This window comes from Fistularia commersonii, chromosome 25 (assembly GCF_037954325.1).
Source record: "Fistularia commersonii isolate RoL2024-O1a breed Wild chromosome 25, RoL_Fcom_v1.0, whole genome shotgun sequence".
Lineage (NCBI taxonomy): Eukaryota > Metazoa > Chordata > Actinopteri > Syngnathiformes > Fistulariidae > Fistularia > Fistularia commersonii.
The window spans coordinates 2162826-2301807 of record NC_141308.1 but is presented as its reverse complement, the minus strand read 5'-3'; the positions used below and the strand labels follow the sequence as shown (position 1 = coordinate 2301807).

Genomic DNA, 138982 nt, shown 5'->3' with positions numbered 1-138982 from the left:
ATTTCATCAGTGATTGAGGTGGGTGGCAGAATGGACAAGGGTTCGGCGGTGAGGGAGTGCTGAATATCATCCACATAACAATGGATTTAAAGGAGTGTGGCCAGAGATGTAAGACATAAACCAGTCTAACAGAGTGTGGGTGATGCCAGTTGAAGATAGCCTATTCAAGTGGGTGGTGTGGCAGATGGTATGAAAGGTTGCACTCAGGTTTAGGAGAACAATGATGGGGAGTTCAGAACCAACTGCCATAAGGATGTAAGCGGTAGTTTTGATTAGTGCTGTTTCAGTGCTAGGGAGTGGGAAGACACCAGATTGGAACTGTTCATACAAGCTATTCTGGGACGGGTGTGAATGGAGATCGGAGGCAACTGTTTTTTCAAGCATTTTGGAAATGGTGGGTAGATTGGAGAAACAACGGCAGTTTCTGTGATTGGAGGGGTCTGCGCAAAATTGTTGAGCGGTTTTGAAGGATGTAGGGTGGTAGAAATGAGGTGGAGCAGAGAAGAGAGGCAGGCTTTAACAAGATGTGTGGGGGGTGGGTCCAGTTTATAGGTGGGTGGCTTTGAGTTCTATGATTTCTGAGTGAATGAAGAGCGGGAAAGAGAAGAATGAGTGTGTGTTTGAGCCAAGGTGCTGGTTAACATGCAAAAGGTGATTGTGTGCAAGTTAGGGGGGTGATATTCCTTCCTGGGGGAACTTGTTGAGTACCGAGTCCAGTTGCTTGGAGTTTCCTTTATTTTCAGTGATGATCCTGGAGTTGTTGTGGGTTTGGTGTTGGTAATAGAGTCCTTATAATGTAAGATGTGGTCATTGTACATTTCCTTATGAATAGTGACCCAATGTTCTTATGGATTCATTCAAGTTAGGGACCTTTAGCTTTAATGAGACAGAGATCCGAGGTGAACCAAGGGGAAAAGATGGAGAAAAAAACAAATCAAGCCACACAGTGACAGCTGTTGGGAGCTAAGGGATCTCCTGCTTTAGTTCAGATATTGTGCAAAGTGCCGCCTTTCAGGCTCTCACAAGTGCTTAGCCTATCACAGGATGCCTACTAGTCAAGTTCAGCGCAAGACCTTCTGGCTGGCCTTGCAGACTTCAGATCTGATTGGCTATCACATCTGTCTCTATGCACTTGCAGCGCACAGAAACCTGCTCTGTTGATTGTGAAGGACTCGGGCAGATTTTGTAGAACCTGATAACGCAAGCTCACTGAAATATGATGGGATAAAAACCCTACCATAATATACAAAATGGGAAGCAGCACAACTAAGTGGATAGATTTTCAAAGCACATAGAGTAATGTCTATTATAGTTCTAATAATAATAACAATAATATCATCACCCCCAGATTTGACGTGCACCATTAAGACTAAATCGAACTGCAGTTATTGTATTTTGCAATTAATTCTACATCTTCAAACATTTTTTTATCTGAAATATAGCTTCAAAAATGTCTGGTATGTTAAAATATGTTTAATCACAATGCCAGTAGATTAAGTCTGTATTCCAAATATTTTGGAATAGCTCTAAAGCCACAATGGATCTTACTAAATAGTCTAAAATCTGTAAAGAGATGGAGGTACTCTGAACATCTGGAATGAGGAAAGGGACATGAAACAATTAAACTGAAGCTGTGCTTCATTACATTTCGAGAGGAGCGTTATACGCTTGACGTGTAAAAATGAATGGCCTAAAAATAAACGAGTGACCTTTATTCATGGATGCTTAAGAGGGAAAATAACAAGAATACAAGACGTACATTGCTGTCAACTTCATTCAGTTTGAAGTTTACAAACTGGTTTGATAGGCAGTTTTTAGGGATTTACAAAAGAAGAGTTAAGGACAGGGATGTTAAAACTACATGTGTCTTTAATTGTATCGAGACTGAAAAAAGGGCTGGGGACATGCTCATATCAATACTGTGGATCTTGAATGGTGTTCAGGAACCAGATAAACATTACCTCAAAAACAAATGTAATATAACCACATTAATACTGGAGAAGTCTTAAAAACCATTATCAGTCCATCAGGTAGATCACTGCAGCTAAGCACACACCATACATCAAAAACACTGAGATATTCTCCTGACTTGTCTGGGTCCTCATCCATCCAAGCTGCACAATCCAAAATGGAAAACTAGGAAATGATATGATGGGTTCACATTTTAGATTTTTGTTGGAACTCATGAGGATCATATCCATTGGTCGTGAAGGCCAGAAATTTCTCCCACTGGAAATATTTAACTCAAGACACTGCTGTGGAGACCATTATTTTTCAACTGTAATCACATGTAAAGTATCAGTGGGAAAGGGGTCCACTTCTTAAGATTTAAGGGTAAGTTTGCAGATTGCTACAAAAAAGAAAAAAAGAGTACAAACACCACATATACAGACAGACAACATTCACTCACTCATTCATTCGGGGCAATTTTCCCAATTTTTTAGGCATTAATATTAGAGTATATTTACAAAAAACAATCAAATATATTTGGTTTTTAATTGGCTGTACAAGTATATGTAACTTGAAAATGTTTTTTGCAAACTATTACGTTCCACATTTATTGTTGATTCGGTGAAATTTGAAATAAAAAAAAACATATAGGAGGGATATGCAATTGCTTCTGTAATGTATGTGGTAAAACATTTTCAATCTCTTGAAATTGGAATTCCAGTAAAAGTTCACTCATCGAGTTAGAGACATATGAGGAGAAAAAGCATAAGAGACATGCCTAGTTCAAAGTGCTACTGTCAAACTAGTGAACTAATTTGGATCCCAAATAAGGACCCTGCTGCTCCAAAAACCTGTGTACCCATAGGTAAGGATCTATTTTCTACAGTGATCATGGCTCCCGCTGGATATTGAATGAAAGCTAAGCAAGGTAAGATCTTCTAGTGACCACAATGGATGTAACAAGGTTTGTCACATGAAAAAAAAAAAAAGATCTTAAAACCATCACAGTTGCTCCCAGAGCTGTGTATGCATTGATTTTCTTGGTTCAAATTGTCAAGATCCCTTTAACTCAGTGCTTATTTGTGCTCTGAGCTTGGTCTTAAGCAAGCCACGTCATGGGTATATCATCCCCTGGCCCAAAGAGGTCTGAGTGACAGAGTTTATAAATTGGACAGACTTATTAACCCCCTTGGAACTCTTGTTTAGTCATGAAGTTTGTGGTTCCCTGAGGCTTGTAAAATAAATAATTGATCAGTCAATCAATTAATTAATTAAATGAAAGTCAAAAATACTGTGGCATGACTGATATGAGTTTAAACATCACTGGTCTGTTTGACACACTTTTTACACTTTTTACATTTTACACTTGTACTCAAACCCCCCTTTGTCACTGCATTTAAATCAATAACTTGGCTTATATCCTGAGATAACTTTTCATTTGGCCAATACTTGCAAATGAACAAATGATTAAGACAAGGGTCTTGCCTTCTCTGTATAGGGTCACGTTCATGATCCCGTATACAGTATTTCTCCACTGGTTTCTATGTTATGCGAAAGGAAGGGGTGAACACATTGTGCTTTGTTGGATTGCAAAAGAAATATCATGGTCATCCGCCTGTTTTTTGATTAAACTTGATCATTTGTGGATCTGATTTCTTACTGATTTCAGACTACCAATCTATATGAATAAAATAACTCTTTCCTTGTTCATGATATCCCCAGGTGCACATTTTAGTTTTTGCTCTGCAGCGCATTATTTGAATGTATGCGACTAGAAAATCATTCAGCCAAAGATATATCACAGCAGTGATATCGACCAAGTACGTACGGGAAACTTACCAAAATCACAAAGTTCTCTATCCCGGGATTAGCTTGCACATTCCCAAATTTTGCCCTCCAAGAGCAAGACAGGGCATTTGCAAGCATGATTACAGGTGCAGTTCTTTTAACATTTTTGCAGAATAATCCATATATACTATTTTTTTTTAAAGTGAAATTTCATTTAAAGAAATTAAGTACTGTTGGCATGTAGGTTCTAAGTGGTCTTGTTTGGTATGGCCACAGAAACATTAAGGTTTTAGAGCTGTTGATATTTTTTTCCCTAAATTAGTCAGGATTAGTACTGACATCATACTTGGGGGGGGGAGACCTGTTATCCCCACGCATGCTCCCCAGATAGTGATGCTTCACCCTTGGATATTCAAGTCTTTAACATTTAACACAACACATTGGAAAGGTCCTTGATATGGGGCTGGAATACCTTGTAGAAAGGGGAGGATATTATGGGATTGGCTCAGCTTTACAACACAACCTGCACAAAAGGCTGATAGTCCAGAGTGGTCTCTCTTGTGGATGTTTTTTGAGCAGTGGCACTGTGGGAAGAGTCTGGACAAATTGTATCTGAAAGAAAATAGCAGCGTGGCTCAGGGGGTCGGAGTGGTTGTCTTTGGAACCAAACATTCCTGGCTCCATTCCTGCACTCCTTCCAGCCTGCTGAAGTGTTGTTGAGCAAGACACTGAACCCCTCACTACTCCCCGGCACTGCTCAGTAGCTGCCTTTTGCTCATGGTTCATCCATAATGGGTTAATGCAGTGGTTACATTTTGCTGATGTTGTGCTTTACAGTATGTATAACTGAATGTGGTGATAAAGGTCAGTCTTCTAAGAAAAGATGGTGTAATATGCAATTTTACTCAGTATTGAGTCACACGTCTTTTTGGCACCAACCCCTAATTCACCCCAATTTGTTCGCACAAATCAATACAGCTATAAGTAAAACTTGACACCTTTTGCCTTTACAACACGTACTACAATGAATTTGCATATGTTTGTGTTTTTAATTCTTAGACTGAATTCATTCAAGACATACTCCTTTGTCCTCTCTGTACTTCAATATGATCTAAGTGATTATTGCTTGTTACCCGGAGCTTTAAGTTTCAGTGTCATGCTTTTTCGTCTTAATTTTTGGACCTGGACTTTCTGTGAAATATCTGCGATGACCCAAAGCTTGCTTGAAGGCCCACCTCTTTAAAAGCAGATACTATTTCACTGTAAAGAAAAGTTCAAACTTCTATGATTGTGGGAAAAAAAATCAGTGTATAGTGTCAAATTTGTATACTGTACATTATTGCAAACTGTGCTGGTAATTTTCTGACTGAAGGAGAGCACCTGCTGAACCTCAAAACATAAGGTTGTCATCAGTGTTCTGAACGTCCAGAAAGTAAATGACCATATCTCCCCAAATTTCAATGTCTTTTCTCAAATTTAATTGACACTGCACACTCACGTACCCTGAAAAATAATCCATCTGTCAAGGTCTTCTTACTGTACGGGTTATGGTGGTGATGGCAGGGCATGCAGCCACAGTCTGACCTTCTCTATTTGCTTCCAAGTGGCTCCCTGCTAAACATATCAGTCTGTGTGTTTGCAACAGAAATAGAATGTGAGTACAGAAAACATAAATAGGTTTGGTGGCAGACAGTTGGTCGTAATATAGGCAGCGTCGTTTGTGACAGTCTACTTGGTCAGTTGGCGTGCGGGTGGCCTGTCGACTGCTTCTTCAGGAGAACCTGCGTAATCCTTGGCTGTAACTGTCATTTATTAGTGTTAGATGTGAACATAAATGTTGGCATGCATTGCTGGTAAGCTAACCAAACAATGGGATTCATACCCAGGCTTTTGTGTGGCTGCAGTATAATACTCCCAAAGCGGTTCATATTAATGAGGTTATCATCTAATTCTGGCATGTCATGATGCAGTGGCCAGATAAATCACAGAGATATTCAACCGGATTGAAGTAAAAATATTTAGTTACAATGTTAATTAATGGCCTTCAAGGTGAAACGGGACTTTGATTCACCGCCCAGTTTTAGAGAAGCATTTAATGGCAATGTGTCAGGCGACAGTGGCTCTCAGAGTCTCACCACACCCTCTCTGTTTTTACCATTGGCCAAGGAGCATATAACTAATGGCACTTTCCTGGCCGAGCACACAATGTCCACATGCTGCTTTTAACTGTGTTGTCTCTCTCTGGCAGAGATACATTTTTCCTATATCATCACAAACAAATGAGCTCCTTCACACAACCTGTACCACAGTTTTAGACCTTCAATTGCGTGCAGACTAAATTTGATCCTCGGAGTCTGTTTCATGCTTGATGCTGTGAAACTGAGTGCCTGACTCACTGCACAGAAGCCCAGAAAGAACACATTCCAAGGCTGGTATGCCTCTTCTTTGCCGGAGCTGTAATTGGACTGCATTGTCCCTGCATACAAAAACCAAAGCTGTCTGTTAACCCTTTTTCCCCTTTGACAGAAAAACCACATACGGCTTTAAAATATGAACATTTCTTGGAGCAAAATGGGCCAAAGAAAGCACTTTGTGGAAAAAAAAAAAAACTTTCAACCGAGGTGTCTTGATGCGTTACTAGCAGAAAGTGAGTTAAATAATTCTGGAGATCAAAAAAGGTGAATCTTCATACTATTTCACTGCAGCAGATACGTATACACACACACCAGCACTCTCGCACATACATGTAGAGCAAAGAGCTGCACAGACGGTGAGTGAAACCGAGAGTTTGGGGGATCTGAGGTCACAGCTGCTCAGCTGTCTGTCTGGGCTATTTTAAACAGTAGCACACATCAGCACTTCTGTTGCATTAGCTTGGCGGAGTCCACACCTCATCATCCTGACGCACACAGTCATATACAGTATAAGTGTGCTTATCCTGCATTTATATTTATATATACATATACATATAAATATGCAGGAGAAGCAGCATCTGAATTAAACTTTTTCTTGCAAATGTTTCATCATGACAACCCCTGGGTAATATTTGGATTTAAGCAGAGGATTTTCTCAACTTTTCTGGATTAATGTTGTAGGTCTGAACCCGGAGAAAATGACTTTTCGAAGGAGGACAATTGGGGTAAAAGGGAAACGGGGAAAAAAAGGGGACTTGTGGCTCTTATTAACCACAGTTCTCTTTAAGTTTCCACCGACAGCTGTGTCCATTCCCCTCTGCTCAGTGCGCCCTCTGCTCTCACAACGGGCTAACACAAACTGTCACTACCAATTTTTCTACTGTCACCCTGCTCTACTTCCCAGTTAGCATTACAAATGCTGAGCTCTTAAGCCGGCTAATTGAGTCCAATTAAACATTTTCAACATGACAGACCTTCAAATTGAATCCCAGCAACACTGGCAGATAGCAGATTTCCAACAAAGACCGAAAATTTAGCTCAGCCTCATGCCTCTATTAACTGTTTGGCCTCACTTGTCAGTTCTGTTTCTCATGATGCAACCAAGTTCTGGCAGAGGTTAGGTAAACAGTGTTGGGAGGAGTTCTGCCTTAGACAGCCATAATGTGGTCTTTTCCTGTCTGTCATTAGAGAATTTGTTGCACTACATCGGTGGATGTTAAATCCTTTAGGCATTTGCCACTATGTATATATACCACATGACTAGGCCTCTTTTTTAAGTCCTTAACAAAAAAACCAAACATTAGCATAATAATGTAGAGTAGTGGTGAGTTATACAGTAAACCTAATCCTTTTAGAATTGAAACGGAGAAAAAATAAAATGAAAGAAGCCGATCCAAACTATCCAAAGTCAAGTCTGAAGTCAGGCGATTGGACACGGGGTGAGATCACCCCGTGAAGTGAAACTTAAATATTCCACTCAACTATGCTGAGAGGCCAGGTAAAGTGTTATTGCTTACATAACTAGACCAATGTTTCATAGAAAATGTGACTAATGTTCTGATGGAATCAAGCAACCAAAGAAGAAGATGAAATTTATCCAGCAGTCCTTATGCAGCTAGTCCGGGGTTATCTCAGCTCCTAAAATCTCAGATGTCATTTAGACAATTTCTTTGCATAAATGTCCAGTTTAGCTTCCTACCTAATATATTTTCTAGAGAACTAAGTTGTGGGTAGACATCTAAAATGTGGGTGGCTTTAGCTAAAAAGGTGAGGTGGACATTACCAAAAAAAAAAAAAAACATGGTCCAGAAAAAGACTTCAAATGAGCTTTACATGTCAGAGCTTTCAGAGACTTGGATTATGCCTGGCCAGAATTTGAATGTTTTATAACAATTGAATCCGAGTCTGTGTTCACTGCAGTGGCAAAGTTGAAAGCCATAACACGCTTTTCCTTTTTAAATATTTGCTTTTCGGATTTAAAAACTTCTCTTGACCTTCTCTCAGAGACTGATACATAATGACCCAAATTAGATTTTGCGGTGAAGTGTTCTTTTCCGAGGCGTGTTGATCACAAATGCTCCTAACAATGCCTCTCAAAGGTGATTGAAAAAAGCATAACCTTACCTTATTATGATAAGGATATACTAAAAGAATTAAAAAGAAATGTAACTAGAAGGGCTTCAGCAGTATCATGGAGAATGGAATTCAGTTGTTTATCAACTGTCATGGAGAATGGTAGAAGTTTTCTTGTTTCTCTTAAAGAAAAGTATTCTTTATGCATTCCCTTTGCTTTTTCCTGTCTTCTGCTGTGTGCCTACAGGCAGACATGTTCCTGGGAAGGGTGTTAGCCAGTCAAAGATGATCCCTTTTGGAATCTGTCCCCTGACCATCAGGAGTCAATGTTTTATGTCGGGCTAGAGAGGGATAGTCATATATTATCTCTTTCCTCAAATTTGTGCTCCCCTACTGTATCTGCTGCATGTATCATATGGTTTGACTTACTTGGCTTCCCCCGTAAAAAAACCTTCTTTTGCTTCTTTGGTTGCTGAGATCCTCGAGTTGTTGCCATTAAAATGCTGCTTGATAATTTTTAAAAGTAACACACATATATTGAAAGTGTTTAGCCTTGATGTCATTTCTTCTGTAAATCCATTTAAGAAGCACACTTGAACTCACAGACAATGCAGTCTGAGTATATGTTGTTTACTGACTGTGACAATCATATTTTATTTTTAGATGTCTCAGATCTGCTTCTGATCATTTTTCAGACAACCATTTTAAACTTTATTTTCGATAACTCGTCTGAAACCTTTTTTAAGGTTGAATAACATCCATATTAATGAGAAGATCATAGAATGCTGCTCTAAAAAAGCATATATCATCCAGCATCGTGTTTCATATACTTGACAAAAAAGGGGGCAAAATGCTGCAAATAGCACAAGTACTCTTTTCATCACTGCGCTTTGTCACAACGTCTATCAGTGACCCAAAATTTAAAGTGTAAGTTATTCTGCCTGTTGAATCAATCAATAAGGGAAGGAGACAGACAGGGGATTACCAAAGTTTCCTTCCAATCTTACCCACCTCATTCCAGTGCTATTCTTATTTTTGGAAAATTGTATGTTTCTGTGTTTTCTCTTTATCACCATTGAACTATCAGTCACCGCACTCAAATGTCAGTCAAGTATTTTTAGGATTCCACAACATTGCAAAGTACTGCCAAATATTGGCAGATTTGTTTGAACATATGTCATGACATGCGACTTGTCTCCACATTCAAGATTTGATACATTTAAAAAAAGGATTTCATTTCATTTGCTGAATTATCATATTAAAATGCTTGTGTGTTGCTCTTGGCACAGCTTCATACTCTTGCTAGTTCATTCAAAACTCATACCGCCGTGCAAACAGCAACATTTTTCTATGTCTCAACATGACTTCTTCAGTATGAGCTGCTGCACCGGCTTCGCTGTTCCGCACAAAGTCTCCGAAATAGTTAAAGAAATAAAGATCTCTTTAGATGAGCCAATTGGTGAGGGTGATTAATTTTTTATAGCTTTCAATGCTTTCATGTCGAATAGACCTGATGATCTATGTGGGTGTCCACGTATTTCTCACATGTTCAAGGACGGCTGGCATGTCATATTAAATTCTCCGTCAGGTTTGCTCCTTTTGGCATGCTACAGGCGCTCTCCGTCTGCATATCCCGGAGATAGACGAGCACTAGTGTGAATGTTCCATGGCTCTCTTGGGTGTCATTCCACCTTTCCAGTGCTTTCTTTCCCTCCTCGCTCTATCACGATCAGTTTGGAACTGCATTCATACTCTCAAGATATGACAATAATATTACTTGCTTCCTCTTGTTATTTCATCTTGATATTTAACAGTATTGTGTTATACAGTATTCCCGTAAACTTTATATTTCCAAAATATCAAACGGCCTAAGTCATTCAAGCACATATTTGTGGTTTGTGTGTCAGAACGTAGGCCATGTGCCTACAGTGTGTAGATATGTGTGTCTGTGTGTGTCTGTGTGTGTGTGTGTGTGTGTGTGTGTGTGTGTGTGTGTGTGTGTGACCCAGGATGAATGAATGTGCCAGTAGACTGGAGTATTATTGATTGGCTCTGATTACAGATTCAAAGATGCTTGCTGCTGTCTGATCCTGCAGGACCTGAGCGAGGGGAAATCAATTTTGTTAGGCCATAAGGCCTTTACCCTTGGAAACACATACATTTAAAATGTGAAGACCTTTCTTCTCATACCAGACAGGATTTGGATTATATTAATTACAGTAAACCTTTAATACTGTCTGGAAAAATTCTGGTTCATTGCCCCTTTTTTTCCTTTTCAGTTTTTAATTTTTACATTCCAAACTAGACCAAAACCAACAGGATATGAAGCAGGGACTTTGCCACCGATTATGGCATGTTGTCTCATACAGTATTAATAACAGTGGTATTCATAAAGTGAAACAAACATGGACCAACCTCACGCTTCAGTCTTTGGTTGCAGGCAGATATTATGATCGCATAAAATAACATGACGTTGGAAATGTATGCATCAGTACAAGTGTTGCATAATCATTATTATTGCTGCCTGCCTGAATTCCCAGTGTCCTGGTTCAAGTACAATGTTATATGGAGCTATTAATTTTGTTTTCTGTGAGTGAAAATATGCTTGCTGTATTTTGACACATAGAGCTGTGATGTGTTTTTGTTCTGGTGTGTATTCAATGACCGCTCATGTGAGTGATATATATAACCAGAGTCATGCATAAGGCCTCTGCATGATGGCAGTGCTTGTGACTTGCAGCCGTTGCTCTGGCAAATTAGGATTTTTGTTTTCAAGCTGGCCTCTGCTTTGTAACTTTATCTCTTTCGGATATTAACAAAAACATACTTGTTAAAATGTTTGGGTCCAGTAGAAGATATAACTTGAATCCTAAGGTTCACAGTTTTTTATTTTGCCAATAATTTACAAAACTCCACACTTTGTTTGCATGGTTACATCAGACTGCAGTTGGGATGAACCACTGTATATTGCAAATTAAAATGTTAAATCCAAATAAAATGACAGATTGAGATTAACTATTGCAAAGATAAGTTAAATTTCTTTGAGGTTAAGACATTTCAGGGGCAGTTGCATTTATCTGCAATGCTGATGTTTTATTGCAAATATGATAATTTTTTCTGCCATCATAATAAACATGGTTGACTAAGATAAACGTAATACATCAACAGAGACAATACAAATGCTCAACTTTACACATGCTGGGGGGGGTTATAATGACTACAGATTTTGCCAAAATGACCAAGTCAAAGACGGTACATCCATCATTGGCCTTCTTCTTCTAATAGTTACTATGAGAACATACATTAAGTAAAAACTTTTGATAAGTAATTTTACTCTGATTAGCAAAGGCTGGCAGAATAAAGGGTTACAGAAATACCATATTTGAATTCTCGGTAGACACCTTTAATCTTAATGCACGTAACTGCAAAAAAATTCAGGCGGTATAAATGATAGAAATTATATTCTCATATATACATAAAACAGGTGCCCCTATGTGTGGGAGGGCACAGGAATGCTGATGTTCTTAAATGGCCGTGGGAAAATAATGACAGATTTCCAGAAAGGGCCTGAGAACTGTAGAGACGTGACCTCCCGCTACTTTCTAGGATAGAGATGGAGAGAGATACTACCTATATTTGGGTAAGGGTAATTGAAACCACACACATCTTTATAGTCTTATTTTTATTGACTTGGTAATCTTGTCTGAATTCTGAGCAAAGCAGGATGAGGAGATTGACTCATTTATCCTTTTGGCCATATGACAAATAGAGGAGATGGAATATTTCTATGAGAAAAAGCATCCCGGCAAATGAACATCAAACTGGCAGAAGTTGGAAAATAAGTCAGGAGACACAAAACCACATGGGCACAACAATTATTTCAAGGAAGCCAGTTAGGGAAAACTGCCCTATTTATTGCAAATAAACAATAGGGCTTGTTGACTTTTTGTAATGGATTGTTATTATTGTAAGGTGTCTGTGCATAAATACTATTCCGCTCCTCGATTGTAACTTGAATAGAAATGTGCTCAGACTATTGAATGGACAAAAATGCCCAGGTGCCCGCAAAGAAACATAAAGACGCAGATCAACTCAAAACCTGGTTAATAAGGTTGGCTCCAAGAATATCTACAAATATCCAAGAATCAGATGACACAGGCCTTCAAATATTTTCATATGATTCTGCTCTTTTCTTATCACCCCTTTCTTTGAAATGTATTCTTTTTTTATATAAAATCCCTCCCTGTTACTTTCTGTGAACTCAGTTCCGTATTCCTCCCCGTGGCACCATGATATTCTCTCGCTTATCTACCTTCATAAGCTCATCTCACACAGTCATTTTCTTTTGCCATTTCTCATTTTTCTCCACAATGCTATCGGTCTATCCTTTACACTAACCATCAAAAATAGTCCCTTTCAGTCATCATCTGTCTCTAGCTGCTGGAGGGACATCTGTGTGTGGAGATATGCAGATTTACTGTTTGTAGATGCTGTTTTTGTGCAGATACTGGTTACATGTGATCATGACATTATGTGATGGAGAACGGTGAAATAACAAAATTACACACAAGGTTTGTTATGCACGGACTCTTTTTAACAGGCAAGAATTTAGGCACGGTCATACGATACGACTCCAAGGGGAACAAGACAGAACAAATGAGAGCAGAATGAGACAGACATGGTGGATAATGCTTTCGCACTTATACCCTGGTGAGTTTGTGGAACACAGACTTATTGTGGACGTCTAAACTCAACAAAGAGGCATAATCAGTTTTACATGTAGGAGCCTAAGGGAAAAGACACAATGATGTGTTTAAATAGCATGCTGATATTTATATTAAAACCTTGCTGACAATGGCCAGTGCACGCAATAAACTGACTAACTGGCTGCTCCTTTATTGTATCATTTCATTGTCATGTCAGCTTTTAACACTCTTTGTTGTATCTAGTCATTAACTTCCTAAAACATATATATTGTCACCATTCTAAGCTCTTTTAGAGGGAAAAAAGAAACATGTAACTGTACCTTTACTTTTTAATCAGTAATTTGGTGGCTTTAACAACAGGATCCAAGTTGCACTTTACAAGTACTTTAGTGGTGTAATTCCTGGAGTTTAATGGGCTGAGTATGCAGCGGAAATTAATACTGGAGTTGATTCAAAGCATCTTTAAATGACTAAACTGAATTATTACAGAGAGTTCGGTACCGTACTCATTCATTGTTATTGTACATTTCAATAAATCCAAATTCAAATTAGTCAAATTTAAGAGCTTTTTATTGCCTGTATTCATCAACCGGTGAAGTGCTCTGGATTTAGTTTGCATTATGTCACTCAGACATTGCAATTCCTGTAATTGTTATGGTGAATAAGGTGGAAACAAAAGAACAAATAAGAGTTGAGGTCCAGATTCATAGTGCCATAGCCAACATAAGGTAAATAGCTTAACAAAAATGATTGCCGAGAGACATGATTCTGATTTCCAGTATTCCACCATAAGCTTACGTTCACAAATGGAATCTCTTGAAAACCACAGTTGCCCCTCTAAACCACATGGTAGTTTCTGTAACCAAGACAACATAATCCATGAAACATAAAAGAAATAGTAACTTAAACAAACACCACAATGTTTTTCTCGCACTTACCCGACAGTTTTTTTTCTGTCTAAATCCAAACCGACCATAACAATAGCATTGAGGTATACTTATTTTAAAAATTGATTTCTATTTAATACACCCATCCATCCATCCATCTTCTGCTTATCCTGCACTCAGGGGATGCTGGAGCCTATCCCAGCTGTGATTGGTCGAGATCACTGGACTGATCGCCAGTCAATCATAAACAGACAAACACTCACACACTCATTCCGAGCAATTTTCCCAATTTTTTCCAATTAACCTGCTGCATGTTTTTGGTTTGTGGGAGGAGCCCGGAGGAAACACACGCAGACACGCAGACAAATCCCGCACAGAAAGGTCGAACCAGGGTCCTTCGTGCTGTGAGGCCGAAGCGCTAACCACTACGCCACCGTGCTGCCCGATTTCTATTATATGAAAAGTAAAATAAAAAAAGCTCCCTTGTGTGTCATAGATGGAAGTGCATGGGATACTGCCCGCATTAATGAGTTGGGAAAACCAGTAGCTTGAAAGGAAACAATACTTACCACCCCTGCTGCATTTGACAAGTCGGGATGTGTGTGGGGCATTGTTTTATTCACTGTATAATGCTATGTCAGAAAAAGTCTAGCACATAATTGTTCGAATGTGTCTCAGTGCTACTTTTTCTCCTTGCCACTTTCAGTCTCCCTGGTCTTCACAACTTCCGGAGTCACTCTGGTCCTCATTAGAAGGCTTTTCATGGTCAGAGGCAATAAAAGTTCTGAAGAAAACATAGCTGTTTTCTCTCTTTAGTGAACATTAATTATACAATCTCCATACCAGACAATGGAGGGACAATGAGTTTCACATACACATAAAATCAGATTATCCACATACCAACAGTAAATGTTCAGGCAAACATCTACACAAGTCGGATTATAGGCCAACAACTATATCTGCTATTGGCAAATATACGAGTACACACACACACAAAAGAGCTCTGTGACCATTAGACTTATGAACACCTTGCCACATGGGTTGGCTTCTCCCACATATTTGTCTCCACAGTGACATAAAATATGTACCAGAGGGATAAATTGTAATTAGAAAGTAATTTTCATCTGCTTTGTGCATCTATTATCAATAATTACCAAGCTACAAATATTGGGTTCCACGTGAAGTTTCAAAATGAATAACGTTTTATCTCTTTTCGTGAACAAATAAATTGAAGGAAACATATCTGTTCGTCATTGATTGGTGCAATGCTATTTTGTACATGTAGAAACAAACTGTCATAAACCACAGATTAATTAAATGGTAACATGACCTAATGTATTGGCAAATAATGTCAGCCCTCAGAGGTAAACTCATCTGGTAGCAGGAAATGACTGAACCTTGTGGCTCTCTTTCTCCATCACTCTCCTCCCCTTTCTCTTTCTGCTACTTATTTTTGTTTTTCTTCCGTCTGTTTTGTGATGGATGGTTATTTAAGACTGCACTCAAGTTTTTACCATGTGTCACAGACAAAATAGACAGCGACAGCTTTCTCTGCAAACAGTCTTTAAAACATATCATCAAACCATGTAATTTGATTTTCGACACTATTTTTGAGAGACAACGCTTTTTATCAATTTTGACTTAAACCACATTATATTCTATTTTTTTATCCTGTCTGCCGAGCCAAAAACATACCGGGAATGGATACATCAGGGATGCTTTATATTTGCTGGAACTTTTGATATTCCATTCCGTGCGCAGGTTTTTCGAGCGAGACTTAATCGTGGAATAGTGCTGCAAAGACTGATCTTATTCTATCAATTTCAAAATATGTTAACTTGCTGGAGTCATACTTTAAGATATAAATGTCGAGCTTCTTTAATCCTACCTTACATTGAAATCTAAATACTAACTGCTTTTGCATCCATTTCATGACAGTAAGCTCTGGGCTTTTGGGCTGGGGAATATAAGAATGTTGTCATTGATCTTCGGAAATATTGATTAATATAGTTTTAGAAATCATTGTCATATTTTTATTTGTCAGCTAAGAAAATAATCAACTGATTGAATGATTACTATAAAATTCTAAATGGAGTTTCATAACTTAAGACCATGACCTTCATGATTACCGTGTACGTCCTTCAACCTGTAAAGTCCCGGGGGGTATCTTGATCTTGATGATGGAAATTACCACCTTTATTTTGTGCCATCACCATAACTTCTTGCGGAACATTTTATGTCATGAAAAAAGCCTGTAAAACTACAATTGAAACTACAGCCTTCTATGGCTTATGATAATGTATCTAAATTGTAACATATGGTCCAATAATATGGTTGACAATAAGAGCCGCACTTTGTCTCACGCATATGTCCCTCAAGTTCCCCAGTGTTTTTTTTTTCAAATTTTCTGAATACAACTTCAGATGTATCTTTAAAAACAAGAAAAGACCTCATTTCACTGGCTCATGGGGTGACTTCTGGAGATTTCCCATCACACATCATTCTAGTCATTCTGTGGTCAGACATTCCAACATGTCTTTTCCATAGCCAATGGATCATGCATTTTGTTGCAAATATTCATCGCTTCCCAACCCACATCTCCACTAATAGCAGAACGGCTGCATTTTAAACTCTCACTCTTTGGTTCGGTGAAATCAGAATACACGAGTTAGTAATGTCGATAATGATACAATAGACTCATCATATAGCACTGATCATTGCACCACCCTGCCGCTGTTAAATTCATTAAATAATTAAATTAAATAATAAATATTCTGATAGCAACAAACCATGCTTATTGATTTGATTCTTTTCGATTCTGACCTTAATAAATCAAGCCTTAAAACCCATACACAGTAGCCTAAAGACCTGATTTATCCGGCCCGCCAAAATTTTTTCTTTGAATTCTCAATCAATATTGAATTTAGAAACTCCTTGTTTTTTTCCTTTTTTAAAATTTTATATGGATGATTACATGCACAACATTAATATGATCATTAAAGATTTTAAAGTTGAAATAAAATGCAAAAAAAAAAAAAAAAAAGTAAATATTTAAATTGCAATTTTCATTTTGTTCATTTCACATGATACCTAGTTGGCCCGTGCATAAAAATTAAATAAGAAATGTGGCCCATTCCTGCTAAAGATGTCAGACAGTGAGACCATTCAGCGGGTGACAGGTAAACTAATGCCCAACACAAAGCAGGCAGCGGCTTGTTGACCAATCAAATGCACCGTGGTGAATGATTAGTGTACAGATGTGCACTTCGGAGTGAGGAATGACACCTAACATTTACTTGCACTGTTGGGCTCGTAGAGGACGACGTCGGGGTCACGCCAACAGTTCACCTGTGACACCTGGCTGTTGGAGATCAATCCCTTAGTGCGCACGGTGCACATTCCTTTCGTGAACTTATAGACACTAGCAGGATACAAAAAAAATAATAAAAAAAGGAGTGACAAGAAATGGTACTCACTACTGATCATCATTAAAAAAAAAAAAAAAAAAAAGGAAATTGACAGGAAACCTGAAATTCTCCCTCCGTCCATATCTGCGTGCTCCCCCCCCGCCTTTCCAGCTCCACAGAGGGGAAGCACTGGCACAGCATCGCTCACAAAAACCCTGCGCTGCGTTGGAAAGAGCTGCGGTAGCCTGTGCGCACCTCTTTACCCAGATCCCACCGGGCCGTCGCGGGAGCTAAGTGAGCGTAAGGCGACCGCTTGCTACTGTCCAGTTTCTCCGACGCACTATTTTCCAATTCATTCGTCGTTTTCCTCCTCGTCAGCTAAGCGGGCGATTGACGGCCACGGGATGCGTTCGGAGGCAACGCGGGAGTGATATTGTGAATCCTGTCACATCGGCGCTGCGTGGGAACAAACCGGGACCTCAAAAGAGTCGAGGCTGAACCGAGCAACAGAGCGCCGCAGCCGGAGACCGGGGGTTGGGGGGTGGGGGGGGTATTTTACGCACAGCAACGCCCGGTAGCCCCGGTTTTTGAGACGCGGCTGCCAAAGTCCTCTCTCCGTTTAAGGACTGATTCGCCTCCCGATCGGATTTGCACTTTTTGAGTTCATATTCAGCGTTCGGCTGTGATGGATTCCTACATCCTAGCGGCTCTGGCACTCTGCTCTCTAACTGCAAGCGTCTATGGGGACAAAGGGACCAGCAAAGCCAGGAGTTGTTCGGATATAAGGCAGTTTTACAGCAGGAAAGGATTCTCCGTGGATGGCGTCCCTCAGTCTGAGTTATCTGGTAAGCTTTTCTCAAATACAGCCTGAAAAAAAAAAGTCTGCTTCGTAATCTTCCTTGGAATCAATCCGATTCCAGAGCTCCGAGCTATTATAGGATTAACTAACTTTCCAAGCACCAATTATATATATATAAAAAAAAAAAAAATTAAATACAGCACAAAGTTATTTTTGTGGCATTGCCAGCATTACCCCGTAAGGACCCCATGACATTTTGGTCTATTTTGGGGCCAAACTTGCACCTGCACTGCAGCTAAATGTGAGGGTGCGAGCCATATAAAAACCCCAAACAAACAAACAAACAAACAAAAAAAAAAAAAACTGTATTTTTTATTTTTTATTTGATGTTTTACATATTTATGGTTACAAATCCACACTTTATATGACATGGGAAGAATATGGCTTGGCTGCCCCAGGTATATACCCGATAACCCTCAAAATGAAATGATGTTAAAGCAGTAATTCAGTCAGGATTATTCATCAGGGGTCAAAACGTGAGATTTCATTTTCATCAAATTCTCACTTGCTTGACCTGTCAGGAAACTTCAGGTGCAGAATTATCTTGTCACTTACTTTTCTCTTTATTTGCTTAATCGCTAATCTAAACCAAGATGCAGCTTCTCCCTACAGACACCAGATTGAAAATAAGAGGGGAGACATCAGAGAGTGTGACTGGATAAGTCTCTTTATACATTGCCAGACAGTCACTTGACCATGTGCAGTAACCACGCAAATACGATGTTCTTCACTGTGTCATTCATGGTCTGATGTCAGACAGTCACAAGCCCCACTGCAGTTCAGATGATTACACATGTGTCTTCCCTGGAATTCAGTGCAACACTTCAGCTCACATAAACACACATACACACATGCAGAGCTTACAGTAATTTCAGGCTTCGGAGTACAGTATTATACATGTAGGGACAAGATGGAAGGCTGTGATGATAAATGGTTAAAAAGAAAAAAAACAAGTTCCCTTCTTCCTCTCTAGAGACAGGATTTACAAGGCGATCTTTAATTCCTGTACTGACAAACTGTATATTCATTGCTCCAGAGCCATAATGAAGATATGAATAATTGTTTTCCAAATATATATATATGGCATTAGATCAATCTTCTACAATCCTCATTCATGTTTTCAGAGGTGATTAACTCTGGCGGGGGCACTACAGGTACATTAACTTGTTGCCAATATTACATTATCAAATCAAGGAATTCAAGTTAACATATTCACAAACATATGACCAAGACCACACTTAAGAATAAATATCAAGAAATTCACGTTAAAACCCACTGCAGATCAAAAGTACAAGATAAAAAGTGTAACCCTACAATAACCAATTCAAGCAAGAACATTTATTAGTCAAAAGTGAAAAGATTAGACATGTTACAAACACAATACCTCAAGAATTTCAACCGCCTATTTAAATATCTAACATTTTGTAATGGTTTATCTTTGCTTTATGAAAACATATTCATGTTATCCTATAATATATGTGATCTTTAAGAATTGCAATAGGGATCTCAATCTTTTGTGCTTGATTGTTTTACCTTTTTCTGCCTTCAATAGAAAACTGCTCTGCCCTTAGCGAATTCAATTTGTCTGCATGATCGCTGATTTTGAGGTTGTCTACATGTTGTATTCGAACATTTTAGGCTGCTTAAAAACTAATCATATGGGGGATTCTGACCACATTTTCAGACTGCCTGTTGATACATCTATATCATCAAGAAATCTATGCAAACATGTTTACCGATAACAATGATGACCCTCACAATGTGGTACCCTCTTTAAGGATCCCAATATAGATTTACCATCAGAAAGCCTCTTGTACAACCCAGCTTCTTGCAAGTATTTCACTTCTTTGTTTGTGGATAATGTGCTCCCCTGTGAAGACAGAAGTATTTTTCCACTTGCTCAGGATGAATGGCACTTAAGGATGCATGAGAGATACTCTGTAGTACTCACCTAAAGGTCAAACACTCAGGATGATCCTAAAGAGGAGATGTTGTTTTCTGTAATCTTATGAGTTACAAAGCAGTGCATGGCTGCAGATTTAGAAAGACAATAGTATCTTAAAAGGGATATTGTGCCTTTCACTCTTGCAAATTTCAGATGATTCCCTTTCTCTTGGGGGTTTATTTGATTTGGTTTATAACTTACAAACAGACATGCACAGGCAATTAAGAGTGCATCTTCTTGAAACAGATATCCAGTGTGAGGACACAACAGGTTTTTCATGCAAGGACGCTACGATAGATTGTAAAATTCAGAGTGATATTGTGATGAGATAACTTGAAGTAATGGGGAGGAATCTGATACTTTAAACCTCACACTTCTGATGTAACAAGTTGACCTTTCTAGAAAAAGAAAAAAAAGATATATTTTATACACACACACAAACACACATACAAATGCCTCTCAACCTACAGGACTCTGAACCTTGCAAGGTGTTCCTTTGGCAGTTTAGTTTAGGTCTTGAGAAATAAAGTCTGAACTTCATCTCCGTTATTCTTCCTCACCCTGGCTCATTGGTGACCCCATATTGAATATCACTCAGAATATGTTAGTGACTCCACTTCGGCCTCTTCGCCCCAACTCTCACAGTTGGTCATTCTCGCACTGAGAAGTGTTTGGAGTTATTGCAGAGCTACCCAGCCTCCTGGTTCCAGCATGTTGAAGTCCTTTTTCACCTGTGTGAAAGTCTCATGGCTGACTCTAGTTACTTTTTGGTCATTGCGGCACTGGACCTGCAGTCCACACAGCATGCCATTTTACTGATGTGTGTTCCCCCGCAACATGGTAGATTTGTCAGCCTCAAATGACTTCTTCTCCGGAAGTACACTTTTACTGCCACAGAGAGGGCAGGTAGACTCATTTTCCTAGTCAGTTTGGGTGACGGGACGGCCGTGCACCTCATGGACACCATGCTGTCACTGCTCAGATCAGATGGAGATGGTTTCCTTGTCTTGCATGTTTTCCTGCACGAGCTCCCACCACCGGTGTCCACGGCTTCTGGCAACTCCCAGTGTCTGGCCGCTGGTGACTGCCATGGTCTGGCAGAGAAGGACAATTAGGTCCCTCTGGCTACCAGACAGTTCACTTTCCAGAGTGTCGGAGGCCCTGCAGATGGTACCAAGACACAAGGATACCAGCCGTGGTGGCTGGAGTGATTGACCTTTGTTTTTTTCCACTGGCGAGGTGAGGTGCTCGCTCCCCCTGTACTTGTTTGAGGTGCCAGGAAACACCAAGACCAGCCCTGCTGGTAGCAGTTGTAGATGCTGGCGGACGTAGTGAGCTGCTCTTTGTGAAGGACTCAAGGTCAAGAAGTTGGTTTCTGGCTTTGGCTTGCAAAGGGGCCTGTTCCTGCCGACTAAAGCAGACGTACGGGATAAAGGTAGCGGGCCACAACTGAGTGCATCTAACAGCTCATTCATTGTGACATTTGGCAAAAGTCGGTGTCTGTTTGTGCTGTTTCGAGGTGGAATTTGTTATCGCCTCCGTTATTGTCCCTATTAGCGCAAGCAGGGCTATCTGGTGGCCCTCTCCTTTGAATTCCCTACTGACATTCAGCATGTAGCTGGGAAGTTCACCCCTGTCTGATTGTCTGTTGGGTGTGTTTGTGTGTCCTGTGCATCTCGGGTGGAGTTTTTGGTTCTGGTACCTGGATGTCCTCACCCTTAGATTGACAAGCTAGAGGATGCGATTGTAGGGGAAGGTAGTCCTGCCCTCCTCTGTGATGTCTCCTCTGGCTGTCCCCGCCTTAAGGTTCCAGTGGCCTGGCACTGCTGAGTTTTCAATTCAGTTCACCCTGGATTTTGGTCATTAGTGAAGCTGGTTAGTTCCAAGTTTGTCTGGCCTGGCCTCCACAAGGACGTCAAGGGGTGGGAAGCTGCATTTGTGGTGTGCCAGCGTGCTGAGGTTCACCAGCATACGAGGTTCCCCCTGAAGCTGATTCCATTTCCAGAAAGATGTTTTGACCATGTGCATGTTGATCTGGTGGGCCCTGTATCTTCTTCCAGGGAAGATACAGGACTTTTACACACCTGCTCACAAAGGTGGATCAGAGCACCAGGTGGCCCGAAGCTGTCCCAACGTCCTCCACAGCATCCGCGGACATTGCATGGACCTGTCTTTCACTCTGGGTTGCCCCTCTCGGCACAACACTGGATATCACCTCAGACAGGGGTGCCAGTTTGTGTCAGAGCTCTCATTGGTGCATACAAGATCAGTCAGTGTGAGTGTGCATGATACTACTGCACGCCACCCACAGGTTAATGGGTTGTGTGACTGGTTTCACTAGTCACTCAAGGTCACTTTTGTGCTGCGCTCTCAGATGGCAACTTGTAGACCGTATACCTCGGGTTATTCTTGGGTTGCCTTCAGCCCCTAAGGAGGACACTGCCAACCTGGTCCCCTTTTAGCCACTCTGTGTGCGGGGGGGATTTTTGCCTAAGGGGTCAGCTCCTGCCTGAGAGCTCTGCTCCTCCGTCCCATCTGGCTGTTTATCCTTTTTTGCGCTGAGTCCCCATTCATCGCTGTTTTCCGCTGTCATTCCTGCCTTCAGACTTCATGACGGTTCATTTTGTTTTTGGGCTACATGATGCTTTCCTCACCAACCCCCCATACGATGGCCCATTTTAGGTTCTTGAGACAAGTCCTAAGTGTTTTGTGCTCATAATGGGTGGACCCTAGGGAGGAGATCATGCTGGATGGACTTAAATAGGCGCACAAGATTGCAGATGTGGATGAAGATTGCAGTTGAAGGGTGTGTTTCTGGCTCAGGTTCCCTTTTAGGGTCACCTTCCTTCTAGGACCCCAACAGTGCCTCCACAGGTTCAACATTTCGTTTCTACTGCTGTTTTGGCTGGGAGACAATGCAGTCGTTATGGGACACAATTCAAGTCGACAGAGAGACTACTTTGTTTCTAGGAACCCCTACTGGGTGTTTGGGGGAGGGTGGGGTCCTCCAGACCCTGGCAGTGACTGGCGGCCAGACAACGGGAGTTGGCCAAGGCCATGCGCACTGGAGGCAGGGGCTGGTGCAGGAAGATGTGCCGCAAAAGGAAACCATTTTTGTCTGATCCACGCAATGACAGCATATTGCCCATCAGGTCCACGGCCGTTCCATTGCCCAAATCAGACAGGGAAAATAGCATCTCTGCCCACTCTGTGGTGGACAGGCTGCACCTCTGGTGCAGAAGTCTTTTGAGGGCGGCGTATCTACCATGCTGCACGGGGTTGTGCAACAGCTCCATGGCTCACCGTGTGGACTGCTGGGCCACCGCTGGCTTTGGCCAAAAAAATTCCATGCAAGTGGCACAGTGCTTTAGCATGTTGAAACCAGGAAGTTGGGTTGCTCTGCCAGAGCTTCAAACTGACAGTGAACCTCCATGGACCATAATGGCCTCAATCTAAATCAGCCACTAGTCTCGTGGGGTGAGAGGCCACACCCCTTAGTGTCTGCCACTATATATATATATATATATATATTGGTTTATGACAGAAGAAATGCTGGCCCATGAGCAGTCCTCCAATTTCATCCCTGAAATGACTGTAAGCCATAATACTTAATGAGTAGATCTGTCATGTCATGATACCACACTTTCAATCAGTGATGAGGAACTGAGTTAAGTCTAGGGGTCACTGCTTCCTCAGCAAGAGAGAATAGAGAAGTCAGACAGCAAGTAAGGGACGGAAGACCTGGGAGAGCTGCCGAGATGAAGAATTGTGACTTGGGATGAGACCTAGAGAGGGAAGGGAGGATTTGGCTGTGAATAGACAATTAATATTTCTTCCTCTGTCCCTGTCTCCTCAGACTGAAGCATAAATAAATTCTCGTATGCTCCAGTCTGGCATATTAAATACCTTAGTTAAACATGAAAGCTGTAGTTTATGCTTCCAAATTATGAGTCATCCTATGGAGAAGTTCTGATATTTACAGGAAAATATTTCTGGCTATGATGCCAGAACTTGATCCGCCCAGAGTTTTGCCTGTGACAGACGAGGGTCACACCCACCTGGACATCACCCCCGCCCTTACAGGGCAAAGAGATCTGATGACTTTCTCTCTAAAAATAATGTCCTTTCAAATGTCCTTTCATGGCATTTTCAATTGATTGATCACTTTAGGTCAAGTGCTTTCAAAACATTGTCTTATTTGAAACAAGGTTCTCGACTAGGTCCTATTTCTCTTTGAATATGTTGTTTGACTGTGCATGCCTTTAATGATTATTTAGACATGAGAAAAGTAATGGAACAGCCTTTCTTTGTCTGTATCTTTTTATGAGTCTTTCTGATATACTGTATATATTGTCTGGTGTGTGTGTGTCTGTTTTTGTAAATTTTGCCTTCTTAACATTTTTGTTTATTCAATCATCAATGTTTATACTGAAAATTCACTGCAGCCCTCTTGAAGAAAGTTTAAGCAAACCAGAGGGAATTTAGTTAAAAAAAATTCACAACAAAATCAGCAGTAAACACATGGTGAACAAATATATGTAGAAAAAAATCTGCTTTGAGTAGGATTAACTCTTTTAAGGTGACAAATTCCCTGTTTTTTGAAATATTTCTAATCATGAAACAAACAGACAACCCGCACTTTGCCAAACCCCCGAGGAAGTACCTCCTAGATGGATCAAATGACAGTCTTTGCCTCCTTAATTTGCTAATATTCACCTGAAGACTGTGCAAATCATACAGAAGATTGTCAAATAGGAATTGAATACATTTACATTTAAGTAAACAAATATATTTAAAAATAATCAGAGCTTAGATCAGGCCATTTGGCATATTAAATGGGGCAGCGTGCTGTAGGATGTAGAGCAATTGTCTTTGAAATTGAACATTCCTGGTTCGATTGCCGGCTCCTCCAAGTGTGAGGAAGTGTTGTTGAGCAAGACACTGAACTCCTAACTGCTCCCCTGGCACTGGTGGACAGCAGCCTATTGCTCATGGTTCATCCATCATGGGTTCATTGCAGAGAACGAATTTCCCCACGGAGGATTAATAAAGGATAAATTATTAAAAATGATTAGAGCCTGCACTTCACAATTCCTTCACATTAATACACTTGATGGCACAACTTGAATAGTCACACAGTTTGTGCTACAGAAAATGTCCAGTGGGCGAGAGCTACTGAGTGATCTGTGAGCTGTTATTGTATCATTGTGCTAAAGCAAAGTTTAATGGACCATGGATTGAAACTGGTCAGTGAAGAAGATTAAATGCACTGGATCATAAATAGTTTGGTAAACTGATTGATGCTCTCGGAAGAATGTGATGATGTTAGTGCAATGTTTAGGTATAACGTTTTAGACTGCTTTTTCTCTATGTTTTTCTCTAAAAAGGAGGATTGATTTTTATGAGGCTCATCTTTCTCCTCCTACCTCACCAAATCAGTACAGGCATTCTGACATATCCTCTTGTCTTTCAGGGGATGACATTCTTCATTTGTCTATTTTTCTCTCTCATCAGCTCTTTATGTGGAGTGTAGGGGCACTTTGAATGCAGATTGCAGGCAAGAAGTGATAGACATTCAGTCTTATACAAGTCCAAAATGAGTTGCAAGAGATAGGGTGGTAAGAGTTTTTTATGGAATTTGCTTTGCTCTCTGTGTATATATATTATTGTTGATTGATACGTGGTGACTGAGACACTCTTTGCTCTGGATTGTCAATTCTAGCCCGTGTTTGGTTTTCTACATGAAAAACGTGGGGATGTTCTGACTTAATTTGTGGAATATATCTCAAAATGTACAGTATAATAGCAGCATTGGAGACAAAATGGAGCAATCCAAACAGAAGGTGTTTTTGGGCAGCACTGCTAATTCTCTAAATGTAGTGCATATGGAGGAGGCCAGGGTTTTTGTTTTTTTTGGCTGCCCCTAAGACAAACATGAAGTCAGGAGTGAAATGAGGGTTCTGCCAGTAAAACACAAATAAACAAATATGCAAGGAAACCACAAACCGCATAAATAAATAGTGAAACAACACTTTTATCTCTTTTCCACCTCTTCCTATGCTATTTGCATATGAAATGGTGTTTAAATGCTTGTAAACCAGTGATTGACTTTGTCTTCATTCCAGTTGATTACCAGTGGACAAGTATGCCACTGGTATTTTTAGACTTGACATCACAAAATAATTAATTTAGGGCTGTGACAATTTTATGGAAGTTACAATTTTATGTGTTATTCAGCCCGTCTTTCTAAACTGAAGCAGACAGATAGATGAGGGGAGAAAAAGAAATGCAGGGAAGGGGAAAGCCCTCAGAAAATGAGCAATATTTATGATTAGATATTTTATAGAAACACACAGACACACACTTATTTCTTAGTATAGATAGATGTATGGCTTGACAGTCCCAAAAAAACACAAAATATTCAGGCTCCCTATTCTTCATTTTTTTCAATACACATCTGAAAAGGAAACAAAACAAAACAGGGATATTACATAACCAACACAAAAAAATATACATATGCAAATTCCTTCAAATTAAACAAGAGTAGCATAGCGGCAAGTAGGTTGCGCATTAGTTAGCGCACAAAGGACTCTAATGCGTTTCCCACAGTGAGCGTTTCTGTTTGGAGTTCCTCCAGGTTTTTAGGTTTCCTCCCACAGTCCAAAAACATGCAGAAGATTAATTGGAAAAAATTGGGAAAATTGCCCAAATGTGTGAGAGAGAGTGACTTGTGAGAGAGAGTAAATGGTTGTTTGTCCTGCTATGTGACCCTGTGATTGACTGGCGAGCAGTCCAAGGTGTACCCTATCTTTGCCAGTGACAGCTGAGAAAGGCTCAAGCATCCCTTATTGAAGGATAAGTGGCAGAAAATGAATGAATGATTGAACATATAATCACTCATATGCTTTTTTAATCAAAGAAAAGGTACATTTTTCAAAAGGTTTTTTCGCTGTTGGTTGGCAGTATTTTGGCAGTTAGGGCTTTTGCTTACAAGCAAGATCCTCCCGATTCAAGTATCACAGGGGGCCTTTCAATGTGGAGTTTGCATGTTCTCTGTGTGGATTTCCTCTGGAGTCGCTGGTTTCCTCCCACAGTCCAAAAACATGCAGTAGAGTCATTGAAGACTGTTAATTGCCCAGACGTGTGAATGAAGTGAATAGTCTTTTGTCTCTATATGTGATCCTGTGATCAACTGGCAACTAGTTCAGAACGTACTCTTACTCAATGACAGCTGGGATGGGATCCAAGCCCCTGGAACCCTGACTTCAGGATAAGCGGTAAAGAGAGTAATTTTTTTTTTTTTTTTTTCACTGGCAATTTTCTTGCAAGGTTTTCATATGGAAAACAAAAAACTTCTTGTGTGAGGAAAGTAATTGCAAATGTGTCTTTGCAGAGCTGTGATTCTAAATGAGGGGTGTCTCTAGATTGAACAATCTTAACACTGAAAAAAGAAAAATCGAAAATTACAATGTACTATACTCTGCATGTAACATATAAGCCTATTTTAACACTAACAAACAAAAAACAAAATCCTAATGATAATAATAATAATCATATAAATATTGATAATAACACAGTCTTCGTTGACTGGCAAGCCTTTTAAGAATTATTCATACATGTGTCATGGACTAACCTGAGCTGATCTGAAGTCTAATTTGAGCAGTGTCCAAGATAGCGCTGTGCTTGAAATTTGCCAAGCCACAACCCAGTCTCAGGCAAACATGACCAGCGGTTCACAAGGAGACAGAGTTGGGATTACTAATCTAGAGAAAAGGCCCATACCGGAAAATGGCCACTGATACGTCAAAACCACTGATATCGCTTGGATTTGCTATTCCAAAATAGAGTCCTATGTGTCCTCTGGGTTATGATGCCCAGTCATGTTTTTACTTTTAGTTTCAGAGTCTATTTTTGTGTAAATGTCTTTTGATATTCAACCTACAAATTTGATTCTTCTTTAGATGGCCATCAAACATCAATGCACATTTTTACTATAAAAAATGAGACCTAATATTAAGCTCTCCAGGCAGACTGGGAGCAGGGAAGGTGTTATTGTATGAACAGCCTCTTAAAACTCTTGGGCCAGCAAGACACCATCTGCAAAGGTTGTGCCTCATAACGTTCAACTTCATACAGATCGAGTTATAACCTGCTGCCTCAACCCCATGTCATATTGGAACAAAGAATACGTTGGTATTCTTTTCCTTTAAGAAACACTTAGGTGTATTTTTCACTTAACTGACTCAGAGATAAGACGACCAGGATTCACTTAACTGTTTAAATCAGCATAAAACCATATGTAAGAGTTGTTCTTCCACTGAATGTAACACATTGCACTCTCAAAACTCTTCTAAAGCAAATCCCAGCATCTGTGTTTTGTCTGTGCTTGTTAATGTGGGTGTGTGCGGGTTTTCTGGAAGTGTGTTTGCTTGCTAACTGAGAATGTAGAAGTTGTTAAACTGCTGAAGTCAGGAAGAAATCTTCTGAGGCATTTTACCGCAATGGGCTACAAAGAGAAAGAAAATTGACCACAGTGTGTGTGTGTGTGTGTGTGTGTGTGTGTGTGTGTGTGTTTGTGTGTGTGTGTGTCTAAAAAAAATAGGGTTGATGGTTGATATAACTAATTATTGATATTTTTTGAGAATAGTGCTTACAATTAAAAAGAAAGAAAAAACAATAAATTAAAAGAAATAAAGGTTGGATTCCCATGTTATTTTCAGTGAGGTGACACATTGCAATGATGGCTATTTTAAGAGTGAAAAACAGATTTTTTCGTGTATTGTCCCTGCCATATGACGTGGCTGCATCCTCAAATTGTATTCATTCCATGAGTTGCCATGGATATAAGTTCTTGTTAAATTCAGCTTTTGATTTACCTTTCTTCATTTTAACATGTTTCTGACCCCGAGGAAAGATATTTTCTTTAATGGTTCTACATGTACTTGACAAACCCACTGCTGTTGTATGTCTGTGACTAGAAAATGCTGTATTCATTGAGACTTCCATCCATTTCTTAAAAGATGAATACATGAGATCCATTCATGTAGCCATTTTGATATAGTTACAACAGTAACAACTAACACACACACAGACACACTTATTTCGTTACACAGTGATCATCAGAAAGGTACAAAGATTTCAAACATGACCCCCTAGCACAGCCATAATAGGATCACGCCTAAACCAGCCCTTAATCTACCTTTAATTCTTACTGCTCTCTCATCTCTGTAGCCTTATCTCTTCTATCTCTAGCAATAGTGGGTACATATCAAGAAAAAACCAAGATCACCAATAGCTGTTTTACCTGGCAGCCAATGAATCAGAGCTACCAATATCACCGCTGACTGGGGCTCCTTTCTACTTAACTTAAAGCCAACTCTTTTGTTTAAGAGTTGGTTTTAAATCTCGAATGCAACACTAACTATTCCGAAAGGTACGAGTTGAAATAAGGCAACCAAATCTTGCATAGAAAATCGTATGCTACCAGATAAATATTTCCCCAATCTCCAAGCAATTACATTTTACTCATTAAACTAGCTCAAGCAGGGGTGGGCAACCTACGGCCCGCGGGCCACATCCGGACCGTTGGTCTTTTCAATCCGGCCCACCAAAGATTGGTTCAGAATTCATACTTGATGTGAATGATCAGATCAATGAATGTGGGAGCTCAAACAGGAGATTATTTCATTTTTGGAGCTACATGAAAACACTTGAGATTTTTCCTGAGCTGAATGACACAGACTGGCTTTGTGATTTAGCCTTTACTGTGGACATACTGACACACATGAAAACCTAATTTGTGCATGAAATGCAAGCGAATGTCGGAGGCTTCAAAACCAAGCTGGTTTTATTTTCAAAGCAAATGTCAGACGAGTCTGATATGTACTGTTAACAAAAGTGTTTTTTTATGTGTATCATATCTTGTGGTGAGCCGGCCCATCTTTCAAATTCTAAAAGTCAATGTGGCTCCTGAGCCAAAAAGTTTGCCCACCCTTATAAGTAAATAAAAAAATGCAAACCCTTATAAATGCAGTTGTTCCTGAGCCAGTGGGTTATCACTGTACGAGTATCCAGATCCAGTGGAATTAGCAACATGTTTTGTTTACAATGTGCAAAGGCAGATGTATTTCCTTTAATGATTTAACATGGCACTTGGACTGTAAAACGATATGTTTTCACCATACTTATTTAATTATAGATGCAAATATAGACGCCCTGGTGCACATGAATAAATAGATCTAAATATGTTAAAACGTACTCAAGACACCCAACTGCACTAAGAATCACTTGACAGTTAATTTGTAAAATATTTATGAGAGAAAAGTGAGCCCTAAAGAAGGAAGAGTTGTAAAAAGTGAGAGAGCCATGGAGGGGTAGAAAATAAAGAATCAAACAAAACCATGGAATGTTCATTGATGCAACTTACTGAAAGGAATGAAAGTCCAAGTTTGTCCTCTCAAGTTTGGGATCAAGATTATCTCACCGGTTGCCATCTTCCCCAGGTAGGAAAGAAGTAGACTGGAAGGGTGAACACAAAGAATTACACAGAAAATAACTGTTAAACTTGTCCTTTCTATTCATTCTTAAGGAGAACCTTGTGATTTTTGCTGTGACTCCTGCTTTATTCAGACAAAATATAAAACATGTTTAATTCTCTATGGGAAGTGTCGCAAAAAAGTCATAACACACTGCTACACACTGAACTCTTCATTTCGTTGGAGATTTTACTTGGTAAGATTTCTTTCTCTTTGGTTGTTGAACCTCTGATCTTTATATAAGAGTTCTGCATTATGATAAAAAGAGATAAAGCTTAGTAGAATGTAAGGTAAATCATTGCTATGCAGGGAGACCAACAGACAGAGACTGTTCTAGAACGAAAAGTGGAAAAAGAACAAAAATAAGGATTTAGATAATAAAAGCTAATCTTGTAACAGCAAACACAATGACAATTGACGGTAATTACATATGTCACCCTATAATTATGAGCTTTTTTTGTGTGCCCCTCTTTTATAAGGTTGTAGTAATTCTCTGGTCATCCCTACTCTTCTACTCATCAAACAGCCTCTCTACCTCCAGCTCTAAATAGCCAAACGTGGTCAAGCTAAATAGGCAAACCACCATGAACTGCAGGGGCTTTCCTAAGCCACAAGTATCGCCTGAGAAATGATGTCACTTAAAACCAGATCTTAGTATTTAATTACAGAAAAATGTGCTTAGACAGCACAGAATCCAGCAGAGGAAGAGACGTGGTGTGGACTCGCAACATGTGAGCAGTCAAATTAGAAGGGAAACTGCTACCTAACAAGGAAAATAGAGATAAAAAGGTGCTGCGTAGCACAGCAAAAATCACTCTTCTGGATGGTGGTTTCTGGAAGAACTAGTGTAATGGAAGACCAGCGATCTTTGTAATTTTAACCAATTATATGGTGGCAATCCCAAAAATGTAGCAGATAGAATGGAAGACATTAGTGTACTAGCAGCACTAAGAGTATTTGTTTGGTCTCCAGGGAGAAAAAAAAAAAAACAACCAAAAAACAAAATACAGATTTCACTGTAAGTACTATTAAATACAAAACAGATGAGACTCAGTGGGAGTGTAATAAATGAAGATGAGAAATTAACACACACGCACACAGAAAAGAGAGACAGATACACACAATCATGCTGACTGTAAGAAGGCCAAGTTAAAGAATAAACTCACCTTGTTCACATTAATTAAAAAAAAAGCCCAGAAGGTGAAGAAGATAGCTGATAAAATGTCTAGTTTAAATGCTCTTTGATTGGAGAATTCTATCATTTAAATATCACTTTTCGTGTTCCCACAATTTAGTCCATCACAGTGCATCATAAAAAATATATTAAGTCACAAAGAGCTAGAAACAAAATGGCAGTGTTTTTGTAAATTTCACATGAAGAAAAAATGAATTCACATCCTCCTCTGCAGGAACAGATAGCAAAAGACAGAAATGGGCTGTCTTGATGAGCGTAAATCTTTAGGACATTATAAATGCCAAGTAACTGCAAAAGATGTGAGTCCTAGTCTTCTGGATTATTTTCTTGTTGACATCAGCTAAAAACTTAATCCTACAACAAGAAGTGTTTATTAAAAAGAGCCAAACTGTGTGACAGGGTGGGATTTGTTGGCACTGAAGAGAAAGTGGCAACTGCTCTGCATCCTAAGTATGGAAAAAAGGCTTCTAGTTTGAAAGAGATTATGTAAAATAATGTTTACACCTTCAGGGGAGAGGATATTCAGATGTTTTGAAGCACCTGTAAATTAGCTCCTCTCTCTTGCACTGTCCCTCAAACACTGCACTGTTACCTTTTCATAATACATATCTATATATATGATATAAATATGATTCCATCCATCCATCCATCCATTGTTTACCGCTTATCCTCCTCATGGTCGAGGGGGATGCTGGAACCTATCCCATCTGTCATTGGGCGAAAGGCGGGGTGCAACGTGGTGGCGAGTCAATTTTACTAATTTTTCCGATAACCTCTACTGTATTTTTTAGGACTGTGGGAGGAAAATGAAAATCCATGCAGACAGTGAATCTTTATTAAATCTGTATTGTATAAATCTATGTTACTGTGTGCCAAATCTCAGAGCAGTGTATTACCAATCACAAACAAGCCATTCATTTAGAATCTCTCATCTTTTGAGTTATTGTTGACTCTTTTTGATTTTAGGGGGAATATTCATTTCTCAGTATTCTTCTCTTGTGTATTAAGAATATGATCCGTGAATATATTTACTCCTCAGATAATATTACACATGGCATTATTAAGCAATAGCAAAGTATTGTATGTTAGAAAAAAATACATTTTTGGGTTATATTTTGTAAGTCAATTAAGTAGTCTGTAGTTTAATAAATATCATTTTAAAACATGCTCTTTTTTTCTCCCTCTGAACAACATTAAAAATCTTTATTGACATACAAAAAGGTTAAAGAGCAATTCAGTCATTAGCTGATGCTGGATTTAACTGTCTTAAATGAACTTAATCTATCCTTTCCACATGTTTTTTAAGCCTTTCAACCAAATTATTGGAGCCTTTCATGATTACAACCATTACCGTTTTTCAGAATATTCTATATTATGATCACCATGTGTGTTTGTGGATACATATCAATAAACTTTTATCTCTCTCGCGTGTGTAGTATAGTGTTTCATCATTAACACAGTATCTGGCAATTGGCAACATATTCATTCAGATGTTGAGAAATGTGATACTGATAGTGTCAATGCTACCAGTGTGACAAAGCTCACCAGGTGCTGAAATTTCCATAAGAAATACTGAGAAGAAGCCCGAACTGTTAGATTTTATGAGAAGCTGTGTTAGCATGATCAGAAGTGATTTACTAGCAGAGGCACAGAAACACCAAACCTTACTATTTAGTAAGTAAGTACATATGTTATTCCTGAACCATTAGCATGGTCAAATCAAATGCTCCTATATGCTATATGTGGTTATAGTTTGATTGATTTAAGGTAACGCAGAACTTTTTGAATGGTTTTAAAGATCCACACCCAGTCAAGTACGGATTGCGTTAAACATGTGCAAACCTTTAAAATGTCAATTTTAAGTGAACAATCAACCAGTGTTTAGTTGTTATTGCATCTTGACATCCACAGCACTGCACAAGCATACATGTCCACACCATCTGTTTCAGTGAAGGCTCAGCATTTGCCTGGATCTGAAGAACTGAAAGTCCCAATTAAGGAGAGTGGGCCTGGTGTTGTTGTTTTTAATTGTCTCTTAATAAGATAATGATACTTTTCTTCCTTAAAAGGGAATCTTTTTGGTAAGAATAGGGATTTAATGAAACAGAATTTTACAGAATTTAAACATCAAGGCAGTTGATTTTTCTCTCTTTTCCTTTATGTGCTATGGAAGCCTGCCTCAAATTTTTGGGTTGTCAACGTTGCCATATGAGATTACCATTGAGACTTTTCCCCTTTCTTCTTTTCGTTTTCCCCTTAAAATCCCTTCCTCTTTCTGGTTTCCTTCACCAGCCCCTTTCTTGCACCACACATTTATTCTGGCATGGTTTCTTGATTAAGCCCAGCTGTAGCACTTATGGCAAAGCCAGAGTTTTTCACATTGTTTTATAAATTTTCTGGATGATTTTACAGTTGCTAGCTCTGTTGCCTTTGTGTGACATAAAAAAATGTTTGCGCAGGATTCTGCTATGTCTTTTGACTCTTTGGATGAAGAAGTGTGCCCGTATGTGTTCAGCAACAAGCCATTTTTCATATTTTGACAAGTTTCTGGCACAGCCAGATAGTACACAAGCATTTCAACTGCAAAAGTATTGGTTGACTTAATCTTTGAACTTGATCTCAACAAGTATGATTACCAATATTGTGTCAATATTGGCACCACCTAACTTTGTTTTGCTTGTCAGTTTGGTTCTTTAAAAGGCTATTAGGACGATTTTTGTTGCTTACATTTGAACTAGCTTGTTTCCAAGCTAATCATTAGCATAGAGTAAGATAGACCAAAGAAAACAATGTTAAAAAATTGCCGATGCGAACAAATGTCACTTGGCTACTATATAATGGGTTAAAAGTGTTGGTGACCACATGCATTTTAATCATATACTCATTATTTTATCAACTGGGACGCAGCAAAAGACTGATTCCTGCCAAAAAACATTTGAAACCAAGTCGAGAGGTTACGTATGTTTATATTCTTGCAGCTCTTCAAAGGCACTTTGCAGCTGATTGTGATATTTTGTTTAGCTACCGTATGTGGATAGAATTCAACTAAGAGACGCCAATAGATATAGGGCTACAGAGGATATATTTACCTTAAAATATTGATTTGGATTCACTATGGCTCGGTAGAAAAACTTGCAGGAATTCTATATGCATCTCAGACAACTGTCTGAGAACATTGGGATAGGAAGCCTGTCACTCCAGTCCACCTGGCAAAGTTCATTTATTTTGGAGCTGCAATACACCTGAGGCCATGCATGTGCACCATATTGTAACCTTTTACAAAAGCGCTTAGATCTCTTCCTCCACTAACCAAAAAGGCATGGAAAGTCGTTCTGTGTGATGACCTACCAGCCCTTCTCCATTTAAATGACATTTTGCTGGGGTTAGAAGCGGCAGCTGAGAGCAACTGTTTGAACTCCCCACCTCCCACATCACCCATTTCGCAAATTGTTGCTAAGCCCCGATCTCATGGGAGCACAGCCGCTAATGCACCATTACCCTTCTATAAATAAAAATCTCCATAGACTGCGCTCACAGTTTCATTGTTATGTGATTATTTTTTTATTTCTTCCCACTGTCATTGCCATTTCATGGTTTATTAATGCGTATCATTTTGAGGGGAAAAATGAGTAAAGTGTGAGAGAAGTTGTGAAGTTGGATTCTAACTGTAGGGAATTCTTCTTTTATGAACTTTATTTTTGAAAGTGAAAAGCAAAAGGATGTTTTCAACGTGGAGCGTCTAGCCTTTTGGTGCAGCACTCCTGATCTTTGGTTGTATTCATGTGCAACAAAATATATTTGGTTGCATATACATATGACGGTCACTTGTTAAAAAGGACAGAGTTTGAGTTTTAAGCATGAAACGCATTCATATTTCAGCACTTTTTAAAATTGTGTTTACAAACAGCTTAATAGCAATATGTGTGTTCTTATTCCAACTGTAATTTGCACACATGAAAATTATACAACAAAATTAATAAAAAGTAGCAAAGAATAGAAAGATGATGGAAGTCTACTGTATTTGAAATTTCAGTTGCTAAATCAAATTGAATTTTTTTTCATGAAATATATATATATATATATAATGAAACCAAATAAAAAGAAATGTTAGCAAATATTCTGTACATAGTACGACAATTTTCATGAATATATGTACACTTTTACACCAGCTGAAGTTTTCGCATCAGATTTAACAATTATTGACTAAGATGATCTGTGCTTAAAATATCATCGCTCAGTAGGTTGAGTTAAAAGAACTATTTATATATGTGCCAGAGTTCTCTATGCTTGTCAGGACACCATTTGAAATGCCTCAGTCCTGCACAATAAAAGTCTGCCCTTTTATGTAAGTCTAAATTAATGCAGCATGTGGAGTATCATACTGTGCCCTCTTTGGCCAAAGGGGGTGTATGAACAGATTCAACACTAGCCCTAAAAGTGTGAAATAATCATGTGCTACTGTGTGAGTCTTAGCTCTCACTCCTTTGGCTATTTTGAGTCTTTCAGACAACATTTGGCATATTGGGAAATGACCCATTGACCTGTGTTCTGGTCAGACGTTTACAATTAGTGGTTTCCATATGTGTTAGCAAAAGTCTGCTGTATATTTCCTTGTACGTTTCATGTCCTTATTGAGCATTCTTAAAATCCTCCAACTTAAGAGGTTCATAAAGAAAACATTGGGATAAGTGCAGGTTTGATTGTCTGATTTCTTTTTGCTCTTGTATAACTTTTTCTTTTTTTAGTCATACATTGTATTACGAGAGAAGCACAAAATCATGCATGGATTTTTGAGATATTTAAATGCCACAAGATTTTTACAGTATGAATTCCTTCTATGGAAACATTGTGATCATATCGTGGAGCTTGAAATTTTTGGGGATTCCTTATACTTTCTTTCCTCCTCCTTAACCAGTGCCAACCTACCATGTCTTTTCCCCCTTAATTAATCACCAGATCTAGCCAAGAAATTGTCTATCAATAATATATTCATTCAAGACCTAAACTTACCGATATGCAACACATATTTGGACATATGTGTCTTTTTTGGTCATAAGTATCATTTTATACCCCCACCATAAGGTAGCTGTATAATATAAAATTCTTGCAGCTCAACATTTGCTGACATGTGCTATTTGGCCAGTGGACATAATAGATGAACATTGGTTTCCCATAAAGTAATTTAAATTACTCTTTCATGAGATTATTTGCGTAAGTATCTTTGAACTATCAGGTATCAGGTTTTGACACAAATATCAAGATTGGCCAATTCATCAGCAAAGTTTCCATTCTTAACTTTTATAAGCAACATAAAAAAAAAAAATGTATGCAACAAAAAACATTCTTATTTCTAATGGAATAGTAATAATCAAGAAGCTCCTACAGATTGTCTGAAAACTACTGAAGTGAGACCCGGTTGGAACCCTAGTCGACCTAGGGTTCGCACTCATCGATCCTGAAGCACAACTTCTACATTACTTCACTTGGAATTACCTTCTTTCAAGAATTATGTACTGTTCCATTCCTCTTAATTTTCAGTCATCTAAGTCTAAGTATATTAATTCTTTGTGGAATTTGAGTCATTCATAATGTTTCTTATCCAAGTAAAACACCTTGAAAAAATAAATAGAATATTGGAAAGGTAATTTTTCTCTTATGATAAAGAATTTTTATTGCAGAACCTTGGTGGTTCTGTGGTCTGAATATATTTACTGTGAGCACGTGGAAAAACATGGAACATGGGATACTGACTTTCACAAGCAGTTCTGTCCTTGCAGTTTAAAACAACCTGAAGCACTAATAAAGATTCAAGATCAAAAGCATTTATTGTCACATGTAAAGTGTAGAAATGCGTTTCCCTGTACAGTGAAATTCCTACTTTGTTGTCCGCAGCGCATTTGGATATGGACTGATGGGAAGAGTGTAAACATTTTTATAAATATGATTATTAATATAAATATGAGCAGTGCAATAGAACAGTGGCAGTGCAACAAGACATTTGAGTGCAGCTTGGTGTGCAGCTCACAAAGTGCAGGTGCAAGGATAAGTGCAAATTAAGTTGGCAGTAGACTTTACATGTGAAAGGAGATTGTCAGCTGTTTAAGATTCTGATGGCAGTCGTATAGAACGACTTCTTTAATCATGTCGTTCTACATTTTATACTCCTGTACCTCTAGCCGGAGGGTAGGAGTGTGAACAGTCGATTTTGGGCGTGGGTGTGGTCCTTGGCAATGCAGGCAGCTCTTGTGTGGACTGCGGTGGTAGATGCGCTGCAGAGAAGACAGTGGGGTTCTGGTGATCCTCTCTGCCGTCTTTACCACTCGCTGCAGGCGTCTGCGATCCAGAGCAGTGATGCTGCCGTATCACAGGGTGATGCAGATGGTCAGGATGCTCGCAGCAATGCAGCTGTAGAAGTTTCTGAGGATTTTAGGCGACATGCCAAACCTCCTCAGCCTCCTCAGGAAGTACAGCCCCTGTTGAGCCCTCCTGGCCGTCTGCGTGGTGTTGAGGTACCAGGTGAGGAGCACCCAGGAATTTGAAGGTGGTCACCCTGTCAACTGCAAGTGGAACACTGGCTGATGAGGTCTCTTCTCCTTCCTCATGTCCACTACCATCCCTTTGGTCTTGTCTGTGTTGAGGTTGAGATGGATGTCCTTACATCACTTCACCAGACTGGCCACCTCCATCCTGTAGGCAGTTTCATTTCGGTGATGCATCTACTGAGTCATCTGCGAACTTCAGGATGATGTTTTCCTAATGGAAGGCAACACAGTCATTGGTGAACAGAGTGTAGAGGATGGGGCTGAAGACACATCCCTGAGGAGTACCCGTGTTCATGATGATGCTTGCTTAGGTCCTATCCTGACAGACTGGGGTCTGCCATTCAAGAAGTCCAGGAGCCAGTCCAGAGGGTGGGGTGCAGGCCAAGGGCGGACAGTTTGTTTGTTAGTTTGTGGGGTATGACGGTGTTGAATGCGGAGCTGTAGTCCACAAAGAGCATCGTGATGTGGGAGTCTTTGTTTTCTAGGTTGGAGAGGGAGTAGCGGAGGGTGGCGGCTGTGGCGTCAAAGGCCACAGTGAGGGTTTGCAGCTATGAGATCACAACACAGTCATCTACCCTGGTTAACAGATGAGCAGTACTGAAGTTTTTATTGTTGTTCTTAACTGTTCTTAATATGATCAGAAGAAAATTCATTCATTCATTGCCGATACCGCTTATTCTGTAGTCTGGATCAACCAGGGGTTGGAGGGTTGAATGTATCGCTACCCCAGTCACTTTACAAGAGGCTGGGTAATACTTGTCCCATGACTGACATTAGTAGATCATAGATATAGAGACAAACAACCATTCACACATCTGGGCAATTGAGGGTCTCAAATCAACAGTCAATAAGTCTGTCTACACCCCTCATCCTGCACTCAGGGCGTAGAGGTGAGGGATGGTGGTGGAGCCTATCCCAACTGTCATTGGGTGAGAAGTGAGGTACACCCAGGACTGGTTGCCAGTCAGTCACAGGGCAGTGAATTTAGAGAGATACAAACACACACGTCTGGGCACTTGAGGGTGTCTAGTGAACCCACTGCATGTTTTTGGATTGTGGGAAGAATCTGAATAAAACCCATGCAAATATGAGGAGGATATTAAAACTTCACAATCAAAATTAAACCATGGACACTTGTTGCTTTGTTTTTCATGAGGTAAACGCACTAAACAGTGCACCACAATGCTACAATATAAGAACTTGCTATTATTATTACGTGACATAGATCTTATACCTATCTATATATGTATATATAAATACACACACACACACACATTTTATTTTCTAGCACAGGGTTGTACTAAGTAGTACTCTGTTGATGGTATAGAATGAAGTGCAACTTCAGCTCCATATTTCTAGCCAACAGCAGGCTATGATGTTTATGCCTCTTTCCAAAGCGGTAGTGCTGCTAAAGAAGCACCCAACCGTAACCCCCCTGCATTTAATGTGATATGTGGGGGCGTGAGGGGAGCAACAACAAAAAGCTGCAATTTTTACTTGTTAAACCATTTGTCAGGCAACTGTTAAAAGATGATCCTCTGGAGGTTGGTTCCAAAAAGATCTACCTGTTCCTGGGAGATTTATATTGCGCTGTTGTATTGATGTCTCAATTAATATGCATTCTTGTTAATGTAAAAATGTGAGGCTTCTAAAAACTGTTTAAATTGCATTTTATCCAAAAGCAAGTGGGTCAGTTACATGGCATAGTGCATATCCATACTGATGTTCCTTGAAATGTAATAAATTAAAACAAATATGCAGTGCTAATGTGAGGTACAGTAAAATCTTAATATAATAGGCTCAGTACTTCTGCTAACATGTCAGTCAAACTGATTTCCTTTTCCCCAATGATTTTCCCCATGGAAGAGTGGAAAGTGGGGGAGCCAAAGCTTGATGCAACTGTGTCATTTGGTTTAATGTCTAAATTAAGAGCTTAGCATTATTCTAGATTTATCCCAAACGCTGCAGACCAGCTAAGTATCTTTGTGAAAGCAGACTAAGGTATTATAGAGAAAATCTTCTTTTGTCTTTGTTCTCTGCTCTTAACTCTTTAGTAGGGGATTAAATTGCAGTTTTATATCCAAAGTTTATGCAGCATCTGCTTTTTAGAATAAGATTAATCAACTCAGCATTGCTGACAAAACAAGCAAAGGATGCAGATAATTAGGAGATCAGGGTGCTTTTTCAAGATTTTTTAACTTCTATGAAGAACAACTGACTGGACATTTGCACAGTAGTTTATTCACTATATTTTCAATAATGCAAATTTTACTTGCGCAAGTGCAATTTTAGAGTGAAAGACAGTTATCTCACAATGAAATCTTTGTCAAGGTGATGCTGTAGTGCAAAATATTCTTTTCTTTAGTCAGGGCACATAAAATTCACTGTTTAAAAGCAGAATACATGTAAACAGATACACAAATCATTGCATGGACATATCTGTGTGTATGTAGTGGGGGGTAAAGATGAATTTTTATGTATTTCTCATAATCACATATTGAGAAAATACATTCTTAATTTCTCTGTTGCCTTTTTCTCCTTTGACGGGTCATCTCGAAGATGAAATGAGACTGAATCTTACTTATCTGTTTTTGAATAGCACATTAGGAGATGACAGATTTGAAGTTAATTAACAGTGATCTTTTGTTCTTTGACTGATGTTCATGCCAGTGCTTGGGTGTGGAGGCCTAGACACAGTCTAGGCCACAATGGTGTGCTTTGTAGGCGGTTGTGATACAGGGAGCGGCTACATGATGTCAGGCAAGTACTGGCCTCAGTCCATCTATTTAAGTCCTTTGGTCTTCTGAGCATTAATAACAACTTCTTGTACCTTGTTGAGGAGGAAAAGAGCAAGGAACAGGTGGTGGAAACAAGTCTTGTCAGAGAAGATGCAGTCGAAGGTTAGAAGGGATTAATATGGAGGAGAAGAAGGTGAAGAGTGAGATGTATTTTAATAAGAATTCTAGTGAGAGTAATACACCCAAGTTCTATTCAGCACAAGCTACATTCAAAATGAAACCATTTCTTGCCCTTTATTAAGGTGAGCCATTTTCAGTGCTGCTAAACCTACAATTTCTTTTGCTACAGCAGACTGTGAGTCAACATACAGTAAATACTCAGCTTGCAAAACAAAAAGAAAGTTAGCGCCTTGCTTGGATAGTCCAATATTGTGAAAACAATCTGGTGTGGATAATGGATGAAACCTGGCAGTGTATTGATTTAGTGCTCTTCTCATGACAGTAAAACTTTGATTATTTGACGAGTAAAATTCGGTAAGACCAGCTGTATCAGCTTATGGACCAGTCAAGCAAATAAAAATAGTGTTGTATCTTCAATCTGCACTCACAGCTTGCCCCTAATATCTCCAAGAAGTACTTTTATTATTGTTCATTCAGCACAGGAATTGGATTTGAATGGACTCAACATAGTTAATTCTGTGAGATCTTCCAGAATTTTGATTCACATTTGAACAAGATTTCCATATTCAATTTTATCCCCATAAGCATTTAATGTTCTTGTCCATTCCGAATATTAGATAACTTGTTTTTGTTTAAGAACAAGTAATATCATTCTGGGATTGACTTTTAATACCCTTATGACCAACATCATGGTCTGACAGTTTGATAGCAGGTTCAAGTATGACATTATGTTCTGTTTTGTGCGACCTATCGACTCCTGATAAGATGCAATCTTGTAGAATTATAGGGTAGAGCCCTTTGACCCTTCCCATTATTTTTTCTCTCTCTGTCTGTTTGTTTGACCCTGTCCTTTCCTCTGTCTGATGCAGTCTGTTCATAGTCACTTAAATTATTTGCCCTGAACTCGTCTCTTTCTGGTGGTTGCCATCCACCTTCTCATGCCATGGAAGCTACTCTGCTTGAGCGAAGAACGGTGGGAGTGAGGACTGCGCACCCACACCCTCACCTTAAACTCTTCCCCTTATGCAAGCTCCTTGCTCCATTCACCACCCCCCCCCCCCCCCGCACACCCCACAAAAGCCCTGTGGCGATGTGGAATGGCGGCAGGCGCGGGCCAAGGTTGTGGCTGGGAGTGCCTCGCCAAACCATGTATACAGGTGGCAGTGGCGTGATGGTTGTTGTGTTGCAGGATGGGACAGTGCACCACCTTGGCAGCTTTCACGGCGTCTGAGCAGTTCCACACTGACATTGGATGACATCCAAACTTTTGATGGCTAGCCATAGTCATCGGAGCATCCCTTATTGCGGCCGTACAACAAAAAAGAATATACATCTGCACATCGCCACCTGGAATATTCGCACCCTTCTGGACATGCTGGAACCAATCACCAGGCTCCACTTAAGAACAGCTCTTGCAGTCCTTGAGCTTGCGCGATATCAAATTGACATTGCAGCATTCAGTGAGACCATGCTACATGGTGAGGATCCCCTGACAGAGGCAGGTGCAGGCTACACCTTTTTTTGGAAGGGGATTCCGGTGTCATGAGGTTTGCGTCACGTCTGCTGTGTGGGATTGCTGTGAAGACCAAACTGCTGCAGCATATCTCAGAGTCGCCTATAGGTATAGGTGAACGGCTCATGACATGGCACATTCCTCTTGCCAAGAAACGCTTTGCCACTCTCATAAGTGCCTATGCACCAACCCTGAACACAGAGATCAGTGTAAAAGACGATTTTTACTGAAATCAACAACTACACAATGGAATTCAAGTCAGAGTTGTAATGGGGGCTCCAGTCAGAACCTTTCAAGATCAATGTCAGGGTGAAGCAAGGCTGCACAAGTGCTTTTCAACGTCCTCCTCTCAACAATCACCTGACTGTTCCACAGCGCCCTACAGCACAGAAATGGTGTAGACTCAACGGCAGCCTCTTTAACATCCAACAGCTCCAGGCTTACACAAAAACATCAACCTGCCAGATCCATGGCCCGGCGCACAGCTCAGAATCTATGCAGCACGTTCTGGACACCATCTCAGCGCTTTACCAATCTGTCCGTCTCCAAGTCAACACCAAGAAAACTGAGGTCATGGCTCAACTCTGCACCAAATCCCCCTCACCTGCTATCTTTCATATCAATGGGAGTCCACTCAGTCTTGTCCATCAGTTTGCCTACCAGTGCTCCACACACTCTGCTGACTGATCTCTTGACAGAGAAATACAAAACAAAACCTCATCAGCAACTATTTGCATGCCTGGCAATTGCCTCATAGAGGTACTCTATGGATAACAGCACAAGTAATCGAGCTGCCGGTGGCCAGAAAAGGGGCTACTAGGACAAAAGAACTCCTGAGGCACTGTAACATCAACCCAGGCCACCTCAAGGCGCTGGCGTTTCACAGACCAACCTGTCAAGCTACCTGCAACAAAGCAACTGAACAAATCAGCAATATCTTAATTCAAAGGAGGACCGCAAGATATGCATAGCGACACCTGCCGACACCAGGCAGACCCAACATCAGGACATGCCTGTTCCATCTGTGGACAGTGTGTAGCTCAAAAATCGGCCTCCACAGCCACATGAAGTGTCACAACAATGTTGACCCCCCCCTTCCCAACCTCCCCTTGGAGCAAGCATCATCATTGGACACAATGGACCCCAAAGTGTGTTTGTGTGTGTATCTCAGTCATTTAGTAACCCTTTTTTTTTACTATATTATAAAATCCCATGTTCTGAAACATTTGTCAAGCTCAAGTTAACATTTCAATGCTACTTTACTGGCTCACTGCAGATGGCAAGTTTTACAAATAATAACAAGAATAACATGAAAGTGTGGAGAAGGAGAGTCAAAAGCCTTTATAGAGCATCCAAAAAAAGAACACACAAGCATATTTGAAAGAATCCAGGCTTTGAAAGCAGTGCAAGCTTATCAAAAAAGGTGGGGATGAAGGGTAGACTGAGCAGAGTACAACGTTTAGATTTGCAGTATAATAAGGAAATGTTGGCAAGTGACAAAACATCTTTGTATATGCTTGAATGAAGTGGAAAAACATTGATTGAACAGATGACAGAGCAGGAGTATAAGAGAGGCAGAGAGAAAGTAAGTACAAGCACAAGAAATCAGCTTGCAAAGAGCTACTGCTACTCCCAAGTTCAGGAGTGAGTGCAGTTTGACAAGCATTTGCCCCCCCCCAACCACCCCCCCTTTTTGTGAAAAGCCCTCTTTCAAGCTCCAACTGAAAAGGGGATTAGACACAGGCGCAATGGGTGATAGACACAAACATTCCTTTACATTTTGCTTGCTTTTACCTGTCAAGGAGCTGCAGCATAAAGCTGCGCCTGCATGAGTCCCTTGCCGACATTTTGAACTCTTACAGGCTTGAACGACTGTCCGTGGCATCGTCTATAAATAGTCAAGTAATCATGACTAATATTTAGTAATGCGTAACATACACATACTTCACATCAATTCACACGTTAAAACCTTCACAAATGCAAAAATGTAAATCCCTAACACATCTTTGGTGTATTATATGTTGTTTTTCTTCTTTCTCTGAATGTATCATTCAATTCTGACATTTGGCCGAGAAGCACTTCCAGAAGTATTGTAATTCCCCTTTTAGCTAAAGTGAGGAAATTACTCCTCACTTTAGCTGAAAGGGGAATTACATTTACTGTGCTTCTCATCGATGGATTGTGCTCTGCAGAACATGGATTTTCTAGTCTTTCACTGCCTACATCAACAGTGAACAAATTCATGTTTTTATTGAATTTTTTTAAACATCACTAAGCTTCCTTACATGGATAAGTGGTCTGACCAGTCATTCTCATACTTTCACAGCAACAAGTCCTAATGTGGCAAACTCACATAATCTAGGTTGACCTTGTCCAGGTGGAATGCCATCAATTGAAAAAAGGATAGATGCTCCTTTTAGGTCTTTGGTCAGAGTTTCTGAATTATGATTAAGATCTGTGTTTGCATTTTTTTTTCTTCGTATGGCAACTGACAAGTTCATTTGTTGCTACAAAATAAAAAAAAGATATCTGTTTTGTTGTGAGGTCCAAATTTTACTTGGTAAAGATGAAACAGCATTTTTCAAAAATAAACTGTTTCTAATGCATGAACACCTGAATGATCTGTGTCTTAAATCAGAAGTTGTGCTCTTTGTTATGATTTATCAACATCAAATGTTTATGTCCCAGGGATGCCACAAGAGAGATGGTTTGATATATACCTTTTTACAGATATAGAGATCTTTTTTTTTAATTTATATTGAAATTTTATGTTTTTATTCAAAATACTTTTTCTGCAATCATGCTGGCAAACTGAGAAATTAAAGTTAGGTGAGTCAGCAATCAATGTCCTGTTTTTTCCAGGGAGTTGAAGCGCAGCTGGAGGTTGTGGTCAGTAGTCATTATCTATAGCGACTGTTCAAGGCTTATGCTACTCAACATCACACAGGAAATGTGTGTGACCTCGGAGACGGTGGCCTAAATAGAACAATGCTTTGATGGTCGAGGATCTGAAACAAGCCACTGTGCTGTGCGTGGGCTAAACTGTGTTGAATAGGCTGGATTGAGGCAAAGGAACCCCATACCTCAGACTTACGTGTTTGAGATTTTCCTCAGCATCACTGTCCTCTTCTTGACAGCATTGTTGTTCTCAAATGGGCTATATTTGAATTGATTAATTCAGTTTGCTTTTGTCTGCCTGCCTATTTAAATAGATCATCCACTCTTTTGTCTTGTTACCTATTTTCCATGCGGATTTAATATTTTGTTTGTTTGCCATTCAGCCTTGCTGCCTGGCTGTCAATTCGCTGTGCCTTTCTGTCTGTTATCAGCATTTTACTGATTCACACTGACTAAGAGAGGGCTGCTTGCATGCCCTGACCTGACTTCAAAATAGGTTTCTTGGCACAAAGAGCATATACACACATAATCCAGGAGACAGTGCTCTCCTTATCAATGAGTCTCCCCTGGTCAGGCCTTCTTTCAGAACAGACTTTTTATGAATAATTTGTTTTGAGCCTGTCATCATGTACATGATTGTCAGTTATCAGGCACACATACTTTGTGATTCTGTGTCTATTGATTCACAAATATAATTGCGGGCATTCACGCCTTGTTCATTTCATTAAAATTTTTCAACGTTGTATTAGTACATGAATGTTGTCTCTCCGCAAATGGGGCATTTTGAAAAATGAATATGTCATATCCCCAAATGACAGATGATAACAATTACCTCGCTCCGGAGTCCATTATGTGTAGACAAATGACTTTCAATAATTGAGATAAGAAATGCCCGAAGGTGAAGACTGCTGTCTCACTCTAGCTAAAAATAAAACATGTCAGTGTTTGAGGATCTGTGCAAGTATGGATTTGCTGGGGCACAGATTCTCTGGCCAAATTCCCACCCAGAGGTAAAGAAGGGAAAGACTGGTGGGTGGGTGTGAGGAATAATAGAGCGGGAGAAAAAAAAAAAAACGTGTTTCATGAGATGATTACCAGTGATATTTTCTCTCTATATTTTGTCTCGCTATAGTTAAGTCAATTGCTATTTTAGGCATATTTTAAATCATTAGTGTTAAAAAAGATCTCATTTTGGATAACAAATTGAATTGGAAATGACTTAACTTGGAAATGCCAGGTGTGTGCTTTTGAGTTCAAGCCCGATGCCTGAAGCCTGAAGCTCGGAGGGCCTTTTCTGATGAAAGCATTGCCAAGAGGGAGACCCATTTGATGATATTATTTCATGTCAAGGGTTCATCATAGATTCAGTTTGTCTTCCATATTTATTTTGTATGAATTCCATGAGCAATGCGGAATGGCATCTACACTTTGTTTAAAATGACAGGGTACATATTGATGTTGTCCATGTAACCAAAGTGTGATAGTAATAGGTTGGATTGTGATTTCAACAGATTCATTGGCAGAGACAGGAATGACAGTAAATTCAATGAAAATGCTAATCATATTAAAATTAATCCCTCAAAAATATAAGTAGCAATTATTTGATTATGTTGATGTTGATTTGGCTGCTATTTTTTCTCTATTTTCTTCCTCCTGTGTTTTCCTTATTACTCTGTGAAAACCTTTTTACTTCTCTGATGATGTTTGATACACCGTCCCAGCTTTTATGTGTTCTATCCTCTTTTCTTTTTTTTCCTATGCGCAGCCTCTTGTCGCTGGATCTACATCTACTTTGTCCTGATAGAATGTGTTCTGTATCTTGTTTCTTTGACAAGCCCTGACAATAATGGGTTGGCTTCTATCTGTTAGCCTACACCAATGAGCAGCACGTGAAACGTAACTCCTTCGTTGTCTCTTTCACCATCAAGACGTAATATTGCCTCAAAGAGAGGCTCACTCTCTCTCTTGCTCAAACATAATTCTGTTAATATGCTTACTTAGAACCTTGAAACTTCCTTCTAAGGGAACCGTTTTTAACCACTTTTACATATATTAACGGATAAGCGGGTGCAATGATAAGGGAGAGTGTGCAAGACCCATTTTTCAATGAAAGGTCTGCCATTTTTGGTTGCACTGTTAGCCTGATACATTCCAAATTTGTTAAATCAATTTAAAAATCAATCAGCAATGTGGCCAGGGAGTATTTAATGAATGTTATTCCAACTATTTGATGCAGTTGAATTTGCAGTTGGTACATAAAATCAAGTAGCAATCAAGGCCCATCTATTTACTTTAGCTGATATTGAGCAATCAGCTTGCATTTAAGAGACCCTTTGCTCAATGGTTCATGACTGCTTCTCCTTCAGCTCCCAACATATTCACACATTCAAGCTCCTGCAGATACAGAAATGAGGTCAGGTCTCAGCAGTCTCACAGGTTAATTCTTTATTTCTAAAGACTTCAAGATACAGCATGTCACAGATCATCATCAACTTGATACTGTGGCTTTATCCAGATTTTGCTCTGACCTTTCAACAACACCGGCTTCTTTGTATTCAGTAAACTCAGAGACATTCAGTAAGTAAACACATAGACAGCCTCAAGTTGAGGCAAGCCTATAACCTGCTGGAGGAGGGTTGGTTATTGGCTGTAACTAGGACAAAGAGACAGAGAAAAAGAGAGAGAGAAACAGCAAGAAAGAGATATGTTAGTAAATGGGTCAGTTTGACTCAGTTAACAGAGTGGAAGGAAAGTAAATTGTTAAACAGCGAATAGTGCTTAAGAGACAAGGTTATTAGGCAATGTTAGTGGGAAAGCGACAACAGCTGATCAGACTCTGCTCTGTGACGAACTTCTAAATGGATGAGACAGGCTGCCAACATAATTTAAAACGTACGACACTCACTCTCCATAAACTTGGATTTGGATTACAGCATTCGTCTGTTTGTGCTTGTGTGAGTTTGAGAAGGAAGCATGAAAACAGCGCAAAAAAGGAGTGGGGAGTCGAGGATATGACAAATTAATAGCATTTTTTTTTCCTTACAAATTATAGTTTTTATTAGAAAGCTGCAACAGTACTTAAGTTTGTGATTTTAATTTTTTGTTTTGCAGATTTTCTCGGCGCTATAAATCTAATTATTAAATCAATGCATCCAATAAATATGAACACAAGACACTGTTTCTGTTTAGCATTACTTTCTACCCATTAAAAATCACCATTTCACTTGCTTTCTTTCAATGTGTCATGTTTTTGCACATATTTCCTTTCATCTTTGTAACATTAGAAACCACCGTGCCTAATCCATTTTTTTCTGTAAACAGTGACGCTGTTGCTGAAGTTTGAAGTTCCAACATCTGGTTTTTGTGAGTTGCTATGGGTGAAGGCTGTAAACCATCAGAGAAACACAGACATGGTTCCTAATTTTATTTGCTGCTACCTCTCACTTTGTCATGCTGAAACTGGTCCTTTAGCCTTAACGGGATCTAACAACACATTCAAAGAGAACATCAGCCCTTCAAATAAAAAAGAAAGTATTTTCTCTTCAGAGGCAAAGTGCAGTATGAATTACTGTGCAAGGATCAGAACAAAAAGAAGTCCATTTCGCAAGAGAATGTTCCATCCGTCCAAAGGATATTGTCTGTAACTTTAAGAGAATATGACTATATGTGGTGAATGATCTTGTCTTTTGACATCTTCCATTTTGTCTCATCTGTCCTTTACTCCTCTTTGCTTCTCTGCCTCACTGGATTTGTTCCAGGCTCATTTGTTAATAGAGCCTGGTCACTTTTTGAATTAATCACATCCATAGCCATTTAACTGTAACGTAATCATCTACTCATCCCGGCCCACATCATTATATAATTGCATCAACCATTAGGCAATTCGTCTTGGGTGTAGTTATAATGTGCGGTTGGTCAAACTTTGCCCGGCCATTTGAGTGATTCTTTTTTTTTTTTTTTTTTCCACAAGCTCCGATTAGGTGTGATTGTACAGAACATTATTAACAGAATGGGGTCCTCATATCCTTTGTGTATAACGGGGTCTTTGGTGAAAGTGGTAATTACATAAAGGAAAAACTGGTCAGCTGGTAATATAGGTTTCCAGGTTGCCGATTTGTACGAGAAAAATGGACTATACTGTACCAAAGGGCTTCAATTGTAAAGTGCAATTAATGTGGGAGCCTTTGGAAAGCCATCACAAGCTTGTAAAAGTCTGGGTAACTAGTGGGTTAGTGTGAAGGTCGACAATAAAAGGAAAAACCCGGCAATTACACATGCATGATGGAAGCCTTTTATTTTTGAATAACTATTCTTTGCTGCACTACTTTTGTTTTGCGCTGGTTCAGTCGTGTCTCGCTCGCTCAGTGGCACTTATTTTTCTACACATTATCTTTAATCCAATGACTGTGCATGTGTGTTTTCCCTCCAATCTTACATGTGCACGGTTATAAAAGCTCTGTGCGTTAACTAGAAAGCACTGTATAGACTTTAAGCTGCCTCACTCCCTAAGTAACTCACCTTTACATCACTGCATAGTCTTCTTCACAATATGCAGTCAATTATGATATGACTGTGATATAAATCTTTCACATCAATTCTGGTAATGTTCAAAGAAAAAGATGTGGAAATACCAAGGAAGGCTTGTAACAAGTGGGAGATTACAATGTCATTAGAATTGTCTCACTGATAGGATTAACAAATCAGCCAACAAACCCCCCAAGGTACTCATTCTATTTCTTTAGTCTTAGTAACATGTTTGCTCTTCCAAATTATGCATGTTCGGGTGAACAGAAAAGTGTGTTCTTAAAAAAAAAAAGAAATTAAAAAAACGTTACATCCTTGACCCTAAAATTAAAATGTGTAACATCATACCCATATAGCAGAAATTTAATCATAATAACAATACAATGGACTACTCAGTAAATGCCATCTCCTTGCTTATTAAAAAATCAGGTTATAGCAGAAGAGGTCTTTGAGCTTATAAAACACACCATGAAATGAGTTCAATATTCTCTGATTTACAGATGCCTGCTGCACTCAAGCTGATAAGAGTTTGATTATTTAGCTGTGGTATGTGCAAAATTGAACGGTATTGGTTTTGCTGGTTTGAACTGGTTGACATCATCGGTCAAATTGTGCATTATTCAGTGCTCATACATAGTAACCTATAAATACAATACAAGAAAAGACCAAACAGATAGGCGCATAGTTTGTTAACATATTATACATTGGCCTCTAGATGTATACACACGAAACAGCTGTAAATAAGCACAATATCTAGTATATGTGTTTGTTCTTCAGCTCAAAAATTCACACCCGCTCCTGAACCCTAACTGCACATTCATAGTTTTCACTTCATTTAACAAACTGAACGTGTCTGTTGGACATCATCAATGAGTGAAGCGTGATTTGTAGATTCTTGTTATGGTATTAGTGGGGATTTTGCAGAAAGAAGCAACCCGGCAGACTGCCGAGACAGTAATTGCTGCATTTCTAGACCAAACTGACACTATGAATGTTCATACACCACCAGAAAAATTATATAGACCTTCTGGCTTTGAGTCATTCTTAATTTTCTGTCACCCTATGCTCTCTGTGTTTCCCACTATCTTCAAAAGCTGCTGCTTGTCATTCTCCACAAAGCTTTATCTTGTGTGCTAAACCTCATTCTGCATTCCACGATTGCTTGTTAATAGGAAGCTTTTTCCCCTGTTCAACAATGATAAGCTAATGGTTTTGGATTTGCTCACCATTTAACAGCTATATCTGTCAAAAAACGATCTGATTAAAAAAATGCTGTGGGGTTAAACAAAAATTAACCCTAATTCTGTCCTCTCAAACACACATACAGTAACAGTGTTACCATTGGTGCTGTATGCAATAATATAATTTCCCTTTACAATGCAAGACAATTCAAATGCATTTGAATAAGTCATTCAGTATTTGCAGGCTTTACTCACATGCAGCCCATCCTCAACTTACTGAAATCAGTTAATCTCTGATTAACTTCCTCTTGTAGGAGATGTGCTATTAACGTTATTGTTATGACCATGTTTTTATTGTCCATCATGCATTCCATGGAGTTAATTCAGATTGCTTGAACAATTTTAGAAAAATAAAGACAGGAAATAGTGAGGGGAAGCTAGGGATTTGTTAATGCATAAGTAAATGTTTTTAATGTACGATGAGGGGATAAATGCTGTGTTGTAAAAACATTTGTTGTTATTGCTAGGCATAGAAAATACGCAATTGCAACAAACGTTCCAATTTCCCTGTTCCAGGGTGCGAACACTGTATGTCACTTTTTCTACTTGTGCTGTAGATACAGATATAGGTGAAAAAAAAACATGTCAACGCCAATGTCAAGTTAATCTCTTAATGTTTACATCTGAAGAGGACCAGGGAAATACATTGATAAATATTATGGATTAAAATGTGCTATATTGTTGAGATGCTGGGACAATTGTTTGTTAACTGTTAACTGTTCTGACTCACAGTTGAAAGCAGGAAATGAATTTTCTCTTATAACAGCTGTCTTGGTTTGCTGTTGCCAGCTAAGTCCATGTTTATTTGGCCTATCCATCACCCCAAGCTACATCCTGACTGAGTTTTCAACTGGCTTTTGATCCAATGTAATTTCCTACTTTTCAATTTAGATAAAATTAAGAGTTAGTAGAAGTACTTTTGGGATTTCACATTAGCTACCGAACTGATCATTTTTACTTGTTAAGTCAGTGTCAAAGTACAATGTGGCCAGTTTTGTGACTACACAAAATCGAGCAATTCTTCTCTCAGAAAAATGCCTCTAATATTAAAATGCCGACTGGTTTTAAAAATCTGAGGCAATAAGGAAGGTCCATACTTTAATTTGATATTTCATTTTCAAAACACACATAGTCTTCATTACTTTCATTCAATAAATAACCATACCATTTTACATCACAAATGTCTGAAACAGCCTTCTCTGATTTGGTGTTTTCATTGGATCGTCCTACTATATAAGAGAGTGTGTGTTTCTGTGTGTGCGTGCAAAGGTGTGGGTATATGTGTGTCTGTGTGGGACAGAGAGAGAGATTTTTAATATATTAGGTTGTGCAATTCTACAAATCCTTCTCACAAAGCTTTAATATGCAGTTGAATTGGTCAGTGGAGGGTATTAAACTGCAAACTAGGTAAAGCTATTGTGTGTCCATATCTAAGTGTTTTCCCATTTATACATCTGATAGTATAAAATGACAACCCCCTCCTCTTTAATCTTGTCTTTCAGTTCGCCTCTCACTTCAAAAATCTTGTCTCTTCTGCCTAACCTTGTCAGTTAATTTCGCCCGCAAACTGGTGTGTGGGCATGAGTCATGCCATGATCGTTCATGAGGTTCTGAGCGATGGCTCGTGTCACCTTCCTTGCCATCCTTTGTGTCCACGACTTCACTTTGCTTTTTGAAGAGAAAAATTGTTCCACTTTACAGTTGGCCTTGATGAAGCACTTAAAAGGACAGTTAAAAAAAAAAAAAGATTCACACCCAATAAGTGAGGTGCATGGATTCACACAGAGGCTATAAAATATACCTGAAGTGTTGGATAATGATGGGTAACAGTAATAATCTCCAGCAACATTATACATCAAGAGGAACTCTAAATTTATAACAAAGGACTAATCTGTTCCTATGCATTTATCACACATTTCAGTTCTGTGAGAGTTGAACAAATGAAAATTACCAGTAACATACTAAGGTGCAGTCAGATTGCTTATTGCTAAAATATTAAAAATATAGTTCAATTCATTAAGTACACACACACCTCTCAGTGGTTCTCCCCAATGAGTCCTTCAGCAGGTCTGTCAGAGACAACTAATGTGCTAAGAATGTTTTAAGGAAAGTGTGGTTTAAAGGGCTTTAAGTTGCACATTTTTGAAAGAATTACTTAACTGTTTTAGGCCTTTTCGGAAAATATCGCAGACCTACTCATTTACCATTTTCAACCTCTGGAATAATTCATAGCTTACTCTCGGCATTAGAATTACTGCTCGTGTGTCCTGACTAATAGAGTGATCAAGTGAAACCTTTTCCCTCAGTGCAACTAATTCCCCCTCTGTTGCTCATACTGACTAATGAACAACTCATTCAGCAGCAAAGAGCAAAGAAACTTTTTTTTTTTAGTTTCAACTTGGATGACACAACCTGGTAAATGAATGTCCTCTTCAGTCGCTCACTTTTTTTGTCTTCTCTTTTTTCCCCCCTTTGTTTTTTTTTTTTTCAAACCAACCCTTCACTCCTTTTCTCTTCCCGTATCTCAACACTTCTTCTCGACAGGGGAGCACCTGCGCATCTGTGCCCAGGGTTACACCTGCTGCACCAGCAACATGGAAGACAACTTGGCACTGCTGAGTCGCCGGGAGATGGAGGGACTAGCCAAGGAGGCTGGAAAATCCCTACAGGCAACACTCACTGGACAGTACAAGGCCTTTGATGGTTAGTGTAATAGTTTTTTTTAATCAATATAGATGCATGGATACATTGAGGCATGGAATTTGATGTATTTGGTGTTCGTCAGCTTTTTACTTTAGTTAGGTCTGTTCAAGCACCCTTCTACTGTCATACCTTCAAAGAAGAGCATAGTATTTTTGCGGTGTTATCGGTGTGCCAGCTTCGTGGTAAGGTGGTAGTTATAAGAATGATATATCAGAGTACAGCAAAAGTAAACAACTCTAAAAAAAAATCAAGATTTGAGGAAATCACTTTATTTGACTTCATGATGTGTATTCAATTTGGCTATACTGATCTAAATGTAACATCTTAGTATGCTGCAGGATAACTAAACTGCACATTTGATATTTCAGACTGAATATTCGTCAGCAACACGAACAGCTCATACTGTTTTGTTTAATGTTTTTTTCTGGGTCTGAATGGCTTGCAAATAGATTCATGACTGAATGAAATCATTAAGTGACTGTGTTTTATCATCATGAGCAGACCTCCATTGGAGTAAGCTGAATCCCTGCTGCACTTCATACACATTACAGAGTCGACCATGTGCACCAGTCATAGATCCATATAGTCTAAAAAATCTTAAGAATGGGACTAGAGTTCTTGTTGTGGTGTGATTGATGTACTTGGTATGAAGTTAGATGAAGGCAGAAACCTGGTGACCCCTGAAGGGAACAGCTGAAAGGATAAGGTGAAGAAGAATGTTCTCGGTATAAACTTCTTTACCCTCTTGTCAAATCCTTTTGCATAATAATAACTTTTTCATTCCCTTCGCTAGAATTTGAAACTGATGTACTACATTTAATACACAATTTTTCATTATTCCTTTGAAAATTGAATCCCACATTTGTTACCTCAGAAAACCCGCCTTCTTGTAAGTTGAATGAAACTAAACAATAGCTTTTTTTTAATCAAGGTATTTTGACGAGTGTGTTGCTACAGTAAATTGCAACCTGGAATTACCCTCTGCAAATCTTGCTTCTGTCTGTATTGTAGACTAATAATCAGAGTTTATACCTCCAAGTTTGTCTTTGAAGACACACTGATCACCCCTTTGGCTGCTTCGGTCAATCGTCTGGTTTATTGTGCAGAGAAAATATCTTTGCCATGTATAAAAGAAAACTGATAGTATATTTGAAGTCAAGTACTTTTTTTCTTTTTCTCTCATGGCTCCTTATGACCGACAGTGAACCCCAAAATGACAAACCACCGAGACCTTGACAGCTTTTTAAGTGTACTGGCAATTATGAAAGCAAAAATTACTTATGCCAGCAGACTGGATAGCTTTTTTTTATCTGATGAAGAGACTGGCCATGGGTCGTGCAAACCTTATTGCAGATTAACTCTCCTTTTCAGTTTGATGAGTATGATAGTAACGATGGCATTTTATAAGACATACAGATAGAAGTATATAATGACCCTTGTTAGCTGGAAAACATTCTTATCACCAGCAAAAACCAAACCAAAACAAACACATTTCTCAGTGATATTATCCAGTATAGTGGAGATAATGTCTTCAAAATTTGCCATTTCACATACCACAATGTTTTCTACCCTTGTGAAGGAGTGATGTAATGAACATTATCCATGCTTTCAAAGAAAGATTGTAAGTTCGACTCATCTGTGATTATGTTTTTCAATCACCAGATTACTTTTTTTTTTTTTCAATAAGAAATTTAGTTTGTTTTGTTGTTTTCTTTTGCGGTCTCTTATTTATTTGAGTCATTCTTACATCCCATTTGCTGTAGGTCCTTGGACTTGCTGTGTTTTCTACTTTGTTTATTTAATTTTCAAATTAATGTTGTGTTTTCTAATTTACCATTGTGTTTGTGTCCTTGTGTGTCATGGGACTGAATGCAGATTAGTCAAGGCAACAAATTATGTTTAAATGTTATTGTGTATTGCCCACTAAGCTGTAATCAACAATACTAGAGACCACCTGAATGGATGCTGTTCTTGTTTATTAACATTATAAAATGTGATCCTCAAGACTTAATGCAACGGTAAATTCCAAAGAGGTGGTTTTCTGTAAATGGACACAGGACAAATATTTGGAAGCATATAGTATATAAAGAGAGCATTAACAGTCTGAATATGATCAAATTATTTCTAATAACTTCAGCCATTTTAATGTACATGAAAAAGAGGAGGCCTCTTTCTCACTGAGCACCACTCCTGCACAATAGCTTCATACATCTTCTATACTCAACTGTTTTGAGGGAGATTGAATAACCAGACATTAGATTGCCTTTTCATCGTAAAATTATTCATCAGTGCTGTGATGGGACACCACATCAATAGGCAGCAATAAGACGTTCAAGATTCAAAGTGCTTATTGTCATATGTGTAGTCTGGAAACATGTTTCCCTTTAATAATCAAATTCTTATTCTGCTATCCACAGTGAAACCAGATAGGTAGCAAAACAAAACAAAACAATATAATTATAAGCATATTATTGCAACGAGATGTAAAGAGTGTATACATATAGCACTGTTTTGGTACCATGATATATTTATTCATAATTTGTATTTACGTAAAATTATATAGTGACATATCTGTCATGCTAGTGCTCATGGCATTAAATGTGTGATCACTGGCACATCAAGGCAGTGTGTGTATGTGTGTGTTTAATTAGCTGCCCCAGTTAATGGAGAGGTGTCTCTGTGCTCTGCTTGATCTCTTTGGCCGTTCTGTGACAGCAAATATGCTAGTCAGGTCTCTGAGTTGCTGAGTTGGACTGCTTAGCCTGACCTTTGCAGATCACAGTGATTAGTGGCATGGTGTCATGGGTTTACTTTCAAACTGTCACTCGGCCAAAATACACACACACACACACACACACACACACACACACACACACACACAAACTTGTCCAAGACATACAAATTCCTTTCAAGTTAGTTAATGTCAACCTGCAATTCTTGAACTATTGAGGTTTTTACATACACCTCATTAAGCATGAGAGAGACAGTAAACAAGAGTCAATATGTTTATACATTGAACAGCACTCAGCTACACCCATTAAATATTCTAATGGTGTGCATGAGAAAGTTTATAGATGATACATCCTAACACACCTCAGGATTACAGTAACTTGTGTTGTCACTGTTATGTCATTTGGGACTTGTTTCTTTCTGCAAACACTTGCCAGACATGTTACAAATCTATGAAGGCTAATGTTTCTTTGGAAGTACTTAATCAGATTGTGGCTTTTCTAGAGCCAACATTCCCTCCTCCTCTTCTCTCTTCTGCAATGCTATCTAGCATAGTTGGGAAGGTTTTTTTTTTCTTTCTTTTGCACCCTTATCGTACTAGTAAACATCAGATGGGGACAGCAGAGCTTACAGAGGGAGGAGAGAGAAGTTTATGCATTGGGACCTTGACGTCTAAAAACCATCTGTTGTTGACTATGTCCCCTGAAGATGAAAGCTGAGCCATTTTGGTTAATTAGGCCATAATGTGTTACATTTGCTGCCCCATAATCAGCACAAAATGGCAGGATCTAACCATTCATATTGAAAACATCCTGTAAAAGTTTTAACTGTTCGCAAGCAAAAGTTCAATGACTTGCTTTTGTCCTGTGCTTTTGGAAAATGCCTCACCCCATTATTGTGTCAGGCAGAATAATAGCCAAGTCAGTTATTAATGGTCTTACACATACAGTATAACATTAAGGAAAATTAAAATTGATTGTAATGATTATAGATATATGCTACTTTTTCTCCATACCACCTCCCAAACCATTTTTATTCCAATTATTGCAGGGAGGGCATGGTGATATGACATGCTGCCAGTACCAGCACATCTGGCTGTGTTTAGCAGGGTGTGGGCTAGCGAGAGCAATGTGGCTAAGTGTAGGGTGTTACTGTTCCAGCCCAGGCATGCTCGGCCTTTTTGGGCCCTGAGACCTTGGAAGACATCCCATCCCAGCCACCAAGCCCCAGATTATAGGACCAGTACAGTTACATACAGCTGAATCTCAGCTTGTCAATGTACACTATTTGAAAGCATTCATCTCTGTGTTTAATTATTTGCCAGATTTTATACTGCTTGTCACTATAAGTGAATGCATGTGAACTGAAATTAGGTTTTTTTTTATTATCGTAGATGAATCGGGGACAAATGCAAACTAAATTATTTTTTGCTAAACAAGGATGCAGTACTGAACCCCTAACTGCTCCCTTGGAGCTGATGGATGGCAGCCTACTGCTCATGGTTCATCCATAATGGGTTAATTGCAGAGAATGAATTTCCCCCCGAGGGATTAATAAAGGATAAATTATTATTATTATTATTAAAGGAGTGGGGTGCAAATGAAAAAGGGGTAAAGGAGAGGACAGAGTGAGAATTTAAAAAATGGTGGTAGCTGGAATGTGTGTGGAAGAGATAAACAAACTAAGAGAAAGGCTAGAATGTGACAGTGAGAGGAAAAATGGTCAGAGAGTACACAGAGAGTCATTGCACTATAGGGAGTTCCTGTAGATAGCAGCCAGGTGTGGTAAACAGATGGAACGCTTGAACCTCGTGGCAGGTGGTATTTGTTTCAATAGTGCCATCACTGGCATCTGGATTCAGTATGTCTGCATGCGTGCGTGCCTGCGTGCATGTGTGCCTGACTATGCATGCCTGTTTCCTCGCTTGAACTTTTTTTTTTGTTCTTCTGGGGGGAAGAGGAGGCTTAAAAATCACTGTTTGTAAATTACACAATAAGACTAATACAAATGTCTACAATGAAGAGTGCATTTGATGAGCAGGTTCTTATTTTAAAGCACTTAACAGTGGTTAATGTCCTGTCACAATTACAAAGTTGACTCAAGTATTTGACTCAAGTATTTTATCAATACAATACATTCCTACAATGATTATTATTATTATATTGATTTTGATAACTGACAAGGACACTTGTCTTACACCAGAAATAATCTGATACTCATGCACTCCACTCTATGGACTGAGGACTTTATACATATATGTACTATATACCTATATATGTAAGTAACACTTTTGTTTAGGAGTTCAGTTTTGCCAAGTTTTTTCTGTGGCATTTTGTTTTTTATTTTGTAATTTTTTTAATCAGGCATTAGGTAAATTACACACAGGTTTAGCTTTTTTGAATTTCAATTCTGAATTTGTTTAGTTATCTTCTGTCGCTGTCGGGCACCCCCCATTATCATGGCCAGTTAGATTGTGGACATATAGACTCGTGACTATTAAAGGATCTCTCCTTTTGAAAAAGTATAATGTCTCCCCCCTCTCATGGTGCAACTGGCCCAATCCAGATGCACAGCTGTTCTCCAAATGGTAAATGGGAATGGTTTGAGCATTTTTCCTGTAAGATGCTTAAGAATCTCTTTAGTTCGTGAGATGCTGAACTGTAAATGGCTGTGGTTTCACCAGTCCACAATGTCCCCAGTAATGCTATTATACTCTTTCTCACATCCTCCCCCGCTACAATTAACTGCTGAGTTGTCTGAGAATTTTCTCAGGAAACCTCGGTCCACTTTATACTGGGAAAAAGAAGAAGTCTAAAAAGTTCCCATTGCTGTTTGTTCATGGTCCCATAGTGTTTTTCCAGAGATACATCTCAGGCACATGCACTGTGGTTCAATAATCCATGAGCCTGGAGACTAGTACAGACTCAACCATAATTCGTCTTCACCTCTTACAGAATAAGTGCCAGCTGGACTATACTTTTAAAAGTCACAGAACATTATCCTTATAGCTACATCAGAGCTATTCAGTTGTGTGTGAGCCATCTAGGACTCTGTAATGAGGGCCTCATCCAAAGTCATTACAGACTTGAATTCAAACTGTATTGAATCTACCGTATATAAGGTCTCATCCCTGGCCTGAAGTGAGAGCGTGAAAAGTCTTCATTACAAATGAGGCGAGTGCGAGAGGCTTGTAGTCATTATTAGAATCAGTGAGGTGGAGCATCCAGTGACCGAGCAAGATGTTTTCCACAATGTGCAAATGCCCTGCGGATGTAGTCTAGAGTTAAATATTTCAAACACTTCCAGCAGCTGTCTAGATCATGGTAATCTAGATTCCCTAATTTTGCAAATTCGCCCACTTATGAATTGGATGGGTAGATAAACCTTTCACATTCAATATTTGTCGGTCTTTGAATCTAAACAAAATCTGGCATGAACTTAGGGTTCGTCTTTTACTGGCAGGCTTAGCTCGGTAGTTTCAAATTCCTGTTATGCATATAAAATAGATTTATCTGGTTCGTGCACCATTTTGTAGTTATTTATTTTTTAGAACTACTATTTATTCCTGTTTCATGTATTTGAAGGACCCATCAATTTATAAATGGCAAAAAAACAACAAAAAAGTGCACAATTTAAATTTGACAAATAAAAGAACATTCATAATCACATTACAACATTATGTTTCCACAACAAACAGTAGACTTCACATTTATAGATTAGATCATATTAGATGTGGTTCTTCAGGTTGACTGCATTCTCTGTTGATAGAAAGTAGAATAAGACGGATTGCCTTCTTAATTCATTTCAGTGTTATTGCTCTATTTAAAAATGACTTTAGGCAAAACTGCAAATTTTGACAAGATTGGAGCCAGCAGGAATTGAAACACATTTAGCTTGGGGCTGTTTTCCTGTAAATTTCGTAATATTTATGAACGATCTCATTACTGGATCCTCACAGTATTGCGCTTACGTCTTTTAATAACGCCACACTATCTCACGTATTCTCCTCCCACTGTCCATCTGGTTCTATTTTTTTGTAACTTATCTTAAATATATTTTCTTATTATCTTTATTCATTTATTCCTTCTTATCTATTTGTTTATTTTATCTCTGTTTGTGTGAAGCATCTGAGACCACTCACTTTCCTCCTGGATCAATAAAGTGCTTCTCATTCTGATTCCGATTTGTGATCAGTGACATCCCGGTAACTGTAGTTGGTGTGCATTGACAGTTATTTATAAGTAAGGGTCTCATTTATCTCGTATTCTTATTCAACCCTGTGACATATTTATCTTCTAACTTTTAATTTAATCTCGGGCATGATATCCTTAAAGATATAACTTACCTGAGAGAGGCATCAAGTCTCCTCAGCTCATGTTATGTAGTCTGGGACAGTTTTATTGCGTGATACTGTGTCATTATTACCTGATGTAGCACACTCCGAAACATGATAAAGCAGTTCCAAAACAAATTTCAGCTAAATAAACAGCACCCTCTGAAAATAAACAAACAAAAACACTCACAACACAATTCAGCAAGTGGGACTTGAAGTAACTTAAGCGCGACTTCACCTTAAGGGTGATGTGGCTCAGGGGGTCAGAGTGGTCATCATTAAAACCAACCATTATAATACTTCAGTACAATACTGGTGTAAATCAGAGTCATATTGTTATTTTAGCAAGAAATGATTAGCTGTAATTCATCAGCAAAACAATAAGTTCACATTTTCGCCAAAAACTATTATGTGGCAGTATTGTGAAGCAGCTCTACGACTCATGATTTATATCCACATCCTGCAGTTCACCTCATTTCCTGCTTTCAGGTCACCTCTGATGATGTCATGAAAGACAAGGACATCTGCCTCCATTGTGGTGTATGATTGGTTTATATTATCTGCATGCAAATCAAGTCTTTTGGGAACAGGAGTACCATGACCTAATTATGCTAAACACATAATTCGTAGTGATGGTACCTTGGAAGGATAAAGAGAAATACTGAATGAGAAAAAACAAGAAGAATGCAGCTGGTGAAAACAGTGAAAGAGGTGAATGATAGGGAAAAATAGATCAAAATGTCTGTCAAGGTCTCTAATTGTAGAAAGGTTAGGGGGTTAAAAGGCAGGTTAAAGCTCTAGAAGGAACCAGCTGAGTCAAATAAGAAACTTCTCTGGGTAATTGGGGTTTAATGTTTGCCAGGGCGAGTCATATGGGAGTTTGTGGGATGAAGGCGTCCATAGAAATACTGGTGATTAATGGGTTGTATTTCATGATGTGTCAGCCCGTTTAATATTAGGGACCTTTAAATAGTATTTAGATGCTGGCTAGAAAACTTGGAGGGCTCCAGTACAGTATATGTATGATAAATGCTGTTACTGATGAAGTCTCAAACTGACACATAGGCAAATGGTGCTCAGATCATTATTCAGTGTGGCCAGGAAATCACTATTTGCTCGTGCCTAATGTCTTTACATTCAAAGACTGAATCCACATTTGTCAGGGGGGTTAGGTAAAAAATAAAGATCATTAATCTAACGGAAGGGACTGTGGATAAATATAGTGTTCAGACTCGACTCGTTCTGCTTTAAACATGAAAGCTCTTTGTGATTCAGAAAAGCTCATACCCACTTCTTTCTTTCTACTGTGAAACTCTCAGTCCATCTCCAGGTGCACGTGTTCATCTGGCTCGGTATTTCGTTTTTAGTGAGACAATTTGCTCGTTAATTACTTTCTGCGTTTTTTTTCCAATATTCAAACAGTTTAAACATTGCTGATTCATATACCAAGAGACTTCAAATCCAAATATCCTAATCAGTTTTCCCCCATTCATATATTGCACAATGGCATTATTACTAAAATAAAGTAAGGTGCAATGCCACATCACTGACACATATCTGCTACATCAAAAGTTGAAATGCAAAAGCATACACTTAATGAAAACTAAATGAAAGGTTTTTCTTAATTAAAAAAAGCCTGGGACTGAGGCAATAATATTTTTACCTCCTGAGTAGTATCATAATTAGATAAAGTCTTACTGCGGTAGGATTTTTGTCTAAATATGAACAATTTTGATGACATCAACAATATATAAAGTTAAGAAATGTAAACATACCACATATTATCGCCATGATTTACTGGGTTTTCTTAACTCACTCCTTCGTTCGGTGCAAATAAAGTGAAGGGCAGACATTAGCTGAATGCATTTTGATGTAGATCAAAGCTGACTTATGTTTGAAATCCTCTATTATTAAACTAACAAATTCAGGGGATTTCTTAGCCTCAGAGGGGAAATGTGCTCTGAGTGCTTTTTACTTTTACTTTTTAATGCGTCCATGCAACCTGATTCTCTTCTCCTTTCGTCCTGGCATATGCCTTTTCCTCCCTGTCACTTCTCTCTGCCAAAAAGCCAACCAGCTAATATGAGCACTCAAGCGCTCGTCAACTGAACTAATGCAATTAAGCCTGTCAGACATAAAAGTGGAAAGAAATTGCTTGTGTTTAAACCTCTTGTTTTTCACTCTTTTACTCCCTTAATTCTTTTACTTGCCTTCCTGTTCTGTTGAATCCTCCCTAGATACTGCGTGGTGCACTATAAACTCTGTCACTCATGTCCATGGTCTTGTTTGTTGTTAAAGCCCATTCTAGGAGAACAGCTACATTATAAAATGATAATCTATTTTTGTATTAAGTTTCCACTGTTTTCAGACTTTCCTGTAATTCATCATTTTAGTCTTTTTTTTTTCAAAACTTTCTCTCGATCGCCCGCCGCCGCAATCATTTGGAAATCGTCATGGGGATGACCGATGAGGAAAAACTTATTAACATGAGACCAGATGGGGACATGTGAGTAGATAAGTCATAATGGTATTCATTGTTTATTAACAGACAACTGTGCTATATACAATCGCTAATGTGTATTTACAGCATAGGGAGCTGCACGACTATGCTAATTCATCTCTTACGGCTCTGGTCAGACAATAAACAGAAAAAATGAAATGAGAATTGAGTTTACTTAATTAAGTATACTGTCCATTATTGTATGGAATGTTTCAAATGAAAATACAACTTTCTTAAGAAACTCTCCTAGATAAATCAAATAACTGATTATGCTTTTTTTGCCATATAATCAATCTTTGCTTCCTAAATCAGTCAGTTACAATTGCCTGCATTAGAGCATGACAAATATTGTTAGATCTGCTGGATTCTATGACAAATACAATTTCGGATTAGCTGGGAATACATAGAAAAACCCCGGTCTGGTAATACTGTACCTCTGTGTTATGAGCTCAAGCTTTCAGTCATCTCCATTGCACATAAAGAGGCTTGTCCGTGACACAATTTCCAAGGAATTTATGGAAATAAAAACCAGAGAAACCAATGGAGACATTGGTAATGTGAAGGATACCACTTATTATTAGGCCAACAAACAGGGAAGATGTGTTTAAAAAGGGTAAAATATTTTCATGCAATACGTGTTTTTGCCTGCAACTCTGCTGCCTGTTACTTGTTCCTTGACAAACGCAAAAAGGGATTCGGAATAGAGTTAAAATAAGCTTCTGACATGTCAAGGTGGCCTGGATGCAAAGCTCCACTCAGTGATTGCAAATGAAATCATTAACTCCCCACTCACCACAGGAAGAAAGTCATTTTTAAGCACATGCTTAACTTAGCTTCTCTCACTCTCTCTCTTTCTCTCTTTTTCTCACTCTCTCTGCCTGTGTGGGAGTAAGCGGAAGAAAAACAGCAGCATGTGTTGGAGGTAGCTGGAGCTGGAGAGATGTTCCAAACCTGCTGTTAGAATGAAAGGACTGTTGTTAATTATGGGAGTATGCGCTCACTTAGACTGGTTATTGGCTTGATTTCGACAGGCATGTCATGTATGACACTGTTGAAATATATTTCCTTTATAATCATCTACACACCCAGAGACCTGATCGCCACTGTTTAGCAAAGAAATCTGTTGCAAGCTTAACTAGACTTAAACTTTCCATGATTTATAATTTATTTGAACAATAGAGGGTAGAGGGATGATATATTGTCGCTTCATGGTGCATTTGCGAGAATCTCTAAATAGTGAAATGGGTTTTATGGGTCATATTATGGTAGACCGTAAATGGCCTGAGGTTTGAAGCATGCTGCCCCATTTTAAGATCATGTATAACTGGTAAATTCCTTTTTTTATATCCGCTCCGTGGGATAAAGTCAATAATACATTCTCTCCCATCAGTCTATCACCAGAGAGTAGATGGTCAGGAACAGGAGGTTCAATAAGGGATAATTGCATGTTGAGCAAAAAGGTGAAGGTAAATAAGCAGAGGCTGAGCTTTTTGCTCCGAGTATCACCCAAAAACACATCAATGAGAAAGAGAATCCGCACATACAAAAGCAGGTGAGCCATCATTCTCAGACGCTCCTTTGTGCCCACGGCCATCAGACTGTACAACAGCTGTCTGGACGACACACAACTCACAACTCTGACCGACCTGAGGTGCATCTGTGCTGCTTCCACAACCTCTCTACCTCACTCCATTCACGTGACATGTCCGCACTCTGCTGTCTTTCTTATCCTTGTTGGTCCCAGCCCGCACGCATCCTACCTATTTTTGTTTATTTATTTTATTCTTGTCATTGCTATTGTCACTCTATTTATATTGTCTTTTAGTTTAGGTTGTCTATTTATCACTCTTACAGTGCCTTTCTGTTGTCCAGTCTTATCCCTGATGTTGTTGTTGTTGTTGTTCTCCCTGCTGTCTATTCATGGATGTCTTTGCTATCTATTGTCTTCTAACTGTCTCTCTATTTATATTTATATTCATATTTATTTTTGACAGTATGACTGGAAGCTGCTGCGACAAAAGAATTTCACCTATCGATATCAATAAAGTTTATCCTATCTTATCTTAGAAGCTTTCTGTCCGATTACTGATAACCATTTTTCACTCGTGCACAAGGGTAAATGAGAACTGTGTGATTTGTAATATATGTGCATATATTACAAACAGAGGCATACAATACTATATTTATTTTGCTGATGCTCAAGTGCAGTAGATAAATATTTAAGTTCATGAGACATCATTCATACATTCAATTACCATCTTATACCTTTACAATGTTTCTACATGTGGGGTATGTTAGTGTTACACCATTTATTTAAAAAAAAACTGTTTTCCATCACTCGCAAATATAGAAAGAAGGAATCAGCTTTGTTTCACTGATTTCAAATACAATTTTGTTATTTTACATGAAATATCATATTAACCACAATGGTCTGTTATGAAATTGTCAGGTATTACAACTTAAACAGCAAAAACACTCAAGCGCCCAAAGTTCAGAGATACAGTAACAACATCAATGCATCATTAATTTATAAAAACTACAAATGCACTTTGCTGGTGTTGATTGGTCCTCAAACTGTAATTGCCTGAAATGGAGATCATGACTTCAATTGTCCTCTATCAAACTTCTTAGAAGACTTGTTAATGTTTCAGCACAACTAAGATGTTTGAAGAGTAAAGACTTAATCCTCAAAATCTACAATAGGCTGTCTGTCTGCCTGTGGGATTCAAACTGAGTGTTCACATGGAAGCATTCTCATAAACATCCAATGGTATTGCATCATTTCAAATCAGTGGCTTCAAGAGAAAGGCAAAAATGAAAGGAAAGTAATACAGGAATGTCGAGTGTTTATTAATGATTCGGAAAGATAAACAGAGAGACTGCATTCAACAAGGCCACTGTTTAGATAATGCACACAGATGGGTCAGGATGAGCTTAGCATATTTAATATATTATGTAATCCCAAATTTGGAGAGCCTGTGTTTGTCTTCAGGCTCTGCTTATACAGTATGGTTATTTTAGTTTTGCTACTGAACAACTTGACTGCTTTGTTTTCTATTTTCGCCGTCGTAGCAGATGTTTGAAGATGGAATGTTTTTGTGTGCTGCAGTCTTCACATGAGGGTGTGACTTTGTGTTGCATCTGTGTGTGCAACATGTACGTGTGTGTGAGTCTGTGTATCAGTGTGTTTTTGTAACAGCTTCATTAAGGGAGCTAACTCAAGGAGGAGTATCTCCCGTGGAGATCTCGTCTTTTCTCATCTTATCCTGATTTGGGTTGTGGGCTGGCAGGAATAAGGCATCTACACAGAACTTCTCTGTACTGTACGCGCTTAACTGACATTGGCAGGCCAACATATTATCCTACCCATACAATTTTTATTATGGCCCTACTGTGTGCCGGTAGAATGGTAGAATTTTAAAAGATGATTGGTGTGTTTTGTGCAAGTATTGGCAAAGCAGAAACATCATTTAGAAATTGGAGTTTACCCAAGGTTCAAGACAACAAAAGAAAACTGGAATTCCAAAAGTCATGCTGAATTGTGGGCTTCAATGCGTCCTCACACATTGAAGCCCGCAATTCAGGAGAAAATTAGAAAAATTAAAGGGAAAACTTGTCCTAGAATGTCCCCCTTACATTATTCAACTTTTAGTTCATTAATTAAAGCAGCTTTCAAATAAAGGACAAGAGTTAAACAAAATAAAAGAACATTGGACCCGTACTGACAAACTTCCCCTTGTGATTTGGAAATATGACAGACAAATAACTATTTCACCAGCCTATGTACTTTCTTTCCAACTCTTTTTGGATTTAATGCTTATCTTTTTGTATTTTTTTCTTCTTCAGGTTACTTCATTGAGTTGCTAAACCGATCAACAACTACTCTACAGGAGACGCTCTCTTCATCCTGGGGGTCACTATACACTCAGAATTCCCAAGTCTTCTCTGACCTGTACACGGATTTAAGACATTACTACACAGGCTCCAATATCAACCTGGAGGAGACTCTCAATGACTTTTGGGCCAAGCTGCTGGAGAAGGTCTTCTACTATGCAAACAAGCAGTATTACATAGGTAACAGAGAAACTCCTGTTAAACACCAAATGGCAACCCAAACATGACTAGATAATTGTAAAATTTTTGGAAGAAATGTACCCGTCTGCTAACCAAGGTCCAACTCACATTTATACAAATACGTAATACAAATAAAACGTTTTAATCATCGTAAACAGTTTCTTATATGTGTATTCAATTGCAGGAGATGACTACCTGGAATGTGTGTCCAAACACCTAGAGACACTACGGCCTTTTGGAGACCATCCTCGTGAACTCAATATGAAGATCACCCGCACATTTGTTGCAGCACGTTCATTTGTCCAGGGGCTAATCGTTAGTGGGGAAGTCGTACGCAAGGTGTCCCAGGTAAAATCAATGTTCACAGCATCACGACCCCGCTTTCCTTAGAACTTGCCTACCTATATATCTGCGTCTTCTTCTTCTTCTTCTTCTTCGTCTTTCGGCTTTTTCCTTCAGGGGTCGCCATAGCGAATCAACCTTCTCCATCTAACCCTATTCTCTGTATCCTCCTCTCTCACACCAATTACCTTCATATCCCCTCTCACTCTGTCCATAAATCTTCTTTTGTCCTCCTTGAGACCTCCGGCCTGGTAGCTCTGATTCCAGCATCCGCCTACCAATATATTCACCGTCCCTCCTCTGTGCATGACCCAACCATCTCAGTCTGGGTTCTCTGACCTTCTCTCCCAAACATCTGGGAATCAAGGAGTTGAGAGATCACCTCAATTCAACAAACATGATTGGTCTCTTTGTTCAAATTATCATCATGTTTTTTTGTCTTGCATACTGGTTTGTTTTCTTGCAACTTAACGCCTCATAAACCCTTTTCCTGGTGTTTGTCTGTCATAAAACTAACCATTCCACCACAGTTTCACTGATATTCTTGTATAATAGAGGCTGTAGTCATTCCCCAGTGCTGATCACCCTTCCTCCTCCTGGACTAAAGCACACACATACCATTTTTATTTCTGTCCTGACATCATATTTTATTACTAGATTACAAACACCAACCTTCACTCAAACATAATCTCTTGTCTGTTGTAATCTTTAATCCTAAATCATACACAGACAAGTCAAGCAGCAGGGACCGGTGCTCCTACCGTCCAAAATCTCCCTAAAAATATCACCAGTTAACATCTCCGTCCCCTAGATATTAGTGCATTTATAGAAACACACACACAGTTGTTTTTACTTGTCCATGCACATAGTAGACGATGAATGTAAGTAGAAACAAGGCCGTCTATAAAGTTTGGCAGGGGGCTCAGGTAGTCGCTCCCTGCAACACAAAAACAATTAATGCCAGCTTTACTGCAAAAAATGTCCACATGGCGGATTAATATGTCCCAAGAGAAATTGTGTTTTGTACAAGAAAGGGGTAAGGTTAAAATCATAGTAAGACAGCGACATTATTTGAGCTAAAGATAAGGAGGTGGTCATTATTGATACACTAATAAAAAAGATTTCACACCAAGCAAAGAAGGATAGACAGCACTCCCCTATGGTATAAACATGTATATTTATAATCCCAGATAACTCCAGTTGAGAGATATACTGTTGGATGTTTTCCAGAATTGTTGTCAAGTGAGGTTGTATATTTAAGAATTACTCCCTTTTGACCACAAGGGATAAAATTTAGGTACATTTTAAGACGGATGGTGATATCTGTCACTGAGATAGCTTAGACCCGCACACCTCCCTTGGACTCTGTTGAGCCCAAAAAATGTTGCAACCTACCCAGCCTGTACAAAGGGACCACAAGATGGGTTAGAGCGTGCCAGAAGGTGGGATAGAGCAGACTCTTGCTTTTATAGCAACAAAAAAGAAAAACAAGGCATTAAAAAAGAGACAGTTGGTGTAGTATTGTAGTTGTCCCAATATAAGTAAAAGAAGTGACTGGCATGTTATTTCAGTGTCGGCTTAAAAGCCAAACTAGGAACTTGAACGATAAAATGCTTAATCCCCCAGCTCATCTTTGCTTTTGCAGGTTAGTGTGCAATGGTAAAATGCTATAACTGAAAATAGTATATGACCAGTTAAAGCTTTCATTTCGCATAATGCTATCTTTTCACCCTCATATTGACTTACATGCACAGAAAGGCTTGCAGTTACACAAATAATAACCTAATCTGCATAATTCCAATGGGGAGGGGTCTCATTATTCATTATTTCCTGGTGATACTGTTTTGTTGGTATTGAAAGATGTTGAGCAATGGGTTCATTAAGTATCGCTGTCTGAGGGAAATATGTAAATGAGTACAAATTAGTACAACTTTTGTAAAAAAGAAGTCATTCCAGCATTAATGCTAGGACACTGGAACAACCGCCTCTCTGAATGAGGTCATAGTCTGCCTTCTGCCCTATTTAAACACTTGTATGCAATCTTGAGAAAAAATGCAAGAGCAGTATCACTAAGGAAACTGTATATCCTTAAAAGGGAATTTCCATAGTCTGTTTAACCAGAGAAGAGGACCAAAGGCCCTATTTTCTTGACATCCATCAGTCCTCACTTTGAGTAGATACATTTGTAATTTTTGTTGAAGTTGCTGTTTCAGAAATGGCATAAGCATATGCACATTTTAGCTGCACTGGACTGATGGAAATAAATGAGACAGTTCAAAATATCAATAGAAGATCATAAAATGAATATGAAAAGTTGCATCCTGTTTTGCACATTATGTTACTTTTCTCACAACCGATTGCTCGTGACCTCTGTTCAGCAAATTATCTGCCATAATTGTGTTTGATATTTTCAAGTGCTGAAGGTATTTTCTTGTGCTGAAGGTCCTGTCTCTCAGCTTCTCCTATCTCTAAGCTATAACACAATCTTTGATTGATTTCCCAAATAAAATAACTAGTCCTTTATTTATGGCTCATTTATATTTTGCCATTTAAACACCACTAACTGAACAATCGCAAAGAGGAGGTTATTGCACAGTATACACAAAAAGAAGAATGTAATTAAAGTAAATTCTGTGTGTATGAATGGGCATTAAGAAAAACAAATCTCTTACATCACCTAAGTCAGAACACAACAAGAGTCCTTGCTTTGTATTTTTTTGATTATCCATGAAAAAGGGAGCTGTGGTGAGAGGTGATGAAATAGTATCCTCATATGAAGAAGGGAATAAAGCAGAGGGAGAACAAGAGAGAACAAAAGTGAGAGAAACACTCAGATATGTAGTAGCTGAAAAAAAGTGGATAATAAGATTGCAAGACAGAGAGATCCTATTAAGTGGGATGTACTCTTTCCATCTGGTACAATATTAATTTCTCCTTTTCTTTGCTCCTCATTACGCCAGTTGCTGTGTCCTTAACTGTTTTTATTCCCTGGAGTAAGGAGTGGAGGAAGCAGGCCACATAGCTCGCCCTGAACAAGTCTGGATCAGCTGGCAGTGCAGCAAAGAAAGGGGGAAGTCACTCATATATCCTTACTAATTACAGAGGGAAGACAGTCAGGGAGTGGAAGTGAGACAGTAGCTTAGACTCAACGCCAAAATAGAAGGTACTGACAGGTAGAGGGAGCTTGGTGTGAAAGTGAACCAAGGGCAAGTAAGTGTATGAGTGTATGCCTACTTTATATGCAGCCCAGCCATAGCAGAGATGCATTGAAAACTTCAAAGTGAGGATGTTGAGGTTTTAATGTTCTCTTGATAGGCCAGTGTAGTAGCAGCAATTCAAATGAGCACAGACTGTGTGTGCGTGTGCGTGTGCGTGTGTGTGTGTGTGTGTGTGTGTGTGGTTGATTGTACAAGACACATATCGAGCTCAAGGAATTACCTTTTGCCTGCAGAATAATATTTAATTACTATTAGAGCTAGCCCAACGATATGTTGCAAGGCCCCCCAATGCAATACGAGTCCTGTGGCACATCAATCGAGGACCAGTAAGCGCACGCCTCCCGCTCATCAGCTGGTCTTGCTGAGTCACCTGTTGGCAACTGTCAGCCACGCCTCTCCCCCCAAAATGGCTTAACGAAATGTGGACTTTGCAAACAGGGGGTTTCAAGACAGGTGGGAGTTAGAGTATATGTTCGCAGAGAGAGCATCGACACTTCTGATTCTGCGCAGTTGTCGACTTTTATCCGTGGAGTGGACGACAACGAATATAATAACCATAATAGGATGTCTTGCAATGTAAGACTGGTTGGTATTGGTAATGAATGTCAAAATCGACGATAGCTGCAAGGCTACTCGGGAATAGCAACATAAACACAAGCTGAGGATTGTCAAACTTGGTTGCACCTGACCTGTGGTTCCCAGCATTAGTACCGTGTACATGATTTATCAGAAACTAGTGACTTTCTTTTCGCTGTAAGTATTTCGTCAATATCACCTTGAGTTTTTGCTTCATTGCCAACTCCCATGGAGTTTTTTAACATTCCCCATATCTCTCTCTCTCTACCTCCATAAGTTCTCAGCTTATTCTCACATTTTCTCCCTCACCAAAAAAGCATTTGTCTGACTCATCCTTGGCTAATGAGGAGTAGGAATGGGACGAGGGGAATAAGGATCTGACTCATGTCTCATATGACTCAAGATTAAGCCTGGGAATGTAGTTATTGCTTTTCTGTGTCTCATAGCGCTCATTATGGTATCCTTGCCCTATGGCAGGATAGTTAAATTCTACTGATTCCCTTTTAGTCATATTTATCATAGACATCTATAAATGAATGGTATTGAAAGAATGTATATATTTATGTATTATTGTTTTTATTGCCAAAGTTTGAAAACTTTTGATGCTAATGTTAAAAAATATGTAGTAATTGAAACAGAAATGTTCAAAACTTGGGAATTTCCTATTTGGGATGAATGAAGTAGCTACCTACCTTACCACTGATCTACCAGTCTAACACTTGAACTGATACATATCTAAATGTATATCAAGTAGGTACAGTGACAATTTACTCGTTCATCGCTTTCATTTTCTAAACATTGTAAGGGCATTTCAACCCTTTTACAGGAAGATCCATTCAGAAAATGTCAAAGTTTCTACAAACCTTTGCCTTCTCTTCAGCATATTACTATTTAGCCATCCTCAATAATGTCGATTGCCTCACGATAAGATGACAGTCTGTTGTTTCTCAAGATTTATTTTTGTTATGCACATTTCATTATATCTGGCTATGTAGTTCTGCTGAATAGATTCTAATCTTTTCCTATTTAACCGCTGAAAGCCCTGCAGAATTCACAAATCAGCTGAGATTTGGTGTCGCTGCTATTGCCCATGCAGTCCTATTTTAACTTTGTCTTTATTAAAGGCTGGTTTTAACTATGACTGCTGTTACGAATAATGTTTCCAGGAAAAGCACCAGGCTGGCCCAGATGTCAGCTTAGAGAAGCTTTGTATGCATAGCTGGGGCTGTTCCACCTCTCCCCCTTCTCTCTGTCTCTGTCTGTCTCTGTCTTTCTCTCTCTCTCACTCTGTTTCTCTCCCTTACAAACACTTTCTGAGGATTTGTATGCATTGCTGTACTCTCTCGTGAACAGAGCTTACTGGTATTAACCCAGTTTCACTTTTCATGCACGAAGGCTTTTTTTTCCTAGGGGAACCATTCTGAGGACTGAGAGTGAAGTGGCAAAGGAAGGAAAGATGGAGTTAGGCACTTAGAGTACATGTATAAATGTCAAGGCCTTTTCATCAGAGGCAGAACAAAATGCAAATTCTTCAAACGTTCCCAATAGCTTGCAAGGAATCTATGAAAGATATGAAACTAAAAAAACATATAACGGTATATAAGAGTAGAACAGTTTCCATTTGTTCATTCATTCATTCTCTCTCGCTTATCCTGCACTCAGAGTCGTGGGGATGCTGGAGTCTTTTCCAGCTGTCATTGCATGAAAGGCAGAGTTCACCCTGGACCGCTCACCAGCCCAGGGCTACATATAGAAACAAATGAGCATTCATTCTCTCATTTGCACATCTGGGTGGTAGTTTTGATCATCAGTTAACCTTCTGCATGTTATTGATCTCTGGAAGGACAACCTGGAGAAATCGGACACAGGGAGAACATGCAAACCCCAACCAGAAAGGTCCTCTGTGGAATTTGAACCTCCTGCTGTGAGGCGGAAGTGCTAACTACTGCGCCGCTGTGCCGCAAGTCCAATGACATTTTTTAGGTTCACCAGATCATAAGTATTTAACAGTAGCATTCTAATCAGGTATGGACTCTTGCCTCTATGAGGTAGGGGTTTATACAATATATGAATATCTGGGTTGGTGGTTTGATCCCTGGCTCCTATATACCGGTGTCCTTTTTGAAAGACACAGATCCCTGAGCTGCCGATGATGTGCAGTTAAGTGTGTTCCATTGCCTCTCCACCTCAAGTGATGTGTGAATGAGATATGTATAGACCCTTCACCATCTGTGGAATGCATCTTTATTCCTGTCCATGCCCTTCTCTAGGTGCAGTTGAGCCAAGAATGTATGCGGGCCTTAATGAGGATGACTTACTGCCCCCACTGCCGTGGCATGGCCTCTGCCAGACCTTGTGCCAACTACTGCAGCAATATCATGAAGGGCTGTCTCGCCAACCAGGCCGACCTAAACACTGAGTGGAGGCATTTGGCAGGTGGGAGAAGCACGTCCACGGAACCCGAGACCGCTTTGGTTTAAACAGCATAAGATTAGCGGTGAATTCAGCAGTTTTGTGAACCATTGTTAACACTTTCTTTTTTTTTTTACATTGTATCTTTGTAGAAACAATGATGCAAGTGGCTGGCCGGTTTGAAGGCCCTTCAGGTGTGGATGTTGTTGTCATCTCCCTCCCGTACCGCATATCAGAAGCTATACTCACCATGGTTGACAATATAGAGACTATCAACTACAAGGTCAGAACATAATAAAGGCAAAGATTATGTTTAAGTCAAGTTTTCACTTTCTTGACAAAAGTAACTGTCTTGGTAAGGCATTAAAATATCTAATGCATTAACTTGTAAAATGAATGAACACTTGTGTTACTGCTCAATTGATATTGCTGTAAAAAAGATACTAACCATTTCATTTGTTAAAACAACTAAGATAAGCCAACTGCTAAATGGCCCGAGAAACAGTGGCCGCAATTAAGAACTATTTAAAGATGAGAATTGACTCACTAAGGAATTACAAACACATTCTCTTGTACTCGCTAAACTGATATTTTTCTTAGCTCTTACAATAACAATATTTTACATTTTTATCCATGAAACCTATGTAGTCACTGTCACTAAGTATGCATAAAAAATGCATCTCTGCACCTTATTTCAGTAACAGTAATAGTAATATTAATCATCTTTGTAATAATTATCATTATTATTATCATTATATAAAATGTATATATTTATTTTTCTGTCCCGACTGAATTTTAGATATCCTAGTTGACCTCAGCTATGGTTTGCTGAGAAGTTCTGATACGATTCAGTATTGTAACGTCATAGACAAGTCTGCTTCAGAGATTAATCTCAGAGAGCTGAAAAGAGCTGCCCTGATCTCAGGAAGTAAAGTGATATGGTGTCATAGACACCATTTAAGATAGATAATCTCCCATTTCCATAATCTGTTGTCAAACTAAAGCCATATGTTGTGTATTACATTATCCCCTTATACCAAATCCAGATAGAAAATGTGGTATATGCTATGGATATGCATGTGTGCTTTTAGGTTACCTGCCAATGCTCTGTTTAAACAGTTAAGACTGCAATTCTTCTACCTTTTGTCCAATCTACTTTGAGCAACACAACACTGATGGGTTCTAGTGACAGACATGGCTTAAGGCTGAAAACAATATTCTTTTTTCGTGACGTTTGAAGTTTCAAAGGTTTGAGGCTCCCTTAAGAAGACTCGATTAGATGATGGATTGACTGCACTGTTACTGTATTCCCAGGGCCATGTTTATTTAAAATTAGCCTTACGTGGCCAGGCCGTATTTTATGAATTGAGAATCACTCAGCTGAGGTGTTCTTGTGATTGACTCATGGGATGTTGCAAATAATTTTAACTACTGTATATACAAAATTGATAATAGTATGCAAATATTTTGCCAATTCAGTTTAATGCAGATGTATTATTTATGTACTTCAAATGTATAAGCATTGTTTTAGTGAAAATAAATGAGATGATAGCATTGTCAATAGCATATCAACTTAACTCTTTTCCCTGCACACCCACCCTGTCTGATTGTCTCTCTGTCTGTCTTTCTGTCTCTCTCTCTTTCTCTGTTTGTCTCTCCCTACATGTTCTGTCCTGTCTTTTTTGGCTCCCCCCTTAACCAGATGTTTCAGGCCTGTGGTAACCTCAGAGATGGGGGAGTCAGTAGCAGTGGACTTGAAGACCTGAAGAGATCAAAGGTTACAGTTGAAGACAGATTGGAAACCAGCTCAAAGAAACTGAACAAACTGGTTTGTTTTTACTCAAGTACATTTTCTCCATTATTTTTGTGGTGTCTTATTAATGCCTTTTTGTACTGATGTATCATGATCCAGCTTTCATCGCTCAGCATGGGCAGCTTAAGCTCTTTTCAAAGTTAGCTTTTCCCTTTACACAGAGGATGCTCTGATCGATGAATCAACTAATGCTATTACTGAGCAGCAGTTGGACTTTTTTTATTTACTTTTCAATCAAAAACGGATCCCACAATATTTAAAGCAAAATGTTTGTGCTCTATTCAAATCTGTTGTAGGTATCAGATGTAACCATGGCACTGAGAGACATGCAGCCGTACTGGGTATCTCTTCCAAGTGTTCTCTGCCATGACAGAGTGGCCACCGGTGCAGGTGCAGAGGATAAGTGCTGGAATGGCATGAATCGGGCCAGGCGAGTAATATATAGCTGTTTTTACAATAATGGTGATGGGTGTTAAAAGTCATTCACAACAGAAATCATGGTTTGGTGATTTGTTCTAATATTCATATGTAACTAAAACCCCTCCCCAATTAAATTCCCCCAACTACCACTGATTATGATGCATAACAAACATTGCAGTTTTGAGATAGAGGAATTGTCTTTGGAAAAATAAAATCTATCTGTACTTGTTTTATGGACCTGTGTAAATACATAACACTTGTCAGATTTGCACTACATTTCTCATTAATTTCACATCCATTTAACCTGCGCAAAATACAGTTTTTTTAAAAGGACTGAACTCTGCAGACTAACAATCTAGTTTCCTGACACATTCCAGTCTCACTTGGAAATGCACATCAGCCGATAGGTGTGAACAGGATTTCCTGTGCATCTTGTGTTTGCAAGTGTTATTTGCAGTCCTTATGTCCTCTATTGTAAGTCGCTTTGGATAAAAGCATCTGCCAAATGTAATGTAATGTAATGAACACTTTATGGCAAACAAAACTGTAAACTGTGTATTAGACCCTTGGTCCTAAATGCTTTAGTAAGCATTACTATTTTTTCAGGTACCTTCCTGAGGTGATGGGTGATGGCCTAGCAAGTCAGATCAACAACCCTGAACTGGAAATTGACATCACTAAGCCAGACATGACAACGCGGCAACAGATAATGCAGCTGAAGATCATGACACACCGCCTGAAGAATGCACTCAATGGCAATGATGTGGACTTTCAAGACACAAGTGAGTTCTTTTACAATCAAAAGACCTACTGTAGGTCAAATGCAAATATTAGGTATCTAATGTTTAGTTATCTGATGGTGCACATTGGCCTTGGATCAGAGATTGCAGTGAAGAGATGGCTCACATCATCATACTTTGGGCCACATCTGGCTCACAGAGTGGTCATGCCTGCTTCTTTTCAGCACTTTGGCTCTGTGAGATATACTGTAAGTGCCAGAAGGGACCCAAATTAGGCTCATGAAAACAATGCAGCACTTCAATCTTTATGACATGTTCTGTATGATAAGCATATTAATGTCATCTATGATAGACTTCGGTTCTGATTCGTCAGTGGAGATTAAGATATGAAATGATAAATCTTTTATGACCTCCAAAAATGTTTATAGTGTATTGTAAAAAAAATGACTAACAGCGAAATTACAAAATAAAAAAATATTAGGAGATCAATAATTACATGAAGAAAACATTTAAATATGTAAAACTGTGACATACAAAATAACTATAGGTGTGGAGCAGTCAAAAAAGTAAACATTTATAAAAGATCTCAAGCTTACATTCAAAAATCTTACATAGTGACAAGGGTGAGTACTGCATCAAGAGCCAAAGTGGTCTTGTCAAGGCAAGCCTTTAACTTCAGACTGATTTGGTGTCATGTTTTACTAACAGAATAAAAAAGATCATGGGACATATGAAAGTGTTTGATTCTGGTACCTCCATTAAACTTTATCTCTAAAGAGTTTGAGAAAGAATTGCTTTTCTTCTTCAAAAAAATCCAATGAAACAATGCATTCAAAATCACCATTTGTTAAGTAAGGAAACAAAGGTTGATCAATAATATTGATATGACCAATATTTAGATCTCTCATAGGCGTTGGATTTGTAGAAGGTTTAGAAAGCTTAGATAGTGATTTCTTTAAATTTGTGCTCAATTTCTAAATAATTCATTCCCCAATTTATCAATTCCCCCCTTATTAATTTTATTTTTATACTACCATGTGTGTCCGCACAGTGACGCAGTGGCTCACTCTTCTGCCTCACAGAATGAAGGACCCTGGTTTCGATTCCAACGGGGGACTTTTCTGTGTGGAGTTTGTATGCTTTCCCTGTGTTTATGTGGTTTTCCCCAGTTTCCTACCGCATGTCTAAAAATACGCAACAGGTTAATTGGGAGAATTGCCCAGATATATGAATGATAGAATATCTGTCTCTATTCGTGCCCCGCCTCTTGCCTGATGGCAGCCTGGATAGACTCCAGCGACTCCCGCGATAATGGATGGATTGACTACCATGAGCTCACGTCCAGAATCTCTGTCCTTAGGTGATGATGTCAGCGGTTCAGGAAGTGGTGTGTGCGCAGACGATTCATGTTCCCGGGGCCCTCGCCTTCATTTCCCCATCACCGAACGACCACGAGTGTACGCCAATCCTCCAGAAAATGAGAAGGTGGTGAGAGGCTCAGCCAACCAAAACTTCCCCTGCATCGCCATTTACTTGCTTTCTCTGCTCATTTTGCTGCTCCGGCAATAATTGACAGGAGAAACTACCAACAGACTGAGTTTGGGGCACAGGAGTAAGGAAGAGTATAAAAGGTGATGGAAAGAAGTTGGGGGTTCATTTCTTTGCCAAAACGTCATATATGTAAGGCAACAACACAAACAAAATCAGTTGAATTTGGTTAAAAAAAATGGATTAGGAGTATTCATGAATATTTTTTTTTTTCAATCTGCTTCTCATTTTAATTCTTTGCTTCATTATGACACCATTAGAGCTGGTCCTTATGAATAGTCAAATGTCTTTGTTTTTTTTTTAGGATTTTTTCCGGTGTTTGGGTTCTTTGAGCTAATCTATACAGTATGACTACACCAATAACTCAGTTGGTGTTGACATTGAATAGAGGAGGATGGGGCTTTGCAGTGGCACGCAGACATATGATTTTTTTTTCATTTTACTCTTTTAAAGAGCACTTAGTCGTTTTTTAGAATTTTTTTTAACCTATAATAGGCAATGAACCCCAGAATTTTTCAATCAAAAGGTACGCAAACCAAATGACTAAAAGAAATTGAGGCAACCAAGGAATTAGGTTTATACAACACAACCAAGTAGTCTTCTTGACATACTAAAACTTGCAGTATTGTTACACTTATATCTACTCTGCATCAGCACTTTTTACCATTTTACCTTGTAAACAGATTTAATAGTCGTAATAACATTCACACCGACATGATCATTTAATGTGAGAGTAATGTTATCCATCTGGCACCCCAACCATTCACTTATGCCTATATCTACCCCTGCTTCCCATCCAGCCATGTCTCCCTCTCACCAGATCCTACTGGCAGTGTAAGATTGACTTGAGGGTCAGGTGCAAGCCAAATGCATGCAAGACTGGGTCAGGTTTCAGATGACAGTAACTTTTCACCGTAGAGCACTGCATGTGGAATCTTTGGGATGTCCAAGCCTGCCTTTGCTGCATTGGATTTACAGTTCCTGATTTTGGAGAGGTAGTAGCGGAATGAAAATGTACACAGATAGGACTACACGGCTGCCATGTAGTTTTTTTTTTTGTTTTGTTTCGTGGATATTCTTTTTGTATTGTTTTTATGTGCACAACAGAGAAAAACGATAATGTGCATAAAATTGTGTGCTTCCCGCAAACGCCCAGCGTTCCTGTGATTGACAACATAATTGCAGGCGACAATGTAATTTTTTTTGCGAAACTAAAGCAATTCAGTCAAAGCCACAACACGCTTGTTTCTATTTTCTATTTCTATAGCCAACACAATAATGTACATATTTTAATAGCATTCTAATTAACAATCGTCACTTAAGTATCAGCCTTTTATAATGTGCAGACTGTTGTATTCTATAACTCTTTGTTCATTCATCTCCTATCAGACCGCCCATATTTGCTTACCTTTTTGTTTTGCAACTCATCTGTATCAATGCCTTTTACTCCGTACCCGACTCCCGTTCCTCCTATCAGCCACTCATGAGTTATAGTGACCTTTACAGCATTCACCATGCTTTTACATGTTGGTTCAGCAATATAATATGACATTGTGTGCCAATTTTACTGGGAGTGTTGTGGGAGCTTTTTGCTCGCAAGAAATTTGCTGAGTGGAAACATGTGCCACATTAAAAGTCAAACAAATGTCGAAGCACTCATTTGAGAAAGCTACTGTTATGTGCGGGATGATGGAATACTGCTTGCAGTATACATGTGTACATGTATATTTGTGTGTCAATGACAAGAGAAACAAGGGTGGGAAATGAATCCCTTACAATTTTTTGTTATGGTAGAGAAACAAAATATACTGGAACTACATTGTCTTGAGTGTGAGTGCTATTCGTGGACAACAACGTAGGATGAATATTCAAGCATACAAATGGATACACACGATCATTTTTTGTCCACACAACTGTTGCAGTTGCACACTGGGACAATCCACTTTAGTTAATTGTTTTAATTGTGTGTGTTTGTACATATATATATGTATATATATATATACATATATATATGAACATTTTGAATGCACATACAATTTATAATAGTCAAGTTCCTTTTGAGATGGCGGACATCCTGTCAAAGTTCTAGAAGCACATCTTGTAAAGCTGTTCCTCTGGTGTTGAGTATGATTGCTGTCATATGTTCATGACAGGTTGCATTGCTTGCTTTTTCTGTTTGTGAACTGCTTTATCAATGACTGCTGTGGTCTGTGTGTAGATGTATGTGTGTAATTGTATCCATCTCTTTTAGTCCCCTTGTTCAAAATTATGCAAATTGACTGCATTTGGCACTCTCTCCAGTGTCCAGTCAATTTAGACAATTAAAAAAAAGGCATGTAATGACACTGGATGTTTTATTTTGGAGGAAATTCAATTTGAAATCAAATAACAACAAACCCACATGGGCCTTTTTTTCTATTTGAACGTTTGAAAAACTATGAATATGAAAGTACACAGTATTGGATGAGAAAGGATTTTAACCGTGATGGTGACATTCCAAATGAAAAAGGAGTTATAGTTTCATCTTCAATGACTGCTAATGATATCAGCAAAATCAGCCCCTTCCTTCTCACCTCTTTCTCCCTTTTATGATCTTTAATTTGTTGCCCGAAGCCCCCTCTCCTTAAAAACCTGCACTTTTATGAGGCCAGTAAATGGCATTGTCTGAACAGAGATGTCACAAGGTCATTGATCAGTACACAACTCAACATCTTCAGAAATGACTATTGATTGAGGATATGTGAATGCAGATGTGTATGCTAGCCCAGCAAAATGTCTCCTGGTCTAAGGTGAAAATTTCAACACAAAATCGGGAGTATGAAAGGAAAATGAGGAAGTTTCTGTACAAGGTAATGGTTTTAAATCAGCTTGGACACTTCAGTCTCTAAAGCCTTCCTTGATTCAAAACATTATTTAAAGAGAGCTTGGTTTTACATAAGTAGAAAATGGAATTGCCAATCTATGAGAAAAAAAAAGTTCTGTCTTGTTTTTACTTTACTTTGGTTTTAAACTCATAAGAAATCTTAAATGACGTCAGAAAGAGGTAAATAAAATATACAAATGTCTCATGTGTTGTACCTAAATTTTTACATGTCAATTATATACATCGGAAGATTTTCAAAGTCTGTTTCCTGATTCTTTAATGGTGTGTTTATTTATATATGTGTGGTTTTGAAAGACTGAAAGAGGGAAAGAAAATAAATAAACCTGTATGTCATATTGTTTTCTACTCATAGATTCTTGTAGATACAGGTTTATTATTTTGTTTTGCTTCGTTTATCGTGGTAAAGTAAGGTGCAAAGTTAAGGTCTCTGAGCTTCTTGCACCTGGTCATGGAATGTACCCAATCTATGTAACAGAACACATGTGGTGACATTGCCATCGAAAAAAGGGTCAGTGTGCTCGTTGTTGTCCAAAGTGACAGCTGCAATCTGGCGGTGCCACTCGGGAAAATCTGCCTCATGTTCAGACCACAGTAAGTCCTTTGTCTTTTTTTTTCACATCTGCCTTGTCAACAACGAAACCATCGCCCTTCTCCACACTGCAAATCTAACTGGATAATAAAAGTTAAGTTTTGATCCCCAAATAGTGAATGGATACACCCAGGGTATCCTTGTACGTTAACCTCAGGAACTGTGTTAAAGTTACGACACAGTGTCTGTGCACTTTGCCCAATAAATGTAACGATTCCCGCCAATAAATTATTGCCATAATAAATCTCCCAACAGGGTGCTTTTCTTCATACGCAGAAAGATTCTACCCTAATGAGGGGATAATATGTTTCAACTTAGATTTTGATTTTTTTTTTTTTTTTTTTCTAGCACACGAGTCGTCCTGTAGTTGCTGTGTTATTTCCACAAAAGCAGACATTTTGACACTCGGTTGGGAAGATTCTCACATTGTTTCTGACTAACAGAATGCATTGCTTTACAATTGGAGTTATTTACAGCCTTTTCACTTCCTACTTGGCCCTTGATATTTTATTTATTTTATTTTTCATTTTTTTATGAGCTACGGCTTCCCAGTCTTACATGGTGTCTGAATTTGTAATACTATCTCAATAAAACAAAATGCCAGTCAATAAAATCTCCTCAATTCAATTCAGATTGAATTGCCTTGCCTTAGGCTATGAAATTCCTTTCCAGTGAAATGGCACATGGATTGTGAACCTGATATCTAATGAAACCTAAAATGTAGATAAATTGTTTCATGAATGGAACCAAACAAAAACCAGGCATGATTTCAGTTCATAATGAAACCATATGATTGTATAGTCATATCTGATATCATGATAGATCATACTGCCGTGTGTGTGTGTGTTTTTTTTTTTTTTTTTTTTTTTTTATTCTTCAAAAGCAGATTATCCTTTCAATAAAGGCTCCAGTTTAGAAAATGACTGTTTTATAAAATAATACCTTTTTGGCTCAGCTTTCTCACCTTCATAATTACATCTTTATCCTTTTGGAAAGTACAAGGAATCCATGAAAATGTTTCCAGCATGCTCCTTGCTAAGAGATTTCTTATATGGCTCAAAGTGTGTGCTGTGCTGTGTTGCCTTTGGCTCATTAGACATATTCTCTCACCTTTCCCTCCTTTTGATGTGCTCTGTAATTGAACTAAAGTGTATCACTCCCTCCCGGTTTCTGTCTCTGACACTGATATCAAGCTGTCTGTACTGTTACATAATTTGACATCAGAAATTACATTGGAGATCAAGGCAGCGCAGGGTGCAGTTGGATCATTGCCTCTGTCAGATTACTGAAAATGAGAAGAGTCGATAACAGACTTACACCGGTTGCAAAAGGCCCATCGCTGGACGTCCATTACAAATAGAGGCACTGCCACCTAGTGAAAAGAACTTTTTATTACATTTTGGGATGCTGATAAAAAGAAAACGTTGCAAACGTCAAGATGAGGAATGTCGATGAGATTGCTATCTTCTTGATTCTATTGTATATGTACCTTCAAATCCTTGATGGTGGACAGTGGACAAACTATTAGGGTTTATAGTTGAAAAATTTACCATTTGCTCATATATATTCACTTTAGTGTGACTCAAACAGAAGGGTGAACTGACATACCTTAATGTTTGTATCTACCCAGCAGTGGCGTGTGGTGAGATTCATGGCTGGTGAGGCAGGGACTCCTTTGGAGTTAGATTTACAATTGTAAGAACTCAAAAGATTATTTTATTCCCTATTAAAATGGCAGCATGCATATTGACCACTGGTAATGTTTCATATCTCATCAGCCTTCCTCTCTCTCGCTCACACGCCAACACAAACACATACATAGAAATATGTTTAGACAAAAAAAACATATTTTGTAGTAGCAAGATACAAAGGATAAAGCAAACGTGTTATGCAACCTCCATGTGTTCTAAACAATTCATACTCATTCTCAACAAATAAAAGTATAGTGTGGTGTACAACACAATTTCAGTTTTTACCCTCAGTTAAAGCTTTTAGTTTTTAAAATTCTGATTTCTGGTGCTTTGATCAATTTTAATAGGGCTTGCTCATAAAGAGGATAACATGAAAAAGAGGAGAATATGCACTTCAGGTAATTTTTTTTCAAATACTTATTTTCCTTTCGGCTTTTCACTTCGGGGGTCGCCACAGTGAATCAACCTTCTCCATCTAACCGAATTCTCTGTATCCTCTCTCACACCAATAACTTTATATCCTCTCTCACTACGTTCATAAATCTTCTCTTCGGTCTTCCTCTTGACCTCCTGCCTGGCAGCACCAATTCCAGCATCCGTCTACCAATATATTCACTATCCCTCCTCTGTACATGACGCAACCATCTCAATCTGGCTTCTCTGACCTTCTCTCTAAAACATATAACATGTGCTGTTCCTCTGATAGTCACATTCCTGATCCTATCCGTCCTGGTCACTCCCAAATAGAACCTTAGCATCTTCATCTCTGCAACCTCCAGCTATGCCTCCTGTCTTTTCATCATTGGAATTGTTTCTTGGCCATACAGCATTGCTGGCCTCACCGCTGTCTTTTACACCTTTCTTTTCAATGTGGCTGATAGTCTTCTATCACATAGTACCCCTGACACTTTTCCATCCATTCCAACCTGCCTGAACTTGTTTCTTACCTCTTTTCCACACTCTCCGTTGCTCTGGACTGTTGATCCTAAGTACCTGAAATCCCCCAACATCTTGATCTCCACTCCCTGTAGCCTCACCGTTCCATCCAGGGTTTCTCTCATTCACACACATATATTCTTTCATACTGCAACTAACCTTCATTCCTCTCATTCCTGTCCTCTGCTCTCACTACAGATCACAATGTCATCTGCAAACATCATGGTTCATGGAGATTCCTGTCTAACTTTATCTGTCAGCCCGTCCATCACTACTGCAAACAAACAGGGGCTCAGAGCTGATCCCTGATGGAGTCCCACCGCCACCTTGAACTTCTCTGTTACACCTACAGCACACCTCACCTCTGTCTCACAGCAAGCTTACATGTCCGGCACCAGTCTATCTTTTTTTTTTTTTTTTTACTTAATCTCATCGTGCTCAGCTGGTAGAGCATGAGACTTAGTCTTGTCTCTTTTTTGTAAATAATACTAAAAAAAACATTTATGGTCTAAGCTTCTTCTATATAAGAAGAATATGCACTGATCCCTCTTCATGAAAATATCTGTTACTTTATTGTAAAACTCATTATTTTACCTTCCATCCATCCAACCATCTTCTTCTGCTTATCCTGCACCCAGGAAGGAGCCCATCCCAGCTGTCATTGGGCAAGAGGCAAGCTGCACCTTGGACTGGTTGCCAGTTAATCGCAGGGTCACATGTATGGACAAACAACTATTCACTCACTCATTCATTTGGGGCGGTTTTCACAGTTTTTTTCCAATTAATCTGCATATTTTTGACTGTGGGAGGAAACCGGAGAACCCGGAGGAAGCCTACACGAACACGTGGAGAACATGCACACTCCACACCGAAAGGTCCCCTAGTCAGAATTGCTTTTGGTAATTGGTTGCAGTCTCCTATTGGTCCCGGCCGGGATGCTGGCCCTTTAATACTGGCCGTGACGTCATACCGTTGTTTTTGCACTTAATAAATACACTATATATTTTCATAACTCGTGTCTGCATACTTTTGTTCCCCACACTTTATCAGGTCCCTGTCTAGGGCTGTGAAACCAAACAAAAGGTCTGGACAAAAGTATGCAGACACGAGCTACGGAAATATATAGTGTATTTATTAATGCAAAATCAACATTGAAATTGGAAAAAGTATGAAGTTCTTGGCTCCTAGAGTGTATCTCTCCCCAGATCCCTGGCGATTCCCCCCCCGGGAATGACGTCATGGCCAGTATTAAAGGGCCAGCACCTTGGCTCGAACCAATAGTGGACTGCAACAAATTACAATAATGCTCTCAGCTGCTTGGAACTACCTGCAGCATATAGAGAGGGAAATAGTGCCACAGAAGAAAACACCCCAAAAAACACACAACAACCCGTAGGGACCTAACAGGAGATAAATTCAGAGGCCAGACAGAGATGGTTTTAACTTGCACAGTGAGATTGTGAATATCGCTCGAATGATGACCACCAGGAGGCCTTGGGGATGACCAGAGAGAAGATTTATGGATGTAGTGGAAGAGGACATGAAGTTAGTTTGTGTGAAAGAAGAAGATACAGAGAATAGTATTAAATGGAGGATTTTCTGAAGGGAGCAGCTGGAAGGAAAAGGAATGTGAGCTCACTATACAACATGACATTGAAAAAGACTTTTAAGATTTGTTTTTTTTTCTGGCAAGAAATCAGAATAAAGGCCCTTCTGTCTTCCAAATGTAGTTTCATTATTCTCCTTAGGGGTTGGTTTCAGTTCCCAGTGGTGACCACTAGGTGGCAGTGCTACACTACTTTTATAAAGTTGCCATGCAGTAATGGGTTGTGTTTTTAGATTTCCTTTTATTGGACCCCATAGAGAGGCAAGCAATTGTTTATTCATTATTAATACAATTACTGACTATTATCACTCACTCCTTTGGGTTGTCTCTCAGAGTCTTTCCTTTTTCTTTCGGTGCCTATAAGTCCTTAGAAAAATGAAGGTCTCTTTAGTAATAATTGCTCCCCTCTGTTCAATAGCTTGCCCGTACTGCATATGTTTGGGATTTAAATCTGTATAGGTCAAATCTTTGTCTTTTCTCTGTAAGCAGCTGCCTCTGCACTACTTTACTGATTTAATTAGATGCTTTAAATCACCATGATGACTCATTACAGAGATATGTAATAGCTTTATTTTTAAAGTGTACCGCTCAATATTTTATTGCTCCACTGTGTTTTGACCCTATTCTGGGATCCAGCCTGACTAACGCTTTTGTTACAGGTTCTCAATTGCAGCACACGGACCGATTGCACCACTGGCCTGAGGAGTTGCATATTTAACAGTATATTGGCCTGTTTGATCTGTTCTCATATTGAACTTGGATGGAGCTGTGCTGGCAGTTTGCTAAGGTCACCGGAATCAGACGTGCCGAGATCTGCTTAGGTCTTACCGAAATACTTAGCAGAGATGTCAGAAGGTTGCCAAGAGACTGATGAATCTAAAGCTGCACAATACTGAATATAGGTATAATTATGCAACAACTGAAATTACATGTAAAAATGAATTATGGGTTCATAGCTCTGCTGTCATCTTAGATTTGATGGTGAAGCACAAAACTGTAAACCATCCCATTCAGGTGTTCATGAAAGTCAAATTTTCTTTGTACGTTTCGCGCAGTGAAATTGGCTTTATGCATAACAGTAGTCATACAATTTATTTGTTTGTTCTATAAATCTGGTTCCTGTTTCAATCCTGACAGGAGGCCTTTCTCAAAATACATGCAGCAGGTTGCCCACTGGTGTGAATGCAAGAGTGAATGGTTGCAGGTCTCTTTATGTGGCCCTGCGATTGACTGGCGATTGTCATATAGGGGAATCCTACCTCTTGCTCAGTGACAGCTGGGATAGACTCCAACCTCCCTATAACCCTCCCTGTAACCCTGAGTTGAATATAAGCACAATAGTGGAGGGAAAAAAGGAAAACATGATAAGATAAGCAAGAATGATTAATATTACTTATCTTGAAAAGATAAATCAGCAATATGATCACTGAAGACAATGGTCTGACTATTGAGATACTGGTTGTTACTTAGTGGCAACAAGTCCAAAGTCTAATCTGAACATGAGCCCTGTGGCCCGGTGCACATAAGCAGTACAGATAAATAAGTGTTCAAATACTTGAGGTATAGATATATAAGAACATCAGTATCTTTCATCAAATCATTGTCTGTCCACCTGTCTATTTTGACGCCACCACAGCAACCACTGGAAACACTGATGATTATTACTTTGTCAGGCTGAAATTACTACTTTAGTCCTACTTCTGCACCTGCTGTCCACGATGAAAGAATTTTAACCATGATCCTGTTTCCAATATGAACTCAGCCTGCGTCACCTTCACTAATTTCAAATGATGTCAAATGTGAAATAGAAAATTCACAGAATGGGATTCAAATGTGTCAGACGTCATTGTTCACATGTGGAGACATTTTTCATAGCAATTCCCAGAATATCAGGACAAAATGATTTATAGACCTCTGGTTTGCACAGTCTAACAATGCTGACAGGAGACCTATGGAGACATGAAGTGAAAACACCTGTGTAGGAGAAACAAGAGCTTTGACAATTTTCCTGTAGTTCATAAATCAACTACTCACCTCAGATTAAGATTTTGTAAGATGAGAAGACATCCTGATATGCGCTGTTGGATCCAAAGTAACCCATGTATATGAAAGTTAATGTATACAATTGTCATTCAACTTGTTCAATATTAGCTCTATTAAATATTCTCAGGTTGATAAGAATGTACCTAGATGTTCACTAAAAACCACATTAAAAAAAGCGACCGTGGAGATTAAATGCAACATTGAATTCTTTGTGTCAGATTTTCATATTAATAACTTGGAACTTTATCACTTTTGAGTGATAACATAATAGATCATCATTAATATCCACTCCCCTCCCCCCCAAAAATCACTATAATCAAAATAGTGTAGGACATTCCAGACACCTTTGATTTTGAATTTGGTAAGCTTAAGTTAGAAATGTTTTTCTGACCGTGCTTAAGTTTTCCTGTTGATACACCAGCATACACCTCAAGCTCTGAAGATATTTCAAAATATTTTTCTCTCAAATTCGGGACACACAGTGTTGAATATTCATTTTTATCAATTTCTATTTTTTTTTTTCACTTCAATAAAAGAAGACTTCTACTGATAATATCCACACAAGTTGGCAAGGCAACTACATGGAAACTACAAACTTCTGAGCTGTGGAGGATCTCATTCATCCAGGTCATGGTGAATTCTTGTCCAAGTCTTCTTGTTGTGGATTAAGAAGTTTGCAGACCAGTAGTATGGTAATGCCACCACAACTGAATTTGAAATCCAAAAAGTCGGTAAATTCTTGTTGAATTCTTCTCGTTGTGGCAACTGGATTTGAATTTCTTCACTTGAGAGTTTCACCACTCATCCTAGAAGCTTCTTCAGTTCTGATGATCTGTGGGTAGTTTCCGAATATAACTGCCAGGGTTTTGGGCAGGTTTAGGTTGTGATTGGATGATGACTAACCACCTGAAGCTCAACCTAGACAAGACTGAGCTGCTCTTTCTCCCGGGGAAAGGTTGTCCGCATAGAGACCTGGCCATCACCATCGACAACACCGTGGTAAGGCCAACCACAACTGCGAGAAACCTGGATGTGGTCCCAGACAACCAACTGTCGTTCTCAGCGAACATTGCAGCGGTCGCCCGTTCCTGCAGATTCCTCCTTCACAACATCAGGATGATTCGCAGATTCCTCACGGAGGATACGGCGCAGATACTCACCCAGGCTCTAGTCATCTCTCGTCTGGATTACCGCAACTCCCTCCTTGCCGGTGCCCCAGCGGTGACCATCGGGCCTCTGCAGCTTATTCAGAAAGCGTCAGCCCACCTGGTGTTCAACTGTCCCAAATCCTCCCACGCAACCCCCTTCTTATGTCCCTTCACTGGCTCCCGGTAGCCGCCCGCATCTGCTCGCCTACCGGGCAGTGAATTGGACAGCCCCGTCATATCTCCAGGATATGGTCAAGCCACATGTCCCTACCCGTCCCCTCCGAGTCTGCAACCTCTCGGCGACCGTCCAACCCATCACTCCGAGCCCATGGCTGCCGATCAAACCGATCTCTGCTCTTCTCGTTCTTGGCTCCTCAGTGGTGGAACGAACTCCCAGAAAAGGTCAGAACGGCAGGGTTGCTGCCCATCTTCCACCGTGATTTCAAAACAAACCTCTTCACCAAGCACTACCCCACTAATTGCACTTAGCCCCCCCCCCAAAAAAAAAACAAACAAAAAAAGAATGTATGTATGTATATGGTTTTAAGATGGTTGTTTGGCAGAGTGGTGACTTCTGAATAACGACTACTGGTACTTTGGATTTTTGGTTATTCAATTGCAATTTTTGTAAGTCGCTTTGGATAAAAGCGTCTGCTAAATGACTGAAATGTAATGTAATGTAATGGTGGCTTGTTATGTAAATAACCGAGTTGATTGGCGTAAACTAGGTATAAGGAGGTTGTTATGCCAATGGAGGGTGTCATTTGTTGGGGACTAAGGAGCAACTTTTTTGGGATTACCTGCACTGGAATGCGAAAAGGTTAAGCTGGACAAAGGAGTGAGACACGTTGGATCACGTGAGCTCATGGGGAAGTTACTGCGGTCTGGTTCTGGTGGTGAGTCTTTTCTAGTTGTTTGGAGGGTGCGGATAGGCCTGGTCCATGTGTGCAAATCCATCTTGGTATTGTTGGATCCTGTCCCGTTCTACCTCGCCTCTAGGTGTGAGTGGGTCCTGCGTGCTGGTTAATGAAGCAATAGGAGAAGATATTAGAGCGTAACTCAGCATTTAATTCAGCAGTCAAAATACAGCATACAGAGCTCTGGGTCTGATCTTCTATTCCCTGAGAAGCAAAGAAGTCTGCCAGTTCATGATGTCTGACTGACTATGCTTTCCTGACCCAGTGATTTTAGAATACAAAAAATGCAATGTGCAGTTGTATGTTATTTCTTCTCATTGGTCGTTGACTATTGTTACGATTTCTCCCAGGATGTAGCTGATTGGCCCGTCGCTATCGGACTCCTCTTGCCTTTTCGGTTCCTCAAGTTAGGGGCTGCAACTTAAAGGTCGTTACATTCACAGTTCTCACCTCCACCTTCTAAAGAACCCTCGGCACCTACTTGTTTCTCTCACATGCAATGCACGCTCTTTTATATGTACCTCTCCATCCTGAGCTGCCTGTGCACATAATATTGTTTCGGTGGAGGACCCATTGCTCTGCTTACGCACTCCTGACATCTCAATGCACTCAATAAGGCATCAGCGGTTTGGCTTAATGGATAAGGCGTAATTTGTTAATGACTTATAGCGTGTTTATAATGATTGAGCATTAATGCAAAGCTGTGCAGTATTGATCCCAGTACAATGTTATACGTTTGTAATCTGAACTTTAAACCACAATCATCCCATCAACCGCCAAAGGCAGCAAGACTGAAGAACAACACATTAGGAAAGCCTTGGGATACCGTGGCTACCCTAAGTGTGCCCTCCACAAATCAGAAATCACCTGACGCGGGAACACACAAAAGGAGGAAGCAACAACAAACATAAAAACATCGTCATACCATATGTTACTGGTGTTTCGGCAAAACCCAGACATAAGATTGAGAATGTGGTGTACGCTGTCATTTGCATTGAGGATTGTCAAACAACTTCTGCACAAACGGATGGCCCAACATAGGAGAGCCACCGATTCAGGACAGGACTCTGTGGTCCAACTACACCCGAAGGACAAGGGCCAATCTTTCGAAGACAGAAATGTCCGTATTCTGGCCAGAGAAGACAGATGGTTCGAGAAAGGAGTTAGAGGAGCCATCTTTGTCAAAACAGAAAAAAGATCTCAGATCAGAGGAGGGGGCCTCAGACACAACCTTTCACAAATGTATAACGGTGTATTGGGATCAATACCAAGACGACCAGGCCAATCTGCACCCTTCAAACATCAAGGAAAGATTCAGCACCGGAACCAGCCCCCATGGCTCACATGAGCTGAGGCTCATGTGATCCAACAGGTTTAAATTCTTTGTCTAGCTTTACCTTTTCACATTCCAATCCAGGTAATCCCACAAAAGTTGTTTCTTTGTCCCCAACGAACGCCCGCCCCAAATCCGGGCAGTTATATTCTGAAACTCCCCACAGGTCAATAGAACTGAAGAAGCCTCTTGGATGAGGGGTGAAATGTCTTCAAGTGAAGAAATTCAAGTCCAGTTGCCACAACGAGAAGATTTCAACAAGAATTTACCAACTTCTTGGATTTTAAATTCAGGTGTGGTGGGATTACCATACTACTGGTCTGCAGACTTCTTAATCCTCAATGAATGCAGAAGAAAATAATCTCTCATCATCATTTTGTAGGATGACCGAGGGTCTTTCACCTTTTTACCAAACGGACTCCAATCAATTACTCGTTACACTGTGACCTTTTCATCAGGACGAGAATCTATTTTCAATTTATCGAGTGTCAAACCAAATTCTGCATTGCACAGGCTCTGTAAAGTAGGGACTTTATATCCTTTTCTCCTTTTTGACTTTTCAGACAGAGAGTCCCAGGAGTCTGAGGGAGTTTTTTTTATACTGACTCAAGTGACATTTTAATATATAAGGTTATATTTTTTCCTGAGCTTTGTTGGCATTCTTAAGGACTTTTATTTACACCTGAAAATATATCAAGCCCAAAGATGTTTTGACACTGTATCAGACACTTTGTAAAAATAAATGATTAGTTCTCAGGAATAAGTCAGATAACACTAACTAAATAACAAACACAGTGAGAAAGACATACTCCAACCCTAATAATAAAATATACAAAGAAGGACCCATTCCTGGGAGCGGCACATCAGGGTGGTGCAGGTTGTGTCCAAAACAAGAACAACATAAGCAAAGGAGGTAAATAACAAACTGGAGTGATACTAATGACTGACAGTTGAAGTTTAGGCTGCAGTTGGACTCAGTAATCTATAAATCATCCAAAAATACAAATGATTACTTTTTCTTCACTAACCATCCATGATTTGCTTCTTGGTAGGTAAACGTCTCATAGGTAAATTCAACGGATGCATGAAATGGGCTTTTTCTTCACCGAAAAATCCCATCATCATCCCAGTAATGCATTTGGGAGGTAATGTTTACCTTATGATCCGTAGTGCTGATTTGAATGTTTTTCACAGTGTGTGCTAATTTGACCTGGATTTCATTCCCAATGTAGCCCAGACCTCACATATCACCACATCCTAAATAGTAGAATAAGGTTCAGCAATTCATTTTAGTACCCTTTGTTCATCTACATGATATCTCTCCTTTTTTCAACGCCATATCACAAGGTGGTGCATGCAATTTCAGGTAGTTGAAACTTTGGTGTTCTGCACTGCTCTCCCACTGAATATCTGTGGGATGTTCTGGACCACTGAATAAGTGGGAGGCCACTTTTATATATGCAATCTTTCACTGAATGTCCTAGTATTCTACCAGCATTTTGCATTTTTGTTGCATTTAATGAAGTCTGTAGACCTGCATCTTTGGGTACGGTATTAATTACACTGTTTTTTTCTCTACTTCGGCATTTATCATTGGCTCATCTAGTAAAACCATCCAGCTACCTGTAATATCAGTAAAGATATTAACTCTAAATACACAAGCCTGCAGTAGATAAACCAAAGACCCTAAATTGCCCAGTCATGAATGAAGGGGGGGATGGTTCTATGTCTCTGTATGCGATCCTGTGATTGACTGGGTCCAGGTTGAACCCAACCTCTTGGCCAATGACAGCTGGTATACCCTGCCTCCCACCCAATGACAGATGGAAAAGGCTCCAGCCTGCCTTGTCTGCAAGATAAGTGATACAGATAATTAATGAATGAATATATTAAATGAGTGCAGAGTTTGCTACATTTTTGTCACTTACGACACCTTCTAATTCCCTAATTATTCTCTACATTTTTGGTTGCTTACACTTTTATGAAGCAAAGTTTACGGAGCATCCGAACATTGAATTCTTACATGAGTAATGGAACAAATTAATGAAACGTAAGTACTTTTTGTATAATATTTGCGATTGTTATTTTGTAATATTACTACGGAATAACAAAATGTTTAATGTTTAATTGATAGATAGAGCTATGTTATGGGGCTAAAACTTCATTATTTTTACCATCATCACACATGGTGTCTTCATTAGTGTCTTCCAACCAAAAATGTGGTCTTGATAGTGATGATAGACTGCGAAACACTAGGTAATTAGGGTGCAAGGGAACTTTGACCACGAAGACTTTTAAATCTGCAGTAGTTTCTCATTACACATGTCTTGTGTCCTCACATGGGACTCATAAGCCCCTCTTCACACGATGACACATGTGCCCTGCTTTGCACACACACACACACACACACACACACATATATGCATATTCGACAGGCCATCTATCAAGCCCACAATGAGCTGAGTATCTAGGGAGAGTGGCCTAAATGAGAAATCATTGGTGAGGAAACTGTATAGTAATGGGGTCTACTTCTGATTGGATTTGTAGAATGACCAGAGCAGAGAGAGGATTCAGCCACCAGCGTCTATGAGTTAAGTGTATCGACTAAAAAAAAAAATGAAGAAAAAAGGGCTGGCATAAAAAGATAGAAAGGGGGCCAAAGAGTAATTAAGATAGAATGTGTTAAACAGGTGTGCATAATTGCATAAATAAAGCCTATTTGAACACAAAAGATTGATGAGCAATTAGTGATGACTAACTAATCTCTTCAGATGGATTGTAGATACTGTAAGGCCAATTACAAGGATAACACACATTCTGTATGTGCGACATGCTATTTTTGGTATTTGTGTGAGACTCGATGTGTACATCGCTGAGCCTGCAACAGACCAATAATGCTCCAAGCGTCACCTGGCAGCAGTGTTTATTGATCTGATGATGCATGTTACGGAAAAAGATTGCCTCCAAAGGTCAATGTTAATATCGAAAGGTCACTGCGTTAAATTGGTGCTATTGTTTATTTGAGTGTGTTCTTGACTGGAAAACTGTTTTATGTATCTGTGCATGTGTTAAATGATGCAATTATCTAAATAATAAATGTCAATGTGCATTCTTGTCCCACAGCCAAGTGTCACTTTAAGCTCTCATCCCTGCGAGTATAAAGCTTTGAGTATTGTTTTTATGATTGCCAATTGATTAGATGGAATAGTGGATATATTTCTTTTGTTCTTTTCTCCTTTTTGCCATCATAAGTTATCCTACTTAAGATTAAGCTAATGTGTCTTCTTATAGGAATATTTCATACAGACTTGAAGTTTACCCAGGCATGCACCCTTGCTGGCACATGAGAATTGTTATCAGTGAATGTTTGTGGCCTTGTATCGCAAAATACTAATATGACAGACAGATCCTCCCAGGACGCCCAAGTGTAGTTGAGCAAGACACTGAACCCTTAACTTCTCCCTGGGCACTGCTAAGGGGCTGCCAACTGCTCATGGTTAAATGCAAAAGGAATGTCATGCAACGGATTAATAAAGTATAATAAACAAAACATTTATCATGGTGTTGTTTTAGAGTTGAGAGGGTTTTTTTATGTCTCTACAATCACACAGGTTGTAATCCATCCCAAGTAATCTGTTTTTTTTTTTTTGTCTCATTAATAGCTGCAAAGTATGCAAAGAGCATACCAAAAAAAGTGGAAGTTGGTGGAGGTTCTCAGTCATCCAGGTTATAATTAAAATACTTATCAAAATCTTCTCATGGCTAGTGGACATGATTTTCTTCTCTTGAAGACATTTTACTTTTTCATCTTCTTCACTGAGGCTTCTTCAGTTCACTACATCTTTCAGACTGAAAAGTCCTCTCGGGTGAGAGGTGAAATGTCTTCAAGGGAAGAAAATCAAGTCCAGTTGCAGCGAGATGATTATACACAGGAATTATGTGTAAGTTGATTTTTCATTTTATTTGATTTTATCCCATTCTATTTCATTTTTACTAATAAAACAAATTATTTCCTGCTATAAACTTAATGTAATGGATGTTATTTTTAAGCGGCTAATAAGATAGTATTTTTATTACATCGCTGAAACAAGACGATATTCATTTCAACAATGAGGAGAATGTATTGTTATAAAATGTTCCATTATACTTGTTTATTGGTTTTGGTTGAAGCTACGGTATTATCAGAAATATAATGATTTCCATTTCCTGTCTTTTAAATCCAATTCACCTTCTACAGCTACCCAAACTAGGGTAATGTATCAAAAGTACTACTAATCTGCTCAAGAAGGGTATGGATGCATTCTTATATTCAAATCAAACTTGGAATTTCATCTACTGGGTTTGCCAGGGGTCAGTCCATGTCTGTGGATCAGTTTCTGGCAGACAAAGGGCAGATTAATTTGACCTTTTCCGTCTTTCTCTCTCTCGTTCTCTCCACTGCCAGATGCTTATCCCATTTAGTGTGACAGACTCAGAGCTTGAAGCTGTTGTGTGTGTCTTCTGTCCATATGTGGCTCTAAAGGAGCACCAGCCCTGACGGCAGACTGGGGTTGATAGATCGTACAGAACTCTCTGTCAGAGGCCAGCGATGGGCTAAAAAGACAGATCAAACAAGAAAAAGGGATGCATTTTGATGGTGTCCCAGTGAAACAAACATCTAGACCAAAACGAGTGGGATATGCTGTCACTGGGAGCTGACGTGAAGTGATGAGCTGCCAGTCTAGTTTTGTTTTTTCCTCATTAACAAGTCCACCTCCTAAATGTTGCTTTTATAGCCAGACAACTTTGAGCTCCTGCCATCCAGCTCATGATAACAACTTCAGGATAGAAAAACCAATTTACCATGTGTCACATGTTGGTATTGTCAAGGCACTGCTTCTGCAGAGGGTGGGAAATGTTGGTGCATAAATTTAAATGTGTGTCACAAAGTAGGGAACAGAGGCCATAATTCTAATGAAGAAAACATTATTAAATGAGGAACATAAAACAACTGATGAAGAAGGATACGCATCAACTCAGTAGACTTGTAGAATGTCATCGCCTCCCGGGTTTCTACACACACAAATAAAAACGTAATTAAGAGAAGGGCCCCAATACTGCTCTTATTGCTTCAATGTCATTGAAAATACCTCTTTATTCTATTACATGTTTGATTCAACCATAGAGCATAATCTAGTTGCAATGTGCTCACATTCAAATACAAATAAGAACAACAACTCTTGCATTTGTGTGAGCACATTTGTCTATTATATTTCAGATGTGTACATACAGATAAGACACATGCTCTGCAGTCAGCTATACTATAATGCTGCATTCAATTAGTCAGTGCCAAGCAGAATATTCTCACTGTGTTGTGACAAGTGATAACTTGAATTTCAAGTGGGACTAATACGCACTGATGACTCATTAATCAAATTATGACACTCTAAACAAATAATTCCTTCATTGCATCTACAGGGGGATAAATGAAGTGCAATCCCTCTTTCTTCCCACCGTCCCATCTGCCTCCCCCCCAACACCAATATAGATCTACGGAGCAAAGTCTCTCTATATCTATGACAGGCTTTTTAAATCTTCGATTGTGTAGATTTATTTGACACATTCCTTCCTGCGTGTCGCTTTACATCAGAAATTGCATGATGTTTTTGAAGTTTATTTTTGCTGATCGCCGGTGACAGGTAGCGCCAGTCATGGTAATATTGGCAGATTAAGACTCATGTTTTTATCTTTGTCCCTGGCTCCCTATCTGACCAACTGTGAGTCAGATAGTCCCACTCTAAAAGTCTAAAAACATCTTGCTTCCTTGGATTTTTGTCGCCCACAGGTTTACAGTCAAAGTTTCGCTGATCACTCCATAGTTCTCAAACTTCCTCTGATGCCGTGAGGATTTTTTTCACAGTTGTTTCTAGTCCACCGAAGAAAACAATATAACTCCAAATGTGCTGGCACTCACTTGCTCAACCTTAAAAATATACATTTATGGGCAAACTTAACCAACCTAATTCATCCACTACAATGAACCTATTTTCCATTGTCTCTCTTGAGCTGTGACCCAGAAAATGCAACTATGGCTCACTACTGAGTCTTGACCCTCTCTTTGGGGAACTTTGGTCCAAAGCAAATCTGTATTCAGTCCTGGCTGTGCTCATATTGTCAATGGCCAGCGCCAAGACTCTTGAAGATGGATGAACCTAAAGCCCGGCCTAATAACCAGTCTATACCCACAGGGTGGGTGCAGCACTGCACTCGTCTTTCGCCTGGGGCCCGGCACAATCTCTGCTCTGACTTAGGCATTTCATTTTCACATGTTTCATGTGTCCATATTCATCAGTAGGCCTACCTTCCTAGTTGTCATGGCCTCATGGTATTAAGGTTGTCCCTTTTTAACATTTTCACTTCTCCCTTTCTTATTCTGTGTAATTATTTTTGGTTTGTGCGTGTGCTCGTCAGTTACTCTGCTCCTGAGTCATAAATCTCAGTGATGAGTGTGTCTCTGTGCACACATTGCTGTCTTTATAATATATGCTTTGCTCTCCCTTATACCAAAAGGTTTGTACTGAACGTAGTCTTTGTTTTTCTTCATGCGCTGCTAAGGTACACACTATTTTTTTTTTTTTTTTGATATGTGATTCCACGCACATTCACAAACAGAATGCTTTTCAAGCGAGCTAATTGGAATCCGGACACAGAAGGAACACAATTAAAAGTCTCAGCACACTGGTCACCGCGGTGTCAAAGACTGTCAAATGTTTTTTTGCTTGAAAGCACAATTTGGGGTCAGTTCAAAAAATAGAAAACGTGACTATTGAACAACAACGCTCACATTCGTTCAGTCTTGAATCCTGTCTCGGAATAGAGAAATGAAAATAGAGCTGAGGTGCTGCATTGCGGGCTTAACCACACAGGGGAAAAAAATCAGGCCATTAAGAGAATGAGGGGTTCTCAATGTGTTTGGGCTCAGGATTGGTATTGGACTGGAGCTCTTGAGCTGAAGTAGGCAAGTGCTTGTGTGGTATTGTGTGGATCATTATCAGAGTGCTGTGTGGGTGAGGAACTGCACATACATTTGTGTTATTTTATGGGAGCATTTTGTCTGTGTGAGCCTGTAAGGGAGGATGTACTACGGAAGCAACGCTATTGTTCCTACCTTCCTTGCACGCTTCCTTCCTCCACCATCACCCCCCAGGGTGTGGACAGCAAACAGGAACAGATTGTCCTATCCTGCTCCTGTGTTTGGAGATGATCTGTGGAGTCATAGGTGACGATGGCTGGCCCAGTGAAAAATAAGGCCAGGTGGCTATCATATGACAACATAGCTTCTGGCACCAGGGGCCATGTTGTGCTGTGCCACGTCCCACAATATTACCACTTTTCACTAAACCATTAAAGATTTTCTCATTAACCGCTCTCTCAAATTAACAACAGCTGCCTGATGCTCCCAAACCATTGTCCCAGTGTGGAGCTCTCAAATGCTGGTTGTCTCCACAGTTGGAGGTACTATTCATTTAGTCGCTTTTCATTAATGATATGTTTGATTTTTTTGTGGCTGAAATAAAGAAAGGCACGAGGCAGCCCACTCAGCCTGGAGTTTCCGAGAGACTATTCATTCCCTATTTCAACATTTGTTCACGAGTTAACACTATTTTGTCAACTCTGGCCCCCTATCCTCTCCATTAAGTCCACAAAATTCAAAGCAGGTAAAACCCCACCTGTATCTGGGCCAGGGTGTTGTGAAGTATGGGGCCATTCAGTTGCCCCAGGCAACCTACTCAGGCATCAGATTAACAACCCAATTCTTCAGCTCCGGGGACCGATGAGACGTATCTAGCCCAAGACAGGTGTATGGGTCTGGGCTTGAGGGCGGCAAACGCGTCCCTCCCCTCTATTGGGCCAGTCTCCGGTCCCCCGTACCCCTGTGGGGGAAAGGGTCATCGTGTGCGCCATCTGTTTCAGCACACAAAGGGTTGACGTTGCTGAGGGAGGAGAGCTGATGTGCGGTGCCTGTTTAATATCATTTTGAGGAGCGGATTTGCCAAAGCAATTAAAGAACATTCTCATCACAAATGGGGTTCGCAGTTGTGAGGGTGTAATGAAAGAGTCTGAGCGCCAGAGGATATTTTAAATCGTTTCCTTAAAAAAAAAAAAGAAGTGTGGAATACGCTTGAAATGTAGGGCAAAGGGGCCGAAAAGCACAGCGGAGGACATAGTGGCGTGCTTGAGTCAAAATAGCAACATAGATTTAAAAACGTTTTTTTTTTTTTGGCTCTGGATTTTATTTTCAGACACGTTGTGGTTTGCTATCCATTAAAAATTGACATGTTGTTTCAAAAAGGATTTGTCAGTTCAGCATTTGGAGATCGATGACCCCCAAGATGTTTAACAGCAACTGTCCTGGAAGACAGTCCGGTAAACACAACGGCTCCCGGTTCCCCGGCTTTGTTTACTCAACATGCATTACCATCAACCTCCCGACGGGGGCGCTATTTCCCCGCAGAGATACGAAACCAGTCCCGATCGGGTCGGGGAAAGTTTTGTGTTTTGACAACGTAAGGTGGGCGGAGCGGCGGGTCGCCGATTGGTCAGTGAGTTCCGGTTCCCAGTCGATGATTGGCCCCGGCGCCTCACCGGGGCTGCGGGTTGGCAATGTCGGGTCTCCCCTCCATCCTCGCACTCCCCTCCCTCTGCTGGCACCCCCGAGCACCTTCACTCAATTCTTCCCCGGCGCCGACTGTCACACATTGTTTACTACGGCTTGAAATGTGACTCACAACACGGGCTTTTTACTGCTGGAGTAGCGCTCTTGACAAGTGACGGATTCTTTTGCCACACACCGTGCGCGTTGATTTTTCGGGCGCAAACGGTGGAGACTATCATTCTGCCATGAGAGTGGATTTGTTCGCGCTTTTATGCCAGCTGGTCATCACATCATCTGCAATGGAAGGTAAATAAACAAAAAAAAAAAAAAAACCGTTTGATTATTATTGTTATTTTTTTTTTAAATAATTTGTAGGTCATGTGGAAGCAATGTTTTCCTCCGGGGTAGCGCTGCCGGTGTGGGGATACACGTGGATTGCAACACATTTCCGTGGTTCCCTCACTCTCACTTTACCGCACACACACACACACACACACACACACACACACACACACACACACACACACACACTCACACACACACACACACACACACACACACACACGAATGCGTGTGGATATGTACGCGTGTATATATGTGTGTGTGTCTGTGTGTAAGACTTTCCCTGTCTAATCTTCAAACGAGTAGCAGAAGTTTTACGCTAAAATCCGTTTGTCTCAGTCATATGACCAAGGGTGCTAGAGAGGAGAGGGTTTATCTTGAAAGTTATGGATTTTAAGAGAAATTCTGTTGTTCTTTAAGCAGAGTCTGTTTTATTTTATTCTAAAATGCTGGGATAGGAAAAAAAAACAAAACATGGCCACATTGGGCAGACTTGTACTTGCCACTAACACTTGTTTATTTATTTATTTATTTTAAAATTGCAAATATAAGTTTTCCCAACATCTTTTAAGTAATCTTAATCACTCTGACAGTCTCTTTGTCTTCTTCATGACTTGATTCATTCCTTAAGTTTAATCATCTTGTCTTTTATTTGCCTTTCTAAAACACTCCATCATTGACAAGCAGTGTTGACACCAGGGTAGCGTATGTCTCCTAAAAACATGTTTGAATGTCTGTCGAAGGATCCCGGGGACACGACACTGGACTGATGCCTAGGACACTGGGTGCTGGATGGATAACCTAGCAGCTTCATGGGATATTGTGCCCGTCCTTGTTTTATCACCCAGTTGCATTTTCCCGATAAATCATGCACTACAACAGAATCACAGTTGTACATTGAGAGAACAACTAAAATGACTTATTTCCCTGGCGGCTATCACCTAAATTGCTCACAGCTCTGCTGACAAACTGTATGGTCAGGTGTCTTTTCAGTGGTATTCATGTTACTGCTAATACATTTTCAACATTAATAACATATTATAACATAGAGCAGTTAACAATGAGACATCAGTGGGTGGAGCAGAGAAAAAAAAAAAAGTGGTGTGGGGTGGCTCCTTTATATGGGATGGGTGAGAAACAGATGGGCAGGAAGATGGCCTCTGGGTTACCCTGGTAACAAGGATGAAAGTGATTTCCTTGTTTGGGTAGCTAATTGAAAGAAGGTCGTCCCATGGGCAGGTTAAAATCTTCACTGATCTGAACTACAATCTGTTGCTTTCATCTTTTTTATTGGTGTGTGTGTGTATGTGTGTGTGTGTTTTTCTCAGAGTGTTCACAAAAGAGTGTGTGAAGATATTGACCACATTATCCATGCCCTCCCTCTGTCACCCTAAATCTGATTAGGATTCTAAATCAGATAATAATCACGCAGTGTCACAGATCTGGGTGTGTGTGTGTGTATGTGTGTTTGTGCGCATTTCACAGGTTAAGAATATAGCTTAGCCTCTACCATATGCTTGTGATGGAGTCAATGATTCAGCCTATTTGACCTCCCTGCACACACATGCACTAAGACAGTACAGCTCATGCGTCATTGATGAACTGATGACCCAGGGGATGAGAATCTGGGAGGGTAATAGGAAATATACGAAGCTTTGGTCTGTAGATGAGAAACATGAGACTATAACGTGATATGCAATGGAGTATTAAATCGTTAGAGTGCAGTGTTGTGTGCATTACATTTTATCGGTGTGGGTCGTGTGTGTCTGGGTGTGACGACAAGGAACAAAACTTTTACCAATTGAAATGACGTTCATGGAACTTAGTCCGGTTTAAACAATATACAGACTTTTGATGGACAAGTACCCAACAAATACACAGGCATGGAGAGAGAGAGAGAGAAATGCTTGGGGGGAGGAGGGGGATTCAAAACTAGAGCAAAGGGGAGGGTGAAAATGAGGATTTACATTCCATTAAACAAAGAAGCATACACTGTTTTATCCTCATCTTTACCTTCTTCCCAACAACATACTTTCACACCTTCCTTTTCTCCCCCACCTTTTTTTTTCCACAGTGTCTTCCATAATTCTCTTCACTGATCCTATTCCCCTCTTTTACCCCCCTACTCCCCTGCTCACACGCTCTGTGGTATATGGATGATTCTTGCCAACAGCAGCAGTAATTCTCCTCTACTTACAAAACCATTGCTTATTTCTTTTTGCCCTTAAACCAATTAGGCTTAGATAAGCTTGCTCGTTTAACTGTCTGGAACTGGGTGGTGTAGAGAAAGAGGAATGAAGAGAAGGGGATGAAATAGCATCTGAATGATAGACAGCGACTGAGAGAGAGATGAAAAGATGAGAGAAACAGAGGGAGGGAGGTCAGTGGGTTTCTGAAAAGATGCTGTATGCATGTTTTACAAATGAGTAGTCTGCAACCGAACAAGGCCTGGAAGTATAGCAACACAAGGCCGTCTTAGTGGTCTGTCAGAGACGCCTGAGACGCACTATGCGGGATACAAAAGTAGTGCTACTGAGGATGACTATCATCGTGTAATGTGTTGCAAACAGTCCCCAAGGATAACGTGTTTAAGTGCCTGTACTTTTAGTTTGATGGTGCTCCATCACCAGATGGCCAAGGGAATGAAAGTGAGAAGATACTTACCTACTGAATAAGTAATAATTATAATGCTTAAGCTAGAGATAATAGCAGTTGAATGCACATGCATTTGTAAGTAAGAAATGTATACTTTACATACAGTAAACATTAATGAGGTAAGAGTAAGTGTGGAAATGCACATTGGTCCGTTATCAACTGACCAGCTGAATATAATGAGAAAGCTGATTTTAAGCTTTGCCTCGAAATATAAATTTCTCCTCCTTGGACATATAAGAGTTCAATTCAGCCTTACGCAAAGGCCAGAAAGAAATCATTCAAATGTGTTTTGAGACTCTGCGTTATCTTTTTCACTCAGTTAAATTAATTTAACCAAACATTTTATACTCTTAATTTGACATATGTGGTGAGTGTAATGTGCACGCCCTGTGCTTTATGAAGGAAGATGATCGTGATTTGTGAACCGATCATGCTTCTCTTAATATATCTGACTTACATTAAACAAGAGTACATTTTGAAGTTCAAGCATCATCCTTAAGAGCTCCTGCGTGCTGGCAATTCCAAGCTCAAACGGTTTCTATCATGTTCTGATATTCTAAACATTAATGATCGAGACTAGCAATGTTGACGTTGCTTCTCCCTATCAGTGATAAGCGAATAACCAGCGAATACTCTGTCAAAAAAATGTGAATGGGATAAAGCCGTCCCTGTTCTCTATCATGCTTTGAGCAGAGAGTCAAAGCATATGTTCAAAACCATCATCCCAATTGTGGCAGTTGAATTCAAAAGACGTGATGGATTTTTGTTAGACTCCTCACGTGTATACAAGAGCATTTTGTCCACTGGCGCCACTGCTGACCTGAGACCACCTACAGTAGAATTCAATTTTCCTCTTGTTTTGTACTGCTGTGTGTGTACAGTGTGTTTGGTTGCCTGTGTCATCAGCAGAGTGCTAAAGCCATTATGTCAGTGGCAGCAGACACGGCCTCATTCCATGATGGAAGCTTTACTTTGCCTACAATGAAAAGACAGTTGGTGTAAAAGGTGTGCTTATACAGCCTTGTCAGAGCCCGCAGCACTGTGAAGTTGTCATGTGGAGTATAATGCACATATTGATCTATCAATCACTCCATGGGTTAAGATGTGATACTTCATAGTATCGTTTTTCAGTTATTGCAGTATGCAGTACATTATTTTCTTTTGAGACATACGATCACTGGCTCCCAAGTCTCCCTTGCTGTCACGCACATGTAGTCATGCACACACGTAGCACATATGCACATCCCTCATGGCTCACCTTGCCTCAGAGCCTTTGGATGACCAGATGGTGAATGCACATTGGGGCTGGTATATGTGTGCATGCCTTTTTTCCCCTGTGTTTGTGCTTCTCTGCAACTTTGAGTGATTTCAACGGCGCAAGGATGAGGATCCTGGTAATGCAATACTGTGTGTGTTTTGTGTGTGTGTGTCCTATTCTCATCCATTCGTCTAATTTTCCTTCTGCCGCCGTTCAGCCACGCAATGTGTTTCCTACTGTGTGCTGCCTCCCAGTGTCTTCTATACATTCCTTGGTGCAGAGATTTGCTGTAAAGATGCTGTCAGCAGTGTTAGGTTCCAGCCATCTTCCTTCATGCATGACCCTTATCAGAGCAGGTGGCTGACTGTGGGAAGACTAAGACCTTATCGGTCCAATCTAAGGGATAAGCAAACCTGTTGCATCACCGACGTACAAAACCCATTAGTGCACAGGAGGGATAGGGGTGATGCTTGTGACACTGTTCAACCACATACTGGGTGAGTCATCTGTTTCTTGGCAAAGCCAGTTTCAATGAAATTGAAAACATAACATAAACATAGACAAACAAATCCACAGTAAAAAAACTCATCAAGGCCTGATGTGAGGGTAAGAGTGAAAAGTTATTTGGCCCTTTGGACCTTGTTAAAAAGGCTGTCTCTAGTACCGTAAATTTCAAAATATAAGCCACCGCTTTCTTCAATTGCTTCGAGAACTGCGGCTTTTACAACAATGCAGCTAATTTATGGATTTTTATAGGGCAATTACGGTAGCTTCCTTCTGCCAACGCCGTCACAGTGGACAAATTAAACTGTTTCAGCAAACCCACTCGTGCTTAATAACTCTTCAGATCAGCCATTTTGCGCTTATTGCACACACCCCCATCATGAAACGGACACACAGAATTGCTTTTGATGCGGCTTTAAGTTGAAAGCGATCAGTCTGGCTGTTGAAGAAAGAAATAGAGCTGCTGCATGTAAGTTCGGCATCTGTTCTGAAAAAAAAAAAAAAGGGTTATGTACCAGCAGTTGTAGCTGTAACTGTCTTTTTTTTAAATTAAAAGTTGTCAAAATAAATATTTCCTGTAACATCTTGCTACGTTAATATCTCGTGTTTCAACCTGCGACAATTGCCTCTTACTTATGTGCAGTTTCTTTTTTCTTTTAAAAATTAGTAGGCGTGACCTCTATAAAGGTGCGCTCTATAGTCCAGGATTTACGGTAATTCATCAGGCACTGACCCATCTTTACCACTGTTCCATTATCACCTGGCATAGAGATTGAGCAACAGTTGCTTGGACAGCAGGAAGTGGGAGCTTCCTCACTATGGTTAGAATAGAGATGTGAGACGAGAGAGCATTTTTGCCTCTGATTTGATATCATGACATGAAACCAAAGATATACTCATGTTGTATAAGAAAAACCCAATGAATGCATTTTCTTAGGAACCAATAAATTATAGAATCATGTGATATTTCTTCCTGTTATTATTTAAGAAAATGTCAGTGCCTCTCTTATTGATTAATCCTTGATGTTTTATTTTGTTTTACAGTTTTTAGAGGCTTTGAGTGGGAGATATGTTTCAAGCTCATGCAGATAAATAATGGGAATTTGCTTTCACCACTGTGTAGGGTCGGGTTGGAATGTTAGGTGCTGCCCTGTTTTCCTTTAAAATCATCCATGTTTACTGTTCCTCTGTCAGAATCCAGAAATATAGATGGATTAGGTTGGTTGAACTGAAAGAGAATGCCTTTGTTTACATACTTACAAGCCTTTACCCTCTAGCTTTTCTCCACACATGTCCCAAAGAGCTGCTCCCTACCACCATTGCCCCCGCCTCCAAACAGGTCCTTTTGCTGAACAAAAGGGTGTGGTTGAATCGACTCTTTGCTGTTTGTTTTTGCCAGCTATAATACCCTTTCTCAAGAAATTTTAATTAAATCTGAGTACGGTAGTTGCCTCTCGTGTCTGTCACGCCGCCTTTGCAGTAACCTCCCGTCATGGACCTGCCTAGGAATAATTTGCTTCCCCCTACTGCTGTCCCCTTGTGACTTCTCTCTCCCTCCTTCATCTTTGTGTTTCCTTCATTCTTGTTTTGGAAGCATTATTACTTTTACGAGACCTATATTTCAAAATATTGAAGCTGTCTGAAAAGAAAATGGTTAAATTACTTGTAGGGCGTAGAAGAGAACGTGGGGTTTGGGTTTTTTTCGGAGCAGGTAGCTTCATTTATGCAAATTGCATTCAGATCTTTTTTTGTGTCAAAATAATTTTATTTGAGTTTCAAACTGTAAGGCTCAGTCCTTAGGGCTGCAAGTGGGGCAAAAATTGACAAAAGAGCAGCTGAAGTTATGTGTTGCAGGGAAGACTGACTACTGTATGTCTTGCAACGTGTGGGATGCTTGTGCAAGATTTACAATTGGTTTGATCAGCACATCAGTTTAGCTCACTGTGCGCACTTTTGCATTGCACACTGCAAAATCTGTGTAGTTTGGAGTTTACTTAGCAAATCCCTTGCATCTAAAGTCTGAATGGGCAATATATGAAGTTGAAAAATCATTGGCTCCTTTTTTGTATTTTTAAGGGAATCAGCACACCAGAGGATGCTGCATCTCAGAGCTCAGAGGAATTAAAGGCAGATTGCTAATAGGACTGAAATTACGAACGGTAGTAGAAGCTGTTCCATTTCTGATTAAATAATAGCTGACTCATCCAAAGGCAATTTTTCACAGGGACCGACACACACACACACACACACACACACCCACACACACACACACACACATCTTGGATCAGTTTCCATGATTTTTTAGGAACATTATATGATCTTACCTAATCATCAAGATTACGAATCATTATTCTAAACCCACTCCTCATCATTAACCTGAGGTATTTAAAATACAGGGACTTAAGTTTTGCATCCAAATGGGATACTGTCATCCTGCCACACTTGCATCGGCAACACACTTACAAAGATTTGATGTGTGGAAAGGAAATTAATAGAGAAAGAGAGCTGAGGGCCTGGGCCTGCGGCTTGTCCTATTATTAATGAGTAACTGCCAGAGCGTCCCCCGGGTTCAGGACATGTGTATATATTTCACTATTCACCTGCCCTTCTCTTCAAAGTAAGTGTAATTTCTTATTAAACATTGGATTCTTGGCAAGTGAGGGACGTATTGAGAGAACTTCTGCATTAGTGTGTGTGCGTGAAAGTGTGTGCGTGTAGGTGTTGGTGGGTTGGAGAGCGAGTTTAGTGTGTGAAAGAAATAATGTGATAGAAAGAAATGAACCTGACCCTGCACTATGCAAAAAGGAATGCTTTCTTTTGAGAGGAACAGTGATGGGCCAGTAAGTAGCAGAGTGGGAAGGATATTATTTTCCCTGCTTAAGCCTGACTCCTAATTTCTGCCTGCTCCATGCTGTCTAATTCTATAGCTGAATAAAAAGAGAATGATTTTGGAGGTAATTAACTATTGATTTGATTCACAGCGGGTAATGGGAAATGAATGGACAGCATCTCGATGTACAATCAGTTACCTGGCCGGCCAGAGCACAACTAGAAAACTGATGGGGTGAAAAACTTATTCACCAAGGGCAAAGGTTGTGTGTTTGGTTTTTAAACTTTATTTGTAAGTAATTGAAACAATGCTCATTGTCATTGTCTGTTTGGAAGTTTGAGGCTATTCTTACCTGTTTTCTTATACTGAATCTTTTTGTCTTACATTGCATTTTATTATATTCATATTTAGTTCTGGTGACTGATTTTCAGTCATCTTAGTCTGTGTTGACCTGTTAACCTCACCTCTCCTTCATGAATAGTTATGGCAGTATAAGCCCAGGCAACTCATTTTAATTTGATGTGTTGCAAGGTCACATCACCGCCCAGCATCCCCGGCGATAAATCTTCCATTAAAAATATTTGATGCGTTTCAATGATTATCAGCTGAATTTCTGTTATTGTTGCGTATTTTGAGATACCGATGTCTCCCTTTCTTTTGGACATCTTTCTAGAGCTCCATGTGCATTTCATTTGTTAGAGGGGAGGTAGAGGACAAGGATTAGGACTCATTTGTGCAAGAGAACAGAGGAGATGAGGGACAAAGAGACAGAGGGTGCGAGAAGGCTGGACCTGTATCTGCTTATGATCTTGGTTGTGCTAATGAGGAAGCTGGGGGTGCAGTCTTCTAACCCAGAGGGAACATTCAGCCCATCAGAGTATAGCGTATGCTCGTGTGGACATTTGAGTTTCATAAAAAGAAAATCTACTGCAGTAGATGATTAAAAAACTAGAGTTTGTGTGTAGAGAGACAGAGAGGGTGTGATTTATTTTATGTGTCTGCATGTGCATGTGTGTGTGTGCTGCTCTCTGCTTCTTTTGAGACCGGTTAAACCCATGAAGGATGTCTTGATTTGTCTGGTTTGTTTAGCTCTCAGCTGAACCTGTTTTGTACTGGGGTTCACTGAAGAGTATAAAATTCATGCCCCTCACCAATTGTTCCCTCCCTCCTCATCCCTTATTCCTATGAAGTCTTACTCCTCCCTGCGTTCTCCCAAGGCTGGGCATTTAAAGCGGCATGCTTTTGATGTGAGCTTCACACACTGTTAGACACCCACTCATCAGTTTGACAGTGAAGTCTGGGTGGAGTCTGCCTATTTCTGATATTGCGAGAGGAAGACAAAGTGTGATATACTGTAAACATATGTTATTCAGTCACATAGTTTTAGATAAGGTGAAATTTATTGCATGTGCACAGGCGCTTGTAAGGATGCGCAAATTTCGTTCTATGGCTTTGCTGCACTCAGATGAGGATGTATCAATATTATATATATTCCAGTTGATCCAAACTGAATGTAACTGTACAAGGGTTTTTCTGGCTCTGTTTTAAGCTTTAGTTTAGATTCAATTTAATTTACATGAACAGATACACCCTTTGTGTGCATGTAACACAGGACTACTATTGCTGAGTATTTAAATGTACCTTATTTGATGTTTTATTTTCTATCTAAAGGCACACTTGGATAGCCTTTAATTTATTCTGCAGGCAATGTAAATGATAAATTATTTCAAAATGACTAATTAACAATAGTCTGTGATATGTGTACAGCTCTGAGAGGTTTTTTAAATTATCTTGTGCTAAAGAGAAGATTTAATTGATATGAATGCCGTGTGCAAGTGTGCCTATTTGTGTCATCCTGTATTTATGATTTCTGATCAGTTTTCTGTGCAGCTCAAATAAGGTAGATGAAAAAGGTTTCAGGTGATGATCCAAATAGTGATAATTAGAATTAATTACTTTTATGCCTCTTTGCTATGAATATCTGGCTGTCATTTCCACTGGTATATACTGGGCCACTCTGGAATGTCTTTAACAAATGCTGTCTAGTTTTTGACACATATCCACTGGGACTTGAGGATAAACCTAATAAAATGTGGTGTTTAAAGGTCAACATAATAATGTCATTCATGCCATTGTCATATTTAGGACTGCTCAGAATTATCTGGCGGAATTCCTTTATGTCTGGGACAAGTGTTCTCTTGGAATTCGACTGTGGAATAATTTGGGGTTGGTAATCAGTGTTCAAGATCGCTATGAGCTTCCCACGCACATTGTATAACTATTGTTATGTCTGTTATGTCTGGCATTACAGATGTAAATGCCACTGTTTGACGAATGGTGCAAACCTTATCTAATGATACAGTATTTGATGAGTGAGTATATCGATTGAGGAATTACTTTCAAAACAAATGACTAGATGTCTGTCTCTCTGTTTGGTGCTAATGTGAGACTTTCTACTGTATCAGATGTCAATAATTAGCTCAAGAAAATATTAGCTCAAGTTTCCTGTTCTTCATTGCCCCCATCTCCCTGCCTTCACACCCTCCATACTCACTCATTCATTTTGTCATTCCATCCCTGGTATAAACACTTCTCACTTCAGTCATATTGTTGGCTAAATCTTACTTTGCATCATTGTCGGCTCTGTAAGTGACCTTGCTCCTTGAACTTTTTTCCTTTCTACGAATCCCTCTTGGGTAATGCTTTTGATTTTCAAAAAAAAATCTGTCTGAAAACATGCAAGCAGATATAGGAAATATGGTCCGAAATTTAAATCTCCATTAAGTAAGGAATTATTTTGAAAATCTCACATCTCAATATGAACATTTGACTGTAAAATGATGGTATTGGAAAAAAAGGAAGTAGGACGATGACAAGCGACATTCCCCGAAAAAAAGAACAAAGCATGGGAATTCGGTGGCTTTTTTTTTTCTTTTAATATTTCATTTTTAAACTATTATTATTTATTATTATTATTATTTATTATTACTTGCTCTACAAATATTTTTAGAGATTGAAAATATCTCTTGTTGATCAACCCATCCTTCTCTAAGTCTCTTTAGAAAATCTGGAAAATACAGGTCTACAGTTTCCTTTTGGCACAGTTTACAAAAGTGTGCTGAAAATTGGGCTGTGCATACAGGAAATAGGTTTAAAATAACAGAAAAAAGGTGCCTCTCTTTAAGGGGAAAAAACAAGCCTAGTGAAGTGAGAGATGTTGCGATGTTGATAATGTACTGTTTTGAAGCCAGTTCTCTCAGGGGAAAGGGTGTTACTATTTACTACATAATTCTGCTTATCCATGTAGGTAATTGGTATCAAAAATAAACATATTTCGTGATATCAAATAGTGTCTCAATCCATAATTTAATTGAATTATTTTAACTGATTTGTCTCCCAATTCTGATGTGTCAGCCAATTCAATTTTCTAGAAAGAGGAATAGATAAACTTAAAGCGATCTTGTAGCATTGGAGCAGACAACTACCTCAATTTAAGAAACAGAAAAAGGTTCATGGTTACAACCATTCCTGCACAACAGAATATTTGAGTGGTTGTGAATTGGGGGAATAAACATAATCCTGGGTGAGTTCTCATCATGTATACATTTGCATTCAATGTAGAGCTATAGTGGTGGAATGGTTCTGTCTGAATGAAAAATGTAAATAAATGCCATGACGGAATTCTAAAAATAAATTGTCATTATACTGAAGTCAAAATATAACTGCCTAGAATGAAAATAAATAACCAAACAAACAAATACATGCATTCATAGATAGATGTGCTAAATAAATGTGATAAATGTGCTCCTTTAGGGCTATGTGGGTACATTTGAAGGTAAATTTAAATGACCAGCTCCTCATTTTTAAGCATTGTATCAAAATCAGTGAGGCCAACATACTATATATCTGAGCTGATGTGAGTTCACAGTTTTACTCAAGTATTAACAGAAGCTAATCCTTTTTTAGCCTTTAGGTGTAAGCCCAGGATAGTACAAAGATTGCTTCTAAATTCCACTGCAATGATTTCAATTTAGACTGCTTTTTCAGACCTCTTCTGAGTCTTTATATCTTATTTCACAATATACTAACCAGTTCAGGTGTTGCTAGTGTTTTTATTTTTAGCTTTTTTCTTCAATTATAGCTATCATATTCATAACCTTATCTTACTGTTACTTTTTTATAAATATCTTGTGTCCAGTGACTTTTTCACTTTTGTTGATGTTATATGAATTCTAACAGTCTATTAGCCTCTAAGCACATATGTGCCCTTATATTTGACATAATTTAGTTTAAGTAGAAATTACATAGTTTAATGTATGTACAACATGTACCATAATCTTTACACAAAGAAATACCAATGAAGACTAAACTGTCACACCATATGGTGCTGGGTCATTAAGCTGCATCAACCTGTCCTTGAGTACAAGAAGTAATATATTTGAATTTGCAAATTGTAGTTTTTCAAGGTTTTGCAAATTAAAAGATATAATGAAACAATTTGATTCACTCAATATGATTACATGATGAGCTTCCCATTTTACAAGGAAGTTAGGGTTTATAATATTATTAAATAGAAATTAGTACAGTTCAATTTAATATCTACTTAATTGTCAATTTCCTTTCAGCAAGTCATTATGCCTGGGGTTTTTTAGATTGTTATCTCTTTTCTGCCATGGATTATAGTTCATTATGCCTGCAAAGGCCATTTATTCAGTGTTAAGTGCTTAATTTTGAATGGCACTCACGACTTAGTTTTCCTCCATCATTCCAGAGGGATATATCATGTTTTAACTTTTGTTAATGTCATCACGATTAAAAAAATAAGCACAAAAAGAACCCAAAAAGAACCCAAGTAGTTTATGTTGCTTGGTCAACAAAGTCATGCAAAGTCATGATTTATCATCTTATTATTCTTTCCAAGAATTCCCTTTATTTTCCACTTTCCTAAACTTTTTATAGTATTTTAATGAACATTATTGTGAGCATTTACCCTCTTCAAATAATACTGACTCCAGTGAAATGTGTTACTTCTGGCTTTTCTAATTAACTATAGCATATCCAATATTGGATCTCTGTTAGCCAAATATTTTTTCACACATAAGTACGGTAAATCAACCATTGTTATGGTCTACTCTTAGATCCAGACCATAGTAATCTACCATAACCAAATCCAGTAATCATTACAATGGCAGACATCGAGGAAAAGTTGCTTGGGCTAAAGACTGCCAGAAGATACCATTGCAGATGTTTAAGACAGCTACAAATACACCGAGATCCCGCAAACAGATGGAAACCATGAGGAGACAACAAAGAGGTCAGACACAGCCACATACCTACACATAGCAGAATGGCAAAAACAAGCGCCAAGCACTGAACTCGTGCACCCTGCTCATCATCACAGCCCTTTGATGGAAAGCACTTCATTCTCCTTCTTAATATTATTATTATTATTATTATTATTATTATTATTATTATTATTATTGCTGTACAGATCATCATCAGATACTCCACTGGTATAGTGAGTTGGCCAATAGAGGGGATAACACAGATATTGTGACAAAGCAGATTCTCATAACAATGGACGTTTTCAACGCAAGTCCATCATTGTACATTAAATGAAAGGCTAAAATGAAATGGCTAAGGACAAGACAAGCAAGATCCAGTAAGGTTGAAGATCTTGAACCTAAAAGATGAGCTGCTAAGTGAAAAACTCAGGACCGGAGAAATCCAATGATGCTGAGGATGGACCATCGTGCAGGGGTTTCTGCTGACAGACAAAATAATTGTCCATCAAAATTCTAGCAAGAGGCTTGATGAGATACATCAAGGGACAGCACAGAAGGGCTGATCATGGCAGCAAAGGAACATTTACTTATCATGCAAGCACAGGAGCCTTGGTTCTGCTGATTCAGACGGGTTATACAACTAGGTGTTGGCTGTGCAAACATGTCTTTGACACAAGATGCAGGAAAAGTGTACATAAAATACCATAACCGAAGGGCTTGTATTATTTCTATGGGTATCTGCATTGTGTTTAAGCTGGATATCTCTTCAGAATAGAAGACACATCGTAAAGTGCTGTGTATATGCAATTATATATATGAAGAAAAAATGCAAAAAGAAGTTGCCTTAAATGGGCTTTCAGAGGTCACTATTGACTCTAAAAGAAATATGGAAAGTGTGGTGGAGGGGATTTGCATTGATTCACATCAATTTATAGCTGGGGAAATGCAAACGCATGCTTACAGAAACATCATTTGGCAGCACTGAAACAAAAAATAATATGATGGATAACTATATTGTTCAGTGCTTAAGTAATACATTTGGCGATTTTCACTCTCGTTGTCCTTTGGAAGGGATCAGGGCATATTCTTTCAAATGATGGTTTTTCCCTCCTCCTTGGGAGATAAGTCATGTGCTTGTAATGAAATCCTGAATGTTAGAATAAGTTGGAGGAAATTGCTAGGAGCAAGAATGCGTTAGACTTGCTCATTTGGGTCAGTGAGGGAAGTGCCTGTGTGCTTCTGTGTGAGTGTGTCCTGTGTGGTCTACAAAATTGTATTTGCACAGAGATAGGAAAACTGAAATTTGACATCAATATCCTGGCCATTCTTTCATGAAAGTACCTGAAAATATTGTTGAGTGGGTCCCATTTAGATTTGTTCCCAGACAATACCATACAATGGTCCTGATGTTAGGCCAACTGGGACAGGGAATTACCTCGGCATTATCAACATAACAGTGGAATATCTTAGAAATCATGGAAGGGATGAATAGAAGACGTTTTTCTGTGGGAAATCATTCAGTGGGGGACTGTGCCTTGGTTTTCCTTTGCCAGTTCAATTTGCTGACCCTATTTGCTATATGTGACCACACTCTGTATCACACAAGATTTGGAACCCTGTCATGCCTGTCAATAAGATGAAGAGATCATATGAGGTGTCACTCTCAAATTCTGAATCTCTCTATTAGCCTTCAAAATTGTCAACACCATCCTCTATATAGGTTTTATTTGTCTTGCTGCCAAGTGCAAATCCAGTTTGCTCAGCCTGGACACTGAAAGGAAGGACAGCGTAGATATTTCACTTCTAAATCATCTTCATGTATTTTACAGATCAAGGTTCATCGGACGCACAACTAGGCAGTTTATCTTTCACTCGCTTTTGAGGAGGAGATTACTCCATATTTGGGTCCATATGGGGTCCGTGTTGAGTCCTTGCTGTTCTCTGTCAGTGGGGGATATGGCAATTAGTGAACATTTGCTAGATGGCATGAAACCAGAGACCAGTCACCTCTGCTTCACAGGTCTATCTATGAAGACATGCATTTGTGTTTGCCTACGTGTACGCATGTGTGTTAGGATGCATGGAGGGAGAGAGTATTGTACCACGACACCTGCTTCACAGCGGGAGGTTGGACTCCACCGCTGACAAAAGGTGTGTGTACAATGGGGTTGGAGTGTGGTGATGACACAGTGTGTGATCAGAGGCTGAGCACCTCCCAAATGCATTTTGTTACTTGTAATCAATGTTACAGCAGTTCCCTTAAGGTATGCTAATGTACTCTAAAATGCTAATATGTTTCAGTGGCAAACTCCCAACTCATATCGTATGAGTGAAATGTGCACACAGTCATGATGAGATGCAAATCTTCTTGAAAGAATGTCATTGCATCTATGAGAGATAGATTCAAATCATATTTGTAGGGAAATGAGACTCATGATTGTCAGCATATGGTCTTAGATGCCAAACATTACATCGCGTTTAAACGATTTATTTGATTACAGCTAAAAAGTCACTTTGATACCAACCATGTCTGTCATGAATTACTGATATGACAAAAAAATCATGGGCGGGCCATAGAAATGAATTTCAATTCTATTCCTCCAGTGACTGCACCAGGGTCTTGAGTTGAAGCAATTGCTTTGAAAACCCAGTTTTCATAATACCATAGATTCAGCGTGACTGGATTGATCATGTGAAAGTGAAAAAAATAAAAGCCAAAGCTGATCCTCTTCCTGTTTGTTTGATATTTATAGTTAGGCCAGAGAGAACGAAGGGGACGTTGTTCTAACTGACCTTGCTCTTACGCCATCGTCCAGATTTGTGTGTGTGTGTAAGTCCGGCTTATACAATCACAAGAAAAGAGAGAAACATGGGTGGAATCTGCTGTCATGGTTGAGTCTAATGTAAGTGGGACACATTTCGTTATGTATATATATTATTTTTACTCCTGTTCATGACAGTTTGAAAAATGGAATGCTGCTTTCTAGATACATTTCTGACAGTCTGGTAGGGCACAGACTTCCCAAGTTAATATCTTTGACTTCAATACTCAAATGTACTTTGATAATTTAAAAGAAGCTGATTGTTTCTGGTATCTATGCATACATAAAGCAGCTACTACCTGCTGTGCTCTTGAACTATACCTCAGGTTAAAGTTATGCTTTACACGGCAGAATCTGCTGATGGTTATGCATGCTGCCTCTCACAGCTTGTGATACAAAAACTTTGTAGGTACAACTCAAAAGCATAAGTTCCAACAGTGTGGAGGGCACTCATTAGAAAAGTGAAGTAGACAGTAATGAATAGTAATGTTGACATTGGTGTTCCCTAAATATGACTGACAAGCAATTAAAGGGAACTTTTGCATTTTCTTCCCTTATCATCTTTCCTTGGTAGGTCACCTTGAAGTGATTTTTTTCAGTCACAAACCTTGTGGTTTAAGATCCAGATGTTGTAAAACTAAACCAAACCGGAATTTCTTTCTTTTTTAATTTGTGTGAGTAGAGAGAGGGTATTTGCAGTGAATATTTCAGTAGCAGATGTATAATCCAGAATATTCTTCATGCAGGCATCTCTCAACACTCCTCTAACGTAAGTTTTATTTTATATATGTGCCCAAAGAGTGTAAGTCTTCATTGTTGATATCGATTAAATGACAGGCCGTTGTTATCTGCTCTTTATTCATACAACCCTGTTCTATTTCAACCTACATCCATTAGTACATGTTTAATGTGCGCTTGAATTGTTCTGCACAGCTTTAGCGCCCAGATCTCTGTGCTGCGTTTCAGATCCGCTGCTATATAAGCAGTGACCTTCATTTTGTCCTCTGATCCTTGCAAATGAAACAGGAGAATAGATATGAAACCTTTTATCTGAATTGTGGTACAATCTTAGCAGAAAAAATGCAGTTTATGTTAGTGTGAGTGTCCTCAGATAAATCACTAGATTTCTTTTTGTAGTCTTTTTTTTCTGGTGAATGGTATTTTTTGTGTCCTCTTTACCTTTTGGTTAGCAAGATGACTGTTACATCTTTCGCCGCTATATAAACACAAACATACCTTGTGCTATCCCGGCGTTTCCTCTATCTAGGTTTTTATGTACGGTAACAATTTGCAGCTCTGGAGTATACAACAGACAGGAAGCAGATAATGTTGGAAAAACGGTCAAAATAAATGTGCAGGCACCAGTATTTGAGCTTCACATCTGTGAGATTAGGGTTCTTCTTACACTTCAACTGATGGATTAATACTGATTGTTAAATTGTTACTTACCATAATGGAGAATTCTAATTGTACCAAGCCCCCTGTTAGCAAAGTCTGTCGTCTAAAAACACACCCAATTTTATATTGGTCCCATCTTGCACTCTATAGAATGCAGTGAGCATGCGTTTTTGATATTATTATTATAATTACTATTATTATTATCAGTTGTAACTTAATCATCCTTTAATTTGCAATTTTTCCGAGAGTCTTTCAAATGTTTGATGACTTCTGATATCAAAAATGCGTGTTTTCTACCCTACTAGCACTAATGAGAAGTAAACACTCGTGATTTACTGTTCTGTTAGTTTGTGGCGTTAGTCAGCCTTAATCAATAAGTCTTCCCCTTTTTTTAAATCCATTTCTGCTCTCATTCACCCATTAGAGGATCAGGTCGTGCAACATATTAGTTGTCTTCTTATCGGCAGTGATGACTTCAGACAATTCCTGGAATTACCTTTGTGGAACGACTAGGCATGTGTATTGGTGTGCCGTGTGTGTTTTCTGGATAGATGCACCCACATTTGTGTTTGTGTGCCTCTGTGCATGCATGCTAATGACAGCTGACAGAGCCCACGCTTCTTAAATTAGCCTTGCTATCTGGCCTCTAGGGAAAGCATGGTTGTTCAGATATAGAAGGAGCTCTAATGCTTCAATACGCGATCTCATCCACCGTACTTTCCGACCATCCTGGTCCCACTCGTCTGCCTCTGAGTTAGAGCAAACTTATCCCGAGTTGATAAAGAGGAAAAGGAATCAGCACCTTGGTCTTGTGCCAGAAATCCAGGAATGATTTGGGTTTATTCTTTTTTGTCTTTGAACTTGGTTTGAAAAAAAAAAATCCTAAAATATAATCCTTTTTGCTATTCTTTCGTATTTACATATTTTCATGGAGGAGTGCATGCCGCTGATTTCAGATATGCATTTCTGATCGTTGAACTGTGTTTAGCTCACAACATATTTACATTCAGTATATTCTCCATCAGCATTCTTGTAATTTATTCACAGAGTGAAGTAAAGAGGTTACTGACAGCTCGGACAAATTGTAATGACTCTGAGTACAGGAACATGCAGTACAGGATCTTCAAATACATCACTAATGAAAGTTTATGAATGAATGTTTTTATTTTATTTGAGTTAAGTGGTTGAGATAATGTGATTGTAACATTATCGATTTTTGTGTGGTCGTCATGCTCAGTTATTTGTGATCAATCTGGCCATTATTTGAATGAACTGTGTGTGTGTGTGCGTGTGTGTGTGTGTGTGTGTGTGCATGTGTGTGTGTGCACGTGCGCGTGTGTGTGTGTGTGTGTGTGCGCGCATGTATTTGACAGGATAGATCAAGGGAAAAAAAGGGTCCCTATGCAGCTTGGGCTTTATTAAAGAGAAGTTAATGAGTTCCCCTGTCTGCCTCTCATTTTTTTCTTCTCTCATTTATTCTCAGCTTCATCTCTTCTATTTGGTGTCTTTCTGCCCTCTCGCACACTCTCACTTTTGCACAACATATATTCACAATTTTAGGGATAGTCTTTTGCCCTTGTAACTATTTTACTGCAGTCAATGCAGTGCAAGGAGCTGAAATATAAAACTATATGGTTATATTCCTGTCTCTGTTGTCCTTTTCTATTACTGGGGGATTGTCTCCTCAAATGAAACTCCCCTTTATTGGTGCTGGATTTCCAGGCTTATTCAAACACATTTGTCTTACTAATGCTTATCACAGATGGTCTGCAATGTCCCCTGTGTTGGAGTGTGTGTCCATGCTGGTTAATTTGCTCCCTTCATATGAGAGCTTCTGATTCTTTTGATGTTCAAAGATCTTCTGACATCATAGTACACATTTCATGTTTTTGAAATGGGAGCACTAAACCAAATGCAATATCACACATTTTATGAATGTTATGCAGTGACATGGGTGCTTTAGCGTCTAGTCTGTTCACGGTTGAACAAAGGATTGTTTAATTTGTTAGACGACCCATGGTAATCCATGTTTTTGACAGCAGATTTCTATTTATCATGTTGAGTCAAGGCTACAGCAGCAGCAACTTAATTACTTGTATTATTACTAAACCTTTCATTAGAATTAAACTTTGAGAAAATAAACTACATGGGAGTTTGCATAGATAATAGCGCGTGCCACTGTAAACAGCATTTATAGTACTTTTGAAAATTAATTCTCATGCCTCTACATTTCCTCAACTTGTTAGGGCATGAGGTCAGGTCGATAGTACACTTCGCTGTGCTTGATATTGTCCAATAAGAACATAATCAGATTACATACTCACCAGAAGTGAACAAAACTAAAAATCACTCAGAAACATTTCAGGATGACCACATTTTTCAGGACTGATGCAGATATTTAGTTTGGTTAAAGGTAACAGTCATGAATACTGGGATTTACCTTAACTTTAGCGCAAGGGTCAATTTAAAGTGCTTTCCCTTTCGGTCCTGTTCGATCATATTTGACAGCAGCCGCATCCAACCCATGTTCAGTTTTCTAAAAAATAGAAGCTGGAACATTGCCTGTGTATGTGCAGTCAACTTTTGAGGAAGATAGGTCACACTACTTAAGTTGAGGAGGGAAAACCTGTATTTTGGGGGAGAATCAGAGAAGAATTGGGGCAAAATACAAAAGGGAACCTTGTTCTTGTTCAGCTCTCTCCTGAGGCACAACGTGCACCTAGTGACCTGACTTGCTAGCAAAAATGTGCTATACTGCTGAAGCATCAATCTTCTTGTCCTACTGCAGTGGCAGGAAGGAACAGCGGTATGAACATACATGAAGACTCATGTTCAATTCAGCCGACACACACACACAATCACACACAGAAATAGGAACAGTGCTCCTCTTCTTTTTGCTAAACAGACATGAGAACAACAGGGGTAGCTGTGGAAAAAAAAAATCTCTTTGTCACTGTGTTTCTCTGTTCGTCATTTTGCCCGTCCTCTTCTATCTTTTTTTGAGCCGCACACAAATTAATGTAGATCTATTCTTATGTTCTTATCACACAATGGGATTTTGATCACACTATATTCCAAACTTTATAGTGGTAACTTTGTTTCCTGCTTCAGTTGATTTTGGCCATTTGGACTTGTGATTTGGTGTTAATATTTTGACAGACCTTTTTGAGAAGGAAAGGAAAAAAGATGGTATTGTATTGCAGAAAAACCTTTGGCGGTAAAACCATAGGGTAAACCAAAGGCTTGAGGGTGTCTGTGTTAAAAAAAGACAGAGACGATACTTAAGCCTCCTGGAAGATCTATGTGGTCTGATGTGAATGACATGGAATGATGTTTGTTGAATCCTCTTGGACTGGGTGAGTTGACATATCTATGGCAGCAAGCCAAAGCAACTCTGATTTACACCAGCTCACCGTCTAGAGGGGGGCCCATGGACATGTATTTTGCAGACAATACTTTGTAAAAAGGAGCGTAGGTTCAAAACACACACACACACCGCTCATGCACATGTACACATATACAAACATTATGGAAGATGCATAATGAGCATGATAATAGTCTGTAGTCTTGACTTATAGTCACTCACATTGGACTGACATAAATTGGAAAGGGGAAGGCAAAGTCGTAATTACAAAGATAAGTTTGTTGGCTGGACACTCGCTTGAAGCAGTTTAACTGGATGTTAAACAAATTAGAAACTCTTCTGTCATTAATCATCATGTTGTGATCTCACACACACACACACACACACACACACACACACACACACACACACACACACACGCACATACGAACACACTAACACGTCTGATCAGTTTCCTAGTTAAATCAAATCTTACATTTGCAAAATAGGATGCCATAAAACACCATACAATAAATTCTTGCTTGCAACCCATATATAAAAAACATTTTTTTATATTTTTTCTACCATGAAAATATGTATCATTCAGAAAAAGGCTTATATGTTGTTTAAACAAAACATATGATGAATGAACACCACACAACCTCTCTCTCTCTCACACACATACAAACACACACACACACAACACACACACACACACACACACACATGTACGAATGTATGCACAAATCTCTCATTTTTTGGTTTCCTTTGTGTGTACTAATGAGATATTTATAGTTACAAATTCATAGATGGGATCAAAATGACCAAGGGGTTTTCTGTCAGAAATTCTGTCAGAAGTGCCATATAGAAATAAATAAAACAAATAGATAGGAAGGGATTGGCAGGAATTAATAGATAGATATAATAAATTCTATGTTGTGTAAGGTTCAAAATAAGCAAGTTACAAACAAACAAGTTATAAACAAATCATGAAAGATGGGCTTTATTTGAATTTTGCATCCCAGAATGCAAGTAATATGTGAGCTTAACAGATATTTTCATATACACATTAGTATTAACAGGAAAAAAACAAGCCACCTACAATTTGGTAAACTGATTTCACGGTATAATGTGTTATTTAGACATGTACCAGACAGGTCCAACTGCAATCCAAAGCAGAGCAACAAGCTCTCCCAATGCAATTAAGACTCCCTGTTATTGCAAACCCTACTTTATAAACCCACATTGCTAATCAGTGGAAATTGTGAAAAATGTCAGATATAACATGACATATTTCAAATATTGTTACTGTGTATAGTCTTTTCCTATCTGTGCAAAACATGTGTTGTACAAACCACCCCCACATCTAATCTGCTAATCCAGATTCAGACAAAGAAACGGATCAGTCATGTAGAACATATAATGTCTCACACACACACACACACACACACCCACACACACACACTAACACACACACATACCCACACAAACACACACAGACAAACAAACAAACAATGCAAAGATATCTTGGGTTTAACACACTGCAAAATATCATTGCCCATGAGTTATTTATATTTGTTGGATACTGAATACTACCTTTTTTTCAACTGTGTAAAAGATATTAGCTAGACACATATTCAATATCTTTATTTTCCTTTGACTTCCACTGACATTAAGCACACCATGGTAAAGAGCAGTCCTCTTGTGCACTTCACCGGGCACCATTATTAGCTTTTAACTGCCAACATTGTATCTTGACAAGAGAATATCTGCCAGAACGAATTTGCCCTGGGATCCATCATGGCGTCTTTGGTTGACTACAGATTGTATTCTGTACAAGTCAGTTTGCAGCACACTTTGAAAGGGCACATTTAATATAAAGGCACCATTTTAAGAAAGGTTTTCGTTACAATATAGTACAAAGCAATATAAGACACTTCTTTGAACACAGGCATTTTCAACAATTATTTCATCTTCCTTAGTGACATGCCAAGTGTCATTTGAGCCATTAGAATACATCTAAACTCAGTGACAACTATAATTGAAGTCTTTGGTTGATGGAACAAATAGACTTGCATGACTGGGGTTTTACACTTGTATACGATTAATTTAAAAGGAATTTGGGTTCGAATAAATCACACAACATGACATCTGGGGTGAGAGCCCTTGATGAGATGCAGAGCCAAAAATAGGCCATTACAGACCCCATTCCTTCTACCCAATTCTAGAGTTAATGGCTTTCTGTTCTCTGGGTGCCTCCATGACTCTTTCCGTGTTACTGGGTTTGTCTTTGTTATCCGACAGTGGTTTAGCTTCTTCAAGCATCCCCCCTCAACACTGGGTGGCTACTGTATGCTACTGCTGTTGCTTCTCTGGCTCAATAAGCTCAGTTCAATGTTTATGAGCTTTTTCTTGCAACATTTTAAGGATACTATGGGCCTTATACAATTCATTTTGAACCAAATAGGTTTTAACTGAAGATGAAAAATGAATAGTACAAGGAATGGGACTTCAGGATATGATTGTTGAAAGGAAAGGAGGTGGAGTGACTCTCACAGTCATGCTGACAAAGTATCAAATGAGGCCCGTGGATGTTACTTAAACAGATCTTTCCATCGTGCACCCTTTCCCTAATGGACAAGCCATGATTCCTGACAATCCTTAAACTTTTCGTCTTACCTGAATTCCGTTTCAACACTTTGAGTAGTCTTTAAACTTAACTGCTACACGACCACTACTAGTCAACCTTCATGGACGTCTGGTAGAATGGCCATTTTTTTAAAGCAGAGATGGCTTTAAGATGAAGTTCTTAGATGTTCTACTGTTATTATACCCCTTCTTTATATACATTCACTATCCCTCCTCTTAACGTGACTAAACCATGTCTGGCCTCTCTGAACTTCTCTCCAAAACATCTAACATGTGCTGTCCCTCTGATGGACTCATTCCTGATCCTTTCCATCCTTGTTACTTCCAAAGAGAACCTTAACATCTTCATCGCTCCATCTTCCAGCGCTGCTTCCTGGCTGCTCTTCAATGTCACTGTTTCCAAACCATACGGGATCACTGGTCTCACAACTGTCTTGTACACCTTTCCTTTCATTATGGCTGATACTCTTTTAGCACACATTACTCCCAACCCTTGTCTCCTCACGAACCTGCTTGAGCCTGTTTCTTCACCTCTATTCCACACTTTCCATTGCTCTGGACTGTCGACTCAAAGTACTTAAAGTCCTCCACTCCCTGTTGCCTTATCATTCCACCTGGGTCCTTCTCATTCACACACATATATTCTGTCTTGCTGCAACTAACCTTCATTCCTCTCCTTTCCACAGCATACCCTCACCTCTAGATTTCCCTCCACCTGTTCCCTGCTCTCACTAAAGAACTGAGTGTCATCTGCAAACATCATGGTCCATTACTGTCTAACCTCATCTGTCAGCCTTGCTATCACCACTGCAAACAAGACAAGGCTCAATGCTGATCCATGATCAAGTCCCACCTCCCTCTTGAACTTCTCTGACATACCTATAGCACACCTCACCACTGTCTCATATCTTGCATACATGTCTTGTTCCAGTCTAACATACTTCTCTGGCACTCCAGACCTCCTTATACAATATTATAGTTCTCTCCTCAGAACCCCTCTGTATGCTTTTTCTAGGTCCACAAAGGTACAGTGCAGACCCCTCTGACCTTCTCTGTACTTCTCTACCAGCATTCTTAAAGCAAATACTTCATGCTACACACAAATGTTGACCCCAAAATAGTTTGCAATTCTTCTGAATTGCAAACTATTGTGGTTTTATCGCCAGGAATCTAATTACAAAAGCAAAAAATGAAAATCAAAATAGCTTGAATGGAAGGATGGTATCAATCCAGATAATCTGACAGTAGTATGTTAGTTTCAGAAAGCCAGCAGGCTGTTTGAAATCTCCTACCAGAGTGACATGATGCTGGCTGTTAAATACAGTTCAAACAAACTAAGCAGATTCATGGTAGGGCAGTCTTTTGGCCCCTTAGTTTCTCATTATACTTACATGATCAAACTGTAGTCTGAACTGGCCAGGTAAAAACAAAAATCTGGTCAAGTAAACAAAATAAAAAAACATGCACACAGAACTCAGTGGTCTACCAGGGCATAATATTATTCTCTACTCATACACACCCCTTATTAATACAGATCAGAATGTGGGGTTGCGAACAACACAAGTCATATACTACTGATAAGCCTGCAGCCACAACCTCATTATTGCAACATAATCCGCCATGGATAAACTCAAAACTAAATTCAGGTAGCCTTTAAGGCACAATTAGAGGTGTTGATTAAGTGTTTCTTCATGTTGCATTGGGTCGGCTCAGAAAGTACATCCGTCATTGGGGGCAGCCGAAAATGAGCTTTCACTTGACTTAGTGCTAGAGCATCAGAAGCGCACATAGTGGAGAGTTTGAGGATGGGACATACTGTCTCGCTCATATAATTAGTAAATATTATTTGTATTTCAATTGCATTCTTGTTTTGGTCTTTGGAAATGTGGCTTACGACACAAAGACTGAATTCTTAAGAGTTAGGAGGACTCTCCTTAGCTGAGTTATTAGACATTTTCAAGAATCTATTTTCAGCTAAAAGTGATCCCGCATGTGGACATATTTACCGGTTTTATCAGTTTCTTTATTTGTAGATTCATTTTTCTTGAGAAGCTTTTACTTCAGGTTGCCCTTTGAAAGAAATTGAAATTCACAATCTTGCGTCGAAACTTTGAGGTTCAATACAATACCTCTACCCACTTGCGATTAAATGTGAGTTTTGCACATCTATCAGGGCATCCAGTTTGTGAAAATAATCTAAGATTGTTGGAAACTTCTCGGCAAATGCTTCCAAAAGAGACAATCCCAAAGTCCTCTGATGCACACACTTGCGACATAATTGGATAGGGCAGGTCAAATCGTCTTTTTCTACATTATTAGATATGGCAAGTCATTGCAAATCAAATTTCAAGCACCTTGCTTTGCTGTTTTGATCTCACCAAGTCTCAGCCGGAGTAAGCCTACAGTTTAAGAGAAACACCCTGTGTGTGTGTATGTGTGTGTGTGTGTGCGTGCGTGTGTGTGTGTGTGTGTGTATATATGTGAGTCATCTTATTTAGCTGTGACCACAGAAGAAGGGTGCCTAAAATTACATGGGAGAATGAAATGGATTAAAAGCTAACTCACTTCAGACTGCTTAAGGCATGCAAGTCTGCTCTAAACAGGTGTGTTTATCCTTCTCCAAAGTGGTTCACAGTCTCGGCTTCAGTCGAGTGAGGGAGGAGTGTAGAGGTAGATATAGAGTGAGAAAGAGAGTGTCTTATGAAGCCTGTCTAGTTTGAATAGGATTAGGGAAAGTGGCAATAGTCTGTTAAAAGTAAATTCTTCTGTGTTTTTTTCCACCTACCACACACACACCACACTTAATTGAAGTCCTGTTTTGGTTGTTTACTCCAAATATATACCAGCATATATAAGTAAAAAGGGGGCGGAAAACGTATGGAGACTGATTCTACGGTTGAGGTATGCTGCGAGAATGCAAGAGGCGTGTGTGCTGTATGAATACTCTTCCAGCTCTAATCCACCCATTCCCGTCGGCATGAAAGACAGAGATTATCAGACGAAAGGTGAACATGGAGAAAAGGCAGGGCAGGAAAAGAACACAGGGAAAGATAGATAGAATTTGGGAAGCTCTGCAGGATTCTTCTCTGGCAGCTGTGGTGAATGCAGATGAGCAGTCCTTTGTACAAAGTTAAATCCTCTTATTGATCAGCAAATTAGGTTCTTTCCTCAGACTTTCTATAACTTACAAGACTTTGAGGAAAATATGACTCTCAACAGTCTGTTCTGGATTTGTATAAATTAAGAAACGGTTCAGGACAATTAGGCCAGGACAATTTAGCAAAGCACCCCCCTCCCCCGAAAAAGAGAACAAAATCAAAAACAAACAAGCAAAAAAAAAAAGACCAAAAAAACCCGGTCTTTGATAGTTAATCCATTTATCATCAAGTTTATAAGTTTAATACCAACTGTGATTTTGTAAACTGAATCAGATCTGCCACATGTTGTTAGAAAACCTGAAAAAAAAAATAAATAAATAAATAAATAAATTTAAATCTCAATCACCGATACCAACAATTTAGGAGCATAGGATAGCCCCAAATGACTTATTTCACTCCGAATCTTGGGGGGAATCTTGGGGGAAGGAGTCAAATGTTTCATTAGGGTCAACCCCCGTCGTATGGCTTAAACACATTCAGCTACCAGGATTAGTTTGACGTAAAGGCTCCTTCAGTTCTAACTATTGGGTAAGACGTGAAGCATCTTCAAGAAAGTCCAGTTTCCAGGAGAAGGTTTATCAGCAAGTACCATAATGAGAATGAGAATATCTCCATCATTTCAGGAAATATTAACAAGTATTGAGCTACCGAATTTAATTTAAAGTAATTAACCTGTGCTTTTGTTGCAATTTGCATTCGGCATAACTGGAATAAAATCACAAAATTATCTATGAAACCTTTTTTTCCTAATGAGCCCAGATCAATATTCGTGTTGTTTCTTTTATATTTCCCCAACAAAGCCAAATTACTTTCATATGATATAAAAATACTTGGACTAAAATTGTTGGTACATTTTAATTTAGTCATCAAATCTCTAAAAGCCCAGTAGTAACACAAACCTTCAAAATTCTTCATAACAGATATTACTTTGATGTAACGTAACACACAAACAGTTATGCACAACCCATTTACAAATCTCTTTAGCAAGTCTTCACACTTTTAAATGTGGCATTGTTTTGAAAGGAACACCTTTAAAAATTCAGAAATGTTGTTGAAATATCTACTTTTCAGATCTGCAGTCATCTGACTAGCCACTAACAGATATTCAAACCTAGAATGTGTCCAAGAACTTAACTGTCTATTGGTAGTCCAAGATACTCTAACATATAATTTACTTGTAAAGGCAAAAAGAATGTGTCATCTAAGAAGTGACACTAGCATCATCCGGCACATCAGGAAAAAAGATAACTCAGTCTTATAAATGGACATTGTTGATGCTGAGATTGTATCTTTATTTGGACACAAATAAAGCACTGATTATCTTATACAAGTAAATATTACGCCATTTATATTATATTACAATATTACGTCCCGTCATTTTCTGTTCTTTCTTCAACATCAATGTTAGAGAGGGACTTTGTATTTGTGTTTTATGTGTGAGTGTTTGCATATTTATTTGTGACATTACACAGATGAGTGTCTAAATGGTTTGCGTTCCACTACAGAGTCAATTGCTTCATTTACTGGTATTAATTGCAAATTACCAGCATTGCTTGTCTGTGACTCTCAAATTGGAGCCCCACAAGGTTTTTAATCTCAACTCTGCACCATGTGTCTTTGTTATTATAAGTGGTTGCTTTATTGGCATTTGTTCTGTCTGTCCTTTGCTAATATATACCTTCTTATTGTTATTTCCTTACTCTCAGAAACCGACTTGAGTTTTCCATTCGATGGCTTTAAGTGTTTTAAATCCTAGTTGGAAATTAGTTATGAAAGCTCTGGGTCTACAAGAACCGTCAAATTATACATGCATTGGGTTTTTTTTTCTGAATCCACATCTGATTAACATAAGGTTTATATGTCTCCTTTGGTTCAAAACTTCTTCATTTGTTAATGATAAGTGTTACTTATACAATCAAGACAGGCAGGCCACTTTTATTTCTGAAAGAGAAGCATATATTCATATATTCCGTCAGGCAGATGTGCCTTCCTGCTTGCGCAGATGTTTTTTGGTGAAAATGTCCAAGGTTTGAATCCTTGATAGCTTCGCCATTATGCTCTGTCCGAGAGAGTGTCTGGCATGTGTGTATCTCTCCGAGAGGCCACCAAAATATAACAGCAACATTTGCCGGAAAGCACAAGTATCCAAAAAAGTTGAATCCCTCAAGCTTAAATTTCCACGAGTCATGTTTTTCCCACCAAACCTTGTTTATAATCTGTATATCTCTCCCCGCTGGTTCTAGGTCACTGTAAAACATAGTAGAGATATTTTTAATGCAGCAGCCAAGGTGCATTGAGGGATATGGAATCATCAAAGCTGGATACCCTGAAAGCTCCACAACTTGGCTGCGAGTGAGGCCCCTGGGAATCGACAGAAAAGAGCCATATGGTCGCCTGTGATTAAAAAAAAAAAAAATGGAAAATTTCATGTTAGTAGGTGTAAAAAGGGAGTGTTAATGTTCCTGCATATGTATTTTTTGGTTACCGCTTAAGGGCTTGATTAGATGAAGCCCATGCAAAACTGAGCTTTGCAACAATTTTAGTCACTGTTATTATTGCAAAAAACTGCAAGTTTTAGTATAAACTTATGAATCGATATTTGGAAACTCAGATATCAATCAAGCAAGTCTTTTTGGCATTCAAACATTAAGCCACAGCCTTTTGTTTCATTAAACTAATGGACGGATTAAGTGGTTAGTCCCAACGGTTACTTTTATTTTTAAATTTGTATTCATGTTAATTAAATCAATTGCGAGAGCAAAGAACCTAACTGAGGCTCTTTTTGCAATAAGTCTCATACCTGTTACATGTAAAATGTGTTACTCCTTGATTTTCATGGAATAAAATTGTTCCCATCGAACAGCCGGGGGGTAAACCTAACTAAGCAACACAAGTGACAACACCATAATTATAAATGTTAAAGTTTACCAATAGGCATAAGCCATCAGTGCAAAGCAGCAATGCATTTGTCAGTTTTTAGTTAGGCATAACATTGTTGATACTTCTGCAGAAATATGTTGCAAATACAATAAATGGACAGAGATAGCTTTCCTTTCATGATCTCTAATAGCAGTTTTGGCTCATGGGGTTGCAGTTTTCAAAGCCAAAGAGACCAATGATAAATTTAATCTAGTCTTTGACTTCAACTATACCATAATTTCTCATCTGACACACCATAATAAAACATGACATTTTTTACAGTTAGAAGATCTGGGACGCCACACTTCCGCTGCTCATATTTTACAGTCTGCTGTTACTGGAAAAATAAAATACGCACATAGCCTTTAAAATACCAAAAGCAAATATTGTGATGTTTTTATTGGAATGACGGTGAAAGATGCTATAACTCAAGAAATGTCTTAAACATAATATGCTTGCTGTTATGGCCTGGCTGTAAGACAATAATGAAGGATGGGAAACATATGTGATGATTTACCTCAAAATTTCTCCCTCCATCTTTAAATAAAAGGAAATAACATATTTTGAGTATTAAAAATATAATTTCAGGCAGCACGGCAGCACAGAGGACCCTGGTTTGATTCTGATAAGGGGGCTTTTCTGCGGGGAGTTTACATGTTCTCCCAGTGTCTGCGTGGGTTTCCTCCAGGTTCTCCAATTTCATCCCACAGTCCAAAAACATGCTGCAGGTTCATTGGGAAAAATTGCCCCGAATGAGAGAGTGCGTTAATGAGTGACTGGTTGTCTTATCAGTGCAGGACTGTCTCAGAAAATTAGAATATTGTGATAAACTTCTTTATCTTCTGTAATGCAATTAAAAAAACAAAAATTACTTTTTCATGATATTCTAATATTCTGAGATAGGATTTTGGAGTTTTCTTAAGATGTAAGACATAATCAGCAATATTAGAATAATAAAAGGCTTGCAATATTTCAGTTGATTTGTAATAATCCAGAATGTATGAAATTATTGTTTTTGTAATTGCATTACAAAAGATATGTCCAGTCCAGGGTGAACCCCGCCTCTCGCCTTATGACAGTGGAGATAGGCTCCAGGGTCCCCTGTGACCCTGAGTGCAGGATAAGTGGCAGACGATGGATGGAAAATATAACTTCATTATTCGGTCTTGGCTTAAAAAACATTAACTAAAAACAAGGCAAACTTTTACTATTCAGGATTTCAAAACAACATGCTATTACAGATGAAAGGAAACCCCATGATTCTGGATGAGCTGCTCAAGGTTGTTTTCAGGACACAAACAGATTGCACAGACAGACACCTTAATATTATAGCAAACAAATTAGTCATCACAAGGAATTGTTATTTTTCTCCTCTTCCTTCTCTTTCTTCTAAACTAACATTCATTCTAAAGTCATCTGATTAATAGAGTTATTAATACAACATAATGTTTTTGAGTCAGGTTTTGTTATCATGCTTATCGTCCTGGTGTTAGAAGGACACCAATACCTATATCAATACAGAAAAAGTAAGCAACGTGATTCCCAATTGGATAATGAATGCCTTTTCAGTATGTAGACCAAATCTGCATTTAAGATATGATTTTTTTGAATTAAAAAGATAAAATCACTCTTTTAATATCTTTACTTCAGTATCCTAGGTTGGGTTCATTGGTGTTGATGTGACTGAAGATCCCACATTAGGAAACAAATGTATCACATTTACTAAATGTGCTGGCTGTATCTTTGACAGCTGCACAAAAACTCAAGTAGATACTCGAGGATTTCAGAATATGTCAATTGGTACTGACAACAAAACTTAATGATGCCTATATATCATCGGTGACCATATAGATACTCCAATGCAGAAGAGGACTGTGTCACAGTGTACAGAATTCACCCAACTTGCCAGTGCTTACTGCTTTTTGTGCGCACAGGAATAATGTTTTTGAATACTAACACGGATGACTGTTTTAAATTTCATTCAAGGGTTGCAATGAAATTATTGCATACAAGCAAAAGGGTAAAACATGTAACCAGAAGTGAAAGAGAACAGTATTCAGCAACTAGAGAACTAACTTTTTGCCTCTCTACAGCTATTTCCTCTTTTGCCTGGTTTGTTAATGAAAACAGCTGTTGCCAAATTTCTCAAGATAGTCAATGCTTTTTGGAGGATCAGTTAATTGTCAAGACAAGTTGTAATGCCAGTAATGGCCCTTTACCTAATGACACACTAAATCCGGTGATCTCCAACATAGCCTCTTTTGCTGACAGCAACCTCTTAACACGGAAGGCAGGCAGCAAATATTTGAACATCGTATGGAAACTGTTCAACTACCGCCCTGATTTTATTAATGATATATTCAGGATTCATTTTGCTTAACGACTGTTTAAAATTTTTTGTGAACAAATTGAGCAGACATATTTGTCTTTGGCCTTGCTAGATTATTTCTTGAGTCCAAAAGATTGAAATAAACTCAATGAAAGCTCGCACCACTCGCTTAGCTGTAATATCATACAAGAGATGAGCATCCAGCTGGATTTCTTGTGTTTTTTGGCCGTATTGTTCTTACATCCTTTTCAGAAGAAGCATCTAATTTATTATGAGGGCGAGTTCTGGTGGTGATTTTCAATTTTTACAAAATGTCTCCTAACCATTTAAGTTTCATTCAAAACTAATCCTTTTTGTTTAATCACTGTTGTTGGTTTATTAGGGATTTGTCATGAGAGGTGTTTTCAAGTTGCAATGTTTTTTTTTCACATGCAACTGAAAGGAGCTTATCATTGTGAAGACGCGTTTTGCCAACATCAGGGGCGGGCAGTTAATTTTACACAGGGCCACATGATCAACCTGAACGCTGTTGGATTTGTATTACACGAACAGAAAATGTTTTTTCATTCATGTTCTGATTGACCTCACGCAGGCCGGTGAGGGACGCCCAAAGGGCCGTGAAATGCCCAGGTCTGGCCTACATTCATGCTCCTGGAATATTCCAAATCTAGACAAAGGAATGTCAGTCAACAATAGAATACCGGAGGAGAATGATCCTTTCACAGCTGGCTTACTAATCATGCATGTTATGACATATTGGTGTGTATTCTTTCATTTAAATCAGGGCCATTTATACAAAGTAGCACTGAGTTCACAGCAGGATGTGTAAACTCATGACTTCCAAAGTGCTTTCCAACCAAATGATTCAGTAGAAACAGTGTGATTTTCTTTTTTTTTTTTTTTTTGATGAACTTTGCTGGGCTCATCCATTGCTACCTTTATGTCTAATGAAGGGTATAGAAACACATAGGACAATATCAAACACAAAGCTGAGATACCCAGTGTTGAATTCTTTAGATATGAATGAGTCTGGACCAAATTTAATTAAATGCTCCTTTGCTACACAAAAAGTAATAACCATCTTCTTGTCAATTTGTTCCAACTCAGAACAATTTACACCCCAGAACAAATCACACTAATGAGGAAAACGCACGTTATTGCTATTTGTGCAACAAAGAGACTTGTCCCAGCAGATGCAGCAGGTTTCACATGTTTACTGCCCTGATCCAAACATTTTCTTGCACCCATTTTCTGGAAAGGATTACATGCTTTTCAGCCTCATGGATAATTCACAATTTTGAGACACCAGACAAATTTGCAGTGAAATGCAAACCAGGGAATTTGTTTTTGACATCAGCAGAATCGTAATATAGTGCTACCTATTGCTTTTTTATGAGTCAACAGAAAATCATGTGCTAGCACATTAGCCTCTGGGGCCACTTTCAGTACTTACTCAATTATATGCTTACTGTTTCATACTACTTATGCACAATAAAGTTGACAGAAAATATTTTAAATTTCTCCCCTGAGATGCGGAATGCCAGTGATGAAAATATGATTAATAACTTTTCGATAAACACGATGTATTATAGAATTGATCACCTTTGCTATATTTTTTAAATCACTGAGAATATTTCATACAGGTGTATAAGAGTCGACCCGCAATAGAATTAATCCAGGAGTAATTATCCCCTGTTATGCTAACATGAATAGTATCATGACCATGAGCAATTAATATATAAGGGCATGCGGTCTGAATCAGACCCGCTCCTCACATGGGCAAGGTGAAAATCTTTCAAACATTCAAACACCCAATTCTAATGTCAATAGCTCGTTGACATTCATTTATAAATGAAAATTCACATGCAAACAAGTTTGCCTCACTTATATATATATGTATGTATATATACACACACACACACACACGCACATATATATATATATATATATATATATATATACAATATATATATAATTGAAGAGACAATCATTTGAGTTTGAACAACTTTGCCTGGGGGCCCAACATTTTTTTATTTTAAGGGTTCTTTAGGACCTCCTTTGAGGATCAAGGTGTTACTTTCCTCTCCACCCTTATTGGCCAGTCTTACACCTTTTTTTTTGGTCACACTGTTATTGTCACAGTTAATGTTACTTCCCACAAGCTGGTTTTAAGTTTGTCCTCAAGTAGAGGGCATGAAGCCTTAAAATTGAACATCCTCTTACTGCCTGCCCCGAGCTTACCTTATATTCATTCCTCATTTCTTTTTAAGGCTTCAGTGGTGGGTATTTGTGAAACTGTTTAGGTTACTAGTCTGTGGATGTTTTCCCAAACAAGCTATAACAGCATTTACTCCACTCTCCTCCCAAATGACTAAATCCCAAAGGGGAAGCACTCTATGTCTAACAAGGTAGCAAACTCATAAAGCGTTGCAGGTCAGTACTCTCCTTCTTTTGTTATGTGAGGAATTATTTTGATATTTTACCTGTCACATCTTACCAAAAAACCTGTTCCTATCTCTCATTGTCAATTTCCCCACATGAGCAAACACAAATGTAATTCTCATGCCAGTGTCACCACGAGGGAATCCTTCTAAAAGTATGCCAGTACCTACCAATTTTTGAATTGACAACAAAGCCTGTCACAGACTGAGACAAAAGCCACCAATTTCTTAACTCAGCATCACAATTATCTCACCCTTGGATAGATGCACCGACCTGAGCATTTATTGCACTTTTCGGCTGCAAAATTGGGTTTTATGTGACCATATTCCTGCCCTGTGCGCAATTGCTCACATCGCATTTAGGCTATTCTGTGAGCTGTGAGTGTATCTGAACAACTACAACTAAATCCATTATGTTTCCACATCCAGGAGAATGTGCAGCATTACAATGCACTGGAGCAAAGAAGTCCTAGAGTAGTTTGGACCCCCTGTGACCTGATTGTGTGCAACTCTTCCTCAAACTCATCCTGTCAGTAATGTGTCTTTTCCTAGATTTTAAGTTATTACTGCTGGTGTCTCAGACCAATTTATTAGTTCGTCATTAAAACCCGAATCAATTTTTCACTCACGCCTATTTCTGCCAGCAGGGATATTCAAGACAATCTCCTCAATTTCTGAGGTGTTATGTTGAGTGCAACTTTATGATTTTGCATCCCCATCCAAGTATTTTTAAAGAGTACAGGTACATGGCGGACCTGAGATACTGATTGCCAAAAAAGCTTTTTCTTTGGTTAGTCAACCTGGATGACATGGGGAAGAAAAAAAACAAAAACAAACCAAAAAACAAATGAGAGGGGCACGGTTTTTGAAAAGAACTCTCCATTGGCTTTTTTCCTGTTCTCCTTTTGTTTGAGACTATCTTGCCTTTCCATGTTATTCAAACAACACAATGAGGTACAAAGCTGCTGGCAGCAGCTCCCACTCTGTCCCTCTATGCCTTCATCTTTACAGCTCCTCCATTATAAGCTATTTAAAGTGGGGTTTAGGAAAGAGGAGCTGAGACAGGTTGAACTGGAATGTTCATCAGCCCCTGACCATTCACTGCTTTCAGGAAATTAGTTGTTCATTGTACCTTTGCTACAGCAGCTCAGCAGGACTCAATGCAATGAAAAGGCCAGTATCTTATCAACATCACTGCAAAGTATCTCATTGTCACGTCAAGTTTTATCACATTTTTCTCCTTACGATGTCTCTCATTTTCCTGGTGGTCTTGAATCTGATTCAGTCTATTAAGTGAAGTTTATAGTTGCTTCTCCATTAGTGCAGCATGTAATCACATCCTGAGTGCATTATTGAGGATGTAGGCAGATCAGTCAAAAGGCTACAGTACAGGGAAATGTTCAGTAGCCAATCGTGTAAAGTATTTAGTATTGGTTTTGGGAGTAAATTAAATAATTCACAGCCAATTTATTAATTCATGGGCATCATAACTTCATCGATCTACTATTGCACAGCAATAGCGTCACAGTAGCGTCACAGGTTTGAACTTAAGTTGACTCAACTTGCATATGGGCATCCTTATGTAATTGGGGGGAAAAAAGAGAAAAATTACATGTTTCCACATTTGTGATATGTTTACTCTGGCTCATCAGCAGTGGATGTATTACTCCTGAATACTTTACTTTCACGTTTTTCGCTGACAGCGGGAAGGTTAGGGAAACAGGACTGCATATTTTGTACCTGTCTGGAACTGCTAAAAATGTAAAGAAAACTCTTGGTGATTTTTTTTCCCAGCCTTGGTATTAAGAAACTTTTGTGAAAAAAAAAAAAAAAGAACACTTTCTGAGAAAAGCTAGCCCAACTCCCATTTTAACACTATTCATGTATGTGTGGACACATGCCCATGGGGACCCACACTTACACCCCTCTACTCTTTCTCCACATCCTGAGGGGGAGAGGTCACATTAAGTACTGCATGGGGCAACGAAGCCTGTTTTTCATCTTGCCTGGCACCCTGCCCACATCAACAGTTTCCCCTCTTCAAAAGCTACTGCTGACGGTGTTCTGACAATGAGCTACTATCTGCCAGCCACGGCCCATGTCTGACTGGCGGTCTCACTGAAAACAGATCTGTGGCGAGAGCAAAGGTTAATCTAGCAGTGAGGCTCCGCTGTCGACTGCTTCCAATGCCATGTGTGACTGAGAATAGGTTGGGAAGAATTAACAACACTGCCATAGGGAGTGTTGACAGAAGTGTGTGTGCATGTGTGTGCTGGCATGTGTGTGTCTGTGTGTGTTCCATGTCCCTCCATCTGAAGTATCTGCACTTGAGTGTGTTTGATGATGGGGGGAGGAGGAGGGAACAAACAGTGAGATTTGAAGCAGAGGTTTTGTGTTCACAATCCATTATCTGCAGGGAGAATCACATTGGATAAAGGTTGCTCATGCTTTTTCAAAGATATAAGACAAATACCAGCAGACCATGTAAATGTTGGTAAAAGTATGTGTGCCATTTCATTTTGTTTGCTGTATTAACACTATGTGAGCCTATTCTCCTTTATTTACCCTGTTTTTTTTTACATTCTTGCTTCCCCGTCATGATAAGTGCAGTGCACTTAAGGATCCTGAAGAAGTTGCATATGAAGACACACCCCTGTTCGTCTGTGTTTTTTTGCTTATAGTTATATATGTAAACATTGGACTGAATCAGCAAAGGTTATTTAAGTTCATGGCCTCACACAGAGAGAACATTTAAACTTGTCTACATACCACTGTGCCAGCGGTTTGTTTCTGCTCCAAACAGCACTAATGGCTTAGCCCCTGTTGCCATATCATGGCCCCCTGCCTTTAGGCGATATACTAACTGTTTAAACCTTACCAGTATCAAGTCCCATGGATTGTCATGGGACTTGATACTTACTTGCAATGGTTTTCATCTCCTGAATGCAGGTACATATATTTTATACTCTCACCATTGCAAGCAGCAGACAAAGAATGCTGCCATAGTTGTATTGTAACAGAACAGGTCATGAATCATTACCATATGTGTTGACACAATAAGCCATGCATCGGCAGTTAAGGATATTTTCAAGGATTATTTGTCTTCTAAATCACACACAGGAGACGCCCTAATTTGCAGATTTCCTCTGATGATCTTTGTGGAGATAAAGAGAAGATTGAGGACTAAAATCAGAAAAGAGAAACAGAAGCATCAAGGCACGCTACCAGTGGCTCATCACAGTCAATTAGCTCCGAAAGCCATCTCCTGGATATATTTCCCTTTGACATTCAGGCAGGCATGGTTGCGTTGGGTGTTATTCTGTTTGAAAAGTTTGAGAAGTATATGTGTGTGGGTTGCGTGCGCACACACACACACACACGCTCACATGCACCCATATACCTGCAAGCAGCACTCCTTGCAAGACAAGGCAAACTCCCATGCTTGTTTTCTCACTCATAGTGGGTGTACATTTCTTTATCTTCTTGCCTGTCATGTTGACTGATGGGTAATATGCTAAATTGGGCCTGTGTTTACCTCACTTGTGCCATAGCCAGGTCTCTGTGTGTGCTTGACTATGACAGGGGCCACTAATAATGTTTTAACTGCTTCAATCATTTTGACACAAGTTGTGTTGTAGTTCCTCACTATCATGGTGGCAGAGGTGTGGTCACTGGATAATTCTTAGGGAATTGTATCTCTGCTCAAGCAAGGCAAGTGTTGGGTTAATACTTGGGTATCAGATGTAATAAATCTAATAAATATCACATTTTGATAAGCCTCCTTTCAAAAAAAAAAGGAGTTTAAATTGGATAGGATGGTAAATCGCTCTTTGTGGGGAGAAAAAAAGGTCTCTCTGCAGCTTCATCTTCCACAAGGTTGCTGTTGGTTCATTTTTTTTCAGCTTAATCTATTTTTCAGCGACTCAAGGCATTTAGTGGATGACACACTGTCAGACATGCTTGTGCCATCTTCAATTCAAATATTCATTCATACTCTATTTGTTTTTTTAAAATTCAATTTAGAATACTCAGTATCACCCTATGGCTCACCCTGTAGCTTCTTCCTAATTTTTATGTGAATATCTGTTGCAGAGTTAGTGGAGCAGTAAGGCCTTGCAACGCAGTGGCGAGTCTGTACAGGAGTGTGTGATTTACGAGCCTGATATGAGCACAACCCCATTAGAGACACCAGACACTGTGGGTCTGTTCATCATTTAGCCCCAGCGACTAGCACACCTGGGGAGACAGGGAAAGACAGGTGCAAAAGACAGACAAAAGAAAATGAGAAATAATGAAACTGGAGTTAGTGTAGTGTATTATTCCACTATCTGTTATCATATTACACTGTAAAGGGGACTGGCTATGCATGCATGTACACACCAGGTAAGAAACAGGTAGTTATAAAAAGGTTAAGTGATAAAGGAAAAAAAAAAGCAAGTTGATGCTGTGATCCTTTATCCACT

At 39.1% G+C, this 138982-nt stretch overlaps 2 protein-coding genes across 3 annotated transcripts in view; both read left to right on the top strand.

The window, feature by feature from the left end:
• Positions 1 to 17449: 17449 nt before the first annotated feature.
• gpc1b (glypican 1b) lies at positions 17450 to 79573 on the top strand. The gene is made up of 10 exons (XM_086172054.1): positions 17450 to 18070; positions 53940 to 54098; positions 67508 to 67735; positions 67920 to 68083; positions 74142 to 74307; positions 74436 to 74566; positions 75986 to 76111; positions 76393 to 76526; positions 77123 to 77298; positions 78617 to 79573. The coding sequence occupies exons 1-10, from the start codon at positions 17911 to 17913 to the stop codon at positions 78823 to 78825; spliced, it is 1653 nt and encodes a 550-aa protein (XP_086028180.1). The 5' UTR covers positions 17450 to 17910; the 3' UTR covers positions 78826 to 79573.
• Positions 79574 to 100648: 21075 nt separating this feature from the next.
• The window catches only part of ephb1 (EPH receptor B1), a 175583-nt gene continuing 137249 nt past the window's right edge, over positions 100649 to 138982 (top strand). For both annotated transcript variants that reach the window (XM_086172083.1, XM_086172082.1), the window contains exon 1: positions 100649 to 100892. In XM_086172083.1, the coding sequence (XP_086028209.1) occupies positions 100832 to 100892 (61 nt within the window). In that variant the 5' untranslated portion in view covers positions 100649 to 100831. The remainder of the gene's footprint in view (positions 100893 to 138982) is intronic.

Excerpts from the sequence above, each read along its gene's own strand:
- gpc1b (XM_086172054.1), top strand. The coding sequence starts at position 17,911 with ATGGATTCCTACATCCTAGCGGCTCTGGCACTCTGCTCTCTAACTGCA. Across the intron at positions 74,308-74,435 it reads TGAGTGGAGGCATTTGGCAG|AAACAATGATGCAAGTGGCT; the intron begins GTGGGAGAAGCA and ends GTATCTTTGTAG. Across the intron at positions 77,299-78,616 it reads TGTGGACTTTCAAGACACAA|GTGATGATGTCAGCGGTTCA; the intron begins GTGAGTTCTTTT and ends CTCTGTCCTTAG.